The sequence below is a fragment of the Podarcis bocagei genome (genome assembly GCF_964188305.1).
Source record: "Podarcis bocagei genome assembly, chromosome: 8".
Lineage (NCBI taxonomy): Eukaryota > Metazoa > Chordata > Lepidosauria > Squamata > Lacertidae > Podarcis > Podarcis bocagei.
The window spans coordinates 51,431,970-51,558,976 of record NC_138133.1 but is presented as its reverse complement, the minus strand read 5'-3'; the positions used below and the strand labels follow the sequence as shown (position 1 = coordinate 51,558,976).

The 127,007-nt window shown below is 41.2% G+C and overlaps 3 protein-coding genes across 4 annotated transcripts; all 3 read right to left on the bottom strand.

Annotated features, from left to right (window-relative positions):
* Positions 1-31,631: 31,631 nt before the first annotated feature.
* LOC308593237 (chloride channel protein D-like) lies at positions 31,632-95,083 on the bottom strand. The gene is made up of 15 exons (XM_081205350.1): positions 94,904-95,083; positions 89,305-89,385; positions 88,364-88,539; positions 87,880-87,972; positions 85,116-85,359; positions 77,789-77,983; positions 75,671-75,768; positions 73,691-73,794; positions 72,760-72,931; positions 71,019-71,190; positions 63,990-64,156; positions 58,703-58,882; positions 36,243-36,339; positions 34,291-34,386; positions 31,632-32,339 (listed from the first exon to the last, which is right to left on the bottom strand). Exons 1-15 carry the CDS (start codon positions 95,030-95,032, stop codon positions 32,109-32,111), a joined length of 2,235 nt encoding a protein of 744 aa, XP_081061476.1. The 5' UTR covers positions 95,033-95,083; the 3' UTR covers positions 31,632-32,108.
* LOC308593588 (uncharacterized protein) lies at positions 51,374-53,077 on the bottom strand (the record flags this gene model as incomplete). Its single annotated transcript, XM_081206048.1, has 3 exons — positions 51,374-51,668; positions 51,938-52,767; positions 53,054-53,077. 3 exons carry the CDS (start codon positions 53,075-53,077, stop codon positions 51,563-51,565), a joined length of 960 nt encoding a protein of 319 aa, XP_081062174.1. The 3' UTR covers positions 51,374-51,562.
* Positions 95,084-104,085: 9,002 nt separating the features above from the next.
* Positions 104,086-119,292, bottom strand: UBE2V2 (ubiquitin conjugating enzyme E2 V2). 2 transcript variants are annotated; one of them, XM_081204185.1, is made up of 4 exons: positions 119,165-119,292; positions 112,267-112,412; positions 107,129-107,254; positions 104,086-104,961 (listed from the first exon to the last, which is right to left on the bottom strand). In XM_081204185.1, exons 1-4 carry the CDS (start codon positions 119,178-119,180, stop codon positions 104,815-104,817), a joined length of 435 nt encoding a protein of 144 aa, XP_081060311.1. In that variant the 5' UTR covers positions 119,181-119,292; the 3' UTR covers positions 104,086-104,814. The 2 variants fall into 2 exon arrangements, with proteins under 2 accessions (XP_081060311.1, XP_081060312.1); XM_081204186.1 differs by lacking the exon at positions 119,165-119,292 and adding an exon at positions 112,809-112,909.
* Positions 119,293-127,007: the final 7,715 nt, after the last annotated feature.

Here is a 127,007-nt window from a genome sequence, read left to right as displayed (position 1 = left end):
CCTGGCGTGCTCTGGTCCATGGGGTCACAAAGAGTCGGACACGACTAAACGACTAAACAACAACAACAACCATTTTCTTCATTAAGATTTTTTTAAAGTAAAAGAAAAAAGAAAAAAGAAAAAGAAGGAACAATTCTAAAAATGGCAAATGCAGTTTTTGCATGATACATTTTTATTGGTATTATATATATATACATATAAAAAGGGACGCGGGTGGTGCTGTGGGTAAAACCTCAGTGTCTAGGACTTGCCGATCGTATGGTCGGCGGTTCGAATCCCCACGGCGGGGTGAGCTCCCGTCGTTCGGTCCCAGCTCCTGCCCACCTAGCAGTTCGAAAACACTCTTAAGTGCAAGTAGATAAATAGGTACCGCTTTATAGCGGGAAGGTAAACGGTGTTTCCGTATGCGGCGCTGGTGCTGGCTCACCAGACGCAGCTTCATCACGCTGGCCACGTGACCCGGAAGTGTCTCCGGACAGCGCTGGCTCCCGGCCTCTTGAGCGAGATGAGCACGCAACCCTAGAGTCGGACACGACTGGCCCGTACGGGCAGGGGTACCTTTACCTTTTATATATACATATAAACTTATACAAGATCCAATACTTAAGTTACACATAATATATTCATTCCATAAATCATAAGTACATTTGTTTTAGGCTCTGCCGAGCCTTGGACTTCCTTCCACTCCTTTGGTAAGTATCAAATAGACTCTATAGTCACATATTTTATCTCTTTTGCATAGTAGCCTTTTACTGTTAGAGTTATTCCAATTCCGCCAGTGTCATTTAAAGTTTAGTCCCAATATATATCCAGTATTTAATCTAGTTGTCGTGAAATTTCTGTTTATCTTGGTCTCTTATTCTTCCTGTTATTCTAGCGAGCTCGGCATAGTTTGTCAATTTAATCTGCCAATCACTTATATTGGGTATGGCCTCCGTTTTCCAGTTTTGTGCTAACATGGTTCTTGCGGCTGTTGTGGCATATAAGAATAGTACTTTATCTTCTTTTTTAATTTCTTTACCTATCATTCCTAGCAGAAAAGCTTCAGGTTTTTTGGGAAACGTGTATTTAATTTTTTTTTAAGCTTATTGTAAATCGATTCCCAAAAGCCTTTCACTTTGCTGCATAACCACCACATATGGTAGAAGTCACCGTCTACTTCTCCACATTTCCAGTATCTTTTATTCTTTAACCTATAAATCTTAGCCAGTTTCACTGGCGTATGGTACCACCTATATATCATTTTCCACATATTTTCTCTTAATGCCATACATGCCGTGAACTTCATGTTAATATTCCATAATTCTAGCCACCTCTCGAAGTCAATGTTATAGCCAATGTCTATTGCCCACTTAGTCATGACCTCCTTCACCTCCTCGTCTTTTGTGTACCACTCCAATAAAATATTGTATATTCTAGACAGTATTTTGTTCTTTCCTTCAACAACTTCCACATTAAATTTAGATTTTTTATCTTCAAATCCTAATTTCTTTTTATCTTCTTTTAACAAGTCATTTACCTGGTGGTATTGCAGCCACCCAGTAAATGAGTTTTTAATCTCTTCATACGGTCTAAGTTTTATACCTTGATCCGTTTTCCTTGTAAGTTCTTCATAAGTGGCATTCTTCCCTTCCATATTAACTTTTTTGACCGTTAACACCTCTACTGGTGAAATCCACCAGGGTGTCTTCCTTTCCAATAGGTTTTTATTTCTTTCCCATACTTGGAATATTGGCCCTCTAAAAATGTGATTTAGAAAGCCTCTATGTGTTTTCACCTTTTCATACCACAGGTATGAGTGCCACCTGTACCTGTTATCGAAGCCTTCCAAATCCAATATGTCTCTGTTTTCTAGCCTTATCCAGTCATTCAACCACAATAGACACGCCGCCTCATAGTATAAACATAAGTCCGGTAGAGAGAAACCCCCTCTTTCTTTTCTATCTACCAGTATTTTCATTTTTATTCGCGGTCTTTTTCCCTGCCAGATGTATCTCGCCAAGGCTCTTTGCCATTCTTTGCATTGCTTTAGACCTTTAAGTACCAGGATGGTTTGAAATAAAAATAACATTCTAGGCAAAACATTCATTTTGATAACCGCTATCCTCCCCCAAAAAGATAGTCTCATTCTCTCCCAAATTTCTAAATCTTTCTTGATGTTCTTCCGGGTGACCTCATAGTTATCCTTATATAGGTTAATGTTATTAGCTGTAATCCAGACTCCAAGATATTTCACCTTCTTTGCTGTCAAAATTCCCGTCTTTTGTTCTAAGTCTACTATATCTTCTTTAGTTACGTTTTTGGTCTGCATTTTAGTCTTATTCTTATTGACCTTAAAGCCTGCCACAGCACCAAACTCTTCAATTTTTTGTAGGGCTTCTTTTACACTATTCTTTGGGTTTTCTAATGTTAGTACGATGTCATCCGCAAAAGCTTTAATTTTGTGTTCCTTTGTTCCTACCTTAACTCCTTTAATCTCTGCTGTTTCCCTTAGCCTCTTAGTAAGTACTTCCAATATTAAGATAAATAATAGGGGAGACAAAGGGCAGCCTTGTCTGGTCCCTTTAGAAATATCAAAAAATTCTGTTGTAGTATTATTTATTACAAGTTTTGCCTTTTGCTCATGGTAGATAGCCTCTATACCTTTTCTGAGTCTCTCTCCCATCCCCATCATTTTCAAGTTTTCCATCAAAAAGCGCCAAGAGACATTATGGAATGCCTTCTCCGCATCGATAAATATCAGGGTCGCCTGTTTATCTATTCTAGTTTCCAAGTACAGTGGTGCCTTGCAAGATGAAAAGAATCCGTTTTGTGATTCTCTTCGTCTAGCGGTTTTTTCGTCTTGCGAAGCAAGCCCATTGACGGATTAGCGGATTAGCACTATTAGCGCTATTAGCGGCTTTTAGCGGCTTTTAGCGGCTTTTAGCGGCTTTTAGCGGCTTTTAGTGGCTTATCGGCTTATCGGATCAGCTGATAAGCGGCTTAGCGACTTAGAAAAAGAGGGGGAGGGGGGAAACCCGCAGGAACTCGCAAGACATTTTCGTCTTGCGAAGCAAGCCCATAGGAGATTCGTTTTGCGAAGCACCTCCAAAACAGAAAACCCTTTCGTCTAGCGAGTTTTCCGTCTTGCGAGGCATTCGTCTTGCGGGGCACCACTGTATTCAATGATATCTATCACATTTCTTACGTTGTCCTTTAGTTGTCTCCCTGGTAGGAAGCCCATTTGGTCTTTATGAATTCTGTTATTTAATACCCTTTTTAATCTTTCTGCAATTATATCCGCAAACAGTTTATAGTCGTTATTTAATAACGAAATCGGCCTATAGTTCACCTCTAAGGCGTCCACATCTTTTTTAGGGATTAATGTAATATATGCTTCCTTCCAGGTATTCGGAATACTTCCCTCTTTTAAAATATTATTCATCACTTCACATATAATTGGACATAATTGTTCACTTAATGTCTTATAGTACTTGGCTGATAAGCCATCCGGCCCCGGCGCTTTCCCGATTTTCATCTTTTTTATTGCCTTCCTTATCTCATCTTCTGTAATCATCTGGTCTAGTAACTCTTTTTCTTCAATGGCAATCTGATGTAAATGATGTTCTTCCAGGTAGCGGTCTATTTCATAATCTGTTTCCTTTCCTCTTTTATATAATTCCTTATAATACTTCTGAAATATCCTTTTTATTTCTTTTGGCTCTTCCACTATCCTTTCTCCATCCCTTATCTTGCAGATCATATTTTGTTTTTTCCTTTCTCTTATTTGCCACGCCAGGTATTTTCCTATTTTATTAGCTGATTCAAAATTCTTTTGTTTCATCATTTTAATTCTTCACTCAATCTCCTGGTTAACTATCATAGAAAATTGGGCTTGTAATATTTTTAAGTTTTGCTTTATTGTCTCCTCACCTGGTTTAATAGCTAATTGTCTTTCATTCTCCATAAGCTGTGTTAGAATCTCCTCCTCCTTTTTCTCTTTTTCTTTTCTTAAATGGCTGTTTTTCTGAATTAGGAAGCCCCTCATAACGGCTTTTCCTGCATCCCAGACCGTTTCTATAGCTGTTTCTTTATGTAAGTTCCACTTGAAATATTCTTTGATTGTTTCTTTCGCCTCACTTACTATCTTTTGATTATTAAATATACCTTCATTCATTCTCCATCTAAATACTCTAGCATCTTTACCCTTTATCTCCATAAATACCGGATTATGATCAGATATAGTTTGTGGGAGTATTTCAGATTTAACTAAATTCTGTGTCAACTCCTTCGAGATCCAAATATTATCTATTCTCCCCCAACTCTGATTTGGATTTGAGAAAAAGGTACATTGTTTTATAGTGGGGTTTTTAAATCTCCAAGCGTCAATCCCATATTATCGACCAAATCAAAAAACGTTCGAGGTAGCTTGCCTTCCTTTGTCTCTTGCTTTTTTGTTGACCTATCCAAATTTGGTGACACCACTCCGTTAAAATCACCCATCAATATCATTTTTTGGTCGATCCACTCTAATAACTTATTACCTAATTCGGAGAAGAAAGCCGATTTTTTATCGTTAGGTGCGTATATTCCGGCGACAATTATTTTTATTCCTTGAAATACAATCTGTACTACTATCATTCTCCCTTGCTCGTCTTTATACATTATTTTTGAAAAAATGGCAAATGCAGTTTAAAATCAGACTGGTTCACTATTCTGAACAACAGCAGGTTGAACTCACATTTCAATACTTCTTCATTTCAACATCTGGAAACAGAAATCGCACATAGCTTTTGAAGCTTGTTACGGTGTTTAAGCTGCTAACTTTCTCGTAACTCAGAGGGTCATGCCACTACTGATGCTGGATTTAGAATGTAAAGCTTTTTCTAAATTAAAAAAAGACAGACAAGATAAAAGGTTTCTTTTAACTTTATGGAAGTTTTTGGTTTGAAGTTTCTGGAACTTTATGAGGCTTACTCACAGACATTTGTTGAAGGGAACAGAATCTCGTAGGTGGCATAACAGTAATTTAATTTTTTAAAATTAAAAAAGTCTAAAGAGACAAAGAAGACATGCCTATTTTGTGTTTAGAATTATTAAGGTACTTTCAGATTTACTTGCAAAAACTCAACATCAGGTTAGGCTAACATGAAGAGGGATTTGCTTAGATCAAAAAACCAATGATTAAGAAATCTCTCTTTCTATCAGATTAGACCAGTCTCTTATCATTTTTCTCACCCCTTGCCCTTGGAAGCCTTATAAAAAGCTGCTGCAGAAGAAGGTGTTTCTAGCACAGGCATAGGCAAACTCAGCCCTCCAGATGTTTTGAGACTACAACTCCCATCATCCCTAGCTAACAGGACCAGTGGTCAGGGATGATGGGAGTTGTAGTTCCAAAACATCTGGAGGGCTGAGTTTGCCTTTGCCTGTTCTAGCACCAGCTGCTCACTTTATTTCCAAACTGTCAGGACACATGACTGCACATAATGCCCAATAATACTTTGGCTTGGAAGGTTCAATGCAGAATAGCATCCCTAACAGAGCTGAAGGAAACTGACAGTCAAATTTGATGTTAACGAACATCAAGACCACTGATTCTTCTAGCTCAGTATTATCCACACTGACTGTCAACAGGTCTCCAGGTTTAAGATAGGGGACATTCCCACTTCTACCCGGAGATGCCAGAAGTTGAAACTGGGAAATTATCCATGCAAAACAGATGCTCTACCACTGGGATATTACCCTTTCATACTGGGTGTTCAAGTGCAATTTTCATGGGGACCACAGCATGTGGGGAGGGGAGGTTTAACCCTTCCCTCTCCAGCCATGATCCTGATAAAAAAAACTCCTCATTCACCACTGAAATTAGCCTCAAGAAAAAGCTCCTATTGGCCCTTTTAAAAAAAATGTGAAAAGTTGACTGCATATACACTTATGGAATTGATTAGCGGGTTTCACATGCATGCATGAAGGTTATATTTTAATAATATTTAAACAAACAAACAAAAATTCTCAACATTCAAAGTTATTGGTGTCATTTCTTAGAGAAGGCCTCATTAAACCTGCCAAATGTTTCCCATTTAAAGCCCCTCCCTTCAGTTATTGTTAAGCCAGCCAAACATTAATTGTCAAGGCAGAATTCTCTGATGCTGGCTTACCAATTCCAAACACCTTCTTTATATGTTGTTCTGCCCCCCCCCCCAACAAAAAAGGATGCAGTGAATTTGCTGAAGCGGCTCCAGCTTTTCTGCAGGATGAGGTTACTGGGGGTTGGGGGGGATTGATAGCTTGTTTAACCACAGCCCATTTCTTAAAGAGTTCTAGCATTACTAACACTTCTGGTAGGGGCCTAAAATTTGGCAAGGACTGAAACTGGATTTAGAAGGATCCTTCTCTCTGCCCCGGGCTTAGCTTGGATCATAGTTACCACTTTGGCAGCAGTAGCTCCCTGGAAAAGAAATAAATAAGCAACACCTTTCTCACTTGTAGGGGAGAGATTCTTAGAGGATTGCACATTCCACAGCACTGCCTTGACTGTGCAGACCAGGTCACTTGAGACTTTTTGATATGGTGTGCAGGACAGAGAAGGGGAAGCGGGAATAAACTGGAGTTGTATTTTGTAAATTTCTCAGGAAAAAAGTAATAAAGCGGTTCTTCATTACCAGCTAGTACCACTTTAACAGTCAAAGAATCCAGAAAACTTCAGTTTGTTAAGGATGTTGGAAACTGTGAAGTTGCACCCTTGAGAAACTACAATTCCCATGATTATTTGGGAAAGCCCTAACTGTTAATATGGTATAAGGCGCATTAAATGTATGGTTTGGAGTGATGCAACTGTTTTGGGCTATCAAGAGGAAGATTTAGGTTAAACATTAAGAACTCTGCAGATATAAGAACATGTTTGCAATCGAACAAGCTGTTTGTGGAAACTGGGGGGGTTCCTTATATTGGGGTGGTCAGGGTGGGAATGTGGACAGTCATGCCCCCATCTGAACCTGGAAGTTGACTTCTCTTGTTCAGTGTACCTAAAGTTAGTGCATAAAGCTAACAGATAAAACCTCATGTTCAGTAAACAGCTGATACTGCTCTGTTGACAAGGCAAAGGAAGAAACCTGATCTTGTGCTCTACAGCTGAACTACAGCCCTTCTCCTAGTAGACAGATTTTCTAGAACACCTACATAGTCCTGCAGTGTGGAAGCCTCTGACATGCTAAGCTGGTCTGGTGGTTCAAAATGTTTGGTTGTTCAGGAAACAAAGCAGTGTAAGCCACCTTCTGTGAGAGAGTGGAAGTTGTCAGTCCATGTAGGGTTAAAAACCTCGTACAAGGGATATTTGAGGACTGGGAAGAATTCTTAGGAGGTGGGGCGGGACAGAGAAAACTGTTGAGATGGTTGAAGAAAAGGGTTCAGAGCAGGCAATGGGCAGAGCAACAGAAGCCATTTTGTGTCATAAAGTTACGCCCATGTCTGAGTAGTACATCCCTTGCAACAATGTACCTGATGGCAAGGTGAAAATAAATCAGAACCCAACAACAGACAATAAAAGAAAATGAACAAGCAAGTGAAGAAAAACCACTGCATTGCAAGCTGAGGTGAAACAGATAACCAGATATAATAGTTATTTCAAGCCGTCTTGAATTAACTGGACATTTTTGCTTATTTTGAAGCAACTAGGTCATGTCAGGGCATATACAAAAAGAACATGAACAGACACAGAACAGTGGCTCTTGTTAACCGAAACAGAAGCCTTGGCAGTTGTAGGGATGTGAGCACTTTCCTTTGGATCTTTACAGAATAAGACTTATTCCAATCAGTGACCACAGACCACCAGATCCAGCAATCCAAATTCAAAAACACATGCTATTAAGAAATGGAGACACTGTGTAACTCTATATCACCACCATGAAATACAAATCAAGCAAAGACGGTTCAGTTGACTACTTGTTCTGTGCTGTGTGGCTAGTGAGATAAATCCACCATTACAAACTAAACAAGTCAGAAGTTTGTGTCAATAGTCTTATGACTGATGCTTCACCCAGATTTGTATCATTCGCTGAAGCAAAAGAAGAAGAATTGCACCAGAAGTAATCTTTCAGAAATAATTGAAGGTGGTAGACAATGGAAAATGTATTAGAATTGAGGGAACTATTTGCTAATGAAGGATAAAAAAAGATGCCCAACACCAACAATAGACAAAGAAAACCATACCATCAGCACAAATGACAACACCAGTTTCCCAGGTTATGACATGGAAACTGCTTTGATCGCCTTGGTAGATGACTTACTTCAAGAGCTTAACAGACGAAGCACATCCCTGTTTGTTTTGCTGGGCATCTCAGCAGCTTTCAATACCACTGACTCTGGTATCCTTCTGGGCCACCTGCCTGGAATGGGATTTGAAACCATTGTTCTTCTTGGACAGGCAAGCCCAGAAGGTGGTGCTAGGGGACTCCTGTTTGATTCCATGGCCATTGGCTTGTGACATCCCTCAGGATTCTATCCTGTGCATCATGCTATTAAATATCTACATTAAACCGCTGTGAGAGGTTGCCCAGAATTTGGGGGTTCTCATCATTTAAATCTGAGGGAACTTTTTTGTTCTCTGGTGTCAGTTATGGACTGAATGAGGGAGAACAAATGATCCAGATAAGACAAAGGTTGTCCTGGTCAATTGAAAAGCAGATCAGCAAACCGCGGTTCAACTTGTGCTGGGCAAGTTATAGTCCCCATGAAAACTCAGGTTCACAGCTTGTGTGTACTCCTAGATTCAACCCTGAGCTTAGATGCCTTGGGGTTGGTAGTGACTGGGAGAGCATCTTCACGTTCATTTAACAATAGTGTGCCAGCTGTGCCCATTGCAGGAGATCTGGTCATTAGTTACGTCCTGTTTGGATTACTGCAACATCATGCTCTATGTGGGGCTGTCTTTGGGAAGTGCTTATAAGTTCAGCAAGTCAAAGATGCTATGGGGAGATTGCTGACTTGTTACAACAGCTCCACTGGCTAATGGTTGATTGTCAGGCACAATTAAAAGTGCCCTATACAACTTGGATACAGGCAAATTGAAGGTCTGTATCTCCCTTTAAGAGCCTGCCCAGACCTTGAGATCTTCTGGAGAGGCCTTTCTCTCCATCCTGCCACCTTGACAAGCACATTTGGTGAGGACAAAAGACAGGGCCTTCTTGGTGGCTTCTCGAGATTGTGCAGCTCCTTGCCATGGGAGTGTAGTCTGACCTCCTTTCTACTTTCTTATCACTGGCATTGACCATTGTGGCAGGGTCTTCTGAAGGTGGGTGCTGTACATTCTCTCCTTTTCTATGTGTGCTTTTAAATGGTTTTAATTATTTTCCATGCTATTTTTAATAGGGTTACTTCTCTCTCTCTCTCTCTCCATATATATAGTGGGTGTGCATGTTTTAGTTGTATTAGTTTTAATTCATGGTGGGAGCTTCCTTGGGTTCTGTACTGGGAGAAAAGCAGGATATAAATAAACAAACAAATTAGGAATCCTATCATCATCCAAATGGTTTAATATGAGAATACGATTGCGCTGAGTGTGGGATTCCTCATTTCCATGCTCAAAAATTTCTGTTTCCCAAGGCTGAGCCATCTGAAAAAATCCAGGGTGGTGCTTGAGTGTTGTCAGTGCTTTTTTAAATAAAAATAAAAATGTAGGAACACACCCTACAGCTATGGCATATATTGTTTTTTGAATCCTATTTCTGTAAAGCATTTGTTCTTTTCAAAGGGAAGCTTTTGGGTTGATTAGCTCTTTTGCGACCTTTGATAACTCTTGGCTTTGTTTTTTGTTCAGCTGCTTGGCCGATGCCAATGCCAAATATGGACTGAGCATTCCAGCTCTTGACTTAAGCAACTTGTTGGGGGTGGGGGTGGAATTAAATAAGTCAGTCAAAGGAGGAGAAGGGGGGAGGAATAAAAACACACACCAAACACTCGCCGCACACAATAGCTGGAAAGTGGGAGTGGAGTGGCGTTTTCCTCTGTCAGTGGATCAATGTGTTCTCTAAGCACTTCCATCCTGTCAAGTCCCCTCGCACAGTCTCCACCTGCTAGCTGGCTGGCTCTGGAGGGAGCATTGACCTGGCCACTCCCTCGTTCTGCTGGCGCCAGCGGCTTGATGGGCCTTGCACTTTGATTATTTGTGTTAACAGCTAATTTAGCACCGTGGACACGTGTGCCAGAGCTGCCTCCACTTCCTCCAGCCTTCCAACAAATGAGACTTTTATGAGATGCCTTTCACAGCTCTCCTGCCTCCTCTGGTTTGATTCCACTCCACCCCCACCCCCACTCTGCCGCCACTGCCACCCCCACCCTCCCTTCAGTCGCGGCTGTAATCTTTTCTACATCTTGCAGGAAAAGAGCTATTTCTGGCAGCTCTCTCTCTTAACACTCACCCCGGTCAAACTGATTTAATGGAGATTTATAGATGCGGGGCTAACACAGCTCTGAGGCACTTTCCCAAAAGGTTGTGCCAACGTTATGTATGGAATGTATTTTTATGTTTGGTGTCAGAGTTATACTGTTGGCTTATTAGTGCAGCATAGTATGGAGGTTTGTTTAGCTTTCTTTGTACAAGAATGCCAGCAAAGCCTTGTCACACCAGCCCATTCACAGTCTGCCTCATCCTTGCTGCTTGAGGCAAAAAACAAGATGGCACTCACCCCACCCTTACCCCCACCCCTCACCCATTCACATACAGAAGGTGGCCAGATTGGCAGTTGGATTTTACCTCTGCATAGACAACAGGACATTATTCACCAGGGCAGCTGAGGCCATGGGCGGGAAACATTAGGCAGGGCAGGCATTGTGGCCCACACAGTTCTTCCCCCCTTCCAAAAAATAAAACACCTCATGGCTACCCCTCATGCCCAGCAAGCTACCTGAGGCCACTGCCTCACTCTGTCTCATGGTTGGGTTGGCCCCACATCCTAGCTGGCAGAATGGCAAAACTGACGCCGAAAAGCAGGCCTAGGTTCACAAAAACTAAGTCTGTTCAGTGCTCTGTGTTAAAACAACAGTGGTCATCAGCAATGCAAGTTCTTTGCCTCAGATCTTCCCTTGGCTTAGGACTCCAGACGCAAACTCCGCTCCAACAACTGGGGGCAACAGAACAAAGCATCCCATACAGCTAAGCAACTACTGCAACGATCTCCCATACCTCCATGTCACCCCATTCACTATACGTGGTATGTCTTATCTGAACTTGATTCCTCTAAAGCAGGCATAGGCAAACTCGGCCCTCCAGATGTTTTGGGACTACAACTCCCATCATGACTAGCTAACAGGACAAGTGGTCAGGGATGATGGGAATTGTATTCTCAAAACATCTGGAGGGCTGAGTTTGCCTATGCCTGCTCTAAAGCTCTTTCCCTTTCCACACCCCAACAGCGGGGATCATTGTGGAGGTATTTATCTCCACAAGCAAGTAAACCCCCTGTTGGTAAAGGCCAGGCACTTGGTTCTAGTCTTTGCTTACCAAACATTTGTGAAAGTTGATTTTATTTTATTTTTGCTTTGCAGAATCACAGCCACTTTTGGGGTGAGGTTGAGGTGAAAGCAGTGGCTCTACAACCTGGTGGCACCCCTCTGCCTTCTTCCCCACAAACATCTATTGTACAGGATGTACAATAGATACAGGATGCATCCCACATGCTTTTCCATGCAGCTTAGAGGAGGTGGCCCAAGCCATGACCAGCAGCAGTGACCAAGATGTTCCTGGCAGTTTCTTCATGAATTTATTATATTTATTATATTCCTCCAAGCAGCTCAAGGCAGCATATACAGTTCTCCCCCTCCCCATTTTATCCTCACAACAATCCTGTGAGATAGGTTAGGCTGAGAGATTATGAGTGCCCCTAGGTAGGTCACCCAGTAAGCTCCATAGCTGAGTAGGGACTCGAACCCTGTTCTCTCAGCTCCAACACTTTATCTCCAACACCACACTGGCTGTTGATCTACTTGGTCCAGGCCATCTGCTGTACCCTTTCATGTACAGGCAGGCATTTATTTATTTATTTATAAGGTGTTCCTAGGATAAAGCTGGTGAAAGGCTGCTGCTCTTAGTGTGCGCCTGTGGTTGCACCTCCTCTTGGCTGCTTGTCTAGAAGCAGGCAGAATCCAGAGAGCCAGAGCCATGCTTGATTTCTGCTGGAATCCAAGGCTGTGGCTGTGAGAGAAGCAAGACCTTCTTGGGGTGTTAATGCTGTGAGAACTTCCATTGTAGGCTCTGATGGATAAACCATATATCATAAAGACACCTCAGTCTCCACTGTCCCTCATTCTGAGGAAACAACCCTGGGTAAGCACATGGAACCCCTGAAATCCCTCACTTCTCAGATTGTTGTGGTGTGCAACAATGTTTTCTGGTTGTGTGTTGTTCCCCACCGACCACCATGCTCCTTGGCTGAGGAAGATACGACAGCTGTTCCACTCTGGGGAGGGTTGTAACATTCAGGATTTTTCTTTTTCATGGTGATGCATTCAGATACACTATTCTTTACCCTACAGCCTATGGCCTCAACATGGATGTTACAATCAGCTGTCAGGCATCAGCTCTGTGTAAGGTCCCTGGCAAGGTTCCTGCATAAGAAAAGAGAATGAATAACCATCCATGTCCAGGAGGAGAAGGAGCTGCCCCCCACCCTTACCGGACAACACAAGGCAAAATGTTAGGAATAAAGAAATCGGACTGAGTAAAGCAAGTAGCAGGCAGAAAAACAGTGCCTAATGCTTAGCTTAGCCCCCTTCGAGTGACTGTTCTGTGATGTGGAAGAGCCTTTGGAAGAAATAAGACACATGGCTGTGGGTAAAATGGGGGAGGAGGAGGAGGAATTAGAAACTGTAATTCAATCTAATATTTGAGGCTTGGCAAGTGCACCTATGGGATTTCATGAAAAATCCTGAATCTTTTTCATTTTTGAGCAATTAACCAGATCCCCAGTATTGCTGGCTCCAGTGAGCCGCTTAGCTCTCTGTTTTATTACCCATTTCCTTTCCCCTTTTGCCAGCATGAGCTCCCATCCTCCAACTTGAAAAGGAAAAGGACAAATCCCAGGCTGCTAAGGTGCCACAAAGGGGCCACCACAGACAAGTGCCAGGCAAGTGCATTGCAGAGCTAATGCAGAGCACACGTCAATGAGGCTCACATTTGGATCCAAATGCTGTTGTGTGGAGCCATTTATGTGTGGCATAATTAAAAACATCCCGCAGTAATTTAATAGATCCCACCAAGTACAGACATAAAGTCTAGCTTGCTTTCCCCCCTCCTACTTTTCCCTTCTGCAGATTTAACTCTTAGAGAAAAAGAGCTGCAGAGAAAACAGAGGAAACTTGAGGTTCTCACTGGAGATACAGACAACTCTTTTGTTCATATTCTTATTTCAGGAGAGAGAGAGAGAGAGAACAAATGGCTTTCGGAGAACGGGGTGTATATAAATAGCGATCACATTTAAATTGCTCTTAAGCCCCCCAAGCAACAATGGTAGGAAATGATTCTTCGCGTTTGCACAGTGCATTGTTTGTGGTTACATGGAAAGATTAATGATCTGTGAAGATGCTGGGATATTTTTTTGTGCTTGCCTATTCTACAGAAAATCTGTGCAGTGTGTTTCCTTCTCTATGTCTTTCAGCATGCATGGATTGCTGTCCTTATTCATATTTTGTGAGAGCTGCTAGAGCTTACAAGTCAAAAGCATATGCTACACTATAACTTTCAAGCACATTCAAACCACATTTTCTCCCTCCCTGGGAAGCGTAGTTTGTTAAGGGATGCTGGGAATTGAAACACCATGAGGGGTAAACTACAGTTCCCAGAATTCTTGGAGAGGTATCTTTAAATGCACTTTAAAGGTAAAGAGCAAATGCAGCCAAAGTCTCCAGTTCAAAGCCCAGTAGCAATGTGAAGTAAAGAGACTCAGCCCACCTTGCATGGTGGTTGTAAAGATTGCTGGCAACACAGTCTTTGAACACTTATGGAACATACATTAATAAACTTTATTTAACACTTCATCCTGCCACTGAAATAGCCCCCATTCATATCAGAAAAGCTACCCCAAGAACAAGAAATAGTCATTATTAATGCTATTATTATAATTCATTAATTCATTCACTCATTCAAAGGTCCCAGGGCAAGTCACAATATTAAAACACAATATTAAAAACAGTTTATAACAATTTGCATGGGAATCTTGCCCATTAATATGCTTCACTTCTAATGTTATTACAGTCCTAAACATGCGATGTAAACCCCTGGTTTGTCTAAGGACTGACCACAATATGAGTTTCCCTGACTGAAAAGTGCTGAGTCAAGTCAACAAGAGCAGAAGCGAGAGATATGCCTTTTTAAACAACAAAAATAAAACAACCAAATTTTGGACTGAATAAGAAATCCAGTCTTGGCCCCTTGAGCCTTGTCAGTTGCTTATATTCCATTGACTTTGGGCTCTGACTCCAATACCCCCTCCTCTCTCACAGATCGGATTACCTGCCAGTTTAGGAAATTGCCTTACTGCCTGTTTTTTTTTTTTTAAGAGTAAATGGTACTCTCCCCCACCAAGATCATGAGCAACCCACAGAGGGAGAGAGCTAAGAAAATAATAGCTGGAGATTTCCCCCCAATAAATTCACATTTCACTGGCATGGTTATGTTCCAGAACTGAATTTCATTATCTGCCTCTGTGAATGAAATGGAAAATGCTGCTGTGCAGGGATAGGGTCATAACCTCGGACATACAGTTCAGCCCCCTAGTGGTGTTGGCCACTTCCGGGCAACCTGTTTATTGAGCATTGATTTGGATTTGTTCGCAGGGAGGATATACAATGCTGCATCAAGCAAGTGTTATCTCCACACCTTCCATAGCATTTCCCCATCTTTCTCCTTATCACAAAAGTCTCCTGTTAAAGAATTCTAAGGTCCCAAATATAAAATAAACGTTCATAAATGTACAAGGCAAACGCACACATAAGTATATAAACCACGTGTCTGAAATAGTACAGGAGAGCAATCCTGAAGTCATTTTGACTCTCCCAAGCTGACCTCAAATATTTCTCTGCAAGAAGGTGAGGAGGTGGAGTAGAGGATGGACATGATACTATTAATACTTACATCTCATACATTTCACATCCAGATACACATTTCAATACCCATTGCTGTAATTAAAACTGAAAGGTCAAATTCAGAATTTAATCCTACTGGCTGTAATGTTTTAAATAAAAATATTAATCGTGCTTCTTGTTTTAATATTTTTTGATGTCCTGTTTGCTATATTTCTGAATATTAAATTCCATATTTGATCATAGTATTAATAGTATCATGTCCATCCTCTACTCCACCTCCTCACCTCTCTACTAATGTAAAACACCTGTTGAAAAACCTATAATGAGAGGGGGGGTGTATATATTTGTAACCAAACAGGGCTACCTTGCTAAGCTATTCAGTCTTGTATGCTTGAGCCAAGAAATTGTCTATTCAAAGTTATGTACGTACATAATTATGAACTTTCGCATTATAATTGATTATTTGTATATAGTGGGAGAATTTATATTTACTTTGTATTTACGGTAATTGAACACCTAGAAGTGTATTATGTTGATTCTGATATCGTTTGGATTATTATCAGTTAGCACTAGTAGATGCATCAATGGCACGAGACAACTGAAGAAGCCCAGAAAACTGTGCTCAGGGAGTGTGCTGTCCGCCAACCCCAACAAATTCCCCCCCCCCCCGGGGCGAAACAGCAGTCTCTCAACTGCATGGACTGCTAGGGCAAAATGGGGATAGAACGTTGGCACCCTGTCTTCTTTATTACTTCATATGCTGCTTCATCAGCACCTCACAGCTACCAGGAACAATGTTGAACTTACCCTTTTCTTGAATCTTCTTGAACTTATTTAAAAAACAAGAAAAAATAAAAACTGAGTCAAGAATTTGTAAGAACCTAGTAAAATCTGATATTGCAAGTTCACTTTATTTTAGATAGTTTGTAAGTTTTCATGGCACTCTCTAAGTAATTGTCTCTTTCTCACATATTTGATAAATGGTGTAAAATTATTTTTGAACAACTGTGTGAATATTTGTCGCCAACATGCTGTACGAGTCGCACTATCTTTATTAATGGCACAGGTTGCATTTTTCTAGCACCAAAGTGAAGTTAGGCTTCTCTTAGTAGCTAGCTGGAATGTGTGTGCTATTTTATAGTACCTAATAGTTCGCCTTCTTGTGTTATCATATACAGCCACAAAGGCAGCCACATATCTGCCTCTGTACTTGGTAGGGTATGTAACTGCCTACAAATAATTACAAGGCATGTAGTCTGCAAACTGTGCTTCCACATGCACTAAAGTGAGAGTATATCCCATAGATTTAACTTGGAGGCATTCCTTGATGCATGCATTAGAAATGGACCACACAGAGGACATGCTTATTAATTAGATAGCTCCAACCCTGATTTTACCTTCCTGTTGGTTCACGCAATCAGCATAGTTCATAAAGGGTGTTTAAACAAAGAACAGGGTGTTTCTTACTCTGAAACTCCACTTGCTGCTCTTCAGTACTGCAACAACAGCAGCGATTATTTCATTTCAGTTATTACTTTATTGCTGCTATTATTGTTTCTTGAACAGAATCTGGAGCGAGAGCATGAGCACGAGCAGAAAAAAGCAAGGCCTCCCTCAACTAGTGAAATTGTGGTTTTCTTCCAACTGGAATCCTGATAAAGATCTCTTCCATGTATAAATAAAAGCAGAGCACTTTTTGTACTGCAGTATTTCTGCAATGCCACAGTTTCTCACCATGTCGTTTTGAAAGGGTGCTTGGCTGCAAACCTTCCCACAGATGAAAATAATCTGTCTTCCCCAATTAACATACAACACTGTGCACCATATAACCCTTCAGAAGAGGCACGAAGGAGAGATGGCACAAAACTGAAGACTACAGAATCAGACAGACAGGTCCTAACAGCATCTTGCCCAACCTCTTCTGGAGTACAGGATTCTCTGTACATTCACACCACATACCAAACCTCCTGTTGATTAATCCACATAAGAGGGAATACAGTGCACATTTCACATCCCACAGCTATGTTACATTAGTGAAGAAATTTGATACCAAGCCCAGCACATGACATCTTCAGGTACGCTGAAACAAACATTTTGCTGGCACTGAAAATCTGAGCCCCCTCTTTCACATACACGCTGAACCTATACCATTCCAGATACTTTAAATACTGTGTAGGAAGGTTCCTTATCTGCCCTGAAAGGTATGGTTTGGTTTGAACTTACTGTTTCTTTCTCCATCTCTTGGAACAGATGGCATAGTTTTACTTGAGACAAGTAACGCCCATGTCAAGAGCGCCTGCAATTTACCAAAGCAATATTATTATCAGATAGATTAACTGTAAGTGAGAATCAGTGCAATACAGGTTCAGCTTCTAAGGCAGAGGTGGAAAATGTGTGTTCTCCAGATGTTGTTGGACTCCCAACTACCATCAGTCCCAGCCAGTGTGGCCAATGGTCAAGGAGGAAGGGAGGATGGGAGCTGTAGTGCAGCAACACCTGGGTGGCCACAGGTTCCCCACCTCGGTGTTAGGATCTCTAAAGTCTCATGCAGCATGCAGCTCCCATCAAGCCAAACTGAGTTTTTGTCAGAATGAAGACTGCTTCAGACTTTGCTTTGGTGTAGAATGTTCAGTGTCTTGATGGAAATGAGGCTGAAATCAATGCATGAGAAAGAAACAAATCGGTAAAATATGACAAGCAAACCTGAGTTTACTAGATAACCATATTCATTTACTTAGTGAGTGTTCGGTATGAAAAAAATGTTTTTTAAAGTCAACCATCTGTCTTCAGATCTGAGTCTATTATAATGAGCAATGATCAAGTTAAGCCTAAAAAAAAATCAGTAAACTCAAGTTGTACTTCAGGAGCACTAATTATTGCTGTAAAGGGCAACTGATCTTGTTTTACTGCACCTATCAGCATTTGATTATTATTGTTTGCTGTTCAGTCACAGTGGTGCAGCACTGTGTGGTGGCTAATGCAAAATTGCCTCTCATTCACCAGGGCAACCCTCACACAGAAAGGGCCCTGCAGCTGATTTCCCCTCAGGGCCTGGCCTGCAGTTTGTATCCTAAATCTGTCTCCATAGGTCTTGAGGAGCGCTGTGTATTTTTAGGATACACAGACACTTGGCAAGCCTGGCAGGCCTAATGAGCCTATTATTCACACTTTACCCCATCATCTTATCCCTGCAGAGATGAACTGAAATGCTGAGTTGTATACACTGTTCGTATTTCTTTATTTCAAAACTGCCTATTCATGGCTGTTTTATTTTGTATTGCAATATTAATGTATTTTTTTACTTTGCCTGTGATCTCAAATGAAAGGCAGTATATAAATATTTTTCATACATAATTTGTTCTTGAGGGTCATAGACTATGTGATGCCATTAAATAAATGGCAATTTGTTTTTTTATTTTAAAAAAAAAACAGAAATACAGCATTTCTTACTCTTTATGTATTTGGGACTTTTCTAACCCCTAACCCCTTTAAAAGCCTTGCTATCAGGGCCTTTAAAATTCAAAAATGTGGACAGGTAGGTTGCAGGAGAGGACACAATCATAGCCAAAGCAAAAATAATGTCAAATATGACATTTTCCAAAGTTTGAGGGGGGGGAGAGAAAGAAAAAATCTGTGGTGGTACTCTGCAGTGAGGAGTCTATCAATCTGGCAAATATCATCTTCTTGATGTACACAGGAGGTCTACAAGTAGACAGGCTGGTTAGTATAAAGGAAATGGAGAAAAAGTCTACAGGAAGCCAGTCTATAGGAAGTTGGTTTAATGCTATCATGGAAATTGCTTTAATAATACCTGCAATGTTTCAGTGAGAAACATATTCATAATCTTCAATGGGCTCGCCAGGTGCCAATGCCAACACTGCAATAGTCTCTCTTTTTTCTTGATGAGTCAACAAATTCCACCAAAGTTCTTCTGTGGTAGTTGTTGGCAAAATATTAGCTCAAGACTGAGGGTCAAAATCAAAACCATATGGATGGCTGCTTTAATACTATTATTATGACCAATCATTTATGTGGTGCCCTTAAATGTATGGTGTATGTCTCCAGAAAAGTGTAAGGCACATTCCTCCTACTTCTGGATTGCTGCGTTAGACAAACGCCTGGCAAACAGACAGGCTGCCAAAGGAATAACAGGACAGAGTTCAGAACATCAAAAGAAAGGCATCTTGGGAGACTCAAACTGGGTCACATTACTGTGACCCAAACTGGGCCACCTGTTTCCATGTGCTATGTGTGATGTGCCTTGTTTTCAGTGTCATGATTTGCCCTGAGCCTAAAGGGATAAGGCAAAGTAAAATCTATAAAATCTGATTTACTAATGCACACTTACTAAGGACCTGTTAATAGCTATACCAGTATATCACCACTGGGACGTGGGTGGCGCTGTGGGTAAAGCCTCAGTGCCTAGGGCTTGCCAATCGCATGGTCGGTGGTTTGAATCCCCGCGGCGGGGTGAGCTCCCGTCTTTCGGTCCCAGCTCCTGCCCACCTAGCAGTTCGAAAGCACCCCTAAGTACAAGTAGATAAATTGGTGCCACTTTATAGCAGGAAGGTAAACGGCGTTTCCGTGTGCTGCGCAGGTGCTGGCTCGCCAGAGCAGCTTCGTCACGCTGGCCACGTGACCCGGAAGTGTCTCCAGACAGCGCTGGCCCCCGGCCTCTTAAGTGAGATGGGCGCACAACCCTAGAGTCGGATACGACTGGCCCGCAAGGGCAGGGGTACCTTTACCTTTACCTTTATATCACCACTACTCCAAACATGCTGTTGCATCAACATCAGAGGGTCAGAAAGCCAGCACAAATATTAGGATTGTGTACTGTTTAGAGTCTCTTTAGGGGGCAGGAAAAAACCAGAATGCTGAAAGAGGGAAGTGCAGAACAGAAGATAAGTAATGGCCTAGTTCACACATAACTCTTAACGATGACCAGATTTCATGAGGTCCATGGTGACAAGTAGGGAAGGGCAGTCCTGGCAGGCTCTGTCAGAAGGAGAGTAGGAATAGGAGGAGATTGGTGAAACTGTTGGCAGAGAGTTTGAGTGGACCACTAGGACAGTGTTTTTCAACCACTGTTCCGCGGCACACTAGTGTGCCGCGAGATGTTGCCTGGTGTGCCGTGGGAAAAATTAAAAAATTCGAAAGATTTTTTTTTAAAAAAAAGTCAAATTTTCGATTGGGGCGCCGTCCCCGGAGGGAGGCGGGCGAGTCGGGCGGCGAGAGGCGGGGCGGCGGCAGCGAGGAGAGGCCGCCCAGCGCGGGGCTCTCGCCGTCTGCCTGCCTGGCTGCCTGCGAGCTCGGCGGGCAGCGCCTCCGTCCGCAGCGCCCGCCTCGCGGCTCTCATTCCCTGCCCCTGCCAAAGCTCACCCAGCCAAGCCGCACTCTCCTTCCTGCTTCGCTTTGCTGCCTCCTCCCCCCCCACCCCCAAAGCTTGGAGGTTCTCCGGCGCCGACCCGCAGGTTTGACCTCCTTCTCACACCTGTTCGCGCTCCTTGCACGGAATGGGGCGGATGGGGAGGAACGGGGCTCGCCGCTGCCTCCGCTCGCCCTCCCCCCCTCCGCCGGCGGTCCCGTGATTCTTGGCTTTTTGGCGGTTGGCACAGAAGGAAGGCAAGGGGGAGGGGAAATATTGAAACTTACACTTTCGTGTGTCCCTCCCGGCGTGACGCTGCGCGCTGACGTCACGGGGCTGTAATGGTGGTGTGCCTCAAGATTTTTTTCATGAAACAAGTGTGCCTTTGCCCAAAAAAGGTTGGGAAACACTGCACTAGGAGACATCCATAACCAGCTGCTGCCAGCCATCCCAGCAGAGGAGGGAGAGTCATGTGAGCCAGCCATCACCCCACCTCCTGACAGCAAGGTTTCCCCGGCAACCAAGGCAGTGTGTGAATCAGACAATGAGCCAGCTGAGCAGACCTAGGTTCTGTTTCCAAGGATGCAGCATTGGACGCACCAGTGGGGTCAGGCCCCGAATACTCCCTTGCTTGCCCAGTCACATTGCTTGGGACAAGAACCACGCAAATGACTGTGCCCTCCTGCTTCACTTAAAGGAGAGCAAAGGAAGTGTTTCGGGTGTTGTGCTTAGGCATGCATCTTAAAGCCCTGATTCTGAACTAATGACTATAAAACCCGTATCTTGATATATGTTTACTGTGTCTGAGAGTAGGAGCCATGACAGTTAATAAATAATAATAATAATAATAATAATAATAATAATAATAATAATAATAATAATAATTTATACCCGCCCATCTGGCTGAGTTTCCCCAGCCACTCTGGGCGGCTTCCAATCAAGTGTTTAAAACAATACAGCACTGTTAAAAATAATACAGCATACAATACAGATTAATGTTAATCATAGTTAAAGATGAGGTATCTGCAAGACAATCACCTAAACCATAGGTTGTTGTTTTTTTGCTGCAGAGAAGAGTTAAAAACACCAGCAAGAGCAGTTGAGCCTTGACAGCAGTTTGAATGTGTTTGGCCACTTTTCACTCACAAATCTGAAGCCTTTGAGTACTGGTTACTCCTATCGTATCCATAGTTGAGGAGGTCCGGGTTTGCACATATCACTAAGCTATGGTTAAAATTAACTGCGGTTTATAAATCAGATATAAACCTTCATTAATGAGTAATTTCTAACCATAGTTATGCTGCTGAACTAGATCCACATATAACACTATGCCACGGTTTAGCATGACATGAAAACCAGGCCATTGTGTCAAGCACTGCAAGAAGGGAATGGGACATATTATACCACAAACTTATATTGGCTACCACTTGTGCAATACAAGCCTATGCATATTTATCCAGCTTTTAAGCACCATTGTTTCTAATGAGACTTACAGTCCAGCAAATGTGTTTAGGAGTGCATCCTAAATGTCATTACTTCCTCCAAAGAATCAAAAGTATTGCCATTTGCCGAGAACACAAGACACACACTCTAAAATAATAAACTCATATCCATTTGTAATTGCAGAGACAAAACTAAATATTTGAAATTTATGGTCTAGTACTGTAGTTCTTTGCCTTATAGAAACTGAAGGTAAGTTCAGAAACAAAACAAATTTAACACACGTACTAAATGGTAAGTTCCACTGAATTCAGCAGGACCTCTGAGTAAGCACACTTATAACTCCCTATTAATCTGTCCTTTCCATATAATCATAGTGTGCTGGGGCACAATAGAGAACTTTAATGATATGTTATTCTCATGATCTGAAATTTCTGGTCAGCTTTAAAACATTAAGCACTACAAAGGCTATAAGTGAACTCCAGCACTTCAATTTTAGCAATGATCTAGATAATTTTTAATGCACTTTAAAACAGAACTTGTAAAGGTTAAATTAATGTCCAGGTCCATTGAATTAAAACTCCAGAGTAAAAAATCTGCCTTTCATTAAAATGAGAAAGGTCACCTAGAAGTTTCTTTCTTTGCTCTCCAAATCCCTTACATTTTCTTAAAAGGAAAGCAAAGCAACAGGCTTTAAACAAAATGAAAGCACAGAGTTCTCAATACTATAGCTGCAAATGCATGTATGTCTTCAGTTCGTTCCAGGAGATCACTGCAGGAAGACTAGGAAGGAGTCTAACAGGGCAGTCTCATATATGCCTGCCCAGAAGTAAGCACCATTGAACACAGTGGGACATACATCCAAGTAAACATGCTTGTCTCAGCTTTTATAAGTAATTGGCAGCTCTGGGACCTAAGCCCTTATCTCAGAAAAAAAAGTTAGTGGTATAAAGTTTTGACACATTTTTTCCATAAGCTATTTCCACACTATATATTAAATACTTAAGTTCATAGGATTTGTTTTAGTTTAATTGTTACCTCATTTACAATATTGACACTCCAGGGGAAATACCAGCAAATACCCTGAAGGAAATAGTGCTCATGAAATCTTTTTAGAGTTGGACCACATCAAATAGCTTGCAAAATATGGCTGCTTATTAGAAGGACTATAGCAGAAACCTCTCTAAATCTTGAATGGGTAATACAGTGGAGATGGCTAGGAGATGTTTTGGACTACAACTCCCATCTTTGTTCATGCTGGCTGGGGCTGATGGGAGCTGTAGTCCAATAACAAAAGGAAGGCACCTTGTTGGCTATCTCTAAGACATTTGGAGAGCACTAGGTTGAGGAAAGATGCTATATGCAGCCAAACCAAGAATTGTCTAGAAGCTGGAATGTGAGCTAAGAGGTAAACTACATACAAATGCATGGAACAAAGCCCAGATGTTTGATTTGCAAACCAAAAGTAGCATCAAGAAGCTGTGACTACAGAAAAGCCTATACTCCTCTGCACTACTGACTGAATCTCTGGGTGGCAACCCTGGACTTAATCTTAAGTGGTGCCCAAGATCTCGTCTAGCACTTTGTTCTCACAGTGGCCAACCAGATACCTTTGAGGAGCCTTCAAGAAAGGATCAAGTACAACAGCATTGTGATTCTCAGCAACTGATATTCAGAGGCAGACTGCCTCCCACAGTGCCTGTGACTTAAGTTAGCCATCTGCCTGGCAACAATTGCTTCTTGATTCCTCCTGCTTAAGCCTGGTTATATGTGCAAACAATGTTCACAGTATATCAGTGAGACACATAAATTAGTAACAGTCTTCTGGAGAATTATGCACTTAAGCAGGTGTTCTTGATGCCAAATAACGTAATTACCTTACCATTTATTTGTCACCTTTAACACACGGAAGAACAAACCATCAAATAAACAAATAACATGCATGCATTTTCTCTGTCTAAAATTGATGTGTGCCAGCTATAGCATATGAGATAATGAAATACTTCATGTGTTGCTGGTAAAGTATACGAGCTGCTAAGAAAGGGGATCTCATCATTTTACAACAAAACACTTGGCACAATTCAAATGCATTTCATGATTTTGGTGGAAGTTCATTTTTCCTCACTTAATCAATGTCTGTTGAGGGACATTGCTTTCATTTTCAAGAAATATTGGAAAAGGAATGTCTGTCTATTCTTTCTATGCTCTCTTGCATTTACCTTTAAGCATATGCCATCTTGCCAAATTTAAACTATTTTAAAGTGTGAGGTTGGGAAAGCTATTTCTTACCATTAGTTTCAGTTTGGCTTTAATATTTCTAAATATCAGAAGTATAAATATTAGGCATATGTTGAAGGAAAATGAGAGAATATCACAATGACCTTATCTGTGCCAAGGAGTTTTCATTGCTGGAAGCAAGTCTTTATGTTATACAGAACACAGCAGCCATTATCTAGCCCAGAGTACTATAGACATCCTTGTGCTACAAATGCATAAGGTAAGCAAAGTCTACTGTTTCTCCCATATACAGTTGTCATTCATTCTCAAGTCCCACCCATAAAATAAGGATAGGCAGAGCCTAAGATCTTGCCAATGACTTGACGCCATATTCCCCCTACCATAGGTAGACTGTGCTTTTTCTCCTTCTCCCATTAGGGAAGGACAGGGAGGAACTTGTGAGGTGTTCATACTCTGATCTGCCTCAGAACTTTCTGCATGTGGCATAAGCAACATTGGAGATATAAAAACATTTACTATGGCCCCATAACTCCACAGTTTTAGTCTGCGAACTGTTAATAGTGATTTTCCATGGGACAACTCAGGAGAAATTAGGAATGCAAAAGCCAATAGTTCTTCCTCCAGATGTAGCAAACTATGGCAGCTATGCAGTCAAACTAATTCCCATGACTTTCACAGTCTAAACCAAGGCCATCTCTATCATTAGGCAAAGTGAGGCAGCAGAGCAGGGAGAAGATGTTAAGCCATGAATCTTGTCATATACCCTCTTAACTGGCATCAAATATAGTGGAAGACATTTTCCCAGTGCCAGTACTGATGCAAGATGCAACTGCCAGTCCAGGCAGCTTCTGAACATGGAATAGGAGTGAGCACCTCAAGCAGCAAAAAGCTATGGGCGAACCTTGCTTAGGGTTATTTCCTTCATTATACGGTATTTTTCTAAACACATTAATAAACAATCTGCTCCAGCTGCAACGAAACATGTCTCTCCCGTATCAGTCCCTACAGCCACAGCAGGCACTGTAACTCTCCAATTATTTGATTTCACCCACAAACAATCACTCCTCAACTGTAGCCCAAGACAGATAGATGCCAACATCATTAACAAACATGGATAGAGAAGGAGTCATAAGATGGACGTTTGTGTAGCTACAGAGAATCAGGTGCCTGTCACAAAATGCCTTTAAAAAACCCATTCTAGGTCTGTACCACTTCACATAATGCATGTCAAAGTTGCATTTCTAAATACTTTACTACATCACAAACTCCATAAACATAAAAGGCCCGTCTAGATTGTTTCTAGAGGTGGAGAATATTGAAACATGCACACTCCACCTACAAGTGATACAGTAACTGTGCACCACATGCTTTTTAAAATGTTTGAATCGATGTCAGCCATTCATGAAATTTCCTGGAAGGTGGTCGGTTGCATGCATACATATGAGAAATGCTCATGACTCTTCACAATGACAGCATCTTCAGATGCTTCCTGATCCTATCTCTTGAATTCTGGATCAGCTCCTTGAAAACAAGGGGTTGGGGTTCACCTTGCAGAGATTTTTTTTCCCACCAACCAGAGTAGAACTCTGCTTAGTTAGCAGCCACTTCCAGCCATGGGAGCAAAGACTGGATCCAATCCAAGTTCTACATTTATTTCAGAAACCATATAAAAATTCCTCACAGAAATTATTCACCACCTTCCTAGCTACTAGGGGCAAACCTGATATTCTGAGATGTCGGGGGGGGGGGAATTCTTGCTCAACCATGGATTTTTAGGGACTATTCCACACTTATTTTCAACTTCAGGATATAACAGTGTTTTGAAAATCTATTGTTTTGAGTTAGCTTCAGTGCATGGTTAATTATATAAAGAGGTCACAGAATAATCTTATTTGGTCCACCCATTCGATTTAATATTCTTGCACATGTGGCAATATTCCTTTAGTTCATTGTTATGCTATTTATTTTTATTGGGTGCATGGGCTTCAATTGCTGGAGTTCTAAATATTGGCCATGATTCAAGCGCTCTGAGGCGAGCGTAAAACAAAATGCTACTCTGTGAACACCAAAATAAACATCTAGAATGATAAACAGAAGTGTAATTTACAAAGTACACGAGGATCACATACTGAATCGAGACATTCAGATAACTGAGTGTTGACTAATGATAGTTGATTATATCCATGAAACCTCAAATCAACCACTTGATTTGCAATATTGCACTTTCTGGCCTTAGACCTGACATAGGCTGATGCAGAAGCAGCCGTGAACCAAATTGCAACAAATGCTCAGCAGATGTGCTACTGGCTTGCAGTTCCAGTTCATTCAGAAAGCCCCCCCCCCCCGGAATGGAACGACCAGTTGCTCCTTCAGCCTCTGTCAATAATGTTCTCTTCAGAAAACAGTATTTCAAGGGTTAAGCAAGTGGAGGTTTTCAAAATCATACCCTGGGACATTAGCTCTACTTGTATCGTCTTTTACCTTGGCACAAAACCACTGAAAATGATCCAAAAACGATAAACATCTACTGAGGTCATTTCTGCAGTACTGTGGTGCTACAGTTCTATTCAAACACGGTGGGCTGTGTGCCTGTGACTCATTCAGTTCATTAAGCAAATCCAGCCGAGATTTGTGAAGATGTTGGAAAGAGTGGCATCTAGTGGTTCCTTCTGGCAGGTGGGTTCCATATATCAAATTAAACATCTTAGTAGTGAAAAGGCAACTGAGAAAAAATCCGAGAGCTAATAAAACAGGGACACAATAGGTTCCTTTAAAATGCACACTCTGAATTTGGAGGAAACAAGGTCGAAGCAAGCAGGACATTCTGCTTCCTTCTTTAAGGGGCATTCTTGGTTTGGAATTTAATGCTGCATACCAGAATCCCTGTTTATTAATAATATAACCCAGCAGCGTTAATGACAAACAGCAACCTGTTACAATTTTTCCATCAGGTAACTGTCAATCCCATTTATCTTATCTATAACCTGAGAAAATATTTGAAATGTTCCATGGCTGGCAGTTTCTGTGCTAACTTGGGGTGCTTCCAAGTGACACATTTATTGAGCGTTTATTCTGAGTTCTTCACAGAGAAATTGGACAATGTTGTCTATTTATTATTTTTATGTAGGCCATTGATTCTAACTTGTTTGCAAGGAGGTTAGATGACATCGCATAAAAGCAAGTGTAATCCCACACTTTTTCTGTGCATTTCCCCATCACTTTCATTACTGCAGAAGTCCAGTTTTGGGAGGAAGCATATACGTTGCACAAGACTTCCCAATCACCTATAATTGTGCAACCTGAATTTCCCAATACGTGACCGAATCCCACCCCCCAAAAGTGATAGGTTTCAAATTAATTGTCTGTCTCTTGTTCTTTGGTAGCCTTCTTGCAACATAGTTACTGGTTCCTCCTGACCACAGAAAGTTTATACATCGTTTTCCATTGCCTCGCCATTTCCAGTCTTCTGGTCTTTAGTCTAAAGGTAAGCAGTTCTACATGTCATAGGTTTTTATTTTCTGTCATAGGTGAGTAGCAAGGCTGGCATTAGGTCTACATGCAATAATTTAACCTGTAACTTCTGACATTTCCAATAATGCTTCCACCAAAAAAATTAGTTGCCTTTTTGCAATAACCATAACAAATAGTAGAAAGACCCTTTACTCCCACATCCTCTCCAACATAATGACCTTACCTCCTGATCAATGTGTCTTGAACCCCTGGCAACTGGTCCTGCTGGTGTATACAGTCCCAAGGGCACATGCTAGCAAGTAGTCCAATAGTCCAATTGGTCAGGGAACCTGGAGTTAAGTCCCGAAAAGCACAGTCCCATGGAATTTCTAGGACACCCAAGCTGTGGCCTATCAATATGGAAAATTAAGCAGACACAGCACCTCAGCTCTGCTTATCCTTTCACCCCTTGACTCTTAGTTGCAGCATCTGGGCTTGACGAGGCATGTGACCCTCACCTGTTCCAAGCCTACTCCAGCTGAGGAATCACATAGCTCCTACCAGAGCTAACGAGCCCCACCTGGCCAGCTAGGGAGCTGGGCTGTGGGCCCTTGCTTGCCTTTGCTCCCTCTGCTCCCTACACCTCAGAGCCCACCATGTTCATGGAGATGGGGGACCCTCTGGCTCTGGTGATGGGTCCTTCTAGCCCTGGTTCCTGTGCACTGACCCCCCCCCATCCCCTTGTCATCCTCTGTCACCGCATTAGTACTTTCTATGCCCCTAACCTCTCCTCCTCCCCCCCCCCAGCTTTGCCCCGGTGTGAACTAGTTGCAGCTACATCCCTCACCGAGATCCCCTTCCTCCTCTCAGTTGTCCTGCCCATTCATGACATCATGATTCAGGATTAGTGGGGTGAAATGCCATCTATGTACAACACTGAGGGAGATTTCTTGTACATGTGCCAACACTTATTTGAATGGCTTTTCTGACCACATTGCCTTCCATACTATAGGGTCTATTTTTCTTTCTATATCTTGCTCCCATACTGTTTTCAGATTATCCACAGTTCCCGTGGACTTGCCATCCAAGATCATGTATACACTTAAGACTTAACATTCCAATTTATAATCAATGTGGTATGTTAAATTTACTAACTATATTCAGTCTCTGCTCACTTTATTCCTAATTATCGGTTGGTGCTAAGGTGTCAGTATGCCATTTTGTTTTGCATTTGCATGCACACCCTTTTGTTTGGCATCATCTCGCATATTTGGATGCCAAAGGCAACAAACCTTACACTAAAGCAATTGGGTGAATTATTGTCACGAACCTACTTGCTGGCGGAGGCTAACTTCACAGGAATCAGATGAGATGTATCATGTCAGTAATCAATCATCAGATTTTTTTTAAAGTTCTGCTTGATATTTGAAGATTGTCTCATTCCTTTTTCAATTGAACAATACTGATTGTGGAAATGTCTAACAAAAAGAAGCTGCAGGCATTTAACCAATACATTACTTTCTGCATATGTGCGCACACAAACATGTACAATTCACGAAGGAGCCTATGAAGGGTTGCAGACCAGACTGCCAAAAGCATTGAGGCATTCGCTTTTTAGCTCTAGAGCCTGTCTGCCTATTAGAGACAGCACAGCTGAGGATCTTCAGTGACATGTGGCGTCTCTGGCAAACATTTAAGAAAATAAGTTGGCAACCTTATGAAAGGAGCATGAATGAAAGGACAGCCACAGTGCTGATCTGCTGCAAAGCTGGTTAATAAATCAACGATTCTGAGAAACTGGAAAAATAAACTGCCACCCATAAATGGAAAACAGGACTAAGCCTAGATATTTGGACTGTGTGTGCCCAAGGCCTACTTCTGCACTTCTCCATAGGCTACACTCCTTTTCCCCATTACTACCATTTTTCTCCAAGGATTTATGTCTTCAGTGCTCCCCTGCCCAAAATGAATTTGAGAATCAGGGTCCTGAAGAAACCATTTACCCCCATTTTGAAACTCGAGGGTTTTTGTTGTTGCTGTTGTTGTTGTTGTTTCTTTTCTTGAATTTTGCAACAAAATTCAGGGAAATATCACAATGACGGAAGACTTCATCAAGCAATGCTAATTAAAAACCTCAATATTTACCTACTAGTAATTCTGTGTCTAGCATGAGATCACTGCCCAACTTGATACTCCTCCTATCTTTTGTCTAAATAATCTGTGCCCATCTACTTCCTGAGGGGTTTTTTCCCTTATTACTTTGCTTGCATAAAATCTAATAAAATTATTCACAGGATGAAACAGATATTCCAGTAGTGTCATGGCAGAGAAGCTTTTAAATGATTTTCTGTGTTTGTACACTGGGATGTGATCAAACAGAACTTATTCAGGTTTTTATTTACTAGTAAAATGGAAAAGATTCTAGTCATAAATGTTGCACAACAATGTTACAGGCTGAACCCATTTACCTAGGGAGAAAATTCCACCAACATGAAGGCTGGTACCATCTCAACCCAGCTGGAAAAAAATAGAGAGTAGTCCAAAATCTGGTAATGTAAAGGATTTTGCCTCTTTTTTCTTAAGTTAAAATTTATATTTCTGTTTGCTATACCTTTTTTATTTTGCATAATACATTTTGCAGTGCATTTTCTGTAAATTTGATAGAACAAGCAACAAATAGATGTATTTGTGTAGAACCTGGAATCAAAATTGGCCCCACCATTTGAGTAAGTGGTCCACCCCAAAATAATTGAACTTATTTTAATAATGTCTATATAGCCATTACAGTCAAACAGATCCTTAAGAGGGCAAATGACAAATTGTAAGAGGGAAAACAGAAAAAACAAAGAAAAACAGCAATAAGCAGAGACAGTTCTATCCAAAATAATGTGTTCAAAAGCAAGGAAATCTTTACTTGGTGTCCAAAAGAATAGTGATGTGGGCCAATCTGTGAAGAGAGTTTCAGAGTTGTAGCACTAGCAGCAAAGTTTCTGTTCTATGATAATGTACTTGCAACCCAACCAGCAGAAGGACGGTCCACATTAGAACTATCCTATGAAGATCTCAACAATCTGCTGGTGTTAATATTTTAGCATAAAATGCCATACTCACCAACCTTGCTTATTTTTAAAAAATGCAATATTTTAATCATTTATACTAATGAAAAGCCTTTAATAAACTTAGGATAATGAATATACACATTTCTATCCTGTTCGTCTAGTGTCCATGTACCACTCAGGGTGATCACTCTTTATTTCTCATATATGAGCAGCATCTTTATTCATTTATTGGTACAAATCACATAGTATAAAACATGAAAAGGAAGGGGAAATGAAAGAACCAGTGAACAGAGTTTTGGATGTACTACAGCCTGTGCCTTTACAGACGTGTTACTTTTACCCATTGTGAAAGTTCATGATACACATTCATAGAATCTTGCTATCATATTCATAGACTCACTGAATATATGAGTCAAATCGTTGAATTGGAAGGGACCACAAGGGTCATCTAGTCCAACCCCCTGCAATGCAGGAGGGCAGTCCATGCCTGAGCACACCGGGGGCGGGGGTGGAGAGAGAGCAGGGCCATTTTTAGCATATGTGCCACCGGGGTGCAAAGATCTACCCAGCACCCCCAAATTTAGTTTAGCCACCCCCAAATTTTTTAGAGGGTCAAACTCAAAGTTGTTGACCTTTTTGGGGTGAGGAAAATCGCTCACATGTAACAACGACGCAGCAGAAATAACTGCTTTTGTTTCGTGACTCGTCGGGAATATTTGACGCTATGGAGTAACAGAGCGACGGAGAAGGGGGACGGGGACTTTTGAGAGGGACCGGTATACAGTAGGTATACATTTGACGCCCCCCCCCCCGAATACATTTGGTGCTCCCTAGAATTTGGCACCAGGGTGCCCCGCAGCCCTTGCACCCCCAGGTAAAGACAGGAGAGAGAGAGAGAGAGTTAAAGCCACTCAGTCATCTGGATTGTGAGGCCTGCAGTCGCTAGGGTGGGGTGAGACAGAGAGAGGGAAAGGGAGAGGGGGAGAAAGAGAGAGAGAGGAAGAAGCCTGTACTTAAGAACTAAAGTCGCATATAGTTTGGCCCTTAGTACCATCTTGTAAGGAAGAAATAGCACACTTATTATGATTTTAGGTAGGAATACTTAATTATTAATGATGTGTTTATACCATTTAAGACACATCATCCCTATGTGATTTAAACAAGATGTTAACATTGCAATATAAAAATTTCCACAAAATAATGCAGTACATAAACCAATGAAAATGATTCGTGTTTGCACCTTATATGCTATTATTATATCCTATCTGAGATTGGAATGAGAAAGAACTGTGCGAGTTGGGAATAAGATCCCAATTGTATGAACTCAAAGCCTGGATAATCTATTTGTCTCTTTTTATTTAGTAAATGGGAGAATTAGGCAAGGCTTATCCATCTGATATGCAGAGGATACACTGTAATACACACACATCCAAATTCAAAGAAGAACATACATACTTGTTCATTATGAAATTAAATTGAGCATTCCCTGTTCAGACTGCTTCCTAGTCTAAAAGCTCATCATCAGAGTGAAGCTGATTCGACGACTGCTGGAGTCCCAGCTTCTCTTCCAACTGCAAAGATATCAGATCTTTTCTGGTGATTATCCCAACAACCTGGTTCTGCAAATCAACAACTGTCAGGTGCCGAAGGCCCAGAGACCGAAATATGATGTATGTGCGTTGCAGTGAGAAATGGGCTTGAACCGACACTGCAGATTTGTTTATGTAGGGCTCCTGCAAGATTAAGTAAAGGACACATTAAGAGAAAACAGGTGTAACCTTATCATATCTTAATTCCCAAATGAAAGAAGAGCACAATGCAGTGGTGGTGGTGGTTGTTTTATCTCACTTGTACATTCAAATTATTTCTTTTTTTAAAATGGTATAATGGGGGGTTTATTTTTCACTAGAATTTCACATTGATACAGGAATCTACACAGATCATACAGGGAAGGGCAGTTAAAGCTAAACTCCAGTGGTACTTTCAAGAGTTCTGCGTGGCTTTGATAGGCATGTGGCAGTTTGTTAAACCAAATACGTTTTATAGTGAGGTTTTGTTACATTGCTCTTAATGACATCCTACAGCATTCCACTGCAGACGCTTGCAGAAAGAAAGAACAAAAGAACAAAAAGGGGAAATAAAATTAATCTATTTCTAAGAAGGCAATTTTAAATACCACTCTGGCACTCAGAATACAAAGTAATTTGGCTGAAGAACCACTGCAGCCATCAGTTTTGCTACAAGCAAAGCAAAGAGTCACTTCACATAGGGCAGCCTTTCTCAACCTGTGGGTCCCCAGATGTTGTTGAACTGCAACTCCCATCACCCCTAGCTAGCAAGGCCAGAGCTCAGGGATGATGGGAGTTGTAGTCCAACAACATCTGGGGACCCACAGGTTGAGAACCGCTGACATAGGGTGTTCTTCTTACATGAAGATGGGTTCCATAAAGCGGAGCCAGGGTTTCACACATAAATCTATGGAGATTATTTCTGTGTAGGAAAAGCTAGACGCACAGCACAAGTGTATTTTGCCACAACCAAGCCAGTCAGGAAGCTGATGTGCAGAGAGGTGATCTCATGGTTAAGGAAACATCAAGTATGAAGTGGCCTTGAGGTTAAATCCATTGTTTCTACATTTACTGAATTGTCACAGCAGAAAGTTTAATGCAGATGCACAATTCCTAAAACTAAAAGCAAACACCCCAAGTCAAGAAACATTCTCACTTGGTGACAATCACTCACATTTTTATAGTTCCCGGGCTAGATTGCTGCAAAACACTCTTGCTGGGGTTTCCCTGACAACTGTTCAGAAGCTTCAACTCATGTTGATGGTTGCCCCTGATGAATTGCTCCATTGGAAATGTACACAGCACTGCTCAGTGTGATCTGCATATTGGTTCCGCATGGTCCTCAAGACACAAACTGGAAAGCCCTCAACCAGAAAGCCCCCAACCACTTGGATCCAACATACCTACCATCTGCCACCTCTCTTATATCACAACCACAAGGTTAACCAAAATCACCTTAATGAGGTTGCTGCATGTGTGCCATAGGTAGGAGACAATGCTTGTAGAAAGACATAAGGCAGTCCTTAGGCTGTCCTCCAGCTACTGATAAATAAAATATTGTCATTCACAGACAACACAGTGCAGGTGCTACTCTTCTAGTCACTTTATGAGAGATCCAAACAAAGCTGCCTCCCACTTTAGCTTTCCAACCCAGCAGTAGAATATGAAAATATATACAGGAATACAGAGACAGGAAAATAAGTTTTTCCTTGTGCTGTTTGAGAGCAGGGAAAACTCAAGAGCTTCGCTATACATTGTGTCTTTGCAATTCCATAGGAGTCAAACACTGACATTTAAATGATTTGTTCCATTAACACTGGATCTTTTCGCCAATCTGGAACGTGTTTTAATCGCAAACCCCCTTGAAATGGTTGCCTTTGTTGTATTTTCTTGTTGGCTCATCGTATCAACATCTGTTATGTTTATATAATATGAATTAAAACTCAGGAATGCTGTTTGTACTCGGCTACTTTTGTTGAGAGTGTAGCGTCCCAGGATTGGCAGTGTTTATGTAAATCAGTGTAGCTGACAGAGCCGTCATAAACAGAAGAGAAAATATAACAAACACATTGTTCGTGGAGGAAATGTTTGTTTTCAGAGCTGGCTCTGCTCTTACCAGATTGATGAAGCGTTGCTGATACTGAGGGTCCGTAGTGTAGTGACCCAACAACATGGTCACCCGTTGCTGATTAGGCAGTTTTTCAACTCTGATCTGCAATAGAAAAGATGAATCACTATTATTTTGTGCAGTGCAATGCAACCAGGTGCAATTTCTAGCAAGAAAACCTATTAGCACAGAAAAATTCACTGAAGTTCTTTACACTATGGGACAAAGGTCCTGGGGGGGGGGGAGAGACATCTAAATTCAGCAAGTCAAGGTGATGGTTTCTGTACATGCTGTAGTGCAAGGTGAGAGCAGATAGAGCTTCCCTACCCTGGGAGGGTAGCCCTTCTAGGAGAAGGAAAACTCTGATCTTAAACCTCTGCTGCCTTGTGGATCTTTGGGAGAAGAAAAGACTAAGGAGTAAACCCTACACAAATATGGAGTGGAGCCCTTAAGATGGAGGATGGCACCTTGTATGCCTCCTTCCAGCAACTCCTGCAGCCAAACTGGTGCTAACTGTATTGCTCTGCTTTCCTTTAGACCAGTGTTCCCCAACCTTGGGCCTCCAGCTGTTTTTGGACTACAACTCCCATCATCCCTCGCTAGCAAGACCAGTGGTCAAGGATGATGGGAATTGTAGTCCAAAAACAGCTGGAGGCCCAAGGTTGGGGAACACTGCTTTAGACCACATCTTGTTGTATAGGCAACCCAGGACCTCCATGCACATTGGCCAGGCTTGAACCCTAGGGAAGTCACTTTGGGGCTGCTAATGCAGTGGTTTGGCTTAAAGAAGCATACTCCATTGTCTCTTGAGACAGACAGATGCTAACAAAAACAGGTAGTTCCAGCAGATTGAGATCTGGGAGAGGCAACTCATGCCGGATTGATTTATATTCCACTTTTCTGCAATGCCCCAACTCAGCATGGATTCACAACAGATACAGATACAACAATATATTCCATTACAGGTTTATTACAAAACTAGAAATTATCAAAATCACCAAAATCACAGAATAAACTATTTTAATAATCAATAATAATCAGCCCTACAAACTTCTATGTAATCATCTCCCTTGTAGAACTGGATTTTCCTAGAAATATTGCTTTAAGCACTACTATAGTGCTCCACTACAGTGGTACCTCGGGTTAAGTACTTAAATCGTTCCGGAGGTCCATTCTTAACCTGTTCTTAACCTGAAGCACCACTTTAGCTAATGGGGCCTCCTGCTGCCGCCGCGCCACCAGAGCCCGATTTCTGTTCTTATCCTGAAGCAAAGTTCTTAACCTGAAGCACTATTTCTGGCTTAGTGGAGTGTGTAACCTGAAGCATATGTAACCTGAAGCGTATATAACCCGAGGTACCACTGTACTTTGAAATTGTTACATCTGAACACAGGAAAAAACAGTCACTCACATTCTTACCAGCCTTTTGCAGCAAAAAATTCCACTCTGGGAATAGAATAACCAATAAAGCTAGGCTACTACAAGCAGGAAGCAGGGGAAGGGGAAGGGGGGTTGTATAACATGTATGTAGTATTTACCAACCACTTCTTTCAAAACTAGCAGTATGATTTCCAGAAGGGCCAGCGTCAAGTTTTGGCAGGCCCTTGGGCAAGATGCCCAGAGTGAGGTCCCTCTCTGCGTGGACCCATGTCCTTCACATTCCTGTATCTACAGCCCTTTCACCTGCCCTTTTCCATTAGGCCTAATTCATAGAGCCACTTAGCTTGAGAGGATAAGAGGACTGGAAAGTGCTGTTCCTTGCTCACTTACTTAAAAGGAACAAGTGAACAGACAGCAATAGGGAGGAAGAGAAACAGCAAAATCTGGGGGGCTCCAGAGAAAATCAGTGGGTCCTTTGCTAGGGGGTAAGCCTCAGTAAATGCCCACCCTGGTCCTCAGATCTAGAAGTGTTCCCTGTTCCGTGTGTGTGTGTGTGTGATAAATAAAAGGGCATTTATTACCTTCTGATAGGAAAGAAGAGGTGCACAAGATTCAGAGTCTTCTGTAGTCTCCTTTTCAAAGACGGCTTCATTTTCCAATAGCACACAGAGCTCAAGCCTAGTTTCATGAAGAATACATTCATCAGCAGACCAAAATAGCTATGAGACCAAGATTATTAATTTTTATCCAGAATTTTTCATCTATGTTGTTCCTCTGGGCATTAGCCTTCATGATGTCTCAATTCTGTACTCCCAGTAAACATTCAAATAAACATCAAACAGGGGATGAGCTCATACAACTATTAGCAACTAACAGAAGTGTTACACCATAGTCTTCCATACTGCCGGTCCAAAATTCACAGGTAAGAACCAAATCCCTATTATTTTGTGTTCTCTACTTCCTTAAAAGGAGAGGAAGTTCAAAAGTTGTACTACCACTAGGTTTAGTTTCCTTCGGGGCACTAGAGACTTACAGTTTCTTTGGAACATATGACAAACAAAGTCAGAGGCAGTTGGTTGGCCTACACTGAATGTGATAGGCTGGATTAGGTGGACTTTCAGTCTGATGTAGCTAAGTTCTTATGCTTACAGCATGTATGTATGGCAAACTGAACACCTCTATAGTTTTAAATTGGATGGTATATAACACAATAAATTCAGTTTGCCACACAAAAGCAATATCTTCATTAGAATTATTGGTTTTTTTAATGACAGCTCGTCATACCACCTACTGCTCATATGACCTACTGACACCCTACAGAACTTCCATTGGCTTAGGATTTGTTATTTGCTCTTCATTTTCTATTGATTAAATGTGACCATTCAGTTATAATTAGTTTTGTTATAAGTTCATATAGCAAAATAAATAGTTATGCTTGATAGAAGGAAGAAAAAGAAAGTTTGAGCAACCTTCTCTTAAAAATATTATCTGCATCTCTCACACAGCCTTCCTTTATCTATGGTATATAAATTATTATACATCCATCTTGCATCATGTTTTGTATTAAATCAAGATATTATGGTTTAAACATCAGCTGTACTCGAAACCATATATATCTGCAACCTGATTCAATTTTCAAATAGCTGTTATTATGGGTCTGTTTGAAAGAAATTGCCTCACAGAGAAACAGAATTGGTTTAACAGATATATCAAATGATACCTTGCGGAAGACTTGGCATGCAATCTAAATACAAGCTGAGCAAGGTTGTATTCAGTTACTCTCTAGTTCATTCAAGTGGAGGTTTAATAGGTAATAGGCATTTTGTTAATGTAAACAGCAGGAGCCAATGCGAAATTATTATCTGGTTGTAAATGTGCAAAGAACATTACGATATTTATCCTTACACAAATCCCGCGAGATAGCCCATTACAATGCCAGTTTTACATTTGGAATCTTAGCCATTGGCCTCTTCCCATTTGGCCATCTGAAATCTCATTTATACCTACCATTCAATTCTGTTATGAGTTGACTTTTTCTAGACACTGTTAAATTTCATTAAAACTATGAGCCTGAAAAGAGTGACAGCTGTTTCATGTTCACACATTAGACAACGTTTTCAGTACAGACATACATGATCCATTTAGAGACATTAGATCCAAGTAGAATGAATATATTCATGTTGGATGAATGGGTGTTACATTGCATCCCCTGACCTATGCATCTTTGTTTGACATGAACAGAGCCTGAAAAGAGCCTACACGCCCCCCCCCTTACACATATATGAGCTCACTTCTGACATTCAGAAAAATGTGTATCAGTTGTGGGTGGGGCTGGCTATTACAATATTGCTCCCCTCACATTGAGCAGTCTTTAAACCCAGATCAGGTATCACTAAAAGGCTTCCATGAGGCTGACTGCTCTAACTTATCCCGGACACAAGTCAATACTTCTACCTAACTTGACTTTGTTTCTACACCAGTTGAGGTTCATGTAAAGAGCCAGTAGAGTACAGCTTGCTATGCAATCAAAGCCACTGTAAAAGGTATCATGTAAGTGGAGGTCAGTGTGGGACCAGCTACACCATTCAGGCTACATGCAAAGGAAGCTTCGGAGTTAGGGTGTTTCAAAGGCAGTTAATGGAAATATGGCGTGTGTTCAATATATCTATCAATTCCAACAGAAAGTCTTTGTGTCACTGTACAAACTAACAAATCTATTATGGCATAAGCATTCACTGACTCATATCCAGGAAAACATATGCCACAATAAATGTGTTAGTCTTTAAGGTGCCATGAAGACTTCATTGTTTTTGCTGCTGCAGACTCACTGAGTTACCCTTCTGGAAACTATCCATGCCACTTTGTTTTCCTCTTCAGGCAATAAAGGGTTTAGGAATTCCCCAAGCATGAACATGCTTTATCTGGTATTCTTAAATAATAGCTCTGGATTGAACTGTGCTCCATACTCTGCTTCATAACATAAGAACACAAGAACAGCTTGCTGAATCAGGCCAATGGCCCATTTAGTCCAGCCTCTTGTTCCCACGGTGGCTACCCAATGCCTGTTAGATGACAGCAAACATGACCTGAGCACAGCAACACTGCCCACCTATGATTCTCAGCAACTGGTATTCAAAGGTCTGTTGCCTCTGTTAGCAGAGGTAGAACATAGCAGTAGCCGTGATGTAACAAACCATTGTAGTTACGTATTGTATGTGTGCCTTAACAAAAGCTGCCGTACTTCAAACATTTTCACACCTAAACAGGGCCCCTTTGACCACTGTACAATGTTCATTGTTCAGGATACAGAGAGATGGCGTCTGGGTGCAAGAAAATGACACCTTCTCTGGAATTTGCTGCCTGAAATGTTAGTAAGGATGGCTGCTGGAAGCTTATAAAAAGCTGTGCTGTCAGGTGGATTACATACATATGGTGCCAATTTCTGTGCATCTGCTGTTCCAAAGAGAATTATTTCACCTACTTTATTGAAAGGCAATTGAAGATTAGATATCTGATCACCATAAAAAGCTATAAGAAACAAAAACAGCAATAATGGTGTTTTGTCAAAAATGAAAATCACCCTGTTTTAGTTCTGACCTGGAGTTTGTTATTTTCCTAAAACAAGCCCATACTAGCTGTGTTTTTTAGGAGTAAAACAAATGTCCCATTTAGCACAATGCAAAAGAAAATGAACATTTGTTTGCCACCCGAGTCTAGCTGGTAAGTTTGATCATATTCCAAATTATTCAGCTTTGGCCTAAAATAAACCAGCAGGGAATCACATAGGAGCTAGGCTTTGAGAAATGAAAGAAAAATCCGGATAATGAAAAAGGCACATGGACACGCAATACGTCTATGCCGCAAGTACGATGAAGGAAAGTTTTGGAACACCACTAATGAAAAACAATCCAAGGCTATTAAACTTGCCACATTCAAGAGAAAAATGAGCACCCATTATTTCACTTGGACTTGCAGAAGTCATGCTTCAGAAGTATAACAAGATCATTCTTTGATGTTGCACATATCCTTCCTATCACATCATCAAGTCTCTAAAACAGCAGCCCAAGCATGTTTCTTGCACTATATTTTGGGCTTAACAGGAAGTTCTAGAGATCAGACGGTGAACTGGCAATTGTTACTCTGCTCTTTATTTATTTAGAAAGGAAGAAACCCCTTTAGGAAAGAACCTCTTTTCAAAGGTAGCCTGGCAAGGCCTTAGATCATTTTTAATTTATGATATTAGCTATGAAACAGGCATCATAAAGATACACATTTAAGTTTGCCCATTTGTACCCAAAGCTCCCACATTAGATACTATTCATTCTTGAGCAATATGCTAAAGCTATCAGAATGGGAAAGGTCTTGTACCCCACCCTTGTGCAAAAATTTCTTTCTCTGTGGATATAGAAAATTCTACACATTAGGGAACTGGCAGACATATTAATTATTATTATTATCCCTGAAAAAATAGTTACAAAATGCACTCAATGTAGATTAAGCAATTGTTGTGGAGGTACATTCTAATAGAAGAAGAAGAAGAAGAAGAAGAAGAAGAAGAAGAAGAAGAAGAAGAAGAAGAAGAGGAAGTCCAAGCAATTATATTATCGGTAAGATAATCAAGACATCACATTTCATCCTGCATTTTACTGTCTACATTTGACTTTACAGAAATTTGTCTAAGATTAGGGGGTATACAGTGGTACCTCTGGTTACGAACTTAATTCAGACTGGAGGTCTGTTCTTAAGCTGAAACCATTCTTATCCTGAGGCACGCTTTCGCTAATGGGGCCTCCAGTGCGTGATTTCCTTTCGCATCCTGGGGCAAAGTTCGCAACCAGGAGCAGCTACTTCCAGGTTAGCGGAGCTCGTAATCAGAAGAGTTCATAACCAGAGGTACCACTGTACATCCAATAAAGAACGAAATTGAAGGGAGTCAGGCAGATCTTCTTGTGCAGAAGGTTCCACAAGCAGAAAAGTGTTATTTGTATGTACACAAATAACTGTTGCACAATTATTTCACAAGTCGACTTGTTGTGATGGATTCTTCTGTTGCCCAATGTTTATAAATGGACCTCTGTTAGTACAAGAGACATTGCACCCATAGACTGAAAGCACTGAATACAATCTTGTGAGTGGCAAAATTATACAACTTGGTTATAAATATATTTCAAAGAACAGTAACTGACTCTGTGCAGCTACAATTTATTCAACCAGAATATGCTACAAAGTCAATTGATGTGATTAGTCTAATTCAGGGGTGGCCAACTCCCAAGAGACTGTGGTCTACTCACAGAGTTAAAAACTGGCAGTGACCACCCCCTTTTGGGGGGTTCAGGTCAAAGTTGTTGAGCTTCTTTTAGGGAGGAGGAAAGCCGCGTTTTTCGGGGGGGGGTGCAGGAAAAAAATGCTTAGCTTTTTTTAGGGGAGCCAAACTTGTTGAACTTCTTTGGGTGGCGCAGTGGTTTGAACCACTGAGCTTCTTGGACTTGCCGATCAGAAGGCTAGTGGTTCGAATCCCCATGACAGGGTGAGCTCCCGCTGCTCCATCCCAGCTCCTGCCAACCTAGCAGTTCGAAAGCACACCAAAAATGTAAGTAGATAAATAGGTACCGCTCCGGTGGGAAGGTAAACAGCGTTTCCATGTGCTGCTCTGGTTTCGCCAGAAGCAGCTTACTCATGCTGGCCACATGACCTGGAAAAACTGCGGACAAACGCCAGCTCCCTCAACCTGTAAAGCAAGATGAGCGCCGCAATCCCAGAGTTGTCTGCGACTGGACTTAACTGTCAGGGGTCCTTTACCTTTTTTAGTGATCTACCAGTGATCTACCATAGATGTCCAGTGATCTACCGGTAGATCACAATCTAGCTGTTGGAAGTGCCCGGTCTTATTCAATGAGGTTTACATTTGACAGAGTAGAGAAAGACAATGAGGCAGCCTTCAAACAATGCAACAGCTGCATTAAGTTTTTCCTGCTCCCGAGCATCATCCTCCACAACTCTCAAGGCCCCAGACCCTCTAATAAGGGGAGAATTTTCAGCCAAAGATACTCCCTTTTCTTCAGTACTCTATAGCTGCTGCTGGAGCTACATTATTTAGCACTGCACCCAAGGAAGAATAGAAACATGTAGAACTTTTATATGGGGGGGAGCAAAGTTATCTTTATTTTTATTCATCTGATGTCATTCTACTCCAGCCTTCCTCCTTTTTGGAGCACAGGGTGGAGACATATAATAAATTATTCCATTGGGCACAAAACAAAAACACAGAATTACCCTGTTATAAAGAAAATGCAACATTCTTGCATTCATTTATATTTTTTTCAAAAAACACATCAACAGTGATCCTTCCTCTGGGTGGAGTACAAATTAGAAAGGGTGCAAACAAGTCCAAGATTATGACAATGTGGTTAAATGGTAGTCAACAAAAACCATAAAAGGCAGAAAGAAATATTTTTACAACTAAGCAACTGGTGTAAACTGGGGCGAAGGAGAACATAAACTCTGACAAAGCCAGTGTAAATTGATAGTAAAACAAGTGAAGAAGGAATCCAGAGAACCAATAACTGAAGAAATGAAATAAAATATAAAAATGCATTTAAATACATCCAAAGCAAAACCTAGCCAGGAGGTATCAGTGAAATTGCTAGATGATAAAGGTAGTAAGTTTTGTCAAATACACAAATTATTTTGCTCTTTCAAAGTACACTTTCAACCTTCCCATGTCACTTTTGTTCTTGCTGGGTGATCAGAAATAGAAATGTTTAAGAGGATTTTAATTGCTGTCTAGTTCTGAGACTGAACAAAATTCCCTGAAGAGGTTCTTGCATCTCTTTTTCCAAGATGTGGTATTGTAAAAAAAAAATGTTTATAATGAACCTAGCTAACTTTCAATTGCAGATGACTCCATCACATACTTGCACTATAGGACAAATATATGATCAGTCTTTCCATACATATTAACATTCCCATCATGACCATATTTGAATCTAGCTGTTAACACCATATACTTACCTCAAAGCCACCCACAGGCTGTAGTTTGGCTACATATGTTTTTCATTTGCCTTTCAGAATTATAATTCACACACTACATCACTCCAGCTCATTCTGATAGAGCTTTGTACACCTGCACAGCTATCTGTGCAACAAAGCAAACCCTTTACTTTTTAAACAATGTGAAATGATGGCGTTCTTCAGCACAGACATTTTACACTATGCTCCAGACAGCTGCCTTAGAGTGATCTAAAAAAAAACTGCACAAAGAAAAAATAACTATATAGAAATTATTCATGTATAGACTAAGAGATTATTTGCATTTAGATACAGTGGTACCTCGGGTTACATACGCTTCAGGTTACAGACTCCGCTAACCCAGAAATAGTACCTCGGGTTAAGAACTTTGCTTCAGGATGAGAACAGAAATCATGCTCAGGCAGCGCAGCAGCAGTGGGAGGTCCCATTAGCTAAAGTGGTGCTTCAGGTTAAGAACAGTTTCAGGTTAAGAGTGGACCTCCAGAACGAATTAAGTATGTAACCAGAGGTACCCCTGTACTGCTATTTAAATTATAATATTATAACTTCCCAACATTATCATCTTTGTAGACTGCATATGTTCATGTTTAGCGAGGTCAGATTACAATATAGGGTTGGAAGCCACACATTGTGTATCACGTCAGACATTTTTCCATTCCCATTTGCTCTGTTTCAAATTCCCTATTGTGCCTACTACATTTTTAGCAGCAGCGATTTATGGAAGAATGTCAACGCTACTGTGTTCAGTTATTTACTGCAGTTTTAACAGCACTATGATAAAGGGCAGCATGTGACTTAGTGATACTCAGAGTATACCCACTGAAATTAATGGGTTTAAGTTAGTCATTATTTTAATGGGTCTTCTCTGACTATGACATTATCAGATGCCACCCTCAATAAATCATATATACACTCTGCTTTCAGGCAGTAGTTCATACTTGCCTCATAGGATCAGGAGGGAGCAAGGTTCCAAAGGCAAACTGAGGTAACATGTTCAACATTTTGGTATTGCACCAGTCTAGGTGTTTGGCCTTGATTTTCTGGACAGTTTGTAACAATCCATAGTTCTTATTTAAGAAATACAGAGTGTCTCATGTTGTTTATTCCAGTCTCACAAAATTTATCCCATGGCTCTCATTCATTTGGTTTAATCCTAGACTTATCAGGAGAGGTGATACTTCTGAGGACTGGGTTTCTCAAAGAAGGAGCTAGGAGATGGTGGGAAACAACCAGACGACAACAACAAAGCAAAAAATGATAGTCAGCTAAAAATGCTGTGCTGTCCTTGGTGCTAAAGGTACATGGTCTAAAAGACAAACAGAAGCCTATTCAAATATCTGGTAGACATGGATGCCAAACAAGAACGCACAGGATAGACCCATTCCCTGTATACCAACAAACACACCGGCCACATTCCTGATGCTGCAGGTTCAGTGACATTCTATGGAGATGAGAATCCTGGACAGTCGGTATTCCCACCCTTATGGAATAGCCCTACATCTGTACCCATACTGGCTCCCTACCAAATATACAGCAGAACCGAGTCATGGCTGGAACATGGCCTCCAAGGGTAAGGACTACCCTACATGTTCTGACCTACACACACACACTTCATGCGTTTATTCAGGCACCAAACACCTAAGTATGGGAAGATAAACTTAAATGTGCTCTGAATAAATCACAAATGGAACAAAATATTCAGTTTAAAAAGTACCCCATTTACTGTATTAAGCACTCTTCCTAGAGAACGACTCTTTTTTATTGTGCTAATCTTGGAAAAATGTAGCCTCTTAGAAAGTTTATTTCTCAGCGTTTTCTTTCAAAGCCGCAAAGAAGAAAGATTTGAAAACTGCACTGGACATTTTCTTTTGAGCAGGATGATCATCTATTTGTTTGTTTTTTATCTGAATATTTTTATTTTTATTTGTACTTTGATCAGATTTTCAGGAGGGGATCTTTTGCATATAAGCATTAAGGCCATTTCACCATATTTAGTTGATCAGTCGTATGAGTTTTCATTAATCACTTAAATTTGCATATGAATGGGGGGAAATAGTTCTGAAGGTGGAGGAGGAACTGGATAGTGACCCTCAACTGGTCTATAGAAGATACTGTTCCTGTAACTATTGCTTATACACCTGACTAGGGTAAATCTGCATTCCTGTCACTTAAGTGGCTTTCTACATGATCAATAAAAGTAAGCCCTTAGTCTTTGCATGATAAACCCTTTCAATGAGAACAGCATAATATTCTGTCAGTATGTGTAAAGGATAGGAACAGCCTTCTTGTGAAAAAGAAAGAATTATTCTATTTTAAACATAGATTAAATCGCACTCCTTGCTCCTCTAAAAACAGTAATAGATATATGCTCTAGCATAGTGGAAGGTAAATGTTTGAAAAATATGTTTTTGTACACACACATGCACTCAACAAAACCATGGGCTATATGCCAGAGAAACAGAGGAGGCAAATCCTGATTGTGATTTGTTTCAAAAATCTACATACCGTGGTTAAAAGAGCACTCCTACACTAGCATTGTGCTGCAGGGGACAACATACTTTCCAAAGTATTACAATAGATATAAAGTATTCTAGATGCCTGTGACATTCAAGTAAAATTAAATTATACACAGAAATGACAATAGCAATTAATGTTTTAACTGAGCATATTGTGCTTTTGCTACTCAGAAGCTGAAATAGTCCAGTGGAGAAGCTGAGGGAGAATATGAAATCTGATTAGAACAAATGAGAAACTAATGCACATTTTTTTGTGCAATACACTTATAATGAAGGAAGGCCTTGAAAGCAATTATGACATTGGGTTGTATCCAATGCTAGCCCTACACAGAGTAGGCCCACTGTAGTTAATGAGCATGACTAGCTTAGGTTCATGGATTTGAATGGATGTACTCCAAAGAATTGGATAAAACCCACTGAAATTTTCCCTGTTGAATCGCCAAAATAGGTCAATGTATCATCTCATTGTATTCTCTTTCTTAAGCAGCACGTACTCAAAACATATGGTTACACTGATGAAACACACGTGTCCCCAAACAAATGTTGGCTTAGCAAGTTTTTGATTTCGTTTGCCAACCAGAGGAAAAAGTATACCTAATAAACATATAATAACACAGACGTAGTCTTTTGGATCAATTATTTATCTCTAAAAGGATATTACTGCATAATGCAGCTTTAAGTTTTCAACTTTGTCATATTTTCTAAACTATGATCTCTTCGATTTACTTTCAGTTATGTGACACTGCACTTTACTGGAGTGAAAGCATGCATTAGCTAAACAATGCAGTTTGGAGTTAGTGTTCCCATGCATCATCATGAAAGTGTTTGTCTCGTCAGTGGTGTCATTATTGTTACTGAGTACATCTGCTCTGCCATAGCTTTCTAACACAAGAGCCATTTCTTACCAGAGAAACTAATTCAAGACTATGGATGTTTTCGAACAATCTTCCAGATTATAGATTTGATTAATTTTAACAAGTAACTGGCTCAAGAGCTCCCCCTTCCTCACCACTCCTCTTACACGCAGGGCTTAATTGATGAGTTCCTGTTATAAGCAAACCATAGTCTGCTATCACAGCAAAACTAAGGAAGGATTATAGCTCAGTAACAGAAGCATCTGCTTTGCAAGTAGGTCTCAAGATAGTGTCACCATATTTCAAAAAGTGAAACAAAAGTTAGTGAGATTTTCTGGCAAAGTTGTTGAGCTTTTCGGGCAAAATAGCAAAAAAAAAAAGAGAGAGAGAGAGAGAGGATGTTTTGGAGCTTTTTAAAAAGTAAAATCACACCCCAAACAGCACTGCTGACATGGGTTGCCATATGTCCAGATTTTTCTGACATTTTCCCAATTTCCGCCCAGACACTTCTTCCAGCAACAGCATTCAGGGTATGTCTGGAAAATTCCAGACGTAGGGCAACCCAATCTCAGATGCAATCCCTGGTAGAAATGTCCCCTGCCTGGAATCCTGGAGAGTGACTGCCAGCCAGTGTAGACAATACTGTGCTAGATGGACCAAAGTTCTGATTCAGTATAAGGTGGCATTCTTATGTTCCTAACCAACAAGCTATGGGTTTGAGCAATTTCACTATGCAAATTAATATTAAATGTACTTACTATTCTTTTTGAAAACAGTGTCAAGAAAACTAAGAGGGTACATTGGCTTTTCCTTACAGATATGTTTTGCTGCTACCTGTGTGGGTACTACCAGCACTTCACACTTTCACTTCTAAGTATGCAGTACAGTGGTGCCCCGCAAGAGGAATGCCTCGCAAGACGGAAAACTCGCTAGACGAAAGAGTTTTCCGTTTTGGAGGTGCTTCGCAAAACGAATTTCCTATGGGCTTGCTTCGCAAGATGAAAATGTCTTGCGAGTTCCTGCGGGGTTTTTTTCCTCCCCCCCCCCTTTTTCTAAGCCGCTAAGCCGCTTATCAGCTGATCCGATAAGCCGCTAAAAGCCGCTAATAGCGCTAATAGCGCTAATCCGTCAATGGGCTTGCTTCGCAAGACGAAAAAACCGCTAGACGAAGAGAATCACAGAACGGATTCTTTTCGTCTTGCGAGGCACCACTGTATGAGAATTCATAGGAGTTCCAAGATAGCTGCTAGAGAACCATTCACACATTAGTATAATTCTAATGTGGAGTGTGGCAACATTTTGAAGTCATGTAATTACAGTGCCTTATTTCCTGGGGCACCAGAAATAAGCCTCTGTTTGCAAAAATAGCTGAGCTTCAAATAACTCTGTTGTCGGAATGAATTCTGAGAAATTGAATCCACCAGTTTGGAAAGGCAGGAATGAATGGATGAATAAATGAATGAATGAATGAATAAACTCACAGACTGCTAGCTAGTGACAATTCATTGCCTAAGGTCATATTTTTTACCAGTAGAGGAAATGCTTAGGATGAACTCCTTCAATTTAAAAAAAAAATGCATGAGCAACCAATACAGGGCACAAACTATGCTGGCTTATTAATGTCAGACTATCAAAAAATGAGCAAAAAAATATCTGCCACCCAAGTGAACTGGCAGAGTTTCCCTCCCCACTTTTATGTTGTCTTACTGTCAGTTTCAGGTCGAATACGTTTCTGGCAATGCCCACTCTTTTGCAAAACGGTTTAGCCTGAAGACAACCAATTTCCAACAACCACTGAAATTTCAGTAAGCTCCGAGGATGGGAGGAGAAGGAGCTGCTTCAGTGATGAAACTACACAGAAACGCAGGTAAACTGCCAGAAGTTTCACTTATTTGCTAAACTGGCAATACAAGTTTTTCACTAGTTTATCTTTACAGGCAAAGTGTTGGACATTTGTACAGACAGGATACAGCATTATGGTTTCTGGTTAATCACCTTTTTCTGTTCTGCTAAATAAATCGAAAATATTTCCTTTTGTTGAAAGGCAGACAAGACAAACAAGCAACAAGAGATTTACTGCATTGTTCAGAACAGAAAAAGAGCACTGCTCTCACAGGGACTGTTGTCATGGTGATTAACCAGATGCCTGTGGGAAGCATGTAAGCAGAGGGGACAAGCGCTTGTGGTCCCACAGTATGCTGAAGGTAGTACACAGCCATTGTGGCAAGTAGCCATTGATAGCCTTACCCTCCATTAATTTGTCTAAAGGCTTTTTAAAGTCATCCAAGATGGTAGCCACCACACAAGGATGGGGGAGAAATTCAATTCTGTTGGCATTTTAATGAGAAACTACCCAATTTGTGCTTGTCAAACCGACATGCAAACTGAAACACAGCTCCCCTTTGAAATTTGTTTTTCTCCAAATTTTGCAATGCAGTTCTCCAGTCAAATGACATGTACAAAAGGCATACATTAGGGGAAAGGTTGCATCACATCAAAAGTCAAACATTAGTTAAAGTAACACAAAAATGTGTTGCATTAGAGGAAATTGCTTGCAAAAATGTGAATATTTGTCAAAGCTGCACAGAAGCATATTAATTAGGAGAAATTCACACTATGATACTGACAAATTTTTGTAAGAGAATTTTATTCATGCACCCCTACAGCTTGCAGTAGTGAATTCTGTGATTTAACTACGTGCTGTGTGAAGAAATACTTCCTTTTTTCTGTCCTGAACCTCCCACTGTTCAGTTGATATGGAAACAGGATGAAGTGAACTGGAAAACAAGAAACTGAGAGAAACCAAAAATTGACAGATTTTTCGATATTTCTGCCTGGTGAATAACAGGTTCCTGTCTACATTACAAAGACTAAACAACAACTAAACGCAAAGAAAACAGAATAGTTCCTTGGTAATTACTTAACGTGTGATATTTTATTGTATTTTTGGTTTTTATGGAAGCCGCCCAGAGTGGCTGGGGAGGCCCAGCCAGATGGGCGGGGTATAAATAATAAATTATTATTATTATTATTATTATTATTCTCATACTTTTCACAAATTGATACAAAAGCTTAACAAATGTGCTTATTATAGCAGGAGTCTTTGAATAGCAAAATTCAATGACCCAAAGACTGAGCCGCAATAAAAAAATACAATATGTGTTGTGGGAGAGCCAAACAAGATGTAATGTTACATGAGAGATGCAGGGGCAGTATGTCTACAGGAAAAATTTGTTCTTATTTTTACTGGAAACCAGTTTCTGTGCTTAAGAAGAGGGATCTCTCAGCCCTTTCCTTTCCTGTTGTTTGTCCCCTCAAAATTACTTTCGTCTCCCTCTTCACAACCAAAGAGGGAAAGAGAGACAAGCTGGTTGGGGAGGACAGTTTTGAGCAGACCAATGGCAATCCCTTCCCTCCTGCCATTCAGCCATTTGAACTTGGACCCTCCAGTGCCCTTATAACAACAATTCTCTCTCTTTATTTATTAGACACTTACCACAAAAGTCCCTAAGAGACTTACAAAAAAAGGTTAAAAGCCAAAAGGCATAACATATAAAGCAACACATTTTAATAAAACCATTCCAATAACCCATACACAAATCCAGCAAGGGAAAAACAAAAGCTCCTGCAGCAAGGACATTTCATTCAATAGCCCATCAACCAGCTTGTCATAATCCATCAAATGCCTGGGAGAAGAGATAGCTTTTAACCTGACACTGAAATTATGTTCATCATGGTGCTAGGTAGAGCTCACTCGGGAGAGTGTTTCACAGATGGGAAACCATACATAAAAAGGGCTTCTCCCTTGTTACCATCTTCCAAACCTACCTCAGACGGGGGACCTGAAAAGGCTTCAGAAGAAGACTGAAGGGTTTGGTTAGGTTCATACAGCAAGAGTTGCTTCAAAAGATATTGCAAAAGATTTTGGGGTCCTAAGCTATATAGGGCTTTAAAGGCTAAAGCCTGCACTTTGAATTGGGCCTAGAAATTTGCAGGCATCCTGCACAGCTGTGTCAAGATTAGTGTTATATGATCTGCTCATCTTGAGCCTGTCAACAATTAGGTGTGCAGCAGCCAGGAATATTGTATAGCCAACAGACCAGAACTGAACTTCACAAAATCTAAAGTGCTTGTTTTCTCAAGATCTTGGAAGCCTCGTAGGTGGGAGATCAGTGGAAACCCGTTGGAACAGGTTGAAAACTTTAAATACCTAGGCATCCTATATAACGCTTCCTGGAAATACCATTGTAAGCTTGCACTTAACGGAGAGGATACTCTAGCTCTGACTATCACCCATTTCTTCTCTAACAGCTCTCAGCTTCACTAAAAGTCTTTAAGGCCAAAGTAGCCCCTCAACTCCTGTATGGTGTTTCATTATGGTTTGGTGCAGTTAACCAATCGTTGGAAAGCATCCAATCCAAATTTCTGTGCAAAATCCTGGGGCTGCCAAATGGTGTGCCATATGGCTTATGGCTCTGGATACCAAAGCATGACATTGTGGAGAATGTGGCAAGATTTTTGAGTGAAACTATGAAATTACATCACCATAGGTCATAAGAGCCATCTTCGTACCTCATGATGTCTGGACAATTTTATCTTAATGTATATCCTACTATGTTTTGTCAGCTGTGTTGTGTTCTGATCCATGTATACGATGCCAACAAAGGAGATTGATTGAATTAGGTGGCCACATACTGCACTAGCTACAGTTTCCAAACTATCTTCAAAGGTGGTCCGCTAAGACTTTTTTAAAAGGTCTGTCTTATAATATCTAGTTTGACACTCAGTCTCAGAAGCTGCTTTTGACACTCATTTGGAAAAGTGGTATCAAAATCCCTGCATTGCAGGGGGTTGGACTAGATGACCCCAACTCTACAATTCTATAGTAAAAGGTAAAGGTACCCCTGCCCGTACGGGCCAGTCTTGTCAGACTCTAGGGTTGTGCACTCATCTCACTCTAGAGGCCGGGAGCCGGCACCGTCCGCAGACACTTCCAGGTCACGTGGCCAGTGTGACATCGCTGCTCTGGCAAGCCGGCACCAGCGCAGCACACGGAACGCCGTTTGCCTTCCCGCTAGAAAGCGGTACCTATTTATCTACTTGCACTTAAGGGTGCTTTCGAACTGCTAGGTGGGCAGGAGCTGGGACCGAAAGATGGGAGCTCACCCCGCCGCAGGGATTCGAACTGCCGACCATGCGATCGGCAAGTCCTAGGCACTGTGGTTTTACCCACAGCACCACCCACGTCCCTCTACAATTCTATAGTTCCATGAAAATAAGGTGGGTGAGAGACACTGGCTCCACAGAGAGAAAAGAATTACCGTATTTTTCGCACCATAGGACGCACTTTTTCCCTCCTAAAAAGCAAGGGAAAATGTGTGTGCATCCTATGGAGCGAATGCAGGGGGGAGGCAGGCGGGAAAAGCCCCCAAGAGCCACACACAAGCTCCGTGCGCTCTTGCGGGCTTTTCCACAGGAGGGAGAAGGGACTGACTGGCCGCATCAGTCCCTTCTCCCACCTCCCAGGAAAGCCAGGAGAAGCCGTGCAGCCCTTTTAAAGTGCGCGCGGCTTCTGCCGGTTTTGCGGGAGGTGGGGGAATTCCCCCACCTCCCAGGAAAGCCAGGAGAAGCCGCGCAGCCCCTTTAAAGAGCTCACGGCTTCTGCAGGCTTTTGCAAGAGGTGAGGGAATCCCCCCACCTCCCAGGAAAGCCAGGAGAAGCCGTGCAGCCCTTTTAAAGTGCGCGCGGCTTCTGCCGGTTTTGCGGGAGGTGGGGGAATTCCCCCACCTCCCAGGAAAGCCAGGACAAGCCGCGCAGCCCCTTTAAAGAGCTCACGGCTTCTGCAGGCTTTTGCGAGAGGTGAGGGAATTCCCCCACCTCCCAGAAAAGCCAGGAAAGCCCTGCACAGCGTCTCCCGGCAAGGAGAGGCTGTACGGGGCTAAAGGGGAAGGCAAACCAGCAAGTGGGATCCATCCCGCTCGCTGCCTTGCCTTCTTCCATAGCTGCGCGCAACCCCTCCGCAAGGAGAGGCTGCGCCGGGCTAAAGGGGAAGGCAAAACAGCGAGCGGGATCCATCCCGCTCGCTGCCTTGCCTTCTTCCATAGCTGCGCGCAACCCCTCCGCAAGGAGACGCTGCGCGGGGCTAAAGGGGAAGGCAAAACAGTGAGCGGGATCCATCCCGCTCGCTGCCTTGCCTTCTTCCATAGCTGCGCGCAACCCCTCCGCAAGGAGACGCTGCGCGGGGCTAAAGGGGAAGGCAAAACAGCGAGCGGGATCCATCCCGCTCGCTGCCTTGCCTTCTTCCATAGCTGCGCGCAACCCCTCCGCAAGGAGACGCTGCGCGGGGCTAAAGGGGAAGGCAAAACAGCGAGCGGGATCCATCCCGCTCGCTGCCTTGCCTTCTTCCATAGCTGCGCGCAACCCCTCCGCAAGGAGACGCTGCGCGGGGCTAAAGGGGAAGGCAAAACAGCGAGCGGGATCCATCCCGCTCGCTGCCTTGCCTTCTTCCATAGCTGCGCGCAACCCCTCCGCAAGGAGACGCTGCGCGGGGCTAAAGGGGAAGGCAAAACAGTGAGCGGGATCCATCCCGCTCGCTGCCTTGCCTTCTTCCATAGCTGCGCGCAACCCCTCCGCAAGGAGACGCTGCACGGGGCTATGGCTTCTTTAGCCCTGCGCAGCGTCTCCCGGCAAGGAGAGGCTGCATGGGGCTAAAGGGGAAGCCAAAACTTGGCTTGCTCCATAGCTGCGCACAACCCCTCCGGCAGGGAGAGGTTGTGCGCACCCTGTACGCTGCTCTTTGGGGCTGGGGGGGGAAGATTTTTTTCTTGATTTCCCCCCCTAAAAACTGGGTGCGCCTTATGGTCCGGTGCGCCCTATGGTGCGAAAAATACGGTATGTCCTAACTACATTATCTTTAGGCCTGGCTAAGATGTAACAACCTCAGTTCAAAAACAGATCCTGGTTTCTTATCTTGATTGCTAAGTAGCATGTTACCAGAGAGCACAAGATTGTCTCCATTTTGTCCCCATCCGAACACCTTGGCTCATAATCCCCCTCTTGCCTGTTAACAACTAGCTGGCAAAAGCTGGCATGCCAGGACAAAGTGTGCTTGCAGCGCTAGTCACCATGAACAAGAGAGCTTCCAGTTCCTCTATGCCTCAGGCTAAGGAGTTCTTGGATGCACAAAAGGCAAAAGTTCCCCAGATCGTAAGGCAATCAGGAAAACCCCTTACCAAGTAACTATTCACAGCCTAGAGTTCTTCCAAATAGTACTGAAATGCACTCACCTAGCCTGAAGCATGAGTCTATTCAGTAAAGCACAGGCCATCAACCTCCCTTTTTCATCTGGAAATCTTTATTTCTGTTGCCACCTGAGCTGCTGCCAGTTTCTGTCTTTTTAAGGCTATAACTGGTTTTGGCCCCCTGAACTCAGCTTGATTTAAAGAGAGCACTCTTGCAGGCACACAAGCAGTGTGACGGATTCATGGAACTCCCAGCTTTGGGGGCCCATCTCTCACTCCACTGTCCCGCAATCCTTGGTTGGTAAAGCCTTGCCATGTTACACCAGCTCTTCACCCCAATGTTGAGGACTCTCATTCACCCTCCCTTTGAAGTGTTTTCAGTCAGATCTATTGCAATATGTCACATCCTCCCTTCCTTTGATTTCCCCCTCTTTCTAGCTTCCCAGCTTCCACAGCATCCTCCTTTCTTCCCCCTGCTCCCTAAACTGAAGTTCACACCATGCAGCCACTCACAGCTCACTTTTGCCTAATCTTTCACTCCCCCACTTCTGGGACAAGACTTCTGTAAGTTAGCTTGCCATTCACCTTTTTCTGGAAAAAATCTCTGGCCTTGCCTTCTCCAGGTGTCTTGTGAACCACAAATGGTGAGGATAAACGAATAATAATAATTGTGAGGAATAATAGTTGTGAGAATAATCTAACCCAAACCTAGACCAGTACCCCCTAAAATTACACACACTGTGCTACTATATATTGTGGTTAAAAAAGAAATAAAGCTAGTTTTGGGATCAGTTCTATGAGACCTGAGAGAAGCCTGTTAGAATATAGCCAGGCCTACAGGGGAAAGAGATTCTCCTAGCACTAAAGTATTCACTCGAAGTTATTTGTGGTCCTGAAGGGCTAGTTCCCTGAACATGGAAACGTAGATGCCAGGCATATATAGAATGCACGTCCCATGCAAACATAGTTACAACCACAGTGTTCCGGTTCAGTCATCATGGAAAACGCCTTTAAAATGACATAATATAAAGCAAGGCATACAAAGAGAGAGAGAAGAGTACCTGGGCACATGGTTCATTCTTGGGTCAAGAAACCATAGTTTATCATTACATCTGAACTGTAAAATTGTCACATTTTTCTGATAAGAACTCCAAAAACTGTAGTTTGGTACAGGTTTGCAGAACTGTTAAAATGTAGAAACGATAGGGATGTTTTCAACTAAATTATACTCAGAGTAGATTCATTTAAATTAATGGACCTGTTTTGGGGGGGTCTGCTGTGCATAGGAATAACATTGAATACAGTCCTTAGGCTTCCTACTTCTCAAACAAACAGATAACACATTTTTCACAGTGCCTAGTACTGTTGGGTTCTCATCCCTTACTGATTCACGTGAAGATGTGGCAGACACCTTCACTTTTTATTCCCATTGTTTTGTGATTTAGTGCAGTATTTTACAACTATCAGACACTCTCCCACAATTGGCAAGTGATGGGAAGTTCAAAATGGTATGGGCAAGTTAACAAGGGAAAGAATGAGACAAGCATTTTGGCTTGATCATTTATTAGCATCAGTTCTGGTTTTATTGCAGTGGACAGCTGGGAAATAAATGAGTGGGTTATGTTTATTTAATGTAACATATTCAACCTGGCGGACACCATAGTTTGCAAGCCATGAGCAGCGTAGTTCTGTGGTTTCTCGTATGCTTTTTAATATCATTTAAAGGAAGCAGCAAGACATTGACAGAAAAACATTATAAGAATATATGTTGGTCTCTTCACACTTTGGGTTGGATCCATTCATTGAATTTAGGATCCATTGAAGTTAATGGATCATGACTTAAGTCCCAGTGGCCTGGTTCGCGTGACACAGTAAGCCAAACCAGTGGCGTAGCGTGGGTTGTCAGCACCCGGGGCAAGGCAAGTAATTTGCGCCCCCTAACCCGTGGATTTGCGCCCCCTAACCCTAACCCCCAGATGTTGCGCCCGGTGCGGCCGGCCCCCCCTGCACCCCCCACGCTACGCCACTGAGCCAAACTATGGCTTATCATGGCCACACAAATGCACACATGCAACTGATTTGCTCCTCCCTGGTGCTTTTTGCTCCTTCGCTACACTCTGCGCTAAGCCAAACCAGGGCTTGTGGTTAAACCCTATCCCTTTGCTAATCATACCATTGTTACAGGTCATAGTTAGCAAGGACAGAGCTTAACCATACATCCAAGTTCAGACAACATGCTAAGCCAAACGTTGCCTTAGCTCAGCATGGTGTGTGAGCAAAAAGGACCAAGCAGGTTCAAAGTGATTGCAAGCCTCTCTCCAGGAGCCCACGTATTCATGCAGTCACAGTAAGCCATGTTTTAGTAACTTGTTCTAAACAATTTTAAATATTGTATTTAGGGATGGGACCACAGATCACTTGACAGATTATCTGCTTTGCATGCAGAAAGTATCCGATTCAATCCCTGAAATCCCCAGGAAGGGCTGGGAGGGACTCTTGTGTGGAAACATGCAGAGTTTCTGCCAGTCAATATAGGCAATATTGAGCTAGATGGACTAATGATTTGACATGGCATAAGGCAGGTTCTTATGTTGCTACATTGCTGCAACCCACCTTGGGATCTTATGGTGCAGGTGAGTAAGAAACAACAACAACAACAACAACAACAACAACTTGTTAACTGAACCTGGACCCAACCTATTTTGTTTGTAGGCATACAGTACAAATATGACAATTTTAAAGTATGAATCTTAAAAATATTCATATAGGTAGAAGTGCATCATATAGATATACTTATCAAGAAGTCTTGATTGGCTGACTCAATAGGAGAATCTTGTTTGCCCTTCACAATATGTGAAACTGCCGTGTGTGACAAGGAACATTGGGGGAAATTATCACTAGGGTTTAAATTTTGATGCAACTGAAATGAAATGCACATTACTTCACCCAAATATGCACATCATGGATTACACTCTGATAACTTGTATAGATTTCAAATCAAGTGACTCATCTTAAGGAACTGTTTTTTATTCTTCTGAAATGCCCAAATGATGTGAGCAAATGGATACTCATAGTCTATCATCTCCAGGTTTTCAGGTTTAACTGAGTAAAGAGGTCCCTGCTTACCGTACATTCCAACTATTTCTAATTTTTTCTTGGGGAAAATGCATTAATGGTTGGGGGTAAGCAAGGAAACAGTTGTCTAGACGGCAAAAAGGTAGGGTGTTCTGTTCTAAACGTGGCCAGTTTTTTATATATGTCATACACCCACCCACGTAAGCACACATCTTCTTATTGTTTGATCATCGAAACTAAGCCAAAAGTTATAATGTTGGGATATTTTCCCAAGAACAGTTTGTTGTTGCTGCTTTCTTTTTTTATTTAAATACCATGATGGGATAGAAGCTACTTGTATGGTTTGCTTGTTTGTGAAATAATCTATTATAGATATCAGTAAGGGATGAGCGGAACAGCAATGTTTTGCACTGGAACAAACAACAGCTAAATAATTAACAATAGTTGAGTCAAACATGTGAATCTGACCATTTGCTTAATAACATGGCTTCCATGTTTTATTCTTCTTGAAATTATGTAATAAAAAAGCTCATTAAAGCTTATGGACAGAGCAGTACAACAGGAAAATGCAGTGTCTTTGACTAGAAAGTTTTTCAAAGGAAGCTTGCTTACGCTTACCAACATTTGTATCCTCAGTATTTACCAATAGTTTCCAAACTGGCTTCCACCCAAACAACAAGAGTGGGACAGCAAATGTTATGGTGGGGATCAGCAATTCCCAATTAGTTTGCAAGCTGCCAAATTGCTAGTTGCTGCAAAGTTACCTCAAAACCACTATCACAGTGGACATGCCACCCTAGCAGTTATATTTAGATGCCATCATTCCCTGGAAATTGTTAGCATATGAGTAGCTATAAGAAGTAGTCATTGGTCTCCCTATAGAGCTGAGTGATGCCCATGACCATTAACACTTGGCCTTTCCCATATCTACTGCTTTCTCATTCTTACTTTCTTTTCTCAACTGTGACTCCCTCCACTTACTCTAAAGAGCTAGATTGCAGGCACCAGATACCCAAGGTCAGTATCAACAACTGAGTTCTCTGTTCAGTGATAATTTTAAAAGCAGCAGCATTGCTACTCCATTGTCTTTTTCTTGATATTGTACAAATTTGAGTTGTAAATGTGCTCTGTTCTTTAAAAAATAGAGAACAGCAGGAGGAATGAGTAGTTATGTAATCTCTCTGAGATATTTTTAAAAACATGAAAAGAAAACAGAAACTGGAAATTATTGCCAAGCATTCCTAGGAAGAGCCCAGCTGTGCCAAAACAACCACAACTGTGTACAAACACAGGATGCAATCCTCCATTATAGAGGGCATTTAAGGCGGGTTTCCCAACTTCCTCTCTCGTGTTTCTTGGTCTCTTTTCTGATGAAGCTCATCTGGCCTCCATAACATCCAGAATTTCCCTCTAAACAGGTAACTGTTGCACTAAAAAAGGCAGTAGCTTTCATCATAAAACATAGCCTATCTTTAGATTATTTGTGCTCTTGTATGACTACTAAACATTTCATATGTCCATATTTTTTATTTAAATAATTCATATGCTGCTTTACAGTGTGGCTTGAGTAACTTTTTTAATAAATCAAAAATCTGGGTTATATAGACAAAATCTGCTATTTATAAAGATTCCTGCTTATCTGTAGTTGTGGACAAAGGTAGGGTTGTTGTTTTTAACATTAAATTCACAAAAGGCTCTTTCTGTCTGTAGACTGACAACTCACTAAGAACAAATGTCAGCTTTGATACAAGTTATTGAAGGTTTGGAGACAATTGTGTACCATAGCATTACAAACCAAGTTATTGTGAGGCCAGAAAACAAAGCCATGTATATTCTGTTCTCTTGGAGTGGAAGTGCTTGCTGGCTTTATTTCCTGTTTACTGAAGCAAGCCATCACAAGCATTAGAGACTTTGCTGTTTCATCCGAATTCTGACATGTTTTATCTTGAAAGAGGTGAACTTGAGTAAGAGTAAACAAAGGGAAGTTTGCCAATGATATTTTAAATGAATAAAAATTGTGATCAATTTGATAACACACATCCTTCTGATTCATTGTTCTCGTAAGCCTCCAAGTGCCTTGAGGTGTGTGCCTGTTTCTAAAGGAATATTGCACAGTTAACACAGAGGAACACACAGAGTGGTTTATGCAAACACGCACTGGCAAAAGTTGTTCCAAACTTTAAAGAGAAAACTGTTGCAGATCACAAGCCCTCTACTTCATGACATGTTTTCTCATTAATACGGTATGCTAAGGCCTTCATTCTTTGTTCTAAATATTGGCCTTAAGGGCCACTTATCTTCTGGGAAGAATGTAGTGGCTTCTTACCTCGTAATTGTTCCCAGGAACACCTCTGCCTGATCTGGCTTAGATTTGTAAACCACTGGGAATCCGCTATGGCTGGTGTTGGCAAGGAGTTGAGCCAAGAAAGCAATGTTTTCTCTTACATGGAGAACCCTTACATGAAGCTTCATGACATCTCTGGCAGCAAACAATTCCAGGTTTAACCTGAAAGACATAAAGCAGACAGCCAACAATTTATTTAGTAAACAAGGAACAAGGCACACCGTACCACATGAGTGTTTGATGACTTTATAATGTGCTGGTGAATTACTTCAAGCTGCAAATAAATTGGTTTTATTTTGTGAATATGTTGTTTCAAATGTAATTAGCCAATAAAGTCATTATTAAGACTTTCCTGCCTATGAGTAAGATGCTTGATAAAACCAACCAGATGTAAGCATTAGTTTTCTAAGAGAAGATAAGAGCCATTAATCAGCTTCCATGAGTTTTTCTGCTTTTTAAAAAATGTTTTAATTCAAAATGAAATCCGCAGAAAATTATGTTCAGATTACAAAAAGTTCTTGGAACTAGGAGGAGAATGTAAAGAAGAAATAAAACTTTCATAATAACATAACAACAGTTAAAATGGTTCTCACCAATTGTTCACCAAGCTCAATAAGCTGCTGTGATCACTGATGACCTCTTGGAGATATATGAAACATTAACAACTACTCTGGTCATGTTGTACAGATATCAGAGAACATCTGTACCACATCTGTTCTATTTATATTATTTTAAGTGTTGTTTATAAAGCTTGGTTGGCCACCATGAACATTCTGTAGAGGCATGTTGGCACAGTACAAATTTTAAGAGAAAATCTGGTGTCACTAGAGGATTTCAACACTCTTGTTCCAAGGAGCTCAGGACATTGGACATGCTTCTCCCCTTTAACAACACTATGTGCTACAGTAGGCAAAGAGATAGTGACTGACCCAATGTCACTCAGTGAGCTTCATGCAGAGTAGGAATTTGGCCCTTGGTGAAAGGCAGTGTTTTATTTCTTGGGACTACAAAATTTTTGAATACAGATGGGATTACTATACCAAGTAGTAGCCTCTAGTCTTAGTTTACTTCTAATAAGTGACAATTGTGGTGATTAGCCTTTATCAGGTTGCACCACTTCAAATTGCAGGTGGCAAATCCCATGATTTAATAGCCTCCATACAAAAAAGAAAAATCTGTACACATAGAAAACCAAATATCTGGGAAAACGTTATACTCTTCTTTCTGATATGCCATTTTTCTACATGCAGTGAATTTCTGTACAAAGGACCATTCAGCCATCTACCACCTTGAATGGTACCCTCTAGAAACAAAGTTACCACTTCATGCACTGCTTGTTGGAATTAGAGCTGGCTGGCTGACTTTTTTGGTCCATTCAAGATTGGTCAAGTCTCCAAGGGCCACACTCCAGTGGTGATTGTAAGCCAGAAAACACACCCTCTCTCTTGCATGTATGCATCATAGTTAGTCACCACTCATGAAGTCCACGACTGCACACTCACCACACATGGAAACCACAACCATACACACACATAGCACATTTCTTTCTTTCTCTCTCTCTCTCACACACACAAACATCCTTACAGTGCTGGGCTGAGAGGGGAGAATGAAAATCAGCACTGTGATAAGGGCAATCACACACACACACACACACACACACACACATTAATGGCAAGAGCTCTTTCTCCATAAACTTGCAGGGGGCAGGAGTTACAGCCTCAAAAATGGCTAGTAGGGAGAGAAACTCAATGACCCTTGAGGTAACAGGATCCTTGAGGGGTGAGATAGATTCTCTCCCCCACCAACCATTTCAGGGAGTGTACTCTTTCTCCCCAACCCCACCCAAGGCAAGTTAATGGCAAAAGCAATCTCTCCATTAATTTGCACATGAGAAGAAAGGCTCTCCTCCCAACCTAGGACTGTGGTGGGGAATAATGGTTTTGTGGGCCCAGTCCAGCCTGCAACCTACAGGTTCACCACCCCTGGATTAGAGTGATACCTTAGGTTGAAACTTATTTAAACCCATGACAATATTCTTCCTGAAGAACATTTTAAAGTTATAAACAGACATGCTCATGGAAATCAGCATGAGAAAACAGGCAGCTCTGCTCATTCACATCTTTCCCTACTGGATGGTTGCCTTTATCTAAGTAAACCTCACTCAGATCATTCGCATCACTTGGTGGGAATGTTTATCTATTGACTAAATGAGGGGTGTTTTTTTTTTTCAAAACAACAATAGATTTTAGCTGGGCTTCTTGTAAACCATTGTTTTATTGTGATAAGTAACTATTGGACCTTATATAAATACATTTCAAGAGCTTGCTTTTTGGATGGTTTTATTTTCATGATGGTTGTCAGTAACATTTAGGCAGCCACATTAAGTTTTTAACTCTGAATCGTACAGAAAATTCACTAGGTGGCAATCATGGAAGTAGTTTGCCTGTTGATATTAATTAACCTTCCTTCATAGGGGAGGCACTCTGGTGCAGATGAGGCCTATGCAAAGGGTGGAGAACTATTTCATAAGTCCTTTCCTGGTTCTCACTGGGAATGTTCTAAATGTCTCCAGGAATGAAAGTGAAAGCTGCATATAGAAATCAATCAAGATATCCAAGAGTTTAATGTAGCTCAGACTAGGCACCAGTGTGCCTAGGAGCCCAATGAGGACTGAACATGCTCAGTGGGCACATACTGTTGATTAACTATTGGGCAAGAGAAACAAAACTGTCTGGAGGAGAATGGAATAGAGTGTCTAGAATCCTGAACAGAAGCACTCCACACTGCAGACTCCACTTGCTTATTTAAAATTTGGTTATACCCAGGAATGTGGCTGCAACTGTGTCACGTGGAATATTTTAAAAGAAAAAGCAACTATTATTTCATTTTATAGATTTATACCCTCGTCCTTCATAAATTTCCCAGGCTTATAAATCATCACATTGGGGAATTAAGCAGAGAAATCTGATCCTCTGGTGTAAGGATTGTTGTGCTAAGCTTCAAATCATAACAATAATAACTTAGCTAGTATGTTAAAGGTGTTTCACATCATTATCTCAGTAATGTTTACAAGACCCAGTAAGATGGGTCAGTGTTAGAACTAATAAATGAATTGTGACGAGCAATCCTATTGTTCTGCCAAAGCTGTGCATACAAGACGGGGTTCCCCTGCTTTGCCAGCTGGCTTATTATTCTTTATTAATTCAGAAATGAGTGTCTACTTTTGAGGAAATAGAATACACTTATGACTGAAGGAAACAAAAGTTATCATGTAAGTTAAATAGTAAGATATAAGTCGTTAAAAAGTATTTAGCCAAAAATACTGAAGGGCCAAGGGAGACTAAGGAAAAGATGGGTCATGATTAGTACCTTTTAAAAAAGGATTCCAAATAGCACAGAAAGTCATGCCACAACATCACACCACAATATGGAGAGTATCATGACAGCCATGCCAACATCTTCTTTTCCCTGAAACTTGTGTCTGGTCACAGACTGATTTTCTTATTGGCCTGGTTTGCACATCACACTACACCATAGTTAAAATAAACTATGGTTTAATGTGAACAAGGAGCATGCTGGTGCACACTGCTGGAATGGCAGTCACTTTGCTCCTCCCCAACTCCTGCTACTGCTGTACTACCAGGAGACAAACCATGGCCTGTCTTGTTGGGTAATCCCAACCCAGGCTCATGGTTTGTTGCTTTTCCAACAAAGCATGTCCAGAAGCCAAAGTTTGTTCTTGGATTGTGACTTGTAGTTTGTTTGGGGACAAGAAACCATGAGCCTGGGATCAGACAACACAAGCCAGACCATGGCTTTCTCCAGCGGCACAACAGCAGCTAGAATGCGGGAGGAGCAACATGGCCAGGAAAACCACCATGCTGCTTGCTCATATTAAACCACAGTTTATTTTAACTATTGTTAATGTGATGTGTGAGCCGGGCCTCTCTCTCTTTCTTAGTCACACACAAAACCAACCCATTTAATTTCAAGGTGACAGTTTCGACATGCAAATTTTCAGAGTGATTTCTCTATAAGTTCATTTCACTCCAGTTAAAAATGTACAAACTCCCACTTCAGAAAATCCAAGTCAGCAATATCAAAAGCTCAACTATGCAATACAATCAACTATTTAATGTAATGCCACTTTCCAACATGCTTTTATTTAAAACAATGTACAATTACTTTATCATAGTCTGAATTCTTGGCTCCTCAAATCAGTTTTATGTGGCATATCATGCAGAAACACAGAGAATTTTGACAAGCCTAACGTTAAGCTAGAACAGAACAAGCACCAGATTCACTCAGCACTTAACTTGTCCCATTAAAAAGTAGGCTGTAAGATATTTTCTTTCTGAAGTGTATAGTGGCTTATAAAAGCAGGAAGAGTTGCCAAGTTATAGAAGTGTTTGAGTACTCTTGCCCTCATTAAAAAGCACTCCCTGGCAACCAGCAGCTCTGAGTGTTCCAGTTAGCTAGCTTTTATAACAGGGAGGGGACAATTTATGGTGGTATGCAGCATAACTAGAAGTCACAGTGCATCCCTCTGTTAGACACAGCTTAATCATCCAGTATCTAGAACATAACACACTGTATGATCTGACATAACTTTTTACAAGCAAAAGTGAATATCTATGATGTGCTAAAAGAAAAGAAAAAAGAATAGAAAGCTTTGTTCCCATTGTTCATTGGTTTATTAATGGGAAGCCTATTCAACATTTGGGGATTATGCCCAGCCTTGGCTGAAAAAGGCCACAATGAATATATTACCTCTTTCCCATCACTATATATCAGAAGTTTGTATCAGAAAAGAGACACACACTTAAAATGTCTCTTCTCCAGAAATTAGATTAGCGGGCCAGAAGTACAGCTCTTCTTTCCTTGCCAAAATGCTGCAATGCCAACACTCACTATAATTTAAGCAGTTTCTTGTGATACTAGAACAAAACTCATTTTGCTTCTTGTGTTAGGAGGCAATTGCAGATAGGTCTTCATCTGATATATACATGGAGATAGCTTTGCTATGCATTTTATTTTTCAAGGGTCATGATTCTGCATTTACTATATTTTCCTGTCTTGTTTGGGTTTTTTCTGATGCAGCCAGAAGTTGAACTACCAGTAGGTTCCTTCCAGGTTTCTGTTTGTCCCTAACTCAGAAGAAATCACACGTTATGGCCAAATCAATCTCTAAATCAGCAAATTAAAGACATCCAGTCATTTTACACTAACTCATAGAACAGCCACAATAGGAAAATAAGAATACACTCACCATTTTTTCCTATGGCAAACAAATGGTTCAGCATCTAAGTAGGGAATGGATTTCAGCTTCAGTAAAGAACTGTATAGAGACATGTTAAACCAGTCACCAACCATTTTGGCTAGCATGACTGCCAGCATGATGAGTAGCAAGGACTGTACATCATTTGTGATCTCTACCTAAAGTAGCAGGGAAATGAGAACATGCGTTACTAGAAAAGAAGTGTGTTGTTGATAATTAGAGGTCATCTGTTTAAAGAAACCGGTTAGATGTTTTATTTACAATTACATGGTACAAAAATTCTGTTAAACAAAATAATGTAGGCTTTATGTTCCAAACTAAGAAATAACTGGAACATGATGTTACAATTAACAGCCATTTTCAGCACTTTTTGAATAGCATTGTTTGAGAGTTGAGAGTATTGTGGGCCAAATTTTATGGAACTCCCTTTCAGTTAAGGTCACGCCTGCACTCCATTGCAGCCATTCTGAAACTGATGCCTACAGCACTTTCTAAGCATGCCTGATGTGCTCGCAGGCTCAAAAGAAGAAGAAAAAAACCAGTATCCACTAAAATATGGAGGACCCACTAAAGTATGGATTCTCAAAGCAAGGAAGCATTCTGCTAAGAAGCTGCCAGAAGAAACAAAAGACTTTTCCTAACCAGCCCAAACAGAAACACTATGCATTTCTCAGATGCGTTTTAGAGCTTTTTTGCTCTCCAGTAATCCCTACTTTGGGGTCACAGATAAAGATGGACAATTCAGTCAATTCCTGGTCCGTGTAACTTTCACTTTTATTCCTTCTCCATCCATTCCCTCCCTTTACCCTTTGTGTTGAACATCACTAAAATGCATTTTAAAATACTTAAAAGTTTTTTACAAGGTAGTCGAAGGGCTGACTTGATGTTTTAAAGTCTCTCCCCCACCCCTGAACAGGTAAGACCATCTTGAAGTGGCTGGAAAGTCTGGGTAGCAAAGCAGGATGAAAATGGGGTTGCAGATGTCCCTGGGAGTGATCAGAGACAGGCTAACATGACAGGTAGGGCTGGTGCCACAGTGGGTTAGGGTATCTGGATGTTAACCAGATGGTTGATGGTTCGAACCCACCCAGAGATGGCTGTGGGCATGATTCTTGCATTGCAGGAGGTTGGACTAGATGACCTTTAGTGTCCCTTTCAACTCAAAAATTCCATGATTCTATGCAGTCCCACCCATGGACATTGTAAAGAAAAATAATAACTGCCCTATCTGTATTTAACCTTGGTCAGAACGTCTTGCATGTCTTCTTTCAAAGGTAATTCTACAACATCCAGCCCATTTATAATAGATGGGTGGTTGCCTCACTACTCTTCCAATAACCTTGATGTGTGGCAACTGACATAGCCTTGCTGCCCTTATTCAATAACAGGTGAATTATGTGTGCTCCAGCACATGAGATGTGTGAAAGAGAGAGCACTGAACCTGCAAAGAGGAGACTCACACAGATAATAAGACTGTTACAAAGCAAGTGTAAAGAATCCACTTGAATGTTTCACCTCAGCAGCCACTGAAGATGAAGTCTTAAATTATTAGGTACTGCATGTGAAACTGTCAAGACATATTTCTTCACACTTTGCCGTGAGATTAGTCAGCTTCAGCAGCTGTGTGGTTCCCCTGAGTACAAGGCACAATATAGGATGCAACAGAGGGGTGGAATTGTGCTACCCATCATCATGGATGTCACTCTCACAACAGCTACTCTCAGGTAGATGTTCATGGACCAATCTAGACATGGTAAGGGAGAGCCATGTACAAAATCACCTGTGTTTCAACACTTAAATGTAGCTGCAATGGAATGGGCAGTTTGGAACAGTACAAAAGCACCATGGAAGAGGCTTAAAGCTTTCCCTCTATGCCATTTTCCTGATTGAAATTATTCTCACCAAAGCTATTATTTGTCCCATCGGAAGAAACTTGCAAGTACCCATGATATATCTGTACATTTCTCCCTGTGGGTCAAGCAGCAACTTAACGAGGGGCAATTTTAATCAGAAAAATAGCAAGGAGTGAAAGAGTGAACAGCTAACCTTCTCCCAAATCAGAATGGTGCACAGTTGCTTTTTTATGTTTTTAAATATGGGAGCTCCTATCTGGATCCTATTCTTCAAATGTAATTTAACTATGTAACACACATGTTAATTTCATTCCTTATAACTACACTTATGTATAAATATAATCTTAACTATTTTAGATTGTAGTCTCCTCAGGACAGTGATCTTTCTCTTGGCTGTTAGTAAGTCAAGTATAGTGTGCAGTGGTGACACCACAAATAATGATACAGAAACAATATAATTCTGAACAGTTCTCTAAATCATAACAGCCGCACTAACTGGGGAAAGACTCAAATTCTCCAATAAGGTTTGGCTTCTGGGGAAACACTGTATCCTCAAATAGAACTAGATCTCAAGCAAAAAAAAAATGGACAAGAGCACACCTGCTGCTCTATAAACTGATAATCTGAAAAGACCCCACCTCAAGAAAACTTGCTACTTGATTTGGGCTGCTCATAATAGGTAAAACTTCCCCTAGCCCTATACCTTGTAGAAACAGAACTTACACTGAAGGGACAGATATAAGAAGTAGACAAATTGGTGCTAAGATTTTTTTTAAAAAAATGAAAGAAAAGGAAGAGAAAGAAAAACTGCTTAACAGCCAGTAAATTTTATCTTTTAATCATGTGCAATGTAAAGTGCACTTAGGGGGCAAATCACAAGGAAAGATTTACTAGCTATGCTTGATTTTGCTATCTTATGTAATTTAGGTCTTATAGAGGTAACAGGCCATGCTAAAGACGACTTGCCTTTAGGGTTCCTGCTCCTATACAACCAGCACTGCTAATGGATTAAGGAAAAATACCATTAATAGGCGGATTTATAATTCATAAATCAGCAAATTAGTTTCACTTTGCTTACCTCATACATAATTGCACGCTTAGTGGAATGCTTCAGAGGCTTTTAGAAAAAACCAACCTTATTTTAGTCACTGATGGAATTTTTCTGTAAGCCCTACAGTGATGTATGCCCCACATCATTATAACCAGTTGGCCCCCTGTCTATTATTATAGTTTTATTACATAACACATACTTATGCATTTCATTAAGAGCATCAACAGGGCATGGCACATCAAAGAGAGGAGGGCAGCTGCCCAGGAAATTCAAAAGACACATTTTACATAAAACTACTGATAAAAGCTCTGGTCCTCATTCTTAGTCACACCATGGTTAACTTGTTTCTCGGTTTGGCTTTCAGTTTTGAAAATGTAGTCAAAATGGAACCTCATTAGAGTTGGGCCTGCTGATCCAGCAGACTTTTACTGACGATCTTTTTTACTCAAATTCATTGGAGGGGAGAACCTAGTTAAAAATGAAGTCATTAGGTGCAAAAAAAAAATTGTAAAGGCAAAGAGAGCACCATTTTTATTTACATTCATAAAAAGGCAAGTGGCTTGTGGTAAATGTGAACTTTCCTTAAAACCTAACAGCTGCCTTCCTCACCAAGTTCCCTTTCTCTTCTTGAAAAAGATACCGCATAATCCAGCTCAGAACTGTCTAACACACTTTACAAAAGTGATTTACACCAAGGATGCACAACTCTAATAATTCTGAGGTTTTTATATTTTTACTAACTCCAGAGGGCTGCATCACTATGCTAGCATCTTGTTATCACTAGAGTTTTGGAGATTTTAAAATACATTGTATTGGTTTTCATTTATAACAAACAACAGTACAGCATACACTTGAAGCCTGGAAGACCGACTAGCTCAGATAATTTTGCAGTACTAAGAACGGAGAAGGTTGGTTTTTTAAATCAATTTTCTGTCAATCTTCACATACCCCCACCACCACCACGCACACACATATCCCTTGCTGTGTTAATCTCCTCCTGTTCACTTCCAACTCCAGATTGCTCTACATACTATGGGATACTGCATAGTTCATACTTTCACTATGTTTCAAATGTAGACAAAGTGATGCAGGCATTTCTTCCAACTTCACCTTTAACAGGCCTACATTAGATGTTCCTACATCGAAGGGATACATAAAATTGATGCTTGCAATTCTCAAGTGCCAGGGTGGAGGGGTTATAAGGAAGTGTTAGAGCTTGGGACCATATAGAATTCATGTTCATGTTTCACTCTACTCAAGGTATGCTTGGAATCTGAGGGCAGACTCGATTAGCTAACACATTGGTTCTAGCAATGTTACTCAAATCACAGCATAAAGGTTGTTACAACCATCGGAAGTCTCTGAACGATGATGTTTAAGAAAAAGGTTGGTGCACTTGCCCATTTTTGCTTGCTCAACAGAACACTTCCACTCTGAAATTGCTGCCACTAGTGTATGTCGAGAACAGCCAGAAAAGCACTTAATGACGCTGACAGATGTTTTGGTGGGTTTTGTAACAGATGGGAACCTTTTAGAAAATTATTTTCCTTTCCCAAGAGGAAATGTCAGCAAGGTTGTGATCCAGTGTCGTGATACAAAGAAACTGAAGTCATGCTTTAACCATGAGCAACTACTGAGACAGTTCATCCTAGAGCATGAGCAATAGCTGTAGCTGCATACATTGGCTGAAGGTATTTGGAGCACCAGCTGCACTTCCGGTTGTACACAGAACTGTCATTGTGATTCTGCTTCTGTCTATCCTAGTGACTGCTCTAAGACTGTTCCCATCTAGCAAAAAAGACCATTGCCCTCCCAATCCTCACTACTGGCTTGTCACTCCCTTCACAAATAAGGCCAGCTGTTACTTTTGGCTGCAACTGTATTTGGCTCTTGAGACGTACAATTATATCTTTCTCCAATTCAGATTTCGTTCCATTTTATCATCCAAAGCCAGTTCTTACCATCTGCATGAGGAGATTACTACTAGTTTCCGGCTGGATGTGCACCTACAGCTGTAAGGTTTGCACTTGAGCCAGCAATGTTTAAGTTATTGCTGCCTAAAGAACCAACAGCATTCTACTTTTATTCCATTTGGGCTTCCCAAAAGAGACAATGTGAATGGTTCATACTAAGATTTAATCAGATGTGGTCTTTGAGCACTTTATTAGCTATAGTACAATTTAAGAGACTGAGTAGATGATTTCCAACCACTCCTGTTTCTGGGCCATATAAGGGTCATTGCAATAATTTCTGTCATCCAAGATCCTCTGCCTGAGGAGATATTTCAGTGGATAGTAGAGACAGCCTGGCCAATGGACTCTTGGGGCACTTCCAGATGACCTATTTATTGGGCATTCATCCCAATTTGCTTGCAGGGAGATTGGAGAACACTGGCTATTTTATTAACATTCATTCCGATTTGTTGGTGGGCAGGTCAAAAGATGTTGAGTCAATGCAAGTGTTATCCCACACTTTCCAGTACATTTTTCCATCGCTTTTGGGAAGTAGATTTGTTGTGCAAGAACTCCTAATCAACTATAATTGTGCATACTGAATTTGCCAGTATGTGTATGAATCCCACCCCGAAATAGTGATAGTCTGGAAATGCGCTTGATCTCATTCATTTTATTTCCTGCCACACTGCATATTGCATGCCGTTTGCAATAGCTGAATAATCTGTTTGTAAAGTATGTCTCCATATAGTTGCATCTGCAGATACAAATGTACTTAACTGAAGCTTGTCCCTCAACATAAAATATTATAACCTGTCTGTATTGGCATTCTGCTGGTTCTTGAAGTCACAGCTGCTTAAACAAGCATTCCCCTGATTTCCTGGCTTGAACCTCCTGTTTAATTGTTTTAATTGCTTTTTTTAATTTTTATGCTGTTTTAATGAGCTTGTTTTGTTGTGCATTTTAATTGTGGGAGCTTATTTTAATATTTTGATAAAATTGTTTTATTGTGTACTTTAATTATGTATGGCTATATTTTTTTACATTGATTTTATAAAGTGTAAACCACTGAGAAGCCCTTTTGGCCATCAAGCAATAGCTAATTTAATTAATTAGTATAATATAGAATACTTAAACAAACAGTCTTCAGCCTCATATAGAGTTGCATGGGCTTAAGCACAGTTATTTAACTGGGATGAAGTGGACTTTTCTCCATACTGGAATAGGAGCATGTGGAAATGTTACCATCAGACCTAGTACTTTCAGCAAAAAAGAAAGGCAGAGAGCTAAGTATCAACATGGAAAAGGGAAACAGCCAAGAACGAAGAAGTGGGCAAAAGCCTGTGGGGTCTGGTATTTCTTTTTAAAAAGCATTTTACTAACCTGTTCATCACCACCATATAACTCTTTCCAAATGGAAGACTGCGTAGAGAGCCAAAGCAAACATTCCAAAATTATTTTGGAACCTATCAAACGGTATCGGAAAAATGTATGCACTTTACAATTCAAGGTCACCACCTTTTAACTATGTTTTTGCATTGTCACGTCCAAGTCCTTTTTTCGTCTCAAAAAGGAATATTACAGAGTAGCCAACATTACTGCAGACCCTTCAGCTTTTTAAATTTTCTTAATGGTGCCATGATTTCTGCATACTCTGAGTTACAGCTTTTCTGTGGTAGCTGTACTGTTTCTGACCTTTTTATTATTAAAAGTCAATAGTGCTGGACACAGCTTTCAACACAGAGACTAGAAAACGTTCAGACAGGGATTTGTTGGTTTTGTTTTGCTTTTCAGATATCAAATTTTACTAACACAATCAGGGCTCCACATCACCAGCCCAGAGGAGGGGGGTCCCACATGCTTAGAATATGCTTGCCTGTAAAGATGTACAGAGCAACCTCCTCATTCTTCACCTTACTCAGTTGTTGACCATGTGAAAAGGACAAGGAAGCTCTGCCCACGAGCTCCAAGGATTCTGGCAGGGCTCCAGCTTTTCTACCACAGAGCTTTTTGAAGCAGGGCAAACTGCTGCTGATTTTGACTGTGTTCCTCCACACTGCCAGTCTACTACTCAGAGACCAGAATACCAAATATGCTTTTGAGGCATTTGGTAACATCATGGCGGCCAATGGAGAAACAGCATACAAGTTAGTTTATTGCATACCATTATAACTGTTAGGGAGATGGTTAGCCTTGAAACACCGCTGAAGAAAGAAGCAGCTCCAACTGCGGCAAACAACCCTGGATCAATCCATGCACTGCGTTCATCAGTCTGAACCCCCAAAATGGAAACCAGTATCAAGCCAACTATCCTGCCATATAATGCACCTGTGTACCTGCAAAGGAAAAGAAGACAGTAAAGGGCAGATAAATGGTTTTCATTTTCTCTTGGTTACTGTGCTAGCAGAGATCTGGTACTATAGCATGACAACCTGTCTCTGCATTATAGAAGGGGATTGTCTTGCTGAAAGGGTGGGCCAGCTATGCTCTGAAAAATTGGCTTGTTTGCTTGCTAATGATGTTAGATAAAATAACAGGCAAGTAGCACAGGAGAGGAAAGCATGCAGCCTTCAATGAACTAAATTTTAGAAAATTTTGAAAGTTCCCCTTCTCAAAAAGAACCCCTGCTTCAGTGGGAGGCGATAGTCTGGTTTTTTCCATGTTTCCTGTTAAAAGACAATATGTGCCCTCCAACACTGATGTGGAACAGCAGAGCAGCATTCAACACTCTTAGACATCAAATCAATTCTTTTAATTGAACTTTAAAGGTGCAAAAATTTACCTTGGTGAGATGAAACACTTCTCTGAGAAGGAGAGGTTGGAGGAATCTCCAGAGCAGATTTAGGGAGTGCCCAGGGGGAGAGAAGTGGTAGAAATTTCACTTTGCAATGATAATTCCTTGCACTTGCAGAACAAGTGACTTCATGCTACGTTGGATACAAGTTCTCATAAAAGTTCTCATAATGGTTTGGTAGGAGCTGTGGGTTGCTAATCTCTAGTGATGTCCCAAGCATTAGTCAACAGATGCCTCTGACATACACACAGCCACATACCCCACAGCATTTGAAATTGAAATGTTTGTGATTTTTTCCCCATACTAGGAGCAGCATCTTGAGGAAAGGTCTCTGATTACTGCATGACATATAAGTAGAAGCTGCATATTGAAATTTTTTTAAATCACCTGAAAAGAAAAGCTACGTTTTGGCAATATATCTCAAAGGAACTCAAAATAATATCTCCAGGCATCCTTTTTATAGCACAGACACGATGATTTGTGGTCACGCTGCTATCATTCCCACTTTCAATACTATTTACACCTGCCAAAGTTTTGGGGTGGTCACACTGCTTCATTTCCAATCAGTGCACATCCTGTATCTTGCCATTGCTTTACATACTACAGATGTTCTGAGGGGTGCTTTTGTTGTACCACTAGACAACCATAATGTGATAACATTGGGGAAGAATTGCAGAAATAATAAAGCAGAATAAATCCACCACTAATGTGCTATTACTGTGCCAATAATACATTTCACAACATTCCTGCAAGAAAGTACCAGCCTGGAGGAGCCCAACCAACCTGAGATGCAAAGACAGAAAGGCTCTGATAAATCATTAGATCTGCCTGCTCTTTTCAGCATCTTTCTGAAGGCAGCTGACCCGCTTTTCTGATATGAGACATAAATGCAAATCTATTTTGTCCAGAATAAGAGGTGGATGGTATACATGACTATTTTTACACATCACCATATGTAGTAAATAACTAACCTCTTTGGTTTACATGTAGGCAGTTGCAATGTTGAAAATGTGTGGTGTAAGTGGAATGTACTGAGTGACTTTCACCATATTGGGGATTTCCGTAGAGATGCCTGCGTCCTAGAGTAGCATAAAATGAATGCAGTACTTACAGCATAGGTATAACCAAACCACTTGCAATGGCAGAGCCTGCTGTCAAGCAGGAAAGCAAGAAGTAGAATACAAGTGCCGTAAAAAGAGAAGCATATCCAAATTCCTCATGAGTTCCACGTCTGAATAAGTACGTGATTCCTCTCATCCCATTCTCAGCCAAGAGAGCAGCAGCTTTAAATGAGATTGAAAAGGTGGGAGGTGAGAGAAAGAACAAACAGAAGGGTTCTAATGTCCAGATAGTTTATCAAACAGGCTTCTGTGTGGAGTTACATCTGCACAGGTCTCAAAATTACTTTTTTCACAAAACCAATGGCTTAACCGTTCAATCTCAATTGGCAACTGTAAACCACAATTAAGGACATGTAAGTTGTTCAGATCCATCCCTTGCTACCTTCCCTTCCCCTCTCTACTTCCATGCCACCTTCTGTTTTTTCCATTGTCTATTATAGATTAGAAGGATGATGTGGAGGAGGTCTGTCTAGCTTTGCTTTTGCCTGTTAAACTCTACACAGCACCAAGGACACTGATGCTGGTGGATCATTGTGACTGTGGTTGCTGTTTGTTATGCCACATCTTCCAACTCAAGATTCATTGGGCAGATAGGCAAGGCAAGTCCTTTTAGTATTGCTGCCTATCCACCTAAGCTATCATGTCCTGTGACCAAACTCCTAAATAGGGCTGAGCTACCAAAGTCTCTAGAAGAGTGTAGAAGAGCATAAAACGGTTAAGAAGCATCTGATCTCCTTGAATGCCTCAGAAACTGTTTCTAGTTTGTTATTCACAGACAACCCCAAGTAACAGTGAAATCAAAGACTTTGGTCAAATTGTGTTCTGGAGAGAAACAGCATAGCTGGAGAAATGCAGTTACCGGTACATGAAAGCTGGTCATTCCTATTCCTAGTTCTACTCCCCACCCACCCTCCTGCATACCTTCATTAAAGGATTGGTTGGAATAGTTCGCTCCATCTGGTCCAGTCTGGAATGTTCCCAGGGGACAGTTATATTCTGAAATGTGCCACGTAGGCTGGCTTATACTTGAAAAATCAAAAATAAAAGAAACAACATTGTATTCATGAGTAGAATACATACTGCAATAGGGGGTTCAGACATACTACATGTATTGAATAACATGTGAGGCAGAGCAAGCAGACTGGGCCAGTCATCACCATCCTTGATAGACATATCTTCCTCCCAGCTCCAAATGCAACAGAGGAGCATGTAAGTGCATAGAACATTATATGCACCCAATCTGTATTCTCCCTTTCATAATCCTCACCCAATCTGTATTCTCCCTTTCATAAAGGGAAAGTACACATGTAGAGCCCCATAACACAGCAACTAAATATAAGAAAGGTGTATTTAAGCCCTTGAAAGATCTAATATCAAAGTGCACCATCCAGCAAAGACCAGTTAGGGGTGGGACTAGCCCATGTGGACCCACAACTCCCCCTCACATGTTCTTTCAACACATGTGTGAGTATCTGAAGTCCTCAATATCTCTCCAAAATATTTATTATCCATTGAATAACTCTAGAATTGGTGCTTGTTTGGTTCTTTTTAAAGTATTCAATGATTTGGTAAACTGTTTCACTTCTATTTCTTGAAATTTGAAACTAAACTTAGTTTAAGAAGAGGAGTTAGCTTTGTGCTTATATGATTGACATCGTGCATATGTTCTGTACTTAAGCAGTTAGCCTCCATCTCTTTATTCAGAAGACAGTTCTCCTTTTTAAGCCCTTGTGTTGCAATGTGTATAATGGGGAGCAATCCAGTCACAAAAGAGCCTATAACTCACTGATAACTCTAGATGCAAGGTCACTTACCGTATTTTTCGCCCTATAGGGCGCACCGGCCCGTAGGGCGCACTTATTTTTTTTGGGGGGGGGAATAAAGAAAAAAAATTATTTCCCCCCGAAGCTCCAAAGAGCAAAGAAGCCATGACAGTGAGCAGGATGGATCCTGCTCGCTGTCCTGGCTTCATTTTTAGCCTCGGGGCTTGGGGTCCTGGAGCGATGGCGAGGTTGCGCTCAACCTCGCCATCGTTCCCGGAGCTTGTGAGGCTGGGGGTGGGGGAAGCCTGCCGGGGGAACTCCCAAGGCTTGCGAATAGCTTCCTGAAGCCTGGAGAGCGAGAGGGGTCGGTGCGCACTGATCCCTCTCGCTCTCCAGGCTTCAGTGAAAGCCTGCATTCACCCCATAGGACGCACACACATTTCCCCTTCATTTTTGGAGGGGGAAAAGTGCGTCCTATAGGGCGAAAAATATGGTATCTTTTGGGGCCAGGGGGCACATATGGAATTTGAATAAAGTGCTGTGCACCTCCAGTGGGGGTTGCACAATGGCTGCTGTAGGGGTGTGGCATAACACAAAATGGCTGCTATAGGAGAGGTGTAGGAGAGGCTAAGATAGTGCAAAAAGGAACTGAGGTGGAAGAGCTAACAATATCTCATGCACTGTGATTTGTGAGGAAGCATTTACTGAAACCTTTCATACGTGCCATATAAAGAGGGGTGGACACACTAGTACCCACAGGTACTGTGTTATTGAAATTTACTTTAGATGCATCATTTGAGAATTACCCAAGTGGATTATTTCTGTGATTTCTTTACAACCAAATGTTTCTATGATTCCATGACATCATTCTGAAAGGTTTCTTAATAGAAACATCAGAATAGGATGGATAGGAAGGTTGGGATGGATGGATGGATGGATGGATGGAATGGAATGAATGGATGGATGGGTGGATGGATGGAAACATTTCATTTCCTGGGCTCCTACATTCAAGCAAATTGTTGGTCTAGCACCAGCAACTTAGGAAGTTGCACTTAAGCTTCATGAAGGGACCAATTCTGAAACTGAAGAAGCCAGTGGCACTTATAAAGATGCCTGCATTTCTCTTTTCACTACTTACTTCTCTGGCTTAGTAGATGGTTCAAATTCTGGGAGGTTCTTGACTGGAGTACAGTGAAAGAAATATGGCAAGTAGACCGTTGCAGTAATGGTCAAAACCTGTACGTGTTTTTAAAAATATGTAAGAGAGAAATGTTGAATATAAAATAAACACATTTACCCTTATACACACCAACTCAAGTTCACGTTCATATAAGAAAGGTGTATTTAAGCTCTTGAAAGATCTAATATCAAAGTTCACAATCCAGCAATCCATGACTAGAATTCTGGCTTCTTTTGTACTGGTTTTAGGATTGGAAATGTATGTGATTGTCTTCCGTTAGTTACTGGAACAGTTCTTCAAGAGATCTAGTATTCCTACTTGTTTACCGCTGAATCAGAAAAAAATGTCAGTTTGTCTGCAGATTGATGTTGGTTCTGATTCAGTGGTAAACAGAAGGTTTTCCCAGGATAAGCAATGGAACAGATGAAAAGCTGCTTGAACCTGTACTAAAAAAGCACAGGACAAGCAGATAACCTCTCAGACCTTTGCTTTCTAGGTACAAGACAAGCGGAAGTGTGGGCGAACCTTAACACTGTGCAGAATCCTCGATCGAGCTAGCCATGATTGTTGTGGTCCTGTCTTCTATTCATTAAGGCAGCAAGGGCTGAACTCACCACATCCTGGAGGTGGAGACAAATCAGTGAAGGACAGGGGAGCATGCTATTACTGCTTTTCATCTGTTGCTAAAGCATGCAGGGACTGAAGCCACATTACTCCAAAGCAAGAGGCAGTTCACTGGACCCACTGCCCACTTTCCCACCTTCCTACAGTAGGCAATAGGTACCTGTAATAAGTGTTCTATGTTTTAAGTATATTGCACAGGAGAATTAACAGGTGCATGATGTCTGTCCACCTTCTCTTGCTGCTTGGCTAGGGAAGGAACTATGAGGAAGTTAAGGAGGGTAGGTGAGTAAGGTGGGTTTGATCTGTGTGCAAGAACTCTCCCCAAATGGTTCTTTTGTGCCTTGACCCATATTTTTCAAGTGCATCCAAACAATAGTCAGTGTTGCTCATTATGCAAGGACTTGTCTATTCTATAAACACTCATTTTGCCAGTAATATTTACCATGTGTGACCTACTGAGTTTTCACATGGTGGTGAGAACAGTCAGTCAGTCAGAGGAGAAATGTGTGAGTGTATTGAAGAACAATAAGGGGAAATTCCTTAATTACAAAAGAAATGATTAAAGTCAGGCCAAGAAGCATAGATGCTGATCTGGAATCCCATGAACCTATGCTTCAAAGATCCCTGCACTCAGAATCCTTATTCATGCATCAACTGCATTTGCCAATCTCCATTCTTAAGCAAAATTCTAATGCAAGCTTTGTTGTTTTGTTTTAAACTTTTTGAAGTAATCTTTCCATGTTATTGTTTTTTGTTTGTTGTTATGGTGTGTATTGTTGCATTTTTATATTGTAAACCGGCCTGTGATCTTTAAACGAAGGACAGTATAGAAATTAAATAAATGCTAATAATAATAATAATAATAATAATAATAATAATAATAATAATAATAATAATAATAATGTTCCAATAGTTAATTAAGCTAGTTGTTATAAAAAATACAGTGAAGAAATAATCTTTTATTTATTGCATGGAAGGACCTCTCATTTCATAGCCTAGAGATCAGCAGCTTCTTAGCAGGAAGGTACTCAGAGTTACCTTGTTTCTTATCTATTTCCATATATGTGGGTCCCTAACCCCAAAGTCTCTGTTTAAATTTGTATGCATGTGATAAGATCAAAATATGTCTGAACAGCTGATCATAAATTTATGAATTATGGATATATTCCCAAACAATATATTATGTAGCAATATCAACAATAACTGTTGTAAATTACAATCCTAACCTGGTTGTTAATGACTAGACTTCTGCATAATTCAGAAAGACTGGAAAATATTGGTAGGAGATAGATTCAGGGCCTCTGAGTATCTGCTGTTATTCTGCCAGTTCTATGTGGCAACTTAGCACCTTCCATTGTTCTAGTAACCTTTATGTTTTCAGACTTAGGTCTTAATTCTAGCTAGCACAGTTGTAACTTTGGAACACTTGGCAAAACACCATTAAGTACTTACAAGAACCAGCACAGATTCTAAGAGCTTAGCTGTTTTTCTGAGGGATGTTTTTGGAATTGTGTTGAAGAACCACATGCGTAATCTATTAATTCTTATATTCAGAAAAACAAAAACTGCTCCTAAAAGTCCTCCAAGTATTCCAAGGAAAATGGCTGGAACAAAGGCCAACACACTCATGTCCAGTAAGTTCTTAACCTGCATTGAAGAGAAAAGAAACAATATGTTCTGTTAATTTTGCCTTGCCATTTTAGTTGACATACAGCAGCCACTCTGTTAAAAGAGGTGTGATACAACAACTCAAAAAAAGAAGAAGCAGAAATTAGATGTAGAAAATGCAGGTTGTACTCGTAATAGCTTATGGATCATAGCCAAGGCCTCATGCCAGATTCTTTATTTTATCTGATGCCGTCTTCTACCTTTAGTTTTGCATAAAACCAGAATAAGCTTGGAATAGGCTACTGGATAGGCTGGCCTGCTTTGTTGGATCTGCCAGTTATTATTTAAGAACCAACAGCATGTTTTCCCTTGAAATTATAAGTTTTGCCAGTGCCTCCCAAAGAACTTGTCATGCTGTATATATCCTTGAGGTTTCTCTATCAAGGAAATCTTTTCAGACATTGAGTTGCTTTAACCAATTTTATTCCTGTTGTAGTTCTTTAATTTCATAGAATCATAGAATTGTAGAGTTGGACAGGATCCCAAAGATCATCCCCTGCAATGCAGGAATTTCAACTAAAACATTCATGATAGCCATCTAACCTCTGCTTAAAAACCTCCAAGCAAGGAGAGTCCACAACCTCTTCAGAGAGAATATTCTGCTGTCAAACAATTCTTACTGTCAGAATTTTCTCCATATGTTTAGTAGGAATCTCCTTTATTATAACTGGAAGCCAATTGGTTCGAGTCCTGCCCTACAATGCTTGTTCCCTCTTCCATGTGACAGCCTTTGAGATAATTGAAGATGGCGATCATATATCCTCTCAGCTTCCTCTTTTCTAAGCTAAACATACCCAGCTCTTTTAACTGTTCCTTATAAAGCTTGGTTTCCAGTCCCTTTATCAACTTGGTTGCCCACCTCTGCACACATTCCAGCTTGTCAACATCCCTCTTAAATTGTGGTGCCCAAAATTGGACAGTATTCCAGGTATGGTCTGGCCAAGGCAGAATAGAGCGGTACTATTACTTCCCTTGATCTGGACACTATACTTCTGTTGATGCAGCCTAGAAAAGCATTAGCATTTTTTGCTACTGTATCACAATCTAGAACTCTTCTTTAATTCCATGGCAAGCTCATTGCTTCCTGATTCCTTTTACTTCCTATATGTCCCTAAGAAGCAGGGGATCCCCAGGGGCATATTTTTAAATCTCAGAACTGTTGTGGGCACCACAAAATACCCATTTCATAGAATGACAATACTCAGAAGCCACCTCCCTTAAAACAGGCAAAACCCTAACCCCAAATAAGTACAGTAACAGCTAAAACTACCAAGTCTCCAAAAATGGGGGACATTTAAAAAATGGAGGAAAGGGAGACTTGGTGGGTGCCTAAGGCAACATGGTGTCCCTATGTACCATGTTGGGGACTCTAGCCTTACAGAGACTGCTGGGTACTTTAGTACAGTAGACTACATTGTTGACCTTCTGAACGTCCTAACAGCAGATGTACATCTTCTACAGGTCTGTAAAACCAGCAGAGCCTTACTAAACATTTGCACTGCTCTCCATCAAGCACATGCATACCAAGAGAAATGATTTTTAAAAGGATGCAAGTAATCCCATACAATCCTATTTCCCTAAAACAGAAGCACTTGCTCAATAGCTTATAACTTGTATTTCCCTGCTCAGGATTGGGTTTTGGGGCCGGCATATGCCAGAAACAATTTCATCTGGCTTCCAGTGGCTCCAGGAACAGATGTACTGATGGAGTGCTCAGCCAGCATATTTGGAGAGTTGTGCCAGTGAATAAGCAACAGCAGTGGCATATTGGGTGTTGCACCAGATATAGGGAGCTTCCATCATATCCTATAGCAGGGGTGTGGAACCTCTTTCAGCCTGTGGGCTGCATTCCTTCTGGGCAAACTTATGTGGTTCATATGTCAACGCTGTGTGGGGCCAGAGGTAGAAAGTTCAGCAGCACTGCCCTATAGCTACTTGGCTGGCATACCTCCAGCAAAGAGTCGCCCCTTGATTCTGCTACATATAGCTTTCTCCAAAAGAAAAAAAGAACCTGCATGATATAACTGAAGCTGAACCATAAGCTATTACAAGTGAAATATGCATTATATATAATTTATTTTTGTCTTCTAACATGTTTCTTCTAACGCAGTGTGCATTGCATTTGCAGCATGAGTTCATAAGATTTATATTGGTTCATAGTTCCTACTCGGGTACATTTCACATTTTTGCCTGCTCTTTAAAATTCAAATCCAACCAAGATGAACTACACTTTGTTCTGAGTAGTAGCAAGTTGTGCTGCTTGGTCCTATGCACACTTATTCCCAGGTTAAGTGTGCATAGTACTGCAGAATTTATAAATAATAAATTCAGACTTCCATAAAATCCTACCCTTGGAAAATCAAGGGTCTTAAGACTTCTTTACAATGCTATGTTCAGCATAAACTGAAGAAAATCAATGTTGTTTTTTCTTGAAAGACATAACCCACAAGCTCTCTGCTCAGAGTTTGGCTATAAAACATGAAAGCAGCCAGATTTCCCTGGAGCCCTACACTAAATGAAATGAAAGCATTTGATTATCTAGCCTAGCTGGCAAGCAAAAAAAAACAGTGAAGCTGTGGTAGAAACCACATTGGCAACAGTTCCTCCAGGAGAGTGGGAGTCAAAATCAATTGCTCTTTTGTGAAATATCCTAAATAAACTTATAAAGGACTATAAACTGTAACTCAAGGCGGAAGTCATTATAATCCACTGTATTATTCTGTATGACAATTGTGGCAAAGTGGCTTTTCTTCATGTTGAGTAAAAACTTACTCAAAGGAAGATGTTCCATAAACCAAACCAGGTGCCACTACCAACAAGTACCTGTTTCTGATCATAGATGCACAAGTGGTATATGCACAATGTAAGCCACAATCCTGTATCTATCCTGTTGTTTCCTATAAAATGCTGCATTTTGACGTGTTTTCACCCAAACCAGTTTTAATCCAAACTGAGGGGGGGGAGGCCTAGTTGAGTTTTAAACTGGTAATGTGTGCACAGCCCCAAAATGAGCTAACTAGGGCTTTAAATGCCCTTGAAAAGGTGTTTTCTTGCAAGACCCTTTCCAGAGAGAGCAAGTTCTCTCCCCCACCGTATACCACCTGTCTCTTCACCTAAACAAGGCAAGTGCAAAAAGAACATTGCTTTCTCTGCAGAGTTGCACAGGGGAAATACCCTTGGAAAGAAAAAGCTGCACAGCTTGAAATGTGTCAAACAACTTTCTAAAAATAAAGCGAGTCTTGACTTCTACAGCACCTTTGGACATCTTCCGTTCATTTTTGCCTTTTATTCTTGACCCTTCTGAAATCACCCAAAATCCCAAGGTCTGAATTTGAGTGGAATTAAACAAAAACCTACCACATCATTTCTTCTACTGTAACAGTGGCTAATAGCTCTGGCAACCAGGGTCCTGGTGTAGGTTGACATAATAGCTTCTTTTGGAAATGTCTCACAAGCATCTAGTTAAGTCTAAGCTAAGCTGTTGGTCTGATCGGACGCAGTAGAACTGCTTGTGTTTATGTCTGGCAAATCCATGAGTGATCTCTTTTGCTATCAATATTAAGTTAATAGATATTATAAAGTACCAAAGGTATGCTGGCCTACATTCTTTTATCAAACTATCCACGAAGGAACAGCAGTTCTTTGTAAATGCTATCTGATAAAAATGAATTGTTCACAAATGTGGCATTATTAGGCTAACTTTCCTACGGCAGGTGTTGTAATACAATCCAAAGTTTCAACTCTCTTTTCATTATATCTGCCAAGGTCTGTGTCCCTTTGTTACAGTAAGGTGGCTTAGCACAAATCCAGAAGACAGGAGTTTGTGCCAGGTTTATCCTGTCTAGCCAGAGGAGAATTATCTTCTCAGGTTAACAGCACTTAAAAGTTACTTCAATGGGCAAAACAATGTGTCAAGTATCATTATCCTACATATATGTGAAAACTGAAGATGCCAAGGACCACAGTCAATTGGTCAATTGCTTACCCCCTGCCTGTCCTTGGCCCTAGAATGTAACATTCAAATTACTCATTTTGAGCATACTTGTGTTATTTGTTATGCCTGCAGAAACTTGGTTTGCTCCAGTATGGAAACCATGCCATTGATGTGCCAAAATATGTATGCAAGTAACTAAAACTAACTTGTTTTATTTATTTATTTATTTATTTATTTAATTTCTATACAGCCCTTCATATGAGGGTCACAGGTCAGTTCATGGGTGTAGCCAGGATTTTTGTTGGGGGGGCAAGACTTTGTTGGGGGGGCAGGACTTTTATTAAGGGACAGAACTGATGTGATTGGTCAGTTAGTTAAGTATTCCTGTTGTTTCACTTGATCTGGCGTGGGGGCAGCTGCCCCTCCCTGCCCCTCCTTGACTATGCCCATAGGGCAGTTTACAACCAAAACAGTTTCTGCTCCAAAACTGAGCCTAAACCTCAATTGAAATGGAGCTAGAAAATCAGTTTTCTCCAAGAGTGCCTGGATCTGGTCTGCGACCACCTGCTCAAGAACCTTCCCCAAGGAGGGAAGGTTGGCAACTGGTCGGTAATTACTTTGATTTTCCAATGAGGGTTTCTTAAGGAATGGTTTTACTACTGCCTCCTTCAAGCAGGCAGGGACCATTCACTCTTACAAGGAGGCATAAATCACCTTCCTGGCCCAGTTAGTTTTTATCAGCCAAGAGGGGCAAGGGTCCAGAACACAAGTGGTCACCCTGACCAGTTCAAGCACCTTGCCCACATTCTTGAGCCTTAAGAATTGAAACTTATCGAACAACATAGGACTAGGCAGTGCTCTGGACACATAATGATGATGTCATTGTAATACTTTTTGCAAAAATAAATAAATGAGTAGCTAGTCCTTATATTGCTCAGGAGGACCTTCTTGGACAGGTAAGTGTGTTTCCATGAGCCGATTTCTTAAGAGTTTTCTCTCCCTCCTACCCACTTTTCCATTACATCCACATTCAATTATATTTGCTAAATTCCCTTATTATACATCTGGTTGAGGATCAGATGAGAAAGAACATGAGTCCACAAAGGAATACTAAAGAAGAGCCTGCAAGAAATCATATGAGATAAAGAATTCAAACATGAAATGGAAAACTATATTGGTACTTCTAGTCAGTTTTTAGGATTGTTTAAAGCACTGCTATAAAACAAGATTGTTCTGCAAAAGGTCTCTCTCTCTCAGTTCTCTCCGTAAGTCTCCAACCTTGCCAAGGACACCGATTTTATGAAGGTATTACTTGTCCCCAACTATGTTTCGCCTCACTCTTTGTTTGGATTACTCTCCAGTTTATAAAACAGTCTCCTGTGTTTTATGGCATATTCACACAAGAAGTATGAAGTGGCATACGCCTTAAATCAGTCGAAACTGTGGTCTTTCCCATATTAAGATCCACATATGGAGCAAGCAAGTTAAGAGAGGGTCAAAGGCACATTGTAGGAACTTCCTTATTTTAAAGAAATCAGTTTCAAAGTGGGGAAATATAGAAAGGAGAAGCAGCCTGGGTTCCCCACACATGATTCCCCCCCCCCAAAATTGCCTTGAAGCTGTTTCCTGCTCTGCAGGATTCCAAAGATGCATCTGCTCCTGCCCAGAGTATTCACTAAAACCAGGATGAATGTTACCCATGATCTTCTGATATTGTCCTGGTGATAATGGGGAGGCAGGAGCCATCTGCTAACAATTCAAGACACTGAGTTGTAGACCCATTGAAATTGATGGCCCTAAGTTAGTCATGTTCATTCATTTGAACGGATCTGCTCTCAGTACAATTGGATACCACTCACTGTTCTTAATCTTTAAAGCTCTTTATGGCCTTAGACATGCACACCTAACAGAATGATTTATTCCCACCTGATCTGGTGCCCTGTTCAGTGTTCCATCATTGTTGGAGGTCAAGTCAACCTCAGCAAAGATTTGAGCTTATGGGGGGTGATTGTTCAGGGTTGTGGAATGGCCTTCCAGAGAAAGTTAACCAAAGCACACTTGTGATCATTTTCAGAAGAATGTTTTTATGTTGTAAACTACCCTATGATCGTCAGATGAAGTGTTTTATACAAATTTATTTTTTTTAAAAATGTTAGGAGTCTGCAAGGCTTTTTTATTCAGGATGGTGTTTAGAATCTGAATTCAGTTGAGCTGGGTGTTTATTACTGCTGTTTTAGATGTTCAACTTGTTTGTAATTCTGTTTTTATGGAATTTTAATTATGATTCTTGGAAAATATAAGCAGAACCTGCTGGATCAGGCCAATGGCCCATCTAGTCCAGCATCCTGTTCTCACAGCGGCCAACCAGATGCCAATGGGAAGCCTGCAAGCAGGACCTGGGCAAAAGAGCCCTCTCCCCTCCTGTGATATTTAAAAGCATTGCTGCCTCTGACTGTAGAGCCAGAGCACCGCCATCATGGCTAGTTGCTATTGATAGCCTTATCCTCCATGAATTTGTCTAATCTACTTTCAGAGCCATCCAAGTTGGGGATTGCTGCTGCCTCCTATGGGAGCAAATTCTTCTGTTTAACTATGTCAGGGGTCAGCAGTCTTTTTCAGCCGTGGGCTGGTTCACCAACTCTCAGACCATGTGGTGAGCCAGACTATATTTTGAAGGAAAAAATGAACAAATTCCTATGCCCCACAAATAACCCAGAGGTGCATTTTAAATAAAAGGACACATTCCACTCAGGTAAAAACATCCTGATTCCCGAACCGTCCGCGGGCTGGATTGAGAAGGCGATTGGGCCGCATCCGGCCCACGGGTCTTAGGTTGCCTACCCCTGAACTATGTTCTGCATGGAGAAGTACTTTCTTTTGCCTGCATGAATCCTCCAACATTCAGCTTCATTGGATGACTATGAGTTCTAGTGTTATGGGAAGGGAAGCTTTTCTTCCATCCACTTTTTCCAGGTCACACATAAATTTATACATGTCTATCACCTCTTATTCACCTTTCCTCTAAACTATAAAAAGCCCCCAATGTGGCAGCTTTTCCTCATAGCATAAGCAACCTTGAACATAGGGTGAAGTGGAATATGAATATTTTAAATAAACAGGCACAGCGAAATACACATGTAGGGCCTAGGCTTAATTTAGTGTGGATGTAGTACCTACCCAAAATAAAATCCTCATCTCTGCTTTGAAAAATCCAAATTGGCCCCTGTAGACAAACCCACAGAGAGAAGAGGAGATGAGATCTGTGGTGAAGGCAGCCGTCATGCAGCAGAAGAACGTTTGCCAGGCCAGCTTGATATCCCAGAAAGAGGCCACCTCCTCCAGTGTGAATAGAAGTCCACCCACTGGAGCATGGAACACAGAGGCAATCCCTGCTCCAGCACCAGCCGTAACAAAATTCCTCCTGTAACAAAGAGGAGTATGGGGTGGGGGGAGAGGAGAGAATAGAGTTTCAGGATAATCCCATTACTTTAGATAAGTAAGATATACTCTTCATCTTTAGTTACAGGTAGGTAGCCGTGTTGGTCTGCCGTAGTCGAAACAAAATAAAAAAATTCCTTCCAGTAGCACCTTAGAGACCAACTAAGTTTGTTATTGGTATGAGCTTTCATGTGCATGCACACTTCTTCAGATTCAGCTCATACCAATAACAAAGGTAGTTGGTCTCTAAGGTGCTACTGGAAGGATTTTTAAAATTTTGTTTCTTCATGTTTAGTTCACAAAACAGCATGCATAATTAATTACTTTGTCGTGAGCTTGAAATAAGTGCCAATTTTACATATTTTCTCGGAGCAAAATAAAGTCAGAATGATGCCTGCTTTTGAATGGTGCATATGGCACTTACAGACTGTTGCTATTTTCAGGTGGGATTCAATCCCGCAGCAACAAATTCAAGTCTCACAACTATTTTTGATTAGGAGGGCTTGTGAAACAAATCCACTTCTCCAAAAGTTCAGACTTTTGTGATGAGGAAAGTGATTGGGAAAGGTACCGGAAAGTAGAGGCTAATACTTGCAATGTCAACTGACCTTCCTGCAAGCAAATCAGACTGAATACCAGTAGCAGCTGGTAAGGCACTAGTGGGGGGGGGTCTGTTGCTCTCCTGGCTTCCCAACCCACCAGGTTGCTGCTGTGTATAGAGATGGGAAGGATCCCAATTAAGGGAGGTCAGTGTGGTGCATACAGGCAGGAGTGTTGGGTTGGCTCTGCCACCATGCGCTGCACCATGCCAAGCTCCTCATACCTGCTCCTCTGCTTCTCAGAAACCTGCTGTGTTGGGTACCCTACAACTACTGCCTCACCAGCCACTACTGGTAAATGCTCTCTGAGCAGCCAACATTGTCCTATCTCCCTGCAAACGAATCAGGATGAACAGGTCATCTGGAAGTGCCCATAGCAAGCTATGCAACAGCAATCTAGCCAACTCTTGTCAAACTGAATTAACCCAAGCCCTCTCTTACTAGATAGACCTCAAGGGCCAATGTATTTGGTTGTGACCCGTATCAGGTGGATTCAAACTGCCATGGGGATTTTAATGAACATGCAAAAATACTTCAGAAATCTGTGCCATTGGTCACGGGGCAAATTTCTTCCATAAGTAACAGCTTAACAAACACATCTCTAAGTTATTTCACTAATTGTTGAGGCAAGTTAAAAAGCAAAATGTATCATGTTTATTTGGGCTGTCTGGTTATCCTTGAGCCACAGATAGTTTGTAATGGCTTTTTGTTTGGAGATACAACAAACAGTATGGTCAAAGGCACATGTTTTATTTACATATTTTTATAATCCACTGTTTTAAGGCTATGGAACTTGATCATTCAAAGCTTTCCAAATGCAGGCTTGACATGAACAATAACACTGGTATAATAGATCCTGTTTAAAGTAAGATCTTACAGGGCACCCCATGGATTTGCAAATGCCAGCATTTCACAAATAGAAGATAAAGTGTTTGTGATTCATGTCCATACTGCAAGATCTGGTGATTTATCACATCCAAGTATCTTGAAAATATGTTATTTTATACAAAAGTAGCATTCTCCATGTCACATTGCATGAAGTCATTTCATGTGAGCAACATCCATTTAAAAATCCCCTGACCATTTTGACCTGAAAGTTCTGTTTTGTTCATTCTCTATAACCGAGTAAGCCACTATTGAAACCTATATGAGAAGGCAATTAAAAATCAGATGAGCAGCCTTTGTTGTTGTTTAGTCGTTTAGTCGTGTCTGACTCTTCGTGACTCCATGGACCAGAGCACGCCAGGCAGCCTTAAACCTCATTTATTCTATGCATTCAACATAACAGCTTTACCATATTCTATTTGGCAGCTGTATGCTTCATAATGATGGTGCTCAAAAGTGCAACATAACCAGGTTTCACCAATCAAGCTTCACCAGTCAAGACAAACACATGTGGATGTGGATTCTGCTCCACACTCACACCACACAGCATTAAGCCCCAATGACCACCTTTTGTCTTACTTCCAGGTAAACACATATACATTGCACTGTGAACTGCTGTTTATTTGCTGCTGTGGAGGCATGATTTAGGAGGAAAGCTGTCTGGATTTTTGCATCCAAAACGGACCCTTGTTTCTCCTAAAGAAAGCGTCTATACAATTCTTCAGCAATATAGCCCTTATGAGCTGAATCCAACACTGCACAAGCAAACTTCTGCTTCTATTCTTTCCTCCTGCAGCCCTCAGACTCTCCCCAAATATGTGGAGACTGCCAAATGGCAGAGAAGAATGTAAAGTCCCATTGCACTGTTTGATAGCACCGGGTACGCAACTCTATGTTTCCACTGAAGACACCATTACAGTTACATGTTTCTATTGTTACTTTTACATGTTACCTAAATTAAGGCAGCCAGTAACCCTTTTTAGTTAACTATTGCATACTTATTTGATAAGGTCTCTTACTTGTCAGCTGAGTTCCAAAATCTGGTGAAGGAGGGGAGATTCATTCCAAGGATCTTTGGCCTGGACTGGCTCAATCCATATCCTATTATTGCACTGGGGAAAGTATTGTGAAAAATTAATGGTATATTTAATTTGCTGATTTACAAAGTTTCAGATTAAAGAAATCAAATCACCAGATGGCAGAAGGCATGCAAAACTAGTTGGCTGCAAGTTGCTTTGAGTTGCTCGGCAAGAAAAAGCGACTAATAATTTTAATATAATAGCAATGATAAATTAAATTCCTTCTTTATATTATGGATTATACTCTTAAGATTTTATCTATGTGTTTTACATATATGAGTGGGCATGCAACAAAATATTGCAGTAGGAAGTGTGCTTATTCAGGGTGCCAGTCATCTAATGCCTTTTCCCAATATCCTCCATTCCATTCTCCCTATCCCTATTTTCTTTAAAAACTGTAACTTTTAAAATATTGATTTCTCACCCCAAGTGAATCATGGGACCTTCTGGTCCACAGAAGAGCCCAGATGCCACAGCCAGAACACAAGAGACAAAAGTTCCCACAAAAGTTCTGATATTAAAAATGTGCTGAATAGAAGCTCCGTTCAGAAAACCTATGACTTCCGGTAATCCACTTGGTGCACCTGTTGGGCAAAAGAACTGGGAAAAGGAAAAGGCAATATTATTGTAGCAGCCACAAAACCTTACATAGCACAGCTCAAATCAAATGTTATCCAATATCCAGTCATGATTCATCAGTCGACAGGATTATCAGGTAAAAAGGTAAAGGGACCCTTGACCGTTAGGTCCAGTCATGGACGACTCTGGGGTTGTGGCGCTAATCTCGCTTTATTAGCCGAGGGAGGCAGCGTACAGCTTCCAGGTCATGTGGCCAGCATGACTAATCCGCTTCTGACGAACCAGAGCAGTGCACGGAAACGCCATTTACCTTCCCGCCGGAGTGGTACCTATTTATCTACTTGCACTTTGATGTGCTTTCGAACTGCTAGGTGGGCAGGAGCTGGGACTGAGCAACAGGAGCTCACCCCGTCACGGGGATTCAAACCACCGACCTTCTGATTGGCAAGCCCTAGGCTCTGTGGTTTAGACCACAGCACCACCTATGTCCTGGATTATCAGGTAAACATGCCTAAATCAGTAGTGTAAGAACTTTTTCAGCCTGAGGCAACCTTCCAGGGGCCACATGCTAGGGGTAGGTGGGACCAGGGGGGAAATTGGACAGAAAAGTTAATATGAATTTTACCTTCTACACTAGGCTAGTTTCTACACACACAAAACACACACCTTTTCTATCTTCCACATAGGCAAGCAACAAGCATTATCACGAGACACATTCCACCCAGGCAAACATATCATACCCTGATATTTTAAAAGCTGAGCAAGAAGCAGGTGTTCAGTACTTACCACAACCAGTCCTGAGGATACAATGATCATAGCCAGTCCAATTCCAAGTATGTATAACCAGGTCATATGAAAGTTGCCTTTCTGCCAGTTTTACAAAATAAATAGTTATTAGTAGAAAAATTGCATAATATGGTAGGATATTCATTTGCCAAACAAATACATTGTCAATCCACATATTAGAAGAACGTAAGAGCCTTAAGGATCAGACCGATTGCCCATCTTGTCCAGCATCCTGTTTGCACAGTGATGAGTACAGCACCATCTGCCCCCATCAACATCTCCCATTGCTAAAATATGTGGACAGGACCCCCCTCCAACACACACATACAATTGTCATATAGCAGATGCCAGCAGTTTCAGCTACCAAACCACCTCACCAGCTATTACAGCTCTTGGTAAAAATATCATTCAAGCAACCAATCCAAGGATGGTATTCAACTAAGTTTTATGTAGAGCAGACCTATTGAAAAGAATGAGCATGACTAAGCTAGGTCCATTAATTTCAATGGGTCTGCTCTGAGTACACTTAGCTGAATACATGTCTTTAAAGAGCACATGTTCATAGAAGGAAGTCATCATGTGGATTTATGCTCTCTGTTTTACAATATTTGAAATTGATCACTTGAATGAAATAGCCATTAAACAGGGAGTATTGCCTGAGCTGAAAATAGCAAGATCCCATGTCACATATATTAGGGCTGCCATACGTCCAGGATTTCCCGGACATTACCGGGATTTCAAAGGCAGAAGGGACGTCCGGGGGGAATATCCAGGCAGCAGTTTGTCCTGGATCTTCAGTTTTCCTCAACAACTTTGAGGGTATCCAGATCTTTACTTCTTGAAATATGGCAACCATAGCATATATTGCATATTACTTAACTATATTCACATTTATTTTAAAGGATTAAAGACAAAAAGCCACTTTTAGTGTCACTTGACATACTGGTAAATACAACTTACTTTATTTTCAAGAAATCCCTTTTACTGCATGCCTAGCTGAGGTTACAATTCTAATTGTTTGCCTAGGAAAAATTCTGATTCAAATCAATGGAATTTACTGTTGGGCATATAGGATTGTGTGTGGTTTCCTATTTAGAACAAACTTTATTTTAATATTACTTAAAATGTAATTTGACTATTAATTATTTTAAGATTTTGCACCCTCATCTTTCTCAAGGCAAATGCTAATCAAAATGCTCCTCCTGAATAATACCATAACTACCCATATATCCCAATATCCAATTAACAAAGGCTGTGCAGTTTTCTTAGAGAATACCTTATAGAATTATTATAGAAAGTTATAAAATATGCCTTCCATTCCACCAATTTTGTCTGACTGTCATCCCATTCCATTTTGAACTGTTTATGTTTGGGTTAGCCAGAATCATGTTGTCTCCACTGCCCTTTGCAAGTAAATTGACTCCCACAAATTTGCAAGAAAAAAAGTCATTTTGTTGAGATTGGATTCTCTTGTGCCTGTAAGTCAAAGATGCTGTTTTTGTTTCCCAAATTTAAATGGCTCAGCAAGCTACCACAGATTTCCTGTCTTGGCCTCAGGTCAGATCTTTGACGGTAAATTGCAAACATGTGTTTACTCTGCAGTCATCCAGGAAGACCAGATACATGCAATTTGGGTCAACCTCTTTGCAAACTAAAGGGATAGACATAATTTATATTGGAATCTTCTCCTCTGATTACCTGAAGTTTGCTTACATGTGACTTGTAATGTCAAGATTTTGTCAAAGGCCTCTTCCCAATTTTGTTGCCTACCTTCTATTCTTCGGTTGCTCTGAGCCTGAAATCTCAGACAAAGACAACTGAGTGTATCAAAGACAGTTGACAACTGGCTATTATGCCCCAGCTGCAACAAAACATGTCTCTCCTACATCAGTCTCTACAGCTACAGCAGGAGCTGCAACCTTACAACAGCTTGACCTCAACCTCAAAGGCACATTCCTCCATTGTCTCTCAAGGCAGACAGATGCCAACAAGAGCATGTATAACAAAGAGGTGAAGGCACGGGTGTAGTTGGGGGGGCAAGGGGAGCAGCTCCCCCCCCCTAAATCAATACAAATCAATACAAATCTGAGGTTCTGCCCCCCCCCAACAAAAGCCTTTCCCCCCAGCAAAAATCTTGGCTACGCCCATGGAAGAAGATGTTGCAACTGGTACTATAAGGAGATGCCCTCTACGGTTATTCCTTCTTAGATCCTTCCATGCTGTGCTAGATGCAGTCTTAAGTATAATGGTTAGTCTCCATTTGTTTTCACCTTAATGGTGATGCTGTTAACCTCTGCCACATTAAAATAAGACCAGATGAACTGACTGAACCTTGATGTCCTCTCTGTTGACAACTGCGTTCTTATTGTCAACAGACTCAACAAGATGCGCATCCTGTACAGACTGCTCAAGCAGCCAGAATACCAATTTATTATGGACCTCAATCTAAAGAAAATAGAAACTAAGCTGTGTGTGTACCACAGGCCCAGTATTGGGCCTGTCACATCAGCTATAAACACTGAGGGAACCATTATTAAATCCACTGACAATTTCTGTTATTTCGGTTGCCTATCTAAGAAAGTAGCAGTTCTCTTGGAGTCTCTCTTGGAGAACACAAAATTGGAGTAGTGTAGTGCAGCGGCGTAGCGTGGGTTATCAGCACCCGGGGCAAGGCAAGTAATTTGCGCCCCCTAACCCGGGGCAAGGCAATTAATTTGCGCCCCCTAACCCGGGGCAAGGCAAGTACAGTAATTTACTCTCCCAAGCAGCAGCAGCGAGGCTTCTCTTTCCCCCGCACTCTCCTGGAGCTGCCTCTTTTCTTTCCTTTTTTTTCCCTTTCTCCAAGGCTTTTCGCTTTCTCTCTTTAATTGATTCCTCCTCCACACCGCAGCGTTTCCTGGCTGCTTCCCCCCCCCCTTCTCCTCTCTCTCCTCCTCGCTCTGCTTGCCTTGCCCTGCCCTGCCTGAGGGCGCCCTGAGGAGACTCCGCTCTCCTTTTTGACCAGGCGAGGTGGAAAAGTCTCTTCCCGCCCCCTCGCCAGACTCCCTGCTCGGCTCGGCTCACTACCCAGGCGGCCAGTGGAGAGAGAGCCGCAATTACCATAAAGCTCCTCTCCCTCCGCTTCGCCAAGCTGTCAAAGCCCCGGCAGCAGCGGCAACGGCAGCAGCAGGCGCAGCCAGACCCCCGCCAGCCAGCCAGCCAGCCCGCCCGCCCGCCCAGCTTCCTCTCCTTTTTTTGCCCGCGGCAGAAGGCTTCGCTCTCCCCTTTCCGCGACCTCCTCGCCAAGCCGAGCGAGCGCGGGCTCCCTAACCCGTGGATTTTAGTAGGGGCAGAGAGCTGCTAGTGCGAGTGCGCCCCCCGCCCATGTTGCGCCCGGTGCGGCCGGCCCCCCTGGCACCCCCCACGCTACGCCACTGGTGTAGTGTTTAAAAACTGACTTGGGGTCTTTGCTCCAACCATGGGACTATAGTTAATATATACTGCACCCCTGTGTGGTGCATTCATGGCAGTTGTTATTCCCATTTTTACAACAAATAAAAATGTAAATCTACTTTGTGGCTTCATTCTTTAACATGTTATTATTTGTCATATCTACACCATAACAATAATGGCTGCCACCTAAGAACTCTGGGAACTGTACTTTTGAAAGGGTGCTGGGAATTGTAGCTCATTGAGGGGGTCACCTAACAACCTGTAGCATCCTTAAACTACAGTTCCTGTGATCCTTTGTGAGAAGCACAAATTGATATAAAGTGATATAAGAGTGTAATATGTATGATGTAAATATGGCATGTGTGACAGGCAGCAGAGCCAGACCAGAGACTGGTGATGCAGTCCCTCAGAATCCTGCCAGAGTGCTGGAACCTCTCTCCAAATGGCTACCAAGACAGCTAGTCAGAGGTGGTGTGGGGCAGCACTTTGGGAGGGAGAATAAAAGGAGCAGTTTCTGAGGGAGTTGGTGTTTTTTTTGTTTTTTGTTTTAGATAGGGCTTAATTTGAGATGGGAGACAGTGATTAGGATAGGGTTTGTCTGAGAGAGTTGGTTCAAATTTGTGTTTAACATCTATTCTGAGGAAAATATCTATAGCTAATATCTAAGCGCCGTTGTAGCTTAGAAAGTAAGACCGTGTTAAGTGTCTTGGGACAGAATACAGCTAACTGGAGTTAAGTGAAGGACTGAGTCTGAGCCAGGGAAGGTAGCAGCTGTGGGAATACAGACTACCTGGGCCTCAATATAGCCAGGAGGGGATAGTTCTTCTAGATACAGAAGACTTCCAAGCCAGTAACAAGGAGTGAGGTGATCCCCTGGGTCTGTTATACTAATTAGAATGCCTCAGGTGTGGGATTGCTAAAAGAGTGGGTAACTGACTAAAAGTGCCCCTCACTCATGAACCAAAATATTAATCTGTGAAGGAAGCTGTGCTGTGTCAAAAATATTTAACTGTAACACCTGTCATAGCTAAGTAAAGGAACAGAAACTGAGTTAAGCATTTTACCACCAGTTCTAGAAACCTGAACATCTACCTGAAGCATAACAACTGATTTTTAGCAACTGAAGTTTAAGAAAAGCTGGGCATAGACTTCTGTGTTTAAGCCTGTGACATCTTTATATTTCGTTTAACTAATAAGTTAACTTCTACCTGAAAGAACGCATCTCCTGACCCAACTTGGTTTCACCAACCTCTTTTTGTAAATAAAACTTTTCTTATTTGATGAACTCCTGCTTGAGAGTCTAAATCACTAAGTTTTCCCTCACACAAGATAACCTGTGATAAATTGTAGAAATTTGTTTAATTGGTGTATTGTGCGGTCAGTCCGCTATATTTAATTGGGGGCAATTAGCAGGGTGAGTCCACTACAGCGTGATTCTAGACTCCAACACTCTTCAAGCCTCCCTTTCACAATGCTTTATTTAATTGTTACAGTTATGTCCAAGCAATAATAAAAGGTGATTGTGGATTAGACCAAAGGTCTATCGCATCCAGCAGCCTGTTTCCCACAACCAGATGCCTCTGGGCAACCTAAAAGTAAGACATGTGGGTAGCCAGGGTCATAGTTCATTGTGGCTTTCAAAGGGCTCCCATGCTATGACCAAGTTCAGGTTAGCTTAGCTTTATCAAAAACTGTTCTTCCTAAGTGGGGGTTTATGAATTTGTCAATTTCAATTACCTTGGTTCCTTATGTTTCCAATCTTAAATTCTGTTCTCCACATTTTTGCAGCAATTCATAGGGTTTTTTAAAAACCCTACAAATATATATACTATAAATACATATAATATAAATATTATAATATATATAATTCATCAGCATTTTAGTGCAAATTTCTCTTAATATACACAATTTGCATTCAGTCTTCACTAATATAATTTTTATTGCAAAGCAGTCTCCCCTAATGAAGATTATTTGTATGTTACTTTCAGAAATCTGTGCATTGTTATGCACACTTTACCCGAGTATGTCATTCAGTGTCTGTAGAAACAGAGGTCATCAGGGACAGAGGTGGCATGATGCCAATATCAGGTAACAAAATCTTACTTGGACTTTATTACTTCCCCCAAAGCAATTTGAACAGAGAGATTATTATTTTCTGCCATGTTACCTGAATGTAGTTCTTCACTAGTTCCCATTTCAGTTTGATGAGATAATCAATTATTTGATGGATCAGGAAACCCACTGTTCCTACTATTATTCCAATGATGCCCATCACTAACCATCGATCCCAGTCCATTCTAAAAAATAAAAGTAAAAGCAGAATTGGTATCAGTTGCAGTAACCTCAGAATGTTAATAAGTAGCCTTTTGGTAATGTGTCTAAAATGCTAAACAGTTATCATGGAATCTCAGTTTTTGAGAAGAAGAGCTGTCAGTTTCTTCTGAGAATCTCTCAGAAGAATTGTGATTGAAAGGTGTTCATGTCTTTCCAGCCATTATTTTCTTTAACTAATGACTCAGAAGTGAGAGATTGAGACTTCTTTGTTCCACCAACATGCCTTGTTCTTTCTTCCCCAAGCCTCTAGTCCATATCCCTAGGCAAGTAGGCAAGTATTGCCTACATCCCTAACTTGGCCCTTTGAATTGTCCCTGATCCAAATCTTAGGTTCTGCAAAACAAACTGCAACAAGAGCAAATTGACTTAATTTTCATAATTTAATCCAGACACAACAGTTGAGAATTACAAGCATAAACTTTCAAGATATCGTTTACTGGTAACAAATATGCTCAGTTTAGCTCTTCTGATTATTCGCTACAGCTGCCTTAATAGCTAAAATAAGCAGGTGTGATGTCTCTTATGACTGCTCTGATGCAAGAATGTAACAATAGATCCAAGGATCCACTTCCCACTGGAAATTGGGTCTATTTAACATTTCCAAGAATCCCAGACCTAGTTATTCTCTAAAGAAACAGAGTCTGCAGCAAGAGCAAGAAACTCAGTCTGTAATCAATCCATCCACTGTAGACTGCAACCTTTCCTGGTCACAGTGGACTTTCTTTCTTATAACAATTATAGATGTGTAACCTTCACTTTTGCAGCAATACTGTGTATTACCAAGTTTTATGTTTTTATAAACTGCTCCTAAGAAGACATGCTTAGGATGTTCCTGGTACCTTTTCCCTCCCTGCTGTATTTTGTGGCATTCAGATTGGTACAAATGAAGGTCTTGCCCTACTGTGGATTTGGAAATTGCTCTAACCTGGCAGCAGAGTTTCCTGTGTTTTGCATCTCTTCAGAATGTGGCAGTTCCCTCATTGGTCCCTAACAGAGCATTTCCCCCCCAAACATCTGAGTGCACTCTTCACTGTTCCCAATAGGTGGCACCAAAACACTTTGGTTTAAGTTTATCATTCGATGTACCATAATAATACTTTACAGTCATATGCACAAAGAGGAAATAAAGGAAAATATGTTTAACCTGTGAAAGCTTGGGGGGGGGCGGAATCCTCCATGTGCAAGTGGAGTGAGCCAAGTGAAGACAGAACCATTTCATAGCCTGCAACTCACTTCAATTATCTTTCTAGGAACAGGTAGAAAGTCCAGGTGTTCTTGATGTGCTTTTAATACTTAAGCTACAAAATGATATTTTTCACCATGTCCATTTGAAATATATTTGACCCATTCTTTTGTCTCTGCTGGTCATCATGTTGGGGACTAAGAAAAATGCAGGTTTAAATTATCTGACTCTTACATAAATTATTGTACAAGCTGAGGAAAATTAGGGCATGTTCCCCACCACCACCCATATTTTGGTACATCTGCATGTCATTGATTTGAACAAGAGAGGTAAGTGTGTGGTCAGATTTTAAAAATACTTTGCTTTGAGTGAACAGCACACTTAATTATAGAAAATGTTTTCTTAATCAGTGTGATAAAGGAGTTGGGAGAAGTTAAGCAACATGAAACCAGACCGACAAACTTTAGTTTGATCGGTTTGGATATCTTTGCCCAAAGAAACCGCAATAGCTAAAGCTGATCACTACAAAGTTTGTTGCATCAAGCCTGAAGCTAATGAGAAATATTTATTCCTAAGCCATTTCTATTATGGAACTGCTGGTATTTGATATCACTGACTCTCATAAAGTTTAAATCAAAGCAAGAACAAACATGTGTTTTGTCAGAAAATCCTAATGTAGACAATTGAGCATTAATTATATAACTCACTCTAAGACAGAAGCAGCTGACCTCATGCTAACTGGTATATAGCAGCAAAACCCAGACCCAAAGGTATCATTTCTATATACCCATGGACTTTTTAATAAAGAAAAAAAATCACAGGCTGCACACATGTACTGCCTTCCTGCTGCACTGTAACTCTGGTGGTATCAGCCATGCCATTGGAACAGGTCTTTGGAGCAGAAGTCCAGGGCTGAACAGAGGTAGTCCCATTTGTAGAAGGCCTCACCACATTTTAAAGCAATACAGCTTACCATTTAACACAAAATGATGCTAAAACCAATAACTAATTACCTGCCTAACTACACTGGATAGTGTGGCAGCAGAACACACCTCCAAGCCCTCTGTAAACTGGGTTCCTGTTATTTCTATTTGCTTCCCTTTCAACCTCCTGGGAAGAAAAGAGGGGTAAGGGGGTGCACAGGTGCTGGCACGCATCCCTGAACTCCAATATCCCAACTCCTGCTGGATTTCTTAAAACAGGGGTCCCAGCATAGTAGCCATGCCCTCTTCATGCCTGTTCTACAAAGGCCTATTGAAGTAGGCAAATCCCTTATGCTGGAGTGAGAGAAAGTTGCACAAATCGTAAGGTGTGCATCCTCGACTCCAAACTCCCTTACAACTCCCATTGCTTATTTTCCCTTTCGTGTGAATTTCAAATAGGGTTCCAACTCGGTGTTACTAATTCAGTGCTAATATCCAGTGTGTACAACAAGCAGGTTGTTTATTACCTGTAGTTTTGTCCCTGCAGCCACTTCTTGTAAACACTGCTGTGGGAAGGCAAATAATCCAGACTCTCGTGGACAGATAGGCGTTCCCTTTCTTTCTCTTGGAGGAAATTCGCCCTTCCTGAGCAGCTTCTGCTGCTGCTGTTGCATCTGGGATCAAGAGACTCAATCAAATCTGGCTGATCTTCAGCTAGCGGCATCTCCTCTTCACCATCATGTGTGCATCTCTTGCAAGAAAGGAGGGTTGGCATTTTGAAGAATCACAAGTGGCAGCAGAAGACCTCAGACCTCTGTCTGCAAATCAATGGTTGACAAATGCACCTGGAGAGGACTTACTGACTGCTGTGCAACAAGGGCTCACTGACTTATGTTGTGGGTTGGGTTGCTTCAGTAGCAGCACCACACAGATCCTGCGTGTTTGTGTCACCCAGAACCTGTCAGAACCAGATTTTTGTTTCATAGGTGACTTTCCCACCAGAAGGTTTGGGCAGGCAGCCAACTGAACACACAGTCTTTCCTGAACAATACAGAGAATGTGAAGTCTTAGGGTTTAAAATCAAGTGGCGATTGCAGAGGGTTTGGTCATCATACTTCCCAGCCACTTAATGTAAAAATTTATATCAGGCGCTAAGCGTTCTGAACACATTGGAACAATTCTGTATCAGTTGAACTGGTAACTAGTGTGTTCCCAGGTCCATTTCAAAGCATGAGTCTTGATCGTTAAAAAGTCCTAAATGGCTTACGGCCAGGCTATCTGTAACTGCTTATGTCCCAAGTTCAGCATCGAAGGCCCTGGTCAAGTAATCTGCCTTTAAGATTGATTAGACGGGCAGGCACTAGGACAGGGCTTTTTCGGGAGTGGCACCCCTACTCTGTTGAACTCCCAACAGAGGTATAGTTGACCCTTCTGCTTAGGATTTAAAATGGCTAAAAACTCCACTCCCAAATGCCTTTTATGTGCTTTTATTGGACTGTTTAAAAAAATGTTTATGTTGGACCAACTGTATTTTAAAGCAAGGCTAGTCAATGGGGTATCCTTGATATGTTTTTGAACTGCAACTCCCATCGTCCTTATCATTAGCCTTACTGGCTGGGCTGATGGGTGCTGTAGTTAAACAACATCAGGAGGGAACCACATTGCTTAGCCTTCGTTGTGTGTTTTAAAATTTCTAACATTTTTCATACATAATGCAATATTGTAATGTTATGTTTACATAATGGCTGGCCACAGTGGCAGACCTCGGGGTCTCAAATTTCAGCAGTGCCCTGGGCAACGTCAAAATTCAAGCAACAAGCAAAGACAAAGGCTGCAAAGGGCACTAATAACAATGATTAGCACCAAGGCAGGCATTACAGAGCTGGCATCATCTGGCATCTAATGATACCCATAGCCTGGGCCCACTTCCAATATCTGGAGTTTCCGGCTCTTGCTGTTGCCTGTTTACCTACTCCCCCTAAACAAATGATTGAGTAAGTGAACAGAGCAAAAAGAAGGAATAGTGACAAATTCATGGTTTACAACTTGTCATCTCTCTGGGATGCGCTGTGGATTGGTCTCAAGAGAAGGAGGCAAACAAATAGGCAGTGGGAAAAGGTTATAAGAAGGTGGTGTGTGCTCTCAGGTGGGGAGTGGCACAGGGTATTTTATCTAAAGATTCCCCCAAATCAGTATCTGAAGGAGGAAGGTGACAAAAGAAAACATTTTTAGGTGCACAGCCCGCCTACCTAACCTTGAAGCTTCCACACAATAAGGTCATTATTACTTTGATTTAATTATAGGACATTATTGCTTCATTTTAAGAGACAGGGAACAATGCATGGATAGGTAGTGCTTCATATATACTTTTGGATGCAGATAATTGGTGGCATTCAATGTATTAACATTTTTAAATAATCATTTACTATTTTTTTTAATTATTATTTAGCGGGGAAATATAAACTGCTTCCTAAAAAAAAGTCCAAGCAGTGTGCAGATTATGTTATATATAACGGATGATTAAAATGAAGAAACCAATAAAAACAAACATGAAAAAGCTATCATTAAAAACAAAGCACAATAAAAAATGAAACAAATGTAAACTAAAGCATGTGTCTGGATAGGCTTACTAGAACAGAAATGTTTTCAACAGCTGTCTAAAACAGTAAACGCACCTGCCTAATGTCAAGAGGCAGGGAGTTCCACAGCACAGGTGCTGCCATGCTAATATACACTTGGGGAAGTAGAGAGGAGAGTGATCATAGTTGGGAAACACCTCTGAATCTACTCAACAGATATTTTATCTACGTATTATCTGAGGGCAGGAATACTGAATATCCCCTACACCGTATCACAGCACTGTGTTTACTGTAAACTGAAAAACAGTAACAATACTGCATGTTTACATACAGGGCCTTAGATTCGAGTTCCACAGCTTTCCAGCAGCCTGGCTGTTTATACAGTAGGAAAACAATAGAGGAATGATGCAACGGTTCAGAGTGAACAACACAACAGAGATCCACAGTCTCTGTGGCCATCTTGCAGTTACCTTTCAGGCAGCCCTTGAATTATGGGGGAAATGGAAGCATGTGGCCTTTAACAGCCACTCCTAACCCCTTGACCTTTCTTAAGAGACAAAAGTTTTGTGATTTACACAAAACTTTCAGAATACCTGTGTGATGCTGTGCAAAACAGTTTTTCCTTTAGGCATGCTGCCGTGGGAATATGGCCTTCTCAGCTATGTTAGGAGGGAGGGGGAGAAAGAGATAGAAGCTCCACCTTAATTTTTACTTCAGAATAAATATGGAAAACCTGAGGTTACTTAGGGACACAAACATTGAATCTTCCATCATAACCAGCACACAAATAAGTGTTTGACAGCTTTAGCTTTAAAATCATTTACCAATACAGCAAGTACTGGCGTGATATTTAATACGATTAGCACACAATGAAGACGTTGCAGAAACATGGAAGCTGGTAGTGGCACATTACCAAGAATATCACTTCAACTGGAACTCTGCATATGCCCTGAAACTAAGCATTTATTTTGGCTTTGTTCTGTGTAAAAGAGTGCAGTACTATTGCAAACAAACAGAGACAGTGGTATAAGGTCAGTCCCGTGAGGGGAAGCTGTAGCGGCTTAATTCAAATCTCAAACAGCCTTTGCACAAGTCATAAAATTAATGGCAAAAAGGTTAATTATATATCCTGAACTTTTATATCTAATGCAAACAGGTACTCTTATTTCTTACTAAGAACCTAGAAAGAGGCATCCTCCACCAGACATCTTCCCCTGTAACTGGATTAAGTCTCTAAATATGCATTTCCTCTGAAACATTTCTAATCACCTGGCTGTGACATGTGATTGACTTGTTGACAATTTGCTACTTGTATCTTTTAAAAGTCCCTTCAGTCCTGCCCTGGTCTTTGAATTGGAGCTAATTTGTTTATTTACATATAAATAACTGGCATTATTTATTTAATGCCAGTTAGGAAGCTTAATTCCTATAATTAGGCGCCTCTCAGTTCCCACGTTGTTCAGTATCCTACCCAGGGCACTGATCTACATTTTGGGGATCCTCCAGAAGGCTTTTCTGCACCACTCTTTTCCAGGCTTGCTCTCACTCCATAGATACTTGCAGAAGCAAGACTTCTTCAGCCTAGCTAGACCCCTTACACCCCTGCTGCCTCCCCGCTCCATTCCATTGCTTCTCAGCAGTTAGTTTTCTCTTCAGGTCAGTCAGAACTATTTCAAAGAGCACAAATTACCATTATTGCCCCAAAACCCTTTTTAATAATTTTGAACTTTTTTTGAGGGTCCCAAAGAACCCAGAGTTGAGCAGATTTAGCTCAAGGATGACCTACAAATGCTACCTTATCTTCAACCACCTTATCATAGCTTGAGCCTAGAAAACTGTATGCATCAGACATCAGGGAAGATTAGCCCTCCACTGCTTAGCCTTTGCCAATAACTCTCAACCTAGTCATGACAGTGCATGTATAAGCCACAGTGAAATTCAGACTTCTCTCCGCCCTTCATCACACAGGACAGGTAATTGTAGGATCTTGCTTCTTCTCTCTGCCTTTCTCATTTTCCTGATCTCTACATACACAAAATCTGTTATTTCTATTTGAGCTTCTCCCCCTGGTGGCTTTAGACCTCCACTGCATACCGTCTGGCTCCTTAGTGCCTACCTATAATTGATGCTTTTGAATTATGGTGCTGGAGGACTCTTGAGAGTTCCATGGACTGTAAGAAGATCAAACCTCTCCATTCTTAAGGAAATCAGCCCTGAGTGCTCACTGGAAGGACAGATCCCGAAGCTGAGGCTCCAATACTTTGGCCACCTCATGAGAAGACTCCCTGGAAAAGACCCTGATGTTGGAAAAGATTGAGGGCACAAAAAGGGAACGACAGAGGACGAGATGTTTGGACAGTGTTCTCGAAGTTACCAGCATGAATTTGACCAAACTGCGGGAGGCAGACAGGAGTGCCTGGCGTGCTCTGGTCTATGGGGTCACGAAGAGTCAGACACGACTAAACGACTACACAACAACATAATCCATGTAAGGAAAGCTCTCATAGGAACACAAGAAGAGTCCAGCTGGATCTAGCCTATGGGTGCCTATGAAAATCCCAAAAGCAGGACTCAAAAGCAACCCATTTGAGTTTCCCTAATTTTCAGAGGTGACTACTAGCTGCAATAGCATTCTGTGATAGGAACTGTTTCAGCTTATGGTCCAGGCCATGGGGTAGCCTGTGTAACTTACAACCATCTTGCTTTTTCTTTACTAATGGTTCAAGCCACGGTAGATGTGGATCACCTCCAGTAAAGATCCCCCAACTGAACATGCCTGTAAGATGCAGGTTCACAGGAGCAGGTAACAGGTGATACCAGAGAATGGGTCCCAGACCATTTTATTGCTTTGTTAAAAACACCAAATAAAAAACTGTAAAGCGAATCTATAATATGTGAGACTGAGCAAGTTTCTCCCTGTTCCATAGTACTAGAAACTAAGGGCTGCCCAATGGCAATTATTGGCAGCAGCTTCTGGGCAGACAAGAGGAAGTATTTCTTCACTCAACAAAATTAAATTGCATCAAGTTCACCAACACATGGTATGATGATGGCCATTAGTTTGGTGAGCTTCAAAACAGGATTTACAGGCAGCAATTCATTGGCAGGAAGAACTGGGGTGCTCTCAAAAGGCTGAGGTGTGGTGATAGGGAAGTGAGGAGGGGGCAATTTATTCCAACAACACCCAAGTTGTTTCCATTGAAACTGCTAACATGGGAGGGTCTAGCTTGGTGCTATCAGAGCTGCGTTCCCCTCACCCATGAGCTCACAATGATGGGAACATATCTTGCTTCAGCAAATGAATAATCAGCTCACTTTAAGCTTGATTATCCCTTTGCAGTAATGTCAGTTACACGAGGAGGAGTCCTAGAGGGCAAAGTTTGCCCATGAGTCAAAGGTCTCCCACACCTGTTCTAATGGCTCAATGAAGGAAAAAGATTGCACTCACAATGCAGACTGGTCAATACAGTAGCTGGTCAATACAGTGACCACAGCATGCCTAGCAAGTGTATATATGCAAGCTCCAGGTAACTTTTCATTCTTAAAAGGGTCTTCCCTTGCAAATTATCCACACTGCAGCCTTCCACCGGTATGTTCTTTTTGCTGAAGATAGGTCATCTGCGCAGCTGTCTGTGCAACTGGATATATTTTTTGAATGATTATTTTAGGGCAGCCAATCCAAGAACTGCAATCCTGCTCCTCTAAGCCTCCCAAACCTTCTAGCAGCAACACCAAAGTACTTTAAGATAGCATTGAAATGCTTACCAACAGTTTTCTTTTCCCCTATTATCACAGGGTTGTATTTGATAGCCAAGTATAAGGCTTCAGTCATTGGAATAAGGAGAGAAGCAATTTTCAGTGATTTCCCCCTGAAGCTTCATGTGTTCCCCCTACATCTGATCTGGAGGATCCCTACCAAGCCCAAAATTGCTCCCCTAACCATTCAACTAACAGAAGTTGTAGTGTCAACCTAAGTGACACTGTGGAATATAACCCATCACTTTTAATAGCAAACCTGCTTTTTAAAAAAGCAATAAAGCATCACAATAATATGAGACACATGGGAATGAGCAGTTATGAAAGCAGTAAAGTTACAACTAGGTGACCATTCTGTCTTCAATATTTTGTGTTTTGTCTTAAAAAGTATTACACATGTAGAACCTAACTTGTGCCTAGACTAAGGATCTGGCTTGGCTGAAATCTCTTCAACAGCCTAAGATATAAAGTAAGTGAGTGGAACACTGCCATAGATTAGGAGCAACATCTGACCTCTAAGTGCTGCAAGGTACTACTGGCACAACTTAAACAGAGAGATAAGCACAGCGTCAGATACTTTCCACATTTTATTTACATTTGAAGACTAATTTTATTCTCAATCACATATCCATACACCTATTTTCCTTTTTTGTTTTGCTTCACTAAAACTTAAATGCATGGTTTATTAGAACAAAGACTGTAAACAAATATTTGCAATGTCCATTACATGTAACACACAGGAGCCGCTTAAAAGAAAATCATTTCCCCATTTTATAAATACAAGTATCAAAACAATCCTGACCGTATTCTGTGACACTACTAGCAGTCAGCACCCACACCTTTGCAAAAATTAAACAAGTTGAGCAATGGTATTTGCAGTACCTGCTACTGAAACAATTTTATCTGCAGCTCTTTTACTAAAGCAAGATGGATAAAGCATGCCATTTGTATTTTTTCTTCTTGAGAAAAAGTTTTCTGAAACATTATTCCACAGCAACCTGACACTTCCTGTCATGCTTTCGTCTTGAAACACCGGAGCTCCAATTTTAGGCTACTTCAGGTTTATGCTTAAAATTATAGTGCCTTGGTAAAGAGGAAAAATAATTGTGCTGCCTTTTTTTTTTCTCTGATTGTGCCTGAAAACATATGGGGCATACATATACATATATATATTCTTTCAAATGTCCAGATCACGTACACCAGCAGAAACTCTTAATGTGTGGGTGGTTTGCATTGTGAGATTGAATCAAGACATTAAACATAAGTAGAAGTTGTTTAAGACAAGTTTGGGATTCAGCTAAAATTAATTGTTATAAGTTTGTCCTTCTGGAGGTTGTGGAAGCTTCATATTTTCTTTGGACATCATTAGACGCCTTAGCTCTTGAAGTACAACTTTAATGCTATAAGAATTTTGCCATTTTGCTAACACTGGTATGCTTCGTGCATCCACCTGTAAGGAAAGAAAGTGTACATTTAAGTAAGGCACATAAAATAACCAATTCCATAACTGTGGTAGCATGCTTGCATTGAGTTTTCAGACAACCTAAACACCAGCCACCTGCTCTTATGGTCTGGTGCTAACACTAGCTGCACTAGTACAGAAGTGGTAGGAATGAAGCCTTAATTATCACTGTGACTCATCATAAACCACTATGGATACAAATGTCAAGGATGAGAATTTGTGGCTCCTTTTGAAGATTTTTTAGTTTTTATAGCTATTCAGGGAAAGTTTTCAAAACATATGGCATCTCCTGCTAAACAGTTCAAGAGGAGGAAGGCAGGTGAAAATAATGTTTTGTCATATCTCATGGATAGGTTAGTAAAAACTGACCATTTTAGCCTAGCAACATAGTCAACAGAAACATGTAAATGTCAGCATGCATCAACTAATTAATTATTGGATAGTGCAACCTCTCTATTAATTCATCCTTAAAAAAACAGGCCAACTATTCTGTCTCTTATGAATAATTTGAGTTTGGATAAAATTCAAGGAACTTAGAATAGACACTTGCAGCTGTTGGAATATAAAACAGAAACTATTGCGATGAATCAGCAAGGTAACAAAGAATACTGTTTCTTTAATAAGTAAAGAATGCATGAACCCCTAAAGGCCATGAAAAAAAGCAACCCGAGAAAATGTGTTTATAGATCTGGGATATACAACAGCCAAGATATCACAGTACTTCCATAATGAATTTTTACATTGTAGGACATTCTATAGAGGGTCTGTATTGAGGGTGGCTAGCCACTGGCCACCAAGTAAATTTCTGCCGCTGTCCCCCACACTGCCAAGTCCCTAATTAAAAATAAAAATAAATGTGGCAAGGGGCTGCGGAGGATGGGTAAACCTTTCTGCCCACCCCAGCAGTCTCACAGTAATCTCAATCATCTGATGAACAGGGAAGGGGCAAGAGAGCCCTTTCTCAATCAGATGGCACAAATCAGACCCACAGGAGCAATGGACCCTGTACATTTGTGCATGCATGTGTGAGTGTGAGCAGCCACACCACCTGCTGACATTCAGCCTCCAGAGTGTTGGCCAAGAGCAAATGTAGACCTTGGATGACACACAAACCCCAAAAAATGTTAGCCACCCCTGATCCATACAGAATATTTTAGAGCTAGGTTACAGTTCTTCCTAACAAAATTCCAATATAACTTTAAGTTTGTTTGGGATTCATCAGTTCAGTTTTTACCTGACTGTTAACTCACAAATCAGCAACCTACTTGCAAGTCTACAGCTCCCATTTAATGGATTTTCAGTCCATTACACTGAAATCAATGGCCTACTCAACTGGGGGAGAAATCAACACAACTGATACAGAGCAAGCACAGACCACAGATGTGCTGTTGCTTTAAATTTATTCCTGTACTTGACTGAGAGAGACTCAAAGAGTCATTTTCACTGGGCAACTTCTGCAGCTTTAGTTGGATTGATCATAATAGAAAAACGGGAGCTAAAAGGACTAAGTTTGTAAAATTTAATTATTTAACATGACAGCAAATGCAAACTATAACTGATGAATAGATTTCCTTTAATTTGCAGTACTCCAAATTATGACTCCAATTGTAAAATTATAATATATGGACCCAAGGGCATGCCAAACATTACACATTTCCTAGATGAATCTCCTACACAGAGAAAGAGATTTGTGGCTTTGGCACGTTCCTATACACAAAATGTTTACTAATGTAAGAAGTTGATAATGTTGGCAGTCACAATTTTTAAAAATTGCTTTCCATTCCTTTAACTATTTCACACCACATAAAATTGATTAAGCCTCTTGTTTTTACTGTGACCTTATAACTTTGGTATGGATCCAGACTTGGTCAGAATAAACCCCACTGAAATCAATGGGGCAAACTAATCATGACAAACTTAAGTTTCACTAATTTCAATGGGCCTGCTCTAAAAATGACTAAATGTGGATGCAACCCCTTGTCCATAGGTACCACCAACACATAATATGACAGAACAATTTACAAATTAATGTGTTAATTGAGGGCATATAAGAGCAGATGAACATACAACTTTGGGAGATTAAAAAAGAAACAGAATCCTTAACAGCTTTTCTGCGAAAAATAAACTGGCTTGATCATCTTGCATTCCATCTTACCATTCCATTGGAATTATTTATTCCATTCATATTAATTTTAGTTACGAATCTAACTGTTGGAGGTGCTTCTGGATATTTAGGCCCACACTCTACTTTCAAGCTGTATATTCTGTTTTCATAATTTGTCTAGTAAACAGAGGAGGGAAAAAAAGAATTAATCATACTGAAAGCTAATATGCATTCCAAATAACAATACTGAAACAAAGTCAGTCATCCTCATCTCAAGGATCGTGTGCAGAGCGGTTTCAAAATTGGTACGATTCTGCTGACCAGCTGTTTGGCAGGAAAGAGGGGTAGCAGGTGAATTCAGCTTCCTGCTCTTTCCTAACAGCTGACTGGTGAAATTTTAATATTTTCTGAAGGGCTCCATGCATGCAGACTAGCTGAAGAACATGGCTTGTATATAACCCCAGTTCTCCAGCCATCTAGAGATACGTAGATAACACTAGCAGGACTGGGACAAATAAGTATCTTATAATACTAAAGCAACAAAGGAGGTTCAGTTTAACTAAAGCTTAGCAAGAAGAAACTGGTGTTATCATTTCATGGCAGATTTTCCCCCTTCACCTGGTAACTATTATTTCAGGTTTCTTGCCCAAAGATTTTTATAAAATGAAAAACCCAGGTGTATCTTCCCCTTAATACTCACAAAACAGCCAACCTCAACGCCACCATCATTCAAAGGATCCGTTTTTAATAGAGAAATTGTGAGACATATATACATGTAAACGCAGAAGAAAGGTGGCAGAAGGCAGCCAATAACCTCAAACAGAACTTTGCAACAAACCAAAATTGAGAAGAAGGAAGCGACAGAACTTAGGACAGGCTTCTGCATCTAATAATACCCTGCTTGAATGTAGTTGCTGAGACAAAGAGGAAGGTAATCACGCTGGCTTTCCGAACTGAACTGTGCTTGAGTAAAGAAGCCCAATACCCAGAATAGTGGAAAGACCTTCCAAAAAACATCACCCGTGCAATTAAAAACACTTCTTCCCTTACACATATGAGAAACTATCTCCTCCTACTTTCCACATGTGTTGCAGTAGCCTTGTGGATCCTGGGCCTGTATATACATACCTAGTTCACAACGGCCCCACTCAAGGCATCTCCCTGATCTGAAATACAATGTTGGTTCCTTCACAACACCTGTCAGCCCTAAAAACAATATTTAACTCTTTTATTATTTCACTGAGTAAAGTGGCTTATCATTAAAATTAAAATTACGTTCTAGTTTATTAGTTACTGAATTGTGTACTATATGGCATTGTCAAAACTACCTTATGACTCATTCAGATCTCAGTGTGGATGAAGTACTCAAATTACTGAACACTCCAAACAAATATGCATATGAAATTAATCTGGGGAAATTGTGACCAGGGGTCACTCTAGTAATCAGACAGTGCAATTTCATCTTGATTGCTTAAAAACTGAAACAAGCAGCAGCAGCAACAGCAGCAGCGAAATGGAAGTGTGAGAGGATGCAGGAGGAATGGAAGAATGAGGAAGTCCTGCTGGGCAAGCATTCCACACACAGACAGGCACAACTGGGTATAATTCATAAATGGTAATTTTGTTGTGGGTTCTATTATGGTTGCATTTGAATTTTTATAGGTCACCTTGAAGGCTTCGCAGTAGGAAGGTAACACAGAACTGTTTTAAATGAAACTGCATATAGGTTTTTTTGACCGGGCGGGGGGGAGAGACACAATATAGATTTGAGAATTTCCTTCATGAATGTTCTACATTGGGGTGGAGAACCTCTCTCTCCATGAAGGCCACATTCTCTCATGGGCAACCTTGGGAGGCAGGCAACATGTCAGTGGTGCATGCAGCCAGATGCAAAACTGAGTGGGAATGTAGGCAAACATCAGCCGAGCAGTGGCTGTGACTCGTTACCCCTTTCAGTAGATTACATTTCAGCCATGCAAAAGTCAGCCTTCTACACACCCAAACACCTACCTCTATCCAGGCAAGCAAGAGCCATTATTACAATTCAAACATACATCCCCCCCCCCCAGGCAACAGCACTTGAGAAGCACACAAGACGTGTTGGTGAGGGATGTGGACAAGGGAGGGTTCCAAGGTCCAGAGAGTCTCGGAGGACCTGAGATACACTACCGCTGCTCAAAAACCTATTGGGCTCAGTGACCATCCAAACTAACTAAATTAAAATCTTTCCCTATCCCAGGGGTCTGCAACCTGCGGCTCCGGAGCCGCATGTGGCTCTTTTACATCTTTGCTGCGGCTCCGGGGCGGATACTAGCGAGGGGAGGAGGCGCATTGTGCGCCCCGACACTCCTCACTGTGGCAGGCGCTGTTCTGGCTGTGACGTCGCATGGGGGCGGTGCATGCGTTAGTCACGCACAGTCCCGACGTCACCTTCCCGCCCGCTGTCAGATCATGGCTCCGGAGATATATTTGTTTTAAATGTCGCAATGGTTTTGCGGCTCCCAGTTGTTGTTTTTTCTTTGGAAACGGGTCCAAGTGGCTCTTTTTGTCTTAAAGGTTGCAGACCCCTGCCCTATCCCATAGATGCAGTATTCCTACATCTTCAGAGAAGACAGAAGCTGCCCGCAGCATTTTTGTATATAATTTTTCATCACTTACCCAGACTGCTTCTTACTATTTAGCTAGATTTAGCCTGAGTTCCAGGAATATTTACCGTATTTTTCGCCCTATAGGACGCACCGGCTCATAGGATGCACCTAGATTTGGGGGGGCGGAATAAAGGGGGGGGGATTATTATTTTTCCCCAGGCGCGGGGCTGGGGCGGGGGAGGCTCGGGCTTCCCCCTCCCCCAGCCCCCAGAACGGGACCCAGAACCATGCCGAAGCTGCGTGCAGTGCGCCTTTCCCGCTGTCCCCCGAGTTTGCGAGGCTGGCGACGGGGAGGAGCAGGCTTCTCCCCCCCCCCCCGCCAGCCTTCTAACCATGTCGGGGGACAGCGGGAAAATTGTGGCAGATCATACAATTTTATGTGTAACTGTGCGAAGTCTGGAGATTAAGTTTTTCTAACCCTATTCTTTGCTATCCAGAAAACTAGAATCATGGAAGCCAGTAAAACAAGTTACTGCAGGCATAACCCTATTTTCAAGGCTACCATTCATACCAGGTAATCTAACCTGTTTTCTTACTAAAGGCACCTAGGTGGGCTACCCAAAGCCAATTTCCGTCTTACAACCAGTGGTAGGTCCAAAAAACCACTGTCTCCACCATGGCTCACTAACCAAAAACCTCATCCAGTGCAGCGTCTAGCTGAGCTGGCTTAGCAACAGGCATTGTGTTTATTTTAATGAACTGAATAGAATGCAATACTATGAGTCATAGGGGTGTGGAGAGTCTGTGTATGAACTTAACAGTGCTTAGCTTATTTTTTAGCTGCTATTTATAGATTATAAATGACATATTGATTTGTTAATCATATGACTTTTGCTGTAATTGTGCTGTTTACCTTATTTTTTAGTTGCTGCTTTGTTAATAGTGTTTTATAGACTGTAATGGTATATTGGTTTGTTAATTATTTTATATGATTTATGCTGTACTTCTGTTGTTCTATTATGCTCTATTATGTTATTGATATTTCTTGTTTGTAAGCCGCTTTGTGATTCATTTGAATGTAAAGCGGCAAAGAAATACAATCAATCTTAACTTTGCCTATGGGCAGAAAACAATTACATTTCTGCCCAAATCCTGGATGCCCAGAATACTTGTTATGTTATGTTATGTTATGTTATGTTATGTTATGTTATGTTTGTTATGTTATATGTTATGTTATATATTATAGCAATATGTCAGCCATACAATATGCACATACCTGATTTTCAAAGACTAATTGTGTCTGGGGTAATGCAAGGGTAGTGGCTGCCTTTGGAGTGCCTGGCAAGAGGAGCCAAGCCAAAAAGCCACAGTATCCTGAAGTGATCCAGATGTTGCTGCTACTTCTCAAGCCAAGGTTCAAAGGGAAAGCCAGAGCAGATTGTTGGCTTATGGAAGGGGTGGAGAGAAGGTAGACCAGGCTTTACTGGTGGATCTCTAGCTAATTTGCAATAGATTGGCAAAGGCTTCTGCCTCCTAACAGCATAAAATAAAATAAAAATACTTTTCCCACCTACAGTAGGCTGCTGAAATCTAATCAGGCATGGACTTGTGTTAAAAACTGAGCTCAGTTCAGTTCCAGTACTGAAAACAAATTTGAAAGGTTCAGAATGTCATTAGGACATACTGGGTTCTTTATTAATGGCTGAATCTCTTTCACACTAAGCTGCTGGGAGTAGATCCTGGGGTTATAATACAAAACAAATGAGATGTGACTAGCATGATACCAGGCTCTGCTGCCAACATGCAGGTCTTAAAGGGAAAGGAGGAGAAGGCAACAGAACTCTGTGTAAACTAGATAGGCATGTCAATTGTCACCATCCACATCAGGTTACTTTGTTTGTTATGCCTGCACACACAAGCACACATAAAACTAAAGGAAGGGAGAATATTTGGTGCCATAAGCTAACAGGCACACACTGAAGTGGTATATTATAAGTTAAAAACCAAAACAGAACATTTCATGTTGCTAAAGGTCCAAACTGTTTCTTGGTGGAGCTGAAATTGTTGTTTAATGAGGGATAGCTAATATCATCAATGTGTATCTAATATAGCTAATATCATCAATATGCATCTGTGCTGGGCCACAATTGCATACTACTGAATATGCATTTGGAACACTTCAACTTGAGCAGAAGTCACCATGAGACACTGACATCTGAATACAGATTTGATATCATTCAATAAAATGTAAAAAATTACCATTGTCCTTAATGTTACAATAATGTGGCCCCCATATTGACCTGGGCCTTTAAGAAACCATTCCACACCTTTCTACAATTGTTACTAATTGTGAAAAAGCAAAGTTAGCTATAGGGCTAACTTCTGTTATAGCTTATAAGATTCCTAATTGAATTATGATATTCATCCATCTTTGGGCTGAATCCAATTAAGTTATACAGTACTCAGAATAATCCCCTGAAATTGATGAGTCTACTCTTTGACTTAGTTGATTCACCCCATAGCATAACCCATAGCTAACAACCATGCATTGCAAATGTCTGAAAAGTTCCGCTAAATGAAGATTTAACTTATAGTACTGACCCTTGGTGGTCCAATAATCATGCCCGTCCACCTTGTAAGTGTCATGTCTTCGTCATCTTCGAGGCCCCAGCTTACTGTACCATCTCCTACTCCTTTCTGACCTTCTTCAAGTTCTTCCAACAAGCGAAAATTACGAGGGACTTTAACTATTTGAAAAAAAGTAAAGCAATGTAAATAGCAATGTTCAAAATCACAGCTGATCTCGTCACGTCTTAGCATGAAGGCCTGGCTGAGCCAACTAAAAAATCCACACCTGAGAATTTATGCGTATAACACATTTTACTAGTATACATATTGAATTGCAATCAATGTGAAAAACAAACTTATTTCCACTTATGAAGTATCATACAACTTGGAATCTTAAATTCCTCAGCAACATCAAATTTGCAGATTTGATTTTTCTTATGGGTCTTTTTTTTAAAGTAACAGTCTAAATTAAAATATCAAATTTCATATCTGGAAGTCATATACAGCCATAATTTTCACCATTTAGTTCATCAATTTTCTGCTTCAAAAAGTAAGTTTTAATATATGACAGTTACCTCAGCATTACAACAGTAAGCACTACTCAGTCATTACTTCTCTGTGGAATACTGGTTACATTCAGATAATCCTTTATCAGTTTAAGATGAAATAAGCGGCTCTTATTTTTAGCTGTAAGTCATCTTGAGTACCATTAGAGGAAAAGGTGGGATATAAATAAATATATAATAATTATTATAGTAGTAATAAATATGAGTCTTTGCCCAAACATTCACCTTATTTGCTCCTCCCTCTGCAGCATAAGCAAACCCAAAAAATTATGATCACCAGATTTGAAACAAGCTAGAATATTAAACCATACTTTAAGTGGGTTAACTGTCTTAGCTTGTTCCAAAGCTCGTAAGCCTAGTTTCCGGGGGCACTATGGTTCATTAGGTGCTTCCTGGTTTGCTTGCTTACATTGCAAACGGATGAACAAAGGGGCTCAGTGCATGGGGTACGGGCTTGTTTGTTTAGCACTTAATCCTGCTTTTCACTATATGTCTCACAACAATTTACAGAAAATCAATGATATTGTTCGTTATGTTTTATTATAAAGCCAATATCATCATCTGAACTGGTCCTAGTCACACATACTGCATATTAAATAAGAATATTGTGCACACAAATTCTAATTGAGATGAACTTCAGAACTAGAAGGCATTTAAGAAATATTGCTCTTTGCAATCGTCTAACTAAACAACAGTTCAGAGTAGAAATCAGTTACTTCCCATTTCGTAACAAAAATAAGAATACAGGAAAGCATTCATTTCTCGCGGAGGACTGGTTGTATGAAAAGGATTAGAGAGGCAAATTCACAATACACCATTTTCCTACAAATAAAAGGATGCATTTCAAAATATGATCCAAATCCACAAACTGTACTGGCAGCTCAAACGACTATATCAGGTTACTAAAGCAGGTTTGTACATATCTGATCCCTTGCATAGGTCAAACAATTATGCAAGCATGCAATGCCTGCCCTAAGTTGCTTTGACCACAAGCATGCTCAGGTGGCTATTTTGGGAGAGAAAAGTGCTAAGGGATTTTAACAGATAATATCTTCAAGACTTCTAAATACCAAAGATGCTGGAGATCTAAATGTGTATTCATTATGCTGAAATACAGCAATGGGAGATAATGAGTTGACCTATGCCATACTGTGATATCACACAACCTGTAAAGGAATACACTGTAGATTCCAATAAAGTGGTTGCCTTTTATAATTACAAAAAAACAGAGCAGGAAATCCTAACCATGGGAAGGTTATCACCATTATTGGCCATTTTTCATTCTTAGAGTACAAGCTTCCCCACCGCACTCTGCTTCAAGCAGGACTACAAATATATTTGGCTTTAAAAGAAAAAGGGAAGTTAAATAAACCAGGATTTGCCCTACTATAAGCAAAGCAGTAATTCCCTATGCACTCACTCCAGGACATATGACTAAAATCAGCTTGAGCATACACACAACCAAAAGCATGCTTTACACTAGCCAATAAGCAGTTTCCCCTTACACACCAAAAGATCTCCTTTCCATAAGTGCCCTGCTATAGTTTCCAGCTAAGATTAAGAACGCCCAATGGTTGCCATGGAAAACAGTTTTTGAATTAGAACCCCTCACAATACAGCAATGTATTGCAGACTAAGTTTTAAAATTGCTCACATGCTGTAGCTGCTCACTACCTTTGTTTGTATATAACCATATCACCATTACCAAACGGTGAACATTTGGATAATACACAAAACATTTGTATGTATTGCTGTGCAGCCTCAGACTCACATTCTGTACAGTGTTATTGTAGAAAGAAGAGCAGATATTTCTAAACATGCAAAACTACATTTAGCATCTGATAAAGGCCAGAACCATTTCTTTCTGCATGATTAGCTACATGCTCAGTTGACTACAAAAAGACCCCCCTTTTGGACCAATAATTACCTCCCCTAACTGCAGCATTAAATATTATATCAATGTGCATAATGAAAACATGGAATTATAGAGTGGAAGGTGCCCCAAGGGTAATCCTGCAATGCAGGAATCTCAACTAAAGCATCCATGACAGGTGGCCATACAACTTTTGCTCAAAAACTTCCAAGGAAGGGGAGTATACCACCTTTCAAGGTAGTCTGTTGTACTGTCAAAAAGCTCTTACTGTGAGAAAGTTCTTCTTGGTGTTTTGTCAGAATCCCTCTTCTTGTAACTTGAAGCCATTGGTTCAGGTCCTACCCTCCAGAGCAGGAGAAAACAAGTTTGCCCCCATCTTCCATGTGGTATCCCTTTCAATATGTGAAGATGCCTATCATCTCTCCTCTCAGACTCCTCTTTTCCAGGCTAAACATACCCAACTCCCTCAACCATTCCTCATATGGCTTAGTTTCCAGACCTGTGGTAATCTTGGTTGCCCTACTTTGTCCACCTACCAGTTTGTCAATATCCTTCTTAAATCTGGCACCCAGAACTGGACATGGTATTCTAGGTGTGGTCTGACCAAGGCAAAATAGTGTGGTATTGTGACTTCCCTTGATCTGGCCACTATACTTCTTTTGCTGCTGCATCACACTGTGGACTCCTATTAAATTTGTCATCTATTTCACATGCACTACTGGCAAGCCAGGAGTCCCCTATCTTATATTTGTGCAGCTGGTTCTTGCTGCCTAATTGTAGAACATAGCATTTGTCCCTGTTGAAATTCATTTTGTTAGTTTTGGCCCAGTTCTCTAGTCTGTTAAGATTATCTTGAGTCCTGATTCTGTCTTCTGCGGCTACCCATCCCAGTTTGGTGTCATCTACAAATTTGATGAGCATCCCCTCAATTCTTTCATCCAAGTCATGTATAAAGACACTGAACAACGCTGCTGCATCCCACTTTTCACTTTTTTCCCAAGATGAGGAACCATTTGGGTTCACTCAGTCAACCAGCTACAAATCCACCTAACAGTCACCCAATCCAGTCCACAATCCACCAACTTCCCTGCAAGAATATTATGGGACACTATGTCAAAAGCCTTACTGAAAACAAGATACACTATGCCCCCAGCATTCTCATGATCAACCACACTTTGAACTCTTGTAAAAAAAATATATGAGATTTCTCTGGCATGACTTGTTTATAGAAACCCATGCAAAGTCTTAGTAATCAAAGCACTATTTCTTAAATTCTCACAGACCAACCCTTTACTGCTATCTATATACCAGGTCTTCTTTTCTCACATTTTTGAAGATGGGAAGAATCTGCAGAGACCTCATCTGTTCTACAAAAATTCTCAATTATTATAGGCAGAGACTTGGAGATCACATCTGCAAGCTCTTTTAGTACCCTTGAGTGCAGCCCATCAAGCACTGGAGATTTGAATTCATTTAGTAACTAAGTGTTCCCTTGCCACTCTTTTCCTATCTTGGGCTGCAGCTCCCTCCTTGCATTGTTTATTCTGTTATCACCGGGTTGGTCACTGCTTTCCTTTTGGGTGAAGACAGAGGCAAAGCAGGTGTTAAGCAATTCTGCCTTCTCTCTGTGACCCAATAGCATTTCTCCATCTTCTCCACGCATAGGACCTATAGTTGCTTTTGCTTCGAAAATGTGACAATAAAGATTTAGTAAATTAAAATAATAACCCCAAATTAGTGGATTTTCTGTGCTGAGTGTTATCTTTGAAAGGAACTTTTCCTTGCCCAGAGGCAGATTCATAATGAGAGTATGAAATGAACTCTCATTAGCTGTTTACATTTGCTGCAGAAGCTTACGGTTCCCTTAAGAGAACACAGCTTGGAAACTGTTTTTGTATGAACTTTGATGGGAGCTATGCAAGGCAGCTTATAGTTAATGGACAAATTAAGAAAGGCATATCAGTAATGCCCAGAGATTATCCTACAACACTCTACTTTTCATGGAAATACATGCTGCTAAAAACAAAATTGTGGCCTGAATTGCAGCAAACTCTGGCAAAATTCTGAATAGTTTTGTTGTAAATAAGTTGTAAATGTTTAATGGAAAAAATAAATTATGTATGTATCAGTTTATGTTTTGTATTTCATCAGTAAAAAATAACTGAAAGGAGTTGCTATTTAAAATACTGTGGATGTATTGTTGACTGCATTTATTAAACGAGTAAAAACAGCCAGGCAGTCATATGTCTGGACATATAAATACTGCTTATTTTGTTTTTTCTGCATTGGCACAAATACAGGTAACTGAAGAACATCATGGGATCCAATACGACATCCTATATTTTGATTGTCACTCAAGAACTTCAATGCAAAACAGCAATTATGTTCATGCTAACAATACTTTAAAATCCAGATTTCATGAGCATTGGGAAAGCACAACATATAAAGTTGAAAAGGTGAGTTGTAATATTAACCAGATCTGTGCATAGCAACCTGCTCCACACAGAGAGCCATAAGTATGTACAATGTATTTCCCAGTAGAACTGGTTTTGATCTTTAAACCACTAAATGGTTTGGGACCGACTGTCTTAGCAGCTTGTATTCTGTGTCCCATCACAGAATATTAAGATCAAGCAAGTGTTCCTCCACTAGGTTTGAAACTCCACCCATCCCCCATCAAGCCTGACTTATGAAGGTATTTTGTGACAAATGTTAAAACAGGGCTATGGGTGGGTTTGATATTATTAAGAAGTTTTAATTTTTATTAATGTATGGCTTTATTTGGCTAATTCCTATGTGGCTGTAACACAATTAAAAATAATTAGACTAATAGATATACATGTTGTGAATCTGAAAGAAAATGCCTTTTCAAGATAATTGTAACAATATGCACAGCTTCCAGGTTCAAATTATTTACAGTTTATTCAGCACAAGGTACCAACCACAGTTACAAAAACAATCATCTATTAACGGTGTTTAAATAAAAGGCTGGAATACAGGAACACAAAGTCAAAATTATTTAAATACCCTTTCAAATTCAGTACCTATCAGTGCTGTGAAAGATCCAGGTGCGAAACATATTGCCAACCATGAAAAGGAAGATAATTACAGTTCAAGCAAGTAGACCCAGGTTATTAAAGAGTTATTAAAGGTTATTATTTTCAAGTAAAATTCTTTGGTAACACCATCTATGATCAACAACAGACTTCAAGGACAACATGCCATAATAATTTGACATGTTTAAATCTCAAATGAACTTTGTAACATAATCCATAGCATAAGTTATGGATTTTACTTCACATTAATTTTGAATAACTGCCACTCCTCGTTCATAAGCACTACTCAGCTGCAATATTTCCACTTCACCAATAACCGCATGAACTGGAAGACTGATAAACATTTGCATTTCTACCATTTTATGAGAAGTGGGGAGAATTGAGACATAGTATTGAAAAGCTGTGGTAGGAACTAGAATAAACTGAAAGTGGGAAGAAGGGTGTGGGGAATTAGGAAAGTGGGGATGCTGAAAAGTGGGCAGTATACAAAAAAGGCAAGAAATGGGATTGGGATAAAAGGGGATGTAGGGAGGAAAAGAAACTGAAAGTCAGGAAAACGGGAACTGTAAGGTCCAAGTATTAAAGGTTTTGGTTTCCCTTAGCCTACTGCCTCAGCAATACGATTAAAATAAACAGAAAGTAAATTCAATACAAAGCCTCAAAGCTCATCGCTAATTTCCTTCTGGAGTTTTGCAGGAAATACCGTACTTCGACCGGGAGTATCACAACCGGGAAAGGAGGGAAGTGTGCCAGTAACAAAAATTCATACCCAAGATTGACAACGGACCTCATCAGCAAAAAGACCAAGACAGAACTTAATTACACGCCCCCATACACACTTTGTGTGTGTTTTTTGTTGAACGTATCTGTCCTACCCTCAGCAACCAGCAACGCCTGCACTTCGGAATCGGCGATATTAAAAGCCACCTAAATGCCACTGGGGTCGGCTTCGTTCTCGAAGAGAGGGGGAATATTTATCAGTATTACGTTGCGGGGGGAGGGCGGAAGAGAGACTCAAGAAACGCCACATTTCCTCTCACCCAAACCCAACCCGAGCGTGAGAAGGAGGTCCGAAGACCCCGAATTCCACCTTCCCCTGAACAAAAACCGACCCCAGGAGCGGAAAGCTGCCTCGGCCTCCCCACCTCCCGGCTGCACCGCCTGCCTCTGCCAGCCCCGCAGGCGTCTCCTCCCCGCATCCCTTGCAGCACCAAGAGGAAGGCTCCGGCCCCAGCGCCAACCCCCGCGGCCTCCCCGCCCTCCTCTCCCGCCGGCGCCGGAACCTTGGCCCGGCTGCGCTGGCGCCGACCGCTCTCCACGAAATGAGCCGCGCCGGGGACCCGCCACCGGGGCCTCTAGGGAGAGAACCCCCCTCCCCGGCGAAAGCCCCCCGCCAGCCCTTCCAAGGCGCCCCCCGCCTTCCTCTCAACACAGACCTGTGGATCCGGCCATCTTGTCCAAACCCCTCCCCCACCAGCCAGGAAACACACGGGCGCCGAGCACGTGACTTCTGCCTTGCGCCCTACGCCACTTCCTGGAAACTAGCCCCGCCCCGCGCTGGCGTTTGTTGCTTCTGCGCGTCGAACTGCATGCTAAGGCGGCTGCAGTTAAGGGAAGGGAAAAGACCGACCGGGGTGGGTGGAGAGGGAGGGATGTAGGGAGGCGGCTACGCGAAGCAACTGACAGGAGAAGAGAGCCCTCCAGGGCATTTGTCGCTCTGGTGTCGGGAAGTGAGGCTGCGAAAGGGTTAATTACGGAGTTTGCGGAGGTAGCCAATGGGGTGGCCTCCAGGTGGTGGAGGACTCCAACTCCCATCAGCCCCGGCCAGTGTGGCCAATAGTCAGGGATGATGGAGCTGTAGTCGAATAAAACCTTAACCTACAGAGGCTGGCTTGGTGTATTAAATGTTGGGAAACTGATATGAAATGCACAGGCAGCGATGGTTGCTCACAGTACCAGTCACCACACAGAAGCAGCTTAAGATCCAAATACTTTACTATGGCAGAAGATAAGGCTTGGTAAAACAGTTCTAGATGCAGAGTTATACAGCTTGTAGGCTTTTGCAGATGCAGATATATACAGTTACATACAAGTAAAAAGTTTCTCTGTTGCCCCAAATACTCTAAACTCCAACATTTCAATATGTAACACTGGACTAGTAACACCAATGAACTGATGACTCACAGACTGAGCTGACATACTGTATATTAATCACATATATAGTTGGAGCACTAGGCCGTTACCATATTAACTGGCTTGGCACACCTTGCATCTGCTATTAGTTCATCCATGGAGTGATTTATGCTCATGAAGGACATTACCCCTTTTCATTTCCAGTTGCTCCAACAGTAAATACTATATTTAATACAATACTATTGTGTTTCATGCAAGGGAATTTATTTCCTGCTCAAAAAAGAAAGACAAGGCTATAGGTTGAATTCATACCATAACTTCAAGCCCTGCATGTTACCCTCCTTCCTGACTGTAGAGAACAAATGTGGAGTCTATGGCTCTTCAAATGTTGCTGGACATTACAACACCTATCAGTCCCAGCCAGCAAGACTCATGGTCAGGGATGATGGGAGTTAAATTCCAACAACATCTGGAAGGCCATATATTCCTCATCCTTCCTTCCCTGTAAAAAGTTAAGAGAAATAACTTCTGTGTTTGTGTTAGCTTTCGCGGTTTTGATTTATTTATAATTGAAGGTTTTTATAATTTACATTTCGCATTGTATATTATATTTTTTATTGTAAACTGCTAAGGGAACTCAGTTATATGGATGGAAGAGAAATGTAATTAAAACATTTTTGTCTGAGGGTGCTTAGTCCAGTGCTGTCATTAGAGCCTGAAACAGTTTTTATCAGCTTCAGTTGATACACTAGCTGCAACCGTACCTGGGTGGACCATGCTCTGGTGCACACACACATTTAGAGTACTGCAATGCATTATACATGGAGCTTTATTTAAAAACAGTCAGTAGATCTAAAATAGTTGATGCAAAATAGGACTACAATATTGTTTTACTGGGACTGGATGTTTTGATCATATTAAACCTGTCAGTGCTTGGCCAGCTGAACTGGCTCTCATTTTGTTTCTGGCCCAAATTAAAGAGCTGATTTTAACCTCTTAATTCCTAACAGTTTAGGACCAGGATACTTGAAAGATTATTTTGCTCTCATATATACATGTTTGAACATTAAGATTCTCACCAGAGGCTCTGTTTGATGTGCACCGGAAATCTCTTCTGGGAGTTCCTCCAAGCCTCTTGAGCAGATCTGGGAGAGGAGAGAAGGAAATTCCATTATGCGGGTGGAAGTTTTTGCACAAATGGAACAACTTTGTTGCATACAACCCTATGTGCTGGAAAACTGGTCCTTGATACCAGAAGTAAAAGTATCGATCTTGATCCATAAGAAAACATGTATACCAAGACAATGCTTTTATTAGACAAATGAAAATATCACAAAACAGTGTGCAAGCTTTGAAAGTTCTCCAGAACTACTACTCCCACATTCCATTTTAAGATTGTAATCAGATGCAGACTCCATGGCTTCATAGAATCATAGAATCATAGAGTTGGAATAGACCACAAGGGCCATCGAGTCCAAGCAGGAAACACCATCAGAGCACTCCTGACATATGGTTGTCAAGCCTCTGCTTAAAGACCTCCAAAGTAGGAGACTCCACCACACTCCTTGGCAGCAAATCCCACTGTCGAACAGCTCTTACTGTCAGGAAGTTCTTCCTAATGTTTAGGTGGAATCTTCTTTCTTGTAGTTTGGATCCATTGCTCCGTGTCCGCTTCTCTGGAGCAGCAGAAAACAACCTTTCTCCCTCCTCTATATGACATCCTTTTATATATTTGAACATGGCTATCATATCACCCCTTAACCTCCTCTTCTCCAGGCTAAACATGCCCAGCTCCCTTAGCCGTTCCTCATAAGGCATCGTTTCCAGGCCTTTGACCATTTTGGTTGCCCTCCTCTGAACACGTTCCAGTTTGTCAGTGTCCTTCTTGAACTGTGGTGCCCAGAACTGGACACAGTACTCCAGGTGAGGTCTGACCAGAGCAGAATACAGTGGCACTATTACTTCCCTTGATCTAGATGCTATACTCCTATTGATGCAGCCCAGAATTGCATTGGCTTTTTTAGCTGCCGCGTCACACTGTTGGCTCATGTCAAGTTTGTGGTCAACCAAGACTCCTAGATCCTTTTCACATGTACTGCTCTCAAGCCTGGTGTCACCCATCTTGTATTTGTGCCTCTCATTTTTTTTGCCCAAGTGCAATACTTTACATTTCTCCCTGTTAAAGTTCATCTTGTTTGTTTTTGCCCAGTTCTCTAATCTGTCAAGGTCGTTTTGAAGTGTGTTCCTGTCCTCTGGGGTGTTAGCCACCCCTCCCAGTTTGGTGTCATCTGCAAATTTGATCAGGATGACCTTGAGTCCATCATCCAAGTCGTTGATAAAGATGTTGAATAAGACCGGGCCCAAGACAAAACCCTGTGGCACCCCACTAGTCACTCTTCTCCAGGATGAAGAGGAACCATTGATGAGCACCCTTTGGGTTCGGTCAGTCAGCCAGTGTCAAATCCACTGAGTGGTAGCATAGTCAAGACCGCATTTTACCAGCTTCTTTACAAGAATATCATGGGGCACCTTGTCGAATGCCTTGCTGAAATCAAGGTAGGCTACATCCACTGCGTTCCCCTCACCTACCAGGCTTGTAATTCTGTCAAAAAACGAGATCAGGTTAGTCTGACATGACTTATTTTTCAGAAATCCATGCTGACTATTAGTGATCACAGCATTCCTTTCTAGGTGCTCACAGACTGTTTGCTTAATGATCTGCTCCAGAATCTTCCCTGGTATTGATGTCAGACTGACTGGGCGATAATTATTTGGGTCCTCTCTTTCCCCCTTTTTGAAAATAGGGACAACATTTGCCCTCCTCCAGTCTGCCGGGACTTCGCCTGTTCTCCAGGAATTCTCAAAGATGACTGCCAGTGGTTCTGAGATCACATCTGCCAGTTCTTTTAATACTCTTGGATGCAGTTCATCTGGCCCTGGAGACTTGAATACATCTAAACTAGCCAAGTATTCTTGTACTATCTCCTTAGTTATTCTGGGCTGTGTTTCCTCTGCTGAATCATTTGCTCCAAATTCTTCAGGTCGGGCATTGTTTTCTTTATCGGAGAAGACTGAGGCAAAGAAGGCATTGAGGAGTTCAGCCCTTTCTGTGTCCCCTGTTTGCATTTCACCATCTTCTCCTCTGAGTGACCCCACTGTTTCTTTGTTCTTCCTTTTGCTACGAACATACCCATAAAAGCCTTTTTTGTTGCTTTTAACCTCTCTAGCAAGCCTGAGTTCATTCTGTGCTTTAGCTTTTCTGACTTTGTGTCTACACGTGCTGGCTATTTGTTTGAATTCCTCTTTGGTGGTTTCCCCCCTTTTCCATTTTTTGCACACATCCTTTTTTAATCTTAACTCAGTTAAAAGTTCTTTAGATAGCCACCCTGGCTTCTTTAGGCACCTTCCATGTTTCTGTCTCATTGGTATTGCCTGACGTTGAGCTTTTACTATCTCCCTCTTAACAAACTCCCAGCCATCATGAACTCCCTTTCCTTTTAGTATTACTGTCCATGGGATCTCACCCAGCACTTCCCTAAGTTTTATGAAGTCGGCTTTCTTAAAGTCAAGAATTTGAGTCCTAGTATGCTTGGCTGCTCCTTTCCGCTGTATAGTAAACTTCAGAAGAGCAAGTAAACTTCGCCATCATCCATTTTTTTCTCTCCCTTTCTTTCACAACCGTTTGTTTTCTGACATTTTGGATAGCCAGATAAAGGATTTGCCCTAATAAGGATTTTGGAATTCTCCTTGATACAAGGTACTTAAACATAAGTTTTGACCTGTTTCTAACATTTCTTCTTGAGCAAGATTGCTGAACATGTGTTGGAGATCAGTTGCAGGCATTCTTGGAATCTGACCACCCATGGTTCAAATATAGGACACTAAACATAAAAATATGATAAGATGAGCCTGCTGGATCAGGCCAGCAGCATCATCTTATCACAGAGACCAGACACATTCCTGTGGGACCCAAGAACAAGAGCAGGCTTCCCTCCACTGATTTCCATAAAACTAGTTGCATGTCCATGAATTCTAGTTTTATGAGAGGGAGAAAAACATCCACTTTCTATATGCCATCCATAATTTTATACACTTCTATCATATCAACTTTACTAGCCTTTTCTCTAAATTAAAAGGTCCCAAATGCTGCAAGCTGTTCTCATAAGGGAGTTGCTCCATCTCCTTGATATTTTTGGTTGCCCTTTTCCGAACCTTTTCCAACTCTATATTATTATTTTTGAGGTGAGGTGACCAGACTGAGACTCCCCCCAACTTTTAACAGTATTAAAACACACCAGAGAATTTTAACCAAACTTACTTTTGAATATTCTATTAAAATACACAAAAGACAAGCATAAATTGGAGAATGCGGGCATCGATCCCGCTACCTCTCACATGCTAAGCGAGCGCTCTACCATTTGAGCTAATTCCCCTCACAAGATGAGGAGTTTAACCTTTGGTGACTCATCTCTCCTTAGTGATTCATCGCCTTGGCTGGCAGATTGGGAGAAGTTCCACTGAAATTTGAGCTGCACTGTTTCAGCTTGCAGACATAGGGCTGCAGTTTAGACTAGAGGATTACTAGTACAAACCAAGGCACCTCTACTCAGAAGTAGATCTCTACTGAGTCCAATTGGACTTACTCCCCAGCAGCCTAAGTATTCTGGCATAGTAGTGTCCAGCTTAATCAAACCTGCCTTTAATTCCAAACTAGAGTATGGAGATCAATTTTATTCTGAATTTATTTTTGACCTCATATGCCCGTTTTGCTCCTTTTTTCCTCTTAGGGCGATCCAGATGCAAAGGAGGTCAGGGCTCCTTTATTTTAAATTGTTGTATAGAAGAGGGCATTTTGACAGGTGCTGTAGGACAAGCCAAGGTGAAAAAAGCTAGACCTACCAAAGTATCTTCTGCACACAACTATGAAAGGGACCATTGCAGAGGCACCTTCTCCTGTCTCTTGTTTCCTTCCTTCCATCTAAAAAGAAAGCCAAACAAACAAACATACAAATAGTGGTGGTGCTGTCCCTTAGATTGGGCTGTGACACAAGTATCCTAGGGAATCCTCATTTTAGCTTGTGCCCCCTTCATGCAATCAATACAGAATACTGATGATGATGATGATTAAACTGCCTTTATTTTACATAGCCTGTGACAATAAACTTCCTTTGGGTATCTCTGTAACAGTTCTGTCTCTGCCTTCTATCTCTGGCCCGGTTTGTCTCTCTTGCCAAGGGGGGCGGGGTTAATGCCTTGTGAGGGCAGCACTCCCCGCAGATGTCCTCTCTTTCAAATAGTGCTCTCCAGATTTGGCCTGGGTTTTCAGCACACCCCTTTCTCATCTTGCCCCTTTCTCTGCTCCGTCTCTCCTTCTTTAATTGGCCTGGCTGGGGTTTTGTTGGCTGCTCTTGCACGTGGCTCTTCCAGAGATTCGATCCGTGCCTGTAACAGTATTGAAATGCTTTGGAAACTGATGTTGCTAATTCACTGCAGAAGAATAAATTATCTGCCTTCTGTCCAAGTCCAGAGACTTAAACTCCCGGAAGGACAGGATTAAAAGCACAGATGTTCAGCACCGCGTTGTTTCGCTGCTGGCTTGCGCAAACTGCCGGCCAGGGAACAACTTGTATGAATGTTTGCTAGACAGCTCATTTCCTGCGATGACGCACTGAAGGGTGAGCGCTGAGAGAGCTGGGAGAGAAGGGGAATTAGCTCAAATGGTAGAGCGCTCGCTTAGCATGTGAGAGGTAGCGGGATCGATGCCCGCATTCTCCAGTATTTTTTTTGTATATTTTTTTGGTGGATGTGGGATGCTGCTAGTGGGAAGCAGGAAACAGAGGGGTAAGAAAATAAGCTGACTATCCAATGCGTAAGACAAATAAAAACATATTCAAAAATTGCAGTATGGTGTATTGAAATCCTAAAAACTGAATGCACCACCCTGGGCTCTATCCAGCTACGTTATTCAGAGCAGACTCATTGAAATCAATCATGGAGCTGGAAGGGACCACCACAAGGAATCATCTGGTCCAACTCCCTGCACTGCACAAATGTGAGGTTTGAGCCCATGACCGTGAGATTAAAGAGTGTCCTGCTCTACCGACTGAGCTATTAACCTAAGTCATGATCATTCATTTAAATGGGTCTACTCTGAGTAGGACTGGTATGGGATACTATGCTTATAGTAGGTTGTGAAAGGACGATTTCAAGAAAGAAGTGTTTTAGCAAAATATGCCTTTGCATAAGACCAGGCAGCTCATTTCCTGCGATGGATCTCCTAAGGGTGACGACTGCGAAACATCCATAGGAAGGGGAATTAGCTCAAATGGTAGAGCGCTCGCTTAGCATGCGAGAGGTAGCGGGATCGATGCCCGCATTCTCCAGATCGTGCTCTCTTTATGTCACACGTTTATTTCCCTTCCTTATACAGGTAGCTGCTGGCCAAACGAGAACCAGTCCGTTGTTGGACAGATTGCTGCTTAATAACGCGAAAACTAATGGCTTAGATAGAGCAGGTTACCCGATAGCTGTAACCTGATCAGTATTTGTGAATGAAATGCGCAGGCAGGGTTGGGAGGGGGCGATGCTCCTCCAGCGAAAGGGAGGGAACCAGACAGGTGAGAGAGTGAAGCTGAGATGAATGGTGCAGGCTGCCGCAGTTGACTGGTGACGGATCTTTTTGGATCATCTCTTTGCTGCCGCTTATACACCCCTTCCACTTCCTCAATCCCCTTCCAAATAGAGCTAAACCTGGGATGTTTTTACTGCTTAGAAAGTAAACTGCAGAATTTTATTTTTTTTAAGGAAATCCCATTTCCTGCGGCGATTCACCATAGGCTAAGCAGCAGACGTTTCACAGGGAGGGGAATTAGCTCAAATGGTAGAGCGCTCGCTTAGCATGCGAGAGGTAGCGGGATCGATGCCCGCATTCTCCAGTTCATGCCTTTTCTTTTGTTTATTTTAACAGGAAAAATAATCAGCAACATAAAAAAAATGTTTAAAATTCCCTGGTGTGTTTTTTATTTTATTTCAAATAAAGGCTTTTTTTGATCACAGTCTGTCAAACGAAATAAACAGGGGAATTGCCCCATACAGTCGAGGGCTTGTATGTAAGAATGAAAGAGGATAGCTGGATAGATTTGGTTT

Excerpts from the sequence above, each read along its gene's own strand:
- LOC308593237 (XM_081205350.1), bottom strand. The coding sequence starts at position 95,032 with ATGGACTGGGATCGATGGTTAGTGATGGGCATCATTGGAATAATAGTA. Across the intron at positions 71,191-72,759 it reads GGTTTGGTTATACCTATGCT|GTACACAGGTGCATTATATG; the intron begins GTAAGTACTGCA and ends TTTCCTTTGCAG. Across the intron at positions 32,340-34,290 it reads AGCAACGCTTCATCAATCTG|GAGCCCTACATAAACAAATC; the intron begins GTAAGAGCAGAG and ends TTAATCTTGCAG.
- UBE2V2 (XM_081204185.1), bottom strand. Across the intron at positions 107,255-112,266 it reads TGATTATTGGACCACCAAGG|ACAAATTATGAAAACAGAAT; the intron begins GTCAGTACTATA and ends TCTGTTTACTAG. Across the intron at positions 104,962-107,128 it reads TAAATAATTCCAATGGAATG|GTGGATGCACGAAGCATACC; the intron begins GTAAGATGGAAT and ends CTTTCCTTACAG.